Raw genomic sequence first — 121,896 nt, forward strand, 5'->3', positions numbered from 1 at the left:
GTAATTAGAAATGTAATATATACGAATGATTATATACAAATTCCATTTTGAAAAACCTTTTTTGTGATCTAATTGTAAGCAGAAACAAATTCCTGAATAAAATCATGTCGAAAATATTTCACAAATTATAAGATTATTTGAAAATTAAAAATTAGGCTAAATCAATATTAAAAATCTTTTACAAACTATGAGTAGTAGAGTGAAAATTTTAATTTATTTATAAATATATCCACACATGAGCCGTCATTAGGTTTAAACTTCATTCATTCATCCATTCCACAATTCATTCATTCCAGGTGTATATGGTTAAAAACAGTGTTTATGGTTAAAATTGGTGGATATTGTTGAAATTATCAATTATTGTCAATAACGGTTTTTCGTCGAGGCACTATATTTTCTGATTTCACTTTTAATGTTCTTCGTTTTATCGTCTCTTTTTAAATTTGGCTTGGCTTTTCGAGTGTTTAATGATTATTTTGAACGGTTTGTCCTCGTAGTTTAGATTTACTTTTTATTCTCAGTTAGTCGACTTTCGATCAGTTACGATTTCGTTTCAGTGAGGGGATCCTCGGCAGCTCCTTCCTCCTGGAGAGACGTAGACCAAACCTCCTTCTCAAATTTGTGACCAGGTTCCCCACTCCCTGGGTCTAACCTAATCCACTCGTGCCGTGTTCATTGCGCGGTTATATTTGAATCATTACAAAATCTTACACTTTAATTTGATATATTTCTATCCGGATAAACTATGTACTTTACACCTGCATATTACATTTGACACAGCTGGAATACTTCTACGGAGTTTTTCCCCAGTCTCGGTTCCAAAGAATTTTCTTACATAGAACTGAACGCGCGGACAAGTAATTGCATGCCTACCTACTTCAAAAACGGGGATAAATATTGAAACGCAACTGAATTTGTATTTTTTATCTGCTCACTCCGGCTAAAAGAGAAGCGTCACGAAGAACCAAATCTCTGGCACATCCAGGGTACACATATATAGAGCATAAACTGTTATCTGACTTCATCCTCAGCGTGCGGTCGTCCAGATTTGACCGCCTTGGACCATCAAACAAAATAATATGGAAGTAGGTAGTAAAATTTTGTCGGTCGTATAATTGGACCATTTTGTGACATCGAGATAAGATATACGTTATCGTACAGTTTTTTATACGCCATGGATTGAGGTCTAATCAAACGTGTGATTTTTCCTGGATGACCTGGCAAAGGTTACGAATAAGCGAATAAGCGATGGACAGCGGTAAGAAAGTCGCAATGTACGAGGGAGTCATTTGCGATTACAACGAAAGTAAGGTACAGTGTACAGTATACTGAGGTACACTTCCCAAACTGGATTTCGACCGATTGGAGCCTACGATGTCGTCTGCTACGCAGGTTAAATGAATGGTAGCAGATGAAGCTGCGAATCGATCAGAGTCCACCTCGGGAGGTGTAAATCAGTATTTTTCGTGGCTTGAGGTCGCGACTATAATGTATGAATGCATGTAAGAAATACCTCCTTAAACTCGTTTGAATTTTCTCGCATAAATAGGTCGGGCCGGTAGAGTAGCGGCTTAAAGAAACTAGAGAGCAGAGAAGGGGACAAAAACAGGGTAACACATGTGAAGGCACGGATTGATTAATAACTTTAGATCCACATAAAAGCTGTAGAAAGGGGAACAACAACATTACGAATAACAAACATTGAATGTTATTTCTTTGCCATTACAGATTGGTAATAATATAACTGGTAATATTAAGACTGTATAAATAATAAAATTAAAATCTTTTTCATTACAGAGAAATAGTTCAATTTATTTATCGATGTTGGTTCCCGAACCCACAAATTTAAAAAGACAACACATTACATGCATACTTTCATCGTATCGCAACTCACGTATTTTGGGATTGAGCTCTTACGTATATCAATAAGTAATAAATTGAGTTAGGCGACACTGAATTCCGGCAAAATATGCAAAAAAATCGGAAACGCACTCTTCTTCAATTTTTCACATCATCTGTTCGCGATGTGTCGAAAATTTGGAATCGGCTACTTGGCAGGTACTTTGTGTGCATTTTCACGTGTTATTTATTATGGTTAGCAGGAGGAGAGGGGAGGGGGACCAATAAGTTTTAAATAATGACATTGTTTGAGCGTAGTGGTTTCAAGGTAAACGAACGTTTTCAAAGTTTCGAACAAAATACAAGTTAATTCGTTGATCAATTGCTTACAAGATTGTGAAGCCAAAGGTCTCAAAACCATTAATTACGTACTAAAGAACAGTTCACTGAGACAGTGCGTAACATTGAGTTATTCGAAAGTGCGCATGCGTCAAAAAAAGCCCTAGTGTGTAAAGTATAGCGTCTATTTCGACTGTGTGCATGCGCCAACTTTATTTTATCGTACTGTTTGGAAACTGTGCACTCTACACGCGCATTGCAGTATTAGAAAATTGAACTGCCCAATCACGTGTTTAAAAAAAAAGAAAATAGCTAGCGTCACGCGTAAAGATTTGCAACATCTGATTAGTGTGATTACACCGCTTGCCTTTGTTCATGCCGCGTTCAATGATGCATTACCGATGCGTAATCGAAATGTCAACTGTCAGGGTTTGGCAAAAAAGACGGGGGCAGTCTAAATCATTATTATAGCTCGGTGAGTCGGACAAGAATTCATATGGCTCTACTTTGCTCGTTGCTTTCTCACCATTAGCATAAGTTATGAGCATCGATTGACTGTTTCTCTTCGAACCGCTCCGAGTCTGACTTTGGACATATGAGTTCAGTCCTTACTTAAAAGATCATCGTGTAACGGGTCGAAAAATAGCTCGTATGTTTTCATTTTTTTTCGATGGTAAAAATACGCTAATCAGTCTGATTTTTCCATGTCAAATCAAAGCACTCGTGAAAAAAAGAAGATAAATTTTTTAATGCTCATTTTTATTTAAGAAAAATTTTTACTAACGGTCGAAAACGTTTTCCAAAAAAAAAAAAGGAAGCTTCACGGTGTACTCGGTTGTGGTCTGAAATATTATCTAAAACAAAATTTGTAAAGCGATTAATAATCAGTATATGAAAGCCGCTATCTTACTATGGAGCTTTTTAAAATCAAAATTGACAAAATGGCGACGGGTTGAAAAAAATATCGTATTTAGCCTATTTTTTTGACAGTTTATCGTGAAAAAAGATATGACGATTTCAAAAATTTCAAATGTTTCCCCAGCAAGGTAAGGAATAGCGTGAAGAATGCTGTGTCCAAATACGCGACGAATAGCTTGAAACTTTTCCTTTGAGAAATTACATCATTTTGAAAAACCCCGCTTCGCGAAAAACGCGTTTAAAGTCTCGAGTGCGGAATTTTCATATAAATTGTCTACTTGTGATCAATCGACGATACCAGATCCATACAATATCCTGTATCTACTATCGGATAATGCAAATAAAAAAAAAAAATATTTAATAATTTTTCACTAGAATCATTAATTTGAAACCGTAAATTTGTTTTGTTTCGTATGATAGATTTTCTCCGTATTTCAATATTATTTACAGTGCCATAAACTACAAATTGTTGGCCAAAATTTCCGATTCTCCATTTTCTACTACTAAATCTGATCTTTCCGAATCATCATTTTACTCAATTTTATGAGTGTATATATGTGACCTATAAAAGCTGAGAACACCCTGTGCATCAGTTTTTATGGTAAATCAGATTACAGGATTGCGTTAGGGTCTCAAGACCGGACACAAGTAAGCAAATCAAATAGTTGCAAGAAATAACGGAAAATAGTTTGGTATTGGAACATATATGAATTTCAGAAAAATACATCGAATTTATGAATTTAGCACCGTATCTCGAAGTAACCGTGCGCTTTGACCTACATAAGTTTTGTAGGTCGTTCGGATAAATAAGAACTTCAACTATTACTTATACACAGAAGATGGACCGAAGGAAAATAGCGTAAGAAATGAAAGTGCCATGTTTTTGAAAAACCAATTTAAAAATTCTGCACAACAGTTACGAAGCTTAACGAAATTCACTGAAAACAAATAATATTTTAATAAATTATTCGGTCTACGTACTGGTCTAGTACTCCTTTAATAACGGTATCATTTTTTCAAATTTTTATCTCACGTATTGTAACGCAAAGAGCTCTGTGAAAATGACCATTTTCTGACATTATTTTGAATAACCTTTGGACACATATAGGACGTGATATGATTGATAAGTTTCAAGCAATTCGAAATATGACGAGAGTTTTACTTTTTTGTCTTCTTAAACACCACTTTTTAAGACTGATTTATCAACTCATCAAGTGTCATGAAAAAATTTACAAATAACATTGTCTTAGTCATATTCTCATTTCATTTTATCCCTCGGTACGTACAAACATTAACGTAATCGTAATTCTGGCGTACTATATCACTCAGTATCGTTGAAGGGTGAACAGCCTATAAAAGTTTTCTACAGAACGTAGTAAAATTTTTGGAAAGCATGTCAAGTGCGAAAGAATTGCGTCAATTACATTAAAGTAGTAGCCACTATCGAAAATTGTTCATCTGCGTTCAAAAACACCAAAATAACTATCAAAAAATTGTTTACTTTATATAAAAGTACTGTTCAAATCTAGACTATTGCCAACTCCGTTATATGACTTTGAAATTAACATAACTTTGAAGGATTTTAGGAAAGATTTGGAAAATAAGATAGAGAAATGGAACACAAGATTTTGAATTGTTCGCAAGTGGTGGGCTTTTCTGTGAAAATGACAAAAAAAAAAACACCGTAAACACGAAATCAACCGCAATGTTTCGTTATTTTGTTTGATGCATAAGTATACGTAGATTAATCAGTAACGGGATGGAAAAAAAAAACCTCACGTAACCTTTGAACTTAATTGTGAATTTAATTGTAAATTTATAACCCCGCACTACACTGACGATTAATGGAATTATAAATCCGTTGCTCGTTACGACGCAAATGATTAATGCAATTTCAGATTCAGTATCCTCTACTTTTATTGTTGACAAAAGCATTACTATTGAAATAGTGTTGTTACAATTCAAAGCAAGAGACTTGGTCGAATAAGCAGCAGCCCTGATTTATTTTTTGCACGATTCGATAGAAGATGACAGTGAAATGTTCTTCCTTTTACAGGCGAAGGGATTCAGCCGTAAATGTATATTTTTTCACAGCCTCAGCACGAATACGGTTACCGTTATAGCCGTTAGCACGCGAGAGCTAAGAAAATATATGAGATGGGATGTATGAATCATGTCTGATCGAATATGTTGTGCTGCGTGGGCGAGAAACGCAAGGGAGAAAAGCTCGGGAACTGAAGACTCGCGCAGGGCGGCTCGTGTCTGAATAACGGCTGTATGCGTTGAACAAACGTGTTGAACGTATCCGTACTTTGTGTTATGATGCGTTGCTCGCTGTTATAATCTGCGTACATACATACGTACATAAATGCATACATACATAAATACATACATTGTACCGCTTCACGCATAGTATATTGTATATTTATTCGAATCCTTCGATTTTCGCTGCCGGTTTGAAAACGTGACATTGCGATGCCGAACAATTACAATTTTTTTCCGCTTCGCAATAATGATAAATTAGTCAACACGGATATCGAATTTATCAAAAGTATACAATATAATTAATGCACAATCATGTATCCCTTCGCGAAGTGAATAGTTGTGTTTATTTCGAAAAACTCCATTTTCTGGATCTGATTACAATCTAAAATAATTCTTTTTTAGCTGCTTGTGATTGCATCGTCGTTTCAGAAATCGATTATGTGTATTCGTAACTCAGAGCTGCTGCTTGAAAATCGCCAATTAGCTTCCAACTTAGATTTGCTCCAAATTGGCCTGAAGTTTCTTCACCTTGAAACATTAATTTCACACAAAGTATGAAATCCTATTCGAAAAAATTGTGTCAATGGTGAAAAGAAAATATTTGACAGTCGACTTTGAGCTCTGTTTTGAAAAAAGAAATTGTCATACCAAAGGACCGAATTTGGTGTATTTGGTCTTTTACAGCTAGAATAGATTCTAAGTAGAATTAATGAAGGTAACGCTCTCACGCCCTTTTCTGGAATAAACATAAACAAATATAGCAAGAGCTCATCTATCTTTAATTCTTTAAATAACGATTATATATAGTTAAGCTTTCGTGAGGATTTTTAGATACACGTTGAATCACATTCATGGGAAAACCAATATAGCACTGAGATATTTCAGAAATATATCAGAAATACATTTTACGTTAACATTCAAGAAATATTTTAGTAAAATAATGCGATACAAAAATGTCAATCCAGCTGAATACATTTTTCGAATTTAGCGAACTTAGCGTAAATTCTTCGTAAGTCCGATTCGCACTTGTGAGCATCCATATCTTTGTATGCGAGTACATAGAATCAAATGCGCATCATTTCATGAGTTCAAACAGTTAGTGTAGTTTCAGTTGTTACGGCTATTTCCAGATAATTTCCAGGGTCCTGCGGGACGCCTTCTGCATAAAACATCATTATCTCTGAGCTGCTCCACTTTTATTTCTATTATTTCACTAAATACGCTGCTCCTAATCTTAATCCTTTGTACAATTCATTGGTTATTTCACGGGGTCCTGAATAATTATTCGTCCTGTTTTTCGTCTTCCATTTCAGGGTTATTTGTTCTTTGGATCGGTGCATAGATATTTTTTCAAGTGAAATACCACAGCGTAAAAATCCTTCCATTATTTTTTTTCGTGATTACGCAGCCGTTGTTAGGTTTTCTCCTGTACTTGCCCATTATCGTCTAAAAAGTTTTCATGTCGCGCGTTGTACACCACTGCTTGTTCTGCTCGTTTGTATGCTTTTTCGTTTTATGTCAGTTTCTTGCCATAATCTTTTCTTGCTGTTTAATATTACTGCAAACGGTATGATTATGTTTGGATATTCTGGTCTCTTGTTCAGTTGCTTTAAATGTACCGTTTGTTCTGCTTCACGATGTTCTCGCATATTTCACCTGTCATGACCGTCGTGGTCGAATATTTACAGGTGTGTAATGTATTTATTCTTGACTGCTTTTAATCAATTACTGAACAATCCCCGCTCTTTGTATCCTAACACAACCACTTAGTTGGGCGCCACATCGATATATCATCAATAAATTTTCTTATCACACAGACCGACTATTATTCTGATTCTGCTCAAGGCTACTAACAATAAAGGTTGGCGGGTCCTCCTGTTAATACCTGATGTACTAACAGCTTGGGCCAAATCTTGAAGGTCTAGCTACGCTGGAAATTACACGGCAAAAGATCTCTCCAAAGAGATCTTTGACCCAAAACATTAAAAGATATTACTCCTCGAGGTGCTAGCGTGGCGTAAACTCTGGATTTTGTTCTAAGAATCAACTATTGCTTTGATTATTTCTTTACATTGTTAACACTCAGAGGAAACGATAAGGTTAGAGAATTATACGTAATGTACAATCAGCTGCAAAAGCATTCCGGAAAGAATTCGCGAAAACTTCGTCATCGACATGGGCTCGAAAAATTTTGTTACCTTTAACCCTTTAACGGCCATTATAACATATTATCTACATGAGTAAAACAGCTATCTTCAAAAATATCTTCTTCAATTGCAATATGAAGCACTCTAAAGAAAGTTTCTTCTATTTAAGCATAAAAATTGAAAGACTTTATTTTCAAAAAAATGCAGGTTTTCAAACATTTTGTTTCAAAATCTTCTAGAATCTTCTGAATAATGCTTCAAAATGATTTGAATTTGATGTCAATAGTTGCGATGTAGATCAAAAAATTTACTACACATAGAAAATAACGTTTTTGTTTTTGCAATAACTGCTATTGAAATAGTAACAGACATTAATCCTTTAACTCAACTAAGACGAGATGTAATCATGCTCAGAATAAATATAGCAACTCTTCTCTCTCTTCGAATAGTAACTTGAAAACAGTTATATGTCAGTTATACGGGGTAAAGTACATACCTTCATAAAAACCCCATGCGTCGATGATAAAAAATCGATAAGACCATATTTCTAGTGTTCTAAGCCTGGCTGGAACCGCGCGAAATCTTCGAAGATCAGTTGTCGTCTAGTCGAGGATACCCTTAGGCCTTCAAAGAAACAACTCTTCGGATTGATTCCGTTGAAAAGTTTTACCAAGACATCCAATCTTCGTGGAAACTTTTATCCATAAATTCCATCGCTCTGAAATGCCCGGGGACAGATGGAGACACCTCGGGCGATATACGCGAGTGGAAGAAAATCCGGTGGAATCTTCAGACGGGAAGGACGAAGGACTGGTATGACACAATTCTTACCCCCGGGAACTAAGGCATCTATAACTTCACTTCGTGGTATACCCACGTGTCAGACTCCTTGAGTCGCGATCATATATCATCCCGACTGCGTTGTGTCCAGAAAATACGTAAGTTTTTCATCATGGATGTAGGTACTTACTTCATGCGATTCATCACTGAACTAATCGTCAGACCGTTCCTCGTCACTTTACTCTTAATCATCCCCACCGTCTGTCAAAATGTCAGGAAATATTCAACTCGTTACCGAATCAAGTATCCTGTTGAAATGGCGGCAATAAAATTGTTTTCTATAGCGGTTATATCAGTAGGTAAAGAAGGGATAGAATAGAGCAATAGTTGGTAAGGATGCAAAGGAACGGTAGATATTGAAGGAAAGAAGGAACAAGAATAATCAAGTGATAGGAAGCTCTGGAAGGAGAATGTTCTAGAGAGAGAAAAGGTAGAGAAAGATGAAGAGGAGAGACACTGGAGAGTCAGTCAAACGTTGAGTGAAAATAAAGATGATAAAAGAGATGAAGCGTCATATTTATTTTCAATACATCTGATCTTGATTTTTTTTAATTGATCGACGAACGTATGCGTTGATATAACATGAAAAATAGTACACGATCCGAATGGACAGTAAGTTAGTCATGTGCGCAAAATTTAGTCAATCGAACCGAGTTCTCATTTTTAACATCTCTCTATGGGACGACACAATAATTCCTGGTTTTCAATTACTTTTCTATTTAGTTCCCGATAATTGACAGCTTATGTTCTGCTAGAAGTCGAATTACGTTAGTTGAATATTAATTTATTACTTAAAATTTGGGTATCCAGATGGAGCAATTCTGATTCATTCTAGAAAAGCGATGTGCGCTCCTATCTAATTTGATGCCAGCTCTTTTTGATAAAAATAATCAGTGGCATATTGCAAGAAATCAAATGTCAATACGTACTTTAGTCTTTGAGATTTATACGACCACACAGTAAAATACTGACCAAAGCAGAATTTAGCCTCAATCGCCAGAAACTTATTACACTCCACTGTTTCACTTGATTTTATAGTTGTAGTTTTCAGTGTATTGTTTAATTTTTGCCTAAGCTATTTGGCCTCCAAAACAAGCTATAAATACAATGTGCTGTAAATACAACTACAACTTCTGATCAGGAACACAAAGTCATCTCGGTGGGTTAAAATCAAAACTTTACTTTCCTACATTTTCTGATAAGATCGACGCAAGTGTAGATCTTGACCGAAAACGGAACTTTGCAAGCAGAATTCTCTCGTGAAAATTCTAACTGGGGAGAGGAAAAATCGAGATTGAACACATTGATGGTAAATATTTGTAACGAGGTTCGTTCGTATCGTCTGATTTCTTCACTGACCTATGAGATGATGATAGGCTTTGTTATTTAAACGTTCGATTTGTTCTTCTCCCCGTAGCTTGAACTTCATATTGCCACATCACAATAGATACGTCGAAAAACTGCGCACAAGAGCTACCCTATAGTTCGCTGTATCGGTGTCTAGATTTACCCACAAATATTAATTCAGCAATATGATGAGAAGATTTAGTGGTAGATTTTGCTAATTATAAGATACATCGTGAGCTCAAGATTTACAATTTTCAGGGGTGAAAAAGAAGTGACAAAATTAATTTTGCACAACACCTGATTGAAAACTTCAATTTTCAGAACTCTTGAAGCATGCAATGAGTGTCGCGTTACCGAACAGTGCGGAAAAAGTATGCTGGCGCATGCGCACAACTAAATTGTCATATTTTCTACACAAAGGCTTTTTATGGCACGTGCGCCTTTTTGAATAACTTGATTTCACACGCTGACAGTGACACCTTCGTTGCTTCTTGGATGGAAATTTACATACAGGTGCTGCAGAAAATAGCGTGTCTCACAAAGTATAGTATAGATTTGTTTCTCATTTTTTTATATACGTTTTATATTTTGAATATTCTCCAGAGAGGAGAGACTGGTTGAGGAAAAAAAATTTCTATCACTTTTTTTAATGTTTAGAAAATTCATTCAGCATCTAGAGAATGCGTTCCCAAAGTTTTAAATCCGAAATTGAGTCCCAACATCAAAGTGCTCCGCGATTTCTGGCCAAGTAGACTTGCTGTTTCGATGTTTTAAGATTAGATGGCACCATTACTTGCGTGAAGTGACGCATAGAGCGAGGTTATTAATTGTGCGACAATGCCATGACTTTATATTACAGAGAAGTGCGATTTTAAACATATCATAATTCAAGTATGAACAGTGTTTAGATCGTTTGACCAGAGTGCTTCTCTAACTTCAATCGGGATGGGATGAGTGAGTGAGAGGGTGAATAAATAAATAACACGATTTCGCGGGAAAGACAAGACGCTTGCTTCGGCATAAAAACCCTCACGGTGCAGAGGGAAAAGCCGAAGCAAGACCAGTGTTTATTAACTGCAAATCAGATCATCATAAAACAGGATAATACAGTCGCTGGTGCGTTCCTTGTCAACTAGATTGAATGATCATTCAATAATCTTAAGCCAACTTATCTAAGTCTCCATGAGGAACCGTGCTCCGCAACTTCCACGCACTCGTGGAAGCAGGGAATGGGGAGCGTCATGGTGGCCCAATGCCGTGCAAACAGCGGTCCCGACGTCTCGGGAACCAACGCTGAAGTGCAATGACGCTTGCCCGGGAGACGGACACCCCTGGCCCAACCGGAGGGTGAACCACGTCTCCTCCGACCGTGTTAAACGGATAAATCTTAAATCTACGCGAGATGAAATAATCGACGCGCGTGTCTAAGGCAGACCTAACACGTCCTACCTATTCGAACGCTCGAGACTAACTAACTTGCGCTGCGCCCTCACCGGCCAAGCGAACGGACGTAACTGCCGATTCGAGTATCGGTCCACGAATTTCTGGCGTGGGCAATAAGTACGTAATTTGAATTACTATAACGATGAACTACTTGTCATGTGGAATAAGAAAGTAAATCTACTGTTGTGACTCTTTAGTCACCTTATACGTGGTAAATAGGTACATCATACGAATATAACGAAACTAAAGTATTTGTTGTTATAAATTTACAAACTAACATAATATTAATAAAGTGGCGCGAACAAACAATATTACTTTCCAAATTATTATTCCTTTTATCAAGTAACAGCTGATATGTAATATCGGAGTACAACGGAGTATAAAATAATAACTGAAGTAATACTATATTGATGAAATACTTACGAATGCAATTTATCAAGGTACGCCAGATTTTCAAAAATTGCAATTTTGTGTCATCGCTATTGCGAAAATTTAAAACGTGGTAAGATTAGTATAATCATATTAAGGAATTGGAAGAAAGATCGGGATCGGGTTTATATCTATTTTTACCACCGTTAAAGCCTTCTTTCCTATATTGCTACCATATTCATTTTCGCGGGTGGCTCTCTTAATAATACATTACGTGACAAGTGCGGGAAGTAGGTGATACCTGCACGAGTACGACGTTTGCCGCTCGAGCGAAGCGAAGATGGCAAGAAACACGAGTTATGTATACTATTTTTTGACACAAGTTGTGGTAAATTCGCGATAAGATCTGATAAAAGTGGTATTGGTACATAAATAAAAGCTAATATGACCTTTTGTAATCGATGTTAGTAACCCGAGCATCGCTTTTGCTTCTTAACACCACGTTTTTGTTTACGATATTAGTATTTTTCTATCGATTTTTTCTGAAAATGTTGGATCTGGAATGTGGAAAAAGTTTTAAAGGTGCAGCTTGCAAAAATAAACAAATTTTGAGGGTCCGCTTCTGGTTCGGAGCAGAACAGAAATTATAAAAAATTCAAATTTGAATATGTCAAATCACCAGTTTGCAATGGTAAACTTCAAGATCTATCGAGTTTTAGTCCATCTAGAGTCGTGCAAACATCATAAAAGAGCTCAAAAAAACTAATTAAATGTTTGTAAATGCTCTCAAAACTCGACTTTTTAGTAAAAATCCCTGAAACCCATAAAATCCGACGTACTTCATTGGTGTCTTTAACATCGTCTTTATCGCCCGTCAATTCGATGTCAGGATTCCGAGAAGACCGAAAAAACTGGTGAACACGGTTTTCGAGATCAGGATTAGCAGGAGTGACTTAGAGACATAAAAGTCGAGCAACTTTCTTTTTCTCGTAAACAATTAGGATGCAATAGGAACGGACCGAGTTTTAGACAGAGCACTTTCCATATACTTATCCAGGTATACTTGCTAAGAAAACTAATGAATCTACCACCTCCAATTAAGGTCATATTAAATATAATAAATAATCTTATTATCCGTCTTTTTTCCACACCGTGTCAACTGAATCCCTTACCACGTCCCTAGTTCCGTACAGTAACAATAAACTGTACGACACTTCTTATCCGATTCCCGAACCGACTCTTACATCCAATTTTTAAACCATTCACTTCAAAATCACCTCCCATCACCTTAATTCGTCATTTAATCGTTTCGAGTTTGACACGTGATCATTCTATACATGCACTAGGGGGGCTTTGCTGTAATTGTTTCGATTTATTACCGGCTCCTCAGTTTAGAATATTTACGGTTCGCTTGACACCCACCGCTGGTGATAGCGCCATTTCGGATTTTTCAATTTACTCAACTGTTAAACTTATTTTTACTCGATTACACTTTCCACAAAAGAGATCGTTTCATTGACCACTGAAATGACAAATCTGAGGTAGTTTCATGGACAAAATTTAAACTCGCCACAAATTTTTCTCTCTCTATTGGTTCGTACTTGATTTTCTCTTACAGAGTATACGTCAAAAAAAGATTTCCGTACCTGCAAAAATGAACCTAACTTTTACCGGAGTATTGTATCTTTCAATTCGATGATTTATTGTTAGTGACGATTTTTTTAGGTCTCGAAATGGAACTTGAACGAGAACATTAGATACGTTCGTCACTCGTTCGTAGGATGCAGAATTCAGCATTGCAATGGTTGCCTGAAAATAGAGTTACTTCGAAGACAGAAAATGTCTTCAAATTTAATTTTATTTAAACTTTGCATTGGTATTGAGTGATAAAAAAACTGTCAGCGTCTCAACCAGTCAATCGAATGAGGTGTAAAAAAACGAATAAAATTTTTCTTTCAGACTGATAGTTCGGAAGTTACATCTTGCTAAAATTAATTTTTACGTGTACAGAAATCTCGAAATCCATTTTTACTTATCGTTTTCCATGACTGCCTTGAAAAGTTACTCTCAACTCGGCAGAAGAAGTTCGTTGTGAAAATTTCATCTTTTATAATCTTTATTTTGGAAAGCACCGGACAGAAAAATTCAAGCTTAGATCTGTCACAGCCTGTTATTGTAAACTTTTACAAAAAAAATCATTACTAAAATATAAGACGCGGCTTCATTTGTTTACCAGGCTTACTTTCCAAACATGAAAACCATTTCGCACGAGCCACTATAACGCGCAGAATACTTGCTTACGTGAAATTCTATCTTTGCTTAGCCGCCTGGTCGACTCGTGACGCGAGATTTACTTGGTTGATTTATTGCTGTGGGTATAAAAAATGCGTAAAACACGTTGCTGCTTCTCTGCTCTGCCCCCCTATTCAATGACGCCACCATCGCCACTGCTGGTTTTTCCGCCTCCCGGACCAAAAAGGTTTTGTTTGAGCAGAACCAGGCTGCTCGATGTATTCCCGGCTAACGTCACGCCACTGCTCTTGCTGATGTATCACCCCGTTGAAATTGGGTGCTCTCGAGCGAATCTCCTTCACTAGTTGTCGCCTACGGAATGGAACGTCCACCAATTTCGAACCGGCCGTTTGGCTCACTCGGTACTGGCTCCCGCTTGTAAAGGTCGAGGAAAAACTCTATCGAATGACTGGAATTTATTTATCGATAATCGTAAATGTGTCTGAGCAGATTCGGGCTTCGCTGTATCCCTCGGACTTCTAACGAAAAAAACCAGCTCTGTTTCTGAATATGTGTTTCACCCGCAATATGTGTAGAAATTGCTAGGTGTACAGATGCTAGTCTCGGGTTTTCTTCGTTTTTAAATTCTCCGTGTAAAAGTTCTTTGTTATAATTCTTGCATTATTACATCGTACGTTCAAAGTGGATGAGGGTATTTTTCAACTGCATGCGACGTGACAAGCAACTTAAAATCCAGCTGCTCAGGTAGAAAACCTACAGCGCAGGAACTACGGAGTGCTATTTCTAAAAATCGAATTTCATCAGGTAAAGGACCTAGAAAGCCGAAACTATCAAACGCTAGTCCTGGAAATCGATGTCCACCACGTAGAAGGCCTAGAGCATAGGTTGCAGGAGATAGAGGACCTGGTGCTCAAAATTTGCGAAGCTCACTGCGCGTTTATTTCCGGACTGAGGAATTCGGCCAATTGATTTCCGTCGTCAAAACTTAATTTCTGGACCATTTCGAAACTAGCAATTCCCATCACACGGTCTTAATTTTCGTAACGCTTCACCTCACGCGGTCCTCATTTTCGTAACACTAGAAAATTGTTTCCCCCTCGGCAAAGAAGTTTCACTTCTAAAGTTTCTTGACGATAATGTAGTTCACTATTCCAAAGCCAAAATCCAGGCATTGAAATTATCACACAATTGTATTCTCTGGGAGATATTATCATTAGGGTTTACCGGAAATGTGCTAAAATTTTTGGTAAAATAGTGTCGACTTTGTCGGGAATACCTATTCTTAAACTCGAAATTCTTACTAGTGAACACGGAGAGTGCCTTAGGTGTATAATAAAGCGGACAAATATAAGTAATTCTTCGGGCTATTCAACCAATGAATTTCTGAACAACCTCGTATTTAAAGATTAATAACAAATTACTCCATTCAGTACAGGCGATAAAATACCCAGATTATTTTGAAATTTGTTTTTCTATTACTTTTGTGATAATGATTTCCCAAAGTTTACCTACCGGCTTCCGTTGCAACATGAGATCAAGAATTGATCACGGTCGCGCATATTTTAATTTGAAACGAATATCTGCAAATACTATTTTTGCGTGGAAAAGTCTCAGTTTGGAGATAAAAATGCACTGGCTTTAAATGAGCATGAGAAATTGATTTTCCGTATCAGACCCCTTTTTGCTGGCGATGAAAATATTAGTCGTGTCTTATAAGTACCTGCACAAATTACATACGAGTACCACTATATAATTTCGTCCCTTTATTGTAACTCCTTCGACTATTTTATTAATGTTTTTATCACGAACTGGTTTCTAACAGTCAATCGTGTATACCTACCTAGTTGTACACGTATTCATATAACATTATTTCTGCCGATGTGATTGAGATAAAGTTAAAATAACGTTGCTCAATTTGGCTGAAGCGAATTGCCTCAATTGAATTTGCACAGTTGTGGAGGACATACGGCGTCTATACAGCGATTCACGAAAATTTAAATCGGTGGTCATTGTAGAGTCGGAAAAGTTTCCAACGTGGAAGGCTTCCGTGATTCTATAGTAAAAAAAACGAGGATTGGAGGATGAGATATGGATATAAGTAATCAAAACACTCGATTGAGCCAAGAAAATTATTGCAATTTATTGGCTCGTAGGGGAAAAGTCGCTGAGACATAAAAACCCCGTATTATCTAGTAATAGTGTCGTGTCAAGAGTGTATGAGGTGTGAGTGCACGATCAATGGTTTTTTTTCGCATGAGGAAGGCTGCCGTGAGATTCAGATGCCTGAAGGCGTGATTCTACGGAGGTTTGATTGACTGGCGAGAACCCACTGTTTTTAATTGAAGAGGAGAGGAACAGAGACTCAACTGAGAGGATGGGAGTATGAGAATACCTAAGATGATCCGCGGCGATGTTATCGTTACCGTAAACTCGATCAGACTGAGCGTACGAGCCTCGATTCCCGGTTATTTATCGCTTTCGTCCAATAATCAGCGCCATCTTTCGCGTTTCACGACAATCGCTCATAAAATTGCCAGCGGCTTGCTGGTAGCGGTGGAGATTCCGGGTATCAGACGGGGTAGAAGACGCGCGCTGACATGGGATAGAAACAGTGGCGTAGCTATCATAGGGTCAGGTGGTGCAGTGCACCAGGGCCCTGGAGCTCAGGGGGCCCTCTAACCTCAGCTTTGACGGAGAAAAACTAAAAAGCATTTCGATGAATTGGCTTTTGATCAGCGATTTGAAAACCAGGAAGTCTTTAGAGTAACTATTTTCAACAATGTACTCGACCTAATAATAAATCAGTTAGATGCGCGTTTTATTGGTATGAGTGCAGTTTGTAAATCGTTCGACTTCCTGATGCCAAAAAATTTGCTTAGCTGGAATGAAACGATTTTACTCCAGAAATCTGATCAGTTTCAGAAGAAATATTGCGATATAATTGGACCCAATTTTTAGCTCCAATTTGTTAATGTTTATCATCTGATCCTCCCTCAATTGATGAAGACGTGGTCTATTCGCCAGCTTTGCAAAGTAAATTATAACGGAATTTGGCGTGTTCGAATGTGACCTTACGGAAGTGTATACAGCGATGCTTCTGTTTCATACAATTCCCGTTACTTCCGGGCAGCAGAAAGATCTTTCAGTAAACTGAAGATTATAAAAAATTATTTAAGAAACAGCATTCGACAAGATTGCCTCCGACATTTATCGTTAATTGCAATAGAAAATGAGGCGGCATCAAACTTGGATTTGAGTGAAATTATAGACGAATTCGCAAAAATTAAAGTGCGTAAGAGATTATAAATTGGGCGGCGAATTCTGTTAAAAATCGTTTTTTCCCTTAATTAATCTCATCTGTATAACAAATATTCTATATTGTCATGTGCGTCGTTGTTTATTTATTCCCCTTTTCTTCTATTAAACACATGGAGATTCTAATAGAGACGACGTATGGATTTAGCCTACTAGGGATAAGTTCAACTCACTGTTTCCTATTCTTATTCTTATCAATAATTTTGAAGGCCAATATAAGTTCAAACTACGCGGAAAGAGGGGAGGAAAAGGGCCCGATTCTTTCCCTATGCACCAGGGCCCTTGTCCCCCTAGCTACGCCACTGGATAGAAAAGGATAAGTTTGGTGTAAACAGTCATTTTATGGTCATAATACTATCCGATACTGCATTATCCATCTAGGTACATGTTACGGTAATATTATTTCTTTTCGATTTTACATAGCGACGGTTTATCGACTTGAGTTGCGCGACACAGAGGGAGTCGCTTGACGACGAATTCACCTCGTCCATTTTCCATTACGGAGAGCCCCATTAGGCCAGCAGTCTTTGAAGAAGGTTCCGAAAATTTATGGAAACACACTATACATGCATTATCAGCTAATTCGTATTTGCTTCTAAATTTTTGCAATTGACTGTACATCTAAATACCATATATTTTGAAGCAGTCAATTCGCCGTAGTTGTTTTCCGGCTCGAGAGAAAAGTGCTTTACATCTCCAGGCACTGGAATCTCTAGAAAATTCTAAGAGTCCCGTCATCTTTAATAGTTAAGTATAAAGTGGGATAAGACTGAAGAAAGTTACATGTTTCACAGAACTTCTGGCCCTAATCAGATTCAAAACTATCCGTAACTGACTTCACGTAATTATTCTCATGGATTTACTGCTTGGTAACAGTTTTCAGATCCACTATTGATTGTATATCGTTATATATATTCAAATCGTAAATTTAATCATCAATTAAATCAAATCATAGATTTATCGAGAAATTTCTAGGAATATTATTTGGTTATCTTAATTAGTTAATAGTTTGACTGCGAAACGACTGAAGTTATGCAGCCTGTACGGGAAAAATCTTATCTCGCTACCAGCGTAAGCTTTGCTTGGTGTCAGCGTGTCTCGCCCTATACATCTCGCCTGGACTCGAGCTAGTTTGAATTCCCGAAACTTACCACGAACTGCTACATCACATCCTCTGCTGGTAATAAAACATTCCTGCGACACTGCTGCTTCTCCTGGCATTTCGCCATCATGTACGGTATTCAACATTTCAACGCAGCGCTAACAATAAGTATTTTGCGATAATAGGCGGACAAATAGGCTTATTGTTAATTCAATTTTTCATACGATAGATACCTTAGTATATGTGTATGTTTTTCAATCGTGTTGGTAGAACACTTATCGATTTTTTCAACGTGATGTTTATGTTTGATTGAAAATTCTTCATTAAAATAACATTTTAGCATATAATTCATGAACTTGATTGAAAAATATCTTCGAATAATGCTATTTCGTGTGCCTAGAGGCAGCGTTGCTTAGTATCTAATTATCTTTCAGTGCTGCTTACTGTGATATTATAATTTATCACGAGCAGCTGAAACATTACTCGATAATTAAAAAATTCCCAACCAATAATATCGTCATGTTTAATAAATTCATAACTTACATAGGGTATACATAGAAGTGTAGTTACGTGTCATCTAAGACATACATTTTTAGAATGGATGTCTTTTACAATTCTTCCATCATTTGATGTGTATTCGGTGGATTCTCACGTCAGCAAATGCTACGTGGAAGCAACTAAACCTTTTAGCTGTACCTCTGCAGATTTTCTGTATATACTTGTTGAAACGTGAATTATATTCTATGTGTAAATCCATGTCCCATAACATACAGTAGATTCAGGCAGTTAGCTAGTATAGTTAGACACATATGAGTACCTCTAGACCTAAGCCTGATATCGTGTACCTAGTCATGGTTTAATAAATCCGTCCCACTTTCTTCTTCCGGTATAAGAAGAAGAGCTTGCAAAGTTTGCTCAAAGTATTCTCACAGATTATTGGTTAAAAAACAGCTCGAAGAAAGCCTCAAATATTTTGTTCCATTCTTTCAATTAGAATTGGACCAGTGAGTATGAAATTGAATACTTTAATTACTCGTATTATTAGGAGAACAATAATGCCGACGTACATCGTACTCACATGTAACGGATTCCCGCTTACATCAAATTTTTATCTCAAAATCTTGGAATTTGCTATTCATGTATTGTTAAAGTTCTCAGGTACACTTAACTCCATCATGGATTGAGACGAGGTGCGGAAAATTTGATCGAAAAGTAAAAATTAAATTGAATTAAACTGCAACGGTCTGTTTGCTTATAATCATTTATTCATGCTTCTCATTTCAAGTGAATATATATGCATATATATGTATATATGTATAATTATAACAGAATATATGATTTTTTATAGCAAAAAGGAATACTATATTACCGTCATATACTGCTAGTATCACTGTAGGTACATTCACAACAATCACTTGCGTTTTGTCTACAATAAGTAAAATTAAGTTTCTATGTTGTTGAGTGAATTGTGATATCTTTAAGCAAAAAATATGAGTGTTGTGCAACAGAGAACTTCCAGCCCTCAAGTTTGTTACCATCTTTGCGAATATAAATATTGATAAGAATTTAATAATGTAAATACCATAACCAGATCAGGCCTAAAAAACAGTAAACGGTTTCTTTCATTCTTACGTACTCACTGAATGAACTTCCCGAACGATGAAGATTACTTAACCCTAGTCACCTACACCTACGGAAACTTTCACGTTACTTACATGGGTCACCTAGACCCCAGCCAACCTTGGAACGTTATCACTGTACACAACATTACGTTACGACTTGAACAAAATTTTGAGACAAAATTTAACAATTCAGAAACAGACTTCAATCTTAGTTTTAGCAAAAGATGATCGAGGATATGGGAAAAAATTCTTAAAGCAAAAAAAGTAAAACAATATGCAATACATACATGGGGTCTCTAAGGTCCGAAATATTTTTCAATCATTCTTCATTTTACCTGCACAAACAAACATGATTCAATCACGCTGAATTTAAAACTGTACGTTAAAGTCGGTTCTGGAGTCAATTGGACCCGCGTAAGCGACTAGGGTTAACTTTACAGAGAGCAATTCGATCTCGAATTGCCTTCGTTATTTATTCATTTTTCTTCTACATTTCACAATATACTTTGCATATTTTACACAAGTACTCTTAAGTATCATTTAGTCATTAGCGATAACAAGCACCGCTTTTTAGCCCTCACTGCTACTACAGTCATATATATCTTAATCTTGATTACGTATTGTCGTTTCAATAAAGCACTGCGGTATACGTTTTTCGAATTGATTCATATTTAAGTACTGCGTATCGAATGGAAAGATCGTATTAAGAACTGGCTTGAAAAGCTTTTCACTCTACTCATTGATTAACATCACCCACTTCATATGATAAATCAATTAACCTGTAGGTACTCCTGGTCACACACTTCAACCCTACCGTAAATTTACAAAGATTTTCAACTAGCATAAAGTATCGAAATTTCTTACTGATTATCGTTACTCTTTTCGTAAGGCTTCACACTACAGTAGGATCGAGGAAAAGGCACTTGTGCTGATTGCGCGAACCACAAACCAACTACATGATGATAAGAAATAGGAAAGTAAGTGGAAACCATGATGGCAAAAAAAGGGTGAGCCACACTCCAGTGATGTATAATCTGTTGCCAAGTGTAACAGATTTTCATAAAACAAACTTTCGTACTGTTCTGAGCAAGTCTTATTGTTAACTATCTTATGAAATATTATTTCATCAAAAAGAGCCAATTCGAAAATACTCGAGTCATTCATCCGACGCGAATCCGTGCCACAACCGTCACAACCAGCTGTCACTCTAAAATTTTATTATAATTTTTGGTCACATTTTTTATTTCTACTTATACACCTATTCTTTGCGTAATGGTTTGAGAAAAAAGTGATTAAATGGCAACAGTTTTCACTGGCATAAATAATACGTATTTTACATAGCTTGATTAGGTAAAGGCTTAAATTTTTCTCGGAAAGCCTAGTTGTGTAATAATCAAGTGCCGCAATTCTACAGAAATTGTGAACTAATTGTAAAATGAAATTAGAATTTATAAATAACCGTTTCTCATCCCTGACAATTTAGAAATAAGCATATTCTACTCCTTCAACTCTTTAGTAAAAAATGTTTTGACAAAAGATTCTCAAAGCTTTTGTCATATTTTTCATTCGAATAAATCCTTCTCTCAAGAAACAGTCTTGAATACAAACAATTTGAGCAGTACGTCTACACACAAGTATAAGTACATATGTCGGTTTATAAATAATTCATAATCAATGAGTTTGTCCGAAGATCTCGACAATAATAAAATATGTGAAAAGATCTTCCTCTCTCATAAGTACAGACAGTGAAATTCAATCTAAATCAATTAGGACTTGGTAGGTGTTAGTGAAACAATGTTTTATGTGCCGAACCCATGGACAAACATTACGTGATTCAACTTTTACGGATATAAAAATAATAGCCTAGTCATCACACACATTACATGCATAAGTAGTATATCTGAGAGGTCTGGACACAGATTCCTCCTACCGACACAATTACCGACATCTTACCCAGACTCGAACCCTTCCCCGCGGTGACGTCATCGCAGAGAAGGGTTTGAATCTGGGTCAAATGTTGGTAAGTGTGTCGGTAATAGGAATCTGTATCTATAACTCTCACAGCTATACTAGTTGTATATTTATCGTTGAATAATATTACTATGATATAATCAAACGAAAAATCAATTTATATTATTCAATTCAGAATTGTGCCTTTAAGTTTGAAAGGTTGCCAAACCCCAGAACGGTTGAAGTGCGTAATATCCCAATTGCTGGAAAATCAAGTATTTGGTAAGAAATTTCGTTCCGAGCAATTTAGCACCATAGTGACAATGAAGGTTTGATGTTGAAACGACTAATGGCGAGGAAGCATGACAATTCAAAGTAGTTGAAAGATATGCTAGAGTGTGGGTAATGCATATTTTATATCTAATATGAATGTGCATGAACGAATACATGGGGAAATGAAAATCGAAGCTTTGATTAATAGACGCCGAAGACTCACAAGGTTATCGTGCATATGTAAAATATTCCTACCCTATATGAATATGACAAAATTCTCTCAGTAAGACTTTTCTCTTGGGGATAATTTATTATAGAGTGTATACCGGAAAAATTCCGTGAATGCGACTACTCAACACCAGTCACTAGGCGATCGAAACTACATCTAGAATAATGGTTAATTCTCGCTCACGTCGAAAGCTGATATTTTTTTCGAGTAAGTTTTTCAACCTACGACTACATTCCAAACTATTTTTGTTTTTGCACTTGCTGGGTTGACCACTTACTTATCAAAAATTTTATAGAATTATCACTTGTCAACTTATGACATTATTTTAATTAAAGATGACTCGTTCTATGGAAAAAATTACCAAAATATATTACATAAATTTTTATCTGAACGGTTCAAATTGTAATAATCGACATCGTACTTGAATAAAAAATGAAAAAAAGGTCGAAAGTATCAAAAAAAAAAAATCAAATTCATACAAATTTTTGACTTTTTTGTAAACATTCTTCTAATTCACCGCAGATAATTAGAATTGAAATTGTTGAAAATGAATTTATTTCACATATTTGTAAACTCGGTATGCAACAGTCAGTTTCGTTTCAGCGGATGCATATTAAAACATTGATAATAAATCGAGAAAAATTCCTGCCATATTGAATCAAGGATGAAAATGTTTTTTTTTTTTTTAGTTCTTCGAAATTTACAATACATGATTAGTCAAACCAGTATACGCAAAAAAAAAAAAACGTTCTGAATTATAGTTTCATGTTGAAAAAAGTGACTTAAAATTTGTTTTCATTTTAATAGTTTTATCTTGAATGAGAATTGCTCATACTTAAGAATACAAAATGTAATTTCAGTTGCCTATCTGCCGGCGTTGAGCAGCGAAATTCACGGAATTTTCCGGTATATTTAATGGCTACGATGATTGAGACTACATTAATAATCTTGACGGATTATAAAATTAATTCATTTGGAAATCAGTGTAGTGTCGTTGGTACGAAGAATTGTAACATTTTAAACAAAAATAATGACAGTGATATTCCTTTAAAAATAAGTAGGTTGATCGTTTACTCAAACAAATTGAACACCAGTTAAAACTCACCTTCAGCTCGGCACTTCTTCTTTCTGGGCGCTTACTTTATATTTGTTATTCTGCCATTGTACAAAGCGTTTCAGCCGATTATTGTACTGCAGAAATATGTATGTGCGATGAACGTTTGCGGCATAGAGAGAAGGCGCAAGGTTGACGGTTGAAGGTGACGGGTCGAGGGTTGAGATTTAAGGGAAAAGTCACAAGTTCTACTCTAGCGCGGCTTCTTGAAGAGCGTGTAAGTGGGCGTAAAGGCCATCTGCCGCGATCAGATCTTCGTGGGTTCCCATTTCAGCGACAGTTCCCTTTTCCAAAACGCAAATTACGTCTGCATTTTGAATAGTAGCGAGTCGATGAGCGATGGTGATGCATGTCCGGCCTTCCATTGCTTTGTCCAGAGCAGCTTGTACAATCTGGAAAACGAGAGAACGACCGTTTTTGAGTTCAGCGGACTAACAGTAATATAAAGCTCAGAAAGTTTCAAGGATTTGTTTTCTTCATCGAGCCCCTTGATCGTGAGTAATGCATTATGATCGGGTTTATGGATTCACCAAAACGTACAGTACGGTCAAAGAGGTGCGAGGATGGAAATATCATGCAAGGAAGGTACGAAAGTGCAAGTGAAGTTCATCGAGTTAAATTTACTTGAAACAATATTTCCTTACTATGAAAAACGTTTAAAAACCATAAGCTTCAGGTACAGTAGCATAATTATTGATGAATGAAGAGATTGCAGCATTGAATCTTTCCTACAACGAAGAAATTGCATTGTTTCAACGATTTTAATAAACTAGGATTCATTTTGATAGTAAATCAATTCTCGAAAAATCTGCAGTGTCATATTTTCTATTTGGCTTTTCGGTTTTCGGATCGAAAAAACATGATGAGTGAAACCATTGCAAGTAATAAATAGTAAACTTCTACCTTAATGAAAAACTCCAACGTTATACGAAATCTTATTTCGTAAATTTTTAGAGAATTCATTTACGAACAAAATGAGCCTTAGTTCATGAAAATTGGCCGACCGATGCGATTTTTTGATTGCCAAACTTATCATCAAGGTCATCGGTAATTTTGCTATTATAGCTATAATTTAGGGTTTTTATATTTTTTTTTTTTTCCACTAAGGAAATAGTGTTCCAACTCGATTACTGTCAGTTGCACTTTTGGACCTTGTCATATCATATTTAAGTATATTTCATATTTCATATTTCACGATTTCTTAGAATTCATGCCATTTCTTTATTTATGCGTTAAATAAAAATGTATTTGAGTGGTTTGTGAAAAGCAACAATTCGCGGTCAGTTTTTTTATGGTCCTTTACGGAGAAGACGGATATCTGACTGACAAAATTACAATTATGATTGAAAAAATATTGTCCATGCAAATAATTTTTATCTTTGTGAGTAGTTTTGCTTAAATCAAGAATGATGATAAATATTTAGATTTATAGGTGTAGAATGTTCGTGAGAATATAAATCTTAAGATAATCAACCATGATTCAAACAAATGACGGTGAACTAAACGTTGAGTAAATCCATGCCCAGGACTTGAATATTTTAAACTATTTACAGCACATCGTGATACGAGAATAAGTTACATAGCAAAGCAGTATGCAGTCGGGAATTGATATTGAAAAAAAAAAATCATTGACATATTATACGCGTTGATAATCTTGGTCGTTACGAATTGTTCGCGTAATTTTTTTTAATATTTAAATCAAAAGTGCTGCAGCATTAAAAACGTCAATAATGACCAACACCGTCCGGCCACTGCAGCTATAATAAAAATACGAAGCTCCGCAGCTTGATTCTTTATTGCCAACGTAACCGATTAGTTCGAGAAAAGAGCCGTCTCAGAATCACTGATCCCAAGTATATCGTACTGGTTACCATTTGAAACTATTGTATAGGACTAAGTATATTCGTATGTAGCAGCATCAATACGGTAGGTGTATGTTTATGTGTACATATTCCCTTACATATTTCATTCTGAGGCATACCTTAGATAAAATGGCGCGTGGAAAAGCAGTTTCCTTAGCAGGTTTTGATTGCTTTAGGCAAATGCGTCGCGAAAGAAAAAACATACAATAAGAAGTTTCGTACCCAACTCGACGAGTTTCACAGGAGAAAAATAATGCTGATACGGGTTGACTTCTGGATTGTGCAATTTTTTAAACATTGCAAGTAGCATATGATTTTTAACAAGGATCACGTAATTTGGATATGCACAGCCTATAGCGAGATGACAGAAAATCATCAAAAATGTAATGGAAAAATTTGTTTGTAAATTTTTTTTCGGTTTGTTTTTCATCAACTCAGTTTCCGCACTTATTCATTGTCCTTCATCCTCGCTGAAAGGTTTTTAATCATGATTTATGATGCAAACTAAAATTTACTATGAAAATTATTGTACATCGTTTCAAATTCGATAATGAATACGCGCAGGAGCTAAGGTGAAAGAAACAGCTGGATGAAGAAAAAGTTACAAAAATATTTCAACAAAATGTTGTTTTCTTCGTTTTTTGAATTTTTGAATTTGTCCTTAACCTCGCGATCCTCTGCCATATCCAAAATACGTGTTTCCTACCTAAAATCAGACGTTAATTCCAGAATTTCGCAAATAGCACAATTCGCAAGTCAACTTATATCAGCATCAAATTTGCCCTTAACAGTCTCCGGATTTTGTACGAAACTTTTCTTGTATCTCTTTTCGTTTCTGGGATATTTATCTGAGATAATTGAAACAGAGTACCCCTTACATAATATATACATGTATGTATCGAGTGCGTTGTACCAACCTTTTCACTTTGGGTGTCGAGTGCAGACGTGGCTTCGTCCAGGAGTAGAATTCTAGGGTTCCTTACGAGGGCACGGGCAATAGCTATTCTTTGTTTCTGACCTCCGGAAAGCTGAGTTCCCTTGGTTCCAAGTCTAGTCTCGTAACCCTATAAATGAAAACGCAGATCCATTTTCATCCCATCATTTTTTGTATAACTTATTCGCACAGCTCACAAATTAAAAGAGGCATCTCACGGATATCGTTAAAACAATAGAAAATCGAATACCTGTTGTCCAAAGTTTATATCTAACACCCCGTGAGCATGAATTTTTTAAATAATATGTCCCTTCGATTTAAAAAAATTTTTTTTCTGATCTATCAATGTGTATTAAGCAAATCTATGAAGTTCTAAAGTGGTGGGCCGAAAGTTGTGACTTAATAATCGTGTGAGGCTCTATCTTCTTTGACTCTGGCTAGACACCCAAATGACGCCATGATTATTCGCATGCAGAACATTTTTCGTTTAATTGTGTATATCAATTATTTTTTTCTTTTGTAACGCATGGAAGCTGCGAATCTATTTTCACAGAGACGCATTAACAGAGTCCAATTCTTCTAATTTCACGCAACGAAACACAGTCTAAAGGATTCGATTGATCTTTGCAACTATGCAACTGGTACTTTATATATTGGTAAATTTCACTTTGTTTCGCTAATATGTACGGTAATGGTGAATAAAACTTTAAGCTTTTGAAAAGTTTTATAACTTTTACTCTACCCTGTTTTTTTAACAAAATTATCAAATTACGAAGTTACGTGTTTCTGAACTCTTTGTTCCAACAATAGTTCGTAGCAATCTCACCGATGATTTTAAGGCACATTATACTGATCACGATGTAAAATGATCGTCCGCTGTTTACGATTTCTAAATGGGTCTGTCATTCCGTCTTTCCACGTTAGTCGAAATCTTTCCAAAATGAGAAAAAAATATACACGTTTTTGACCGCGTTATTTACGTGAATAATTATTGAGTCTTTGCGCGCTCCATATTAAATATTATATTATACACATCCGTCATACTTACCAACGGTAAAGAGCTGACAAAGCTATGGATGTTCGACTTTTTTGCCGCTTCAATGACCTCATCCATGGATGGTGTGCGACTGTTATCACCATACGCTATATTTTCAGCAATAGTTCTGTCAAAGAGTACTGGTTCCTGACCTACAACACCAAGCTGAGATCGCAGGGCTGATAAAGAGACTGATGATATGTCACGGCGGTCCATTGTCACAGTTCCCGACAGTGGATCGTACAAGCGTTGAAGCAGTTGAATGCAAGTTGATTTTCCGCAACCACTTTGACCAACTAGCGCAACCATTTGACCTGGTTTGACAACGAGATTGAGACCTCGCAGAATCTGAGACTCCGTACGAGTTGGATAATGAAATTCAACTTTAGAGAATTGAATCAGACCGTCTGCTTTCTGGAATCACAAAGCAAACGAACATATAGTAACGTATGTGATTGCTAATGGTAAGGAAGATATGTACAGTGTTTAAGATATTGAATGCGATTTGTGATTACGAATACGAATATATTACAGAGACATTAATAAATCATTACTCATTGTCAGTGAATCCCCAGCGTGCATAGCATGGAAGTTTCAATGCGTATCAGATCTTGTGCAATCATTATCACCACGATCAACTTTTTTTTCACAGTGATGAGACTTTCAATATTCTTACTTCACTAGTTGAAAAGAAAGCGTTATTATCACATCTAAATGAACGTTGCCAAAAATTCGATCGCATTGATAGTATGGAATTGTTAGGGACTCATGGCTAGGTAGAAAAATAAACCACCTCGATCTAATGTTTGATGCTCACTAACTGGTACTTGTACTTATCCCCGAGGAGCTGTTTACTGAGATATCGTCGTATTGCAAGACGAGCTTTTTTACCGTCTCTTACTACCTCTCGCCATCTTGTACACCGTTTCTCTCGCCGTTTCTTGCAATCTTTATCGTATTTTCAAACCCCACTCACTGATTTCTCAGTGACCAATTCCTCAATCATCTCTAAGAGTAGTGAACGGACCATCTAGTTTGATAAACTATCCGCCTGTTTGCCGTTTTCTTTTCGTAAATAAGTGCAAAATGAAATTATTCTGCTATAAAATTCTAAATCTCGATTGTAAAAACGTACTTCACATCATAAACAGACCATGCAGCCTGTAATGAAACCACCCCGATAAAGGGCAAGTCTACGAATATGTCGAGAATTGAGGATAATAAACACTTCAACTTACCCAATCAGTGTCCTTCCCTTCGAGATCCGCAGGCGTCGTGATTTCGGGTACGCGATCGAGTAATCTGAATATGCGTCCAGCGGAAATTTTAGCGGTATTGAAGTTAGGGGCGAAGGCAAGTGCTTGTCCCAACATCCAAGAGCCAAAGATCAATGCTTCGGATACCTTGATTACATTCTGATAATCGAGATTTTCTCTGGCCACTAGGTACCCGCCATAATATAAACTAAGTGCATAGCCAAAGTAGGGTGTTGTTTGACCGCAGGAAAATACTAGACCCCTAAGTCGGTTACGTATTCTCGTAGCTTTGGCGACGTGCGCTAATTCTACACAATAGCGATCCAAGAAGGCCTTCTCTTTTCCCAGACTTGCAACGGTGCGGATATTACCGATTGCTTCAACAGCAATTCGTGTTGCTCCTTCCATCTTTTTCTTCTCCTGTAACCCCTGGCCACTCATGATTCTCGCCTCGAAGAAAACTGCGCCCAGTACCAATGGAATAGACACCACAGAAACCAGAGTCATTTTCCAAGTGTAATACATCGACACACCGATACCGAGGACGAGAGTTGAAAGTGCTTGGAGAATTGCACCGATTCGAGTCCCAGTCGCACCTTGCACCGCACCTGCATCTGATGACAATCTGGCGCATAATGCACCAACGCTGTTTTTGTCTTCGTCAAACCATCCCATTTCTTGCTTCAACATCGCTTCGAAGGTTATCTTTCGGATTCTTGTTGTCATGCGAACTCCAGCTAGACCAAACATGTACATTTGCAGAAATGTGCCTATGCCTGTTATGACACCGACGATAATGAAGAGTATGGAAAAATTAATTGTTTCGTTGCGGACTTCTTGTGGATCCTGTAATCCCAAAACGTAGTAGACTTCACCGAAAAGAACCGCAAATGCTGGAAAAGATGCTCCTACTGTAGCAGCGGCGAGACAGCCTGGAGAAATAAACAAAATGTAGTAGATCCGTTTCATTCGAGCATAGAAACAAGCCAAGAATATCAGTTTCAAGGTATTCGGAAAGGAAAGCTAGCTTGCTAATTACCGACTATATTGAACGGCCATTCGGGCTTGTTCAAACCAAAGATTCGCATTACTGGAGCTTCATAGGGTTTCTCATGTTCTTCGAGTTCTTCTTCGGAGCCTTCAGAAGCAGCAGCTAACGAAAGACGATGAGAGTGCATCGAAAGGGTAGAAAATTGCTTCTTGAGCGGTGGTTTGGGCTTTGGTTTGGCTGCGGTAACAGTTTTTGCAGCAGCAGCAGTTGCTTTAGCTATAAATGGATTTTGGAAGGATTTACAAAATCAAAGATACCAGTCTATGATGGTCGTGTTTGCATACAATAATATCGAGGATTCGATAATGTACCTTTGGCTGCCGCGTTGGAGTCCGCAGAGACCAGAGCATGATAGTGATTTCCAAGTGCAATCAACTCCTCATGAGTTCCCATTTCGGCAACCTTTCCGTCTTTGATAAAAACGATCCTATCGGCATTTGTGATGGTCGACAGCCTGTGTGTCACTATTACTGTTGTTCTACCCTTCGATGCAGCGTCTAAGGCTCTCTGAACTGTGGCCTCGCTATGGAGATCCAGTGCTGACGTAGCCTCGTCTAGTAATAAAATAGCTGGTCTACGTACCAAAGCACGAGCAATAGCTATTCTTTGTTTTTGACCACCTGATAGCTGCGAGCCTCTTTCGCCAACTGGACTGTCATAACCCTACGGCAAACAGAAGGAAAACCATTCACTTTACGTATTATCATCAGACAATCAATCATTTTTACGATCTGAATCATAATTTACGGCAATTTATATCATTTTAACCCTTACTTTCCACACTTCTCTAGAATTACCTACTTTCCAGACTGCTTCACATCCGAGCGACAAAAATTGTTATAAAAAATAAACTGTGGAACATTTTCACTTGAATTTTTTATTAGAACACATTGAAAGTTTATTTTAAAGGATCATGTAGTTGCTTTAGTGAAAAATTGAATTTAAGTATACAAAAAAAAAAAAAATGCGACAGAAATTTAAAAAAATAAATAGCTATCTTTACGAAAATATGCGATTTTTTTTTCATTTAATTAAATTTAGGGAAAAACGAACTTGGGTGGTCTATATCACATGGTGGCAAGTAAGGGTGAACTACTGTTCACATATTCCGGACTATGCAAATTGACAGTGATTTTAGAAGATCTTGACTGATTAAGGCATCTTGTAGAAAACTGAAGAAATTCTCCTCAACTATAATAATTCACTGACGTATAATAATTCCACTTGCTAAAAAAGAAATGCCCGCAATTTTATGAATCAACCATAATTTCTCATTTCAGAAAGTAGTTGGTTCCTAACTTCAAAATTATTTAACTCATGCCTTGCCCTTGTAATAATTTTAGTTTGTGATAAAATTGGCATTCACATTTTAATGAATTCACTATAGTCTTAAATTCAATAGTAATCGAACCTCACGCTCCGAAACCTTCACAATTGTGAGGTTATTCGCCAGCTTCCATAAAATAGTAAGATTGCAAAAATTTTACGACGGTGTGAGGTACGTTCGGATGATTTCAAAAAATTTCGTCAGCCTTCCAAGAGATTCAAACAAATATCAAAAATTTTCCAAATATCCAATGACACTACGCAATTCCACGAATATTATGACATTAAAATATTTACAAAATTTTAACGTGTTATTCCTTAGGATTTTGGAAGACCTTAGAAGTTTCTAACGTACTTATAACGATTTCACCAGAACTTAAAGGATATCGAAGCTTTCAAGGGTTTGTCCTAATTTCAGAAGATTCGATTAAATACCAGGCATTAGATTTCAATGATGTTTTTGTTCATGAAACGGCTTTTATATCTTCGTGTCGCTCATTTTCGTGTATAAAATAGACCTCATACGTACGCAGAAAATTTGAAATCATACGATAGAAATGATTTTTTTAAATTTTCATTAACGCGTGTATTACGTATACAGATCTCGTTAACGTGTCAGATATAAGCACTATTTTACCAACGTAACATTGGCCATCGGTACTTGTGATTGCCTCAATATCCGTGAGTGAATTTCCACCAGCTGTAGCCAAAGGCCAAGCATGACCCAAATCATACACTAAAGTTGGCTCGCTTGCAGTCTGCAGTCTGATGCTTTCGGGTGTTCATTCATTAATCGCAGCTTCTTTTCTCGCTTACGTATGAATGACGTCAATAGCATCCTAAACGACTAACGTACATAATATGCATCATGACGCCACAACTCAAACTAAAGACTATGAAATAAGTTCTATTAATATGCTTATTGGTAATTTGATTGAATCACTTCGTATGTAATGGCAAACATTGATCGAGTATGTGAACAAATTCGCAACAATTATCTGGACGTATCTGTTTCCAAAATACAAATGCACCGATGTCATGCCTCTCTGCTGCATGAGAAATGTCAACGTAATAACTTCCGAATCGTCAAATTCCGTATCGTTTAGAGCTTAGGTCATGTGACAGCCGACGAATGACACGGTCAAATTTAATATTCAAGTGAAACAAATCCTTGGCATTCTCAGACGATTGGCCAATGATCGTTTCGCAAAGTAACTGTATAAATAACTCTCATTTATTTGCTGAGAGTGCGTAAAGGGGATTCACAACTGCTAAAATGCGCATCGTGAATTCACAGCTTATAACTTTCATACCTACGAGCAAATATTGCCATTTCGAAAATAACGATACTATCGTTATTCTTGGGCCTGATATCAGATTTGTCATCGCGGAACAAAGTCACGACGAAAAAAGATTGTTTAGAACTTGGAAAAATGTTTCACTACTTTCTTGTTTTCTGGAACTTGCTGACATTTATTCATGCGTGAAACATTTCAAACTCGACTTACTTGTATTTAGAAAATGGTAAGAGTGTAAGATTTTTAACAGTTATCGAGTATATCTTGATTTCCAGAGGCTATATAGACTGATGGAATTAAATTTTAGAGACAAATCACGGCTAATCTGTCAAAGATGTGGCATGAATTTATATGATGAAATATGATGATTTTTATTCAATTTACACAGAATATCTTACACGACTTCTCGTTGGTGATGAACTTTCTTTTAGGTTTATTTAAAGTGCTTATGCAAAGTATTCGAAGTCACCAATCGCCTTAGCTGAAGTAGATAATAGAGACGGAAAAATTACGTATCAAACAAACCAAAATACAAATGTGCCCTACCTGGCAGACCCATGAAAATTTTATATTTATAAATATTACTTCTATAATTTTACTGTGATACTCTCAATTTATTCTTAAGATATCCACTTTTCTACACGCAAAACAATTAAATGGTTACCATTTCGCCAACGGTATTTCGCACAAGAATCTGAAGCAATTGTGAAAAAATCTGCAGTAAATGTGATAAATTCTCGTTACTGTCTTATGAGTCTTACATTTTAGTCCGATTGCTGTGGATCCTACGGGAAAACATTTTTTGCACAATAGTTATCGCATTAGATGTACAGAAAGCTGGATAGATTCCAACCCTTTTGATATCCCTAGAAATTTTTTCACCCCCGGTTTTGGATGTGCACCGTTTGCGCCTCAGGCCGAGCAGCAAACAAAAAAGAGTCTGTCGAAAAATTTCTAGGGATATCGAAAGGGTCGGAATCTACCCAACTTTCTGTACACTCTACAACTTATTTTTCTTTTTCTTGTTATAATTGGAAATTCTCAGGAGATAGGAAAGTAACTCAATGGTAAATACTTTTTAGAAATGATATGAAGAATTCGCATAGAGAATTATCATGAAAAATATGTTCTTTTGTTCTCTGCGCTTGTAATTGCGTAGGAGTTAACGAAGTTTAATAAGATTGAGGAGTGTGTCAGTCTTCCGTGGGATTTAGCGCTCGTTATGGGGTTTCGAGAATTTGAATGGGAATCGCCGGCGGCCATAGTAGTCTATAAATTGTTTTATATTTTTCATGGAGTCTGTCTTCAATAACTTGTAGACAGCATCGGCAGTGTCCGTATATTGGAAAACATAAAAAAAAAAAATATCGCCATGTACTATTTAGTTCGAAAAAGAAACGTGCAGCAAGTTTTCGAAGAAGTAACGAACTGAACTGTGCTATTAGCGATGGAATGGAGGTTTTTTTATCGTCCAGGTGATTACACTCTTCTCGGTTAACCCTTTCGTGCATACAATTAACCTTACATGGGATTCACTTGAAATTTTCAAATCTGAACTGGAAAATCGAAAATTCAAAATGGTAAATCTAATATGGCGGGAAAACAAAATCAACAAGAAGACAAAATTTTTTGGTGACTATTAAGTTTGAGTGACAATTGGCATTCAGATTTTTTTGTTAGATTAGCAGAAAATGCTTTAGTTTGTGAAAAAGTAAGAATTTCGATCATTTTTTTACGTGTCCTATTTTTGCAATGAATAAATAAATCAATTTTATATTCTTTTTAAGACTCGGAAATATTTTGGGGACCATGTAGAATCAACAAAATTTTGCAGTTTTTATCGAAAAAGCAGTTTAATAAATAAAAAGCTGAAAAAAAAAGGTGGGACGTCGAGCGTCCCAACGTGAATTAAAGGCTTAAGGCATTCTGAGAAAAAATATTGCTAATTGATGTTGCGCCACACCTTTCAATTTGAGTTAAACTAATTTTGCAATATTGTTGGCACGTTAATCGGGCATGAGCCATTTTGGCACTACGTAGACATCGAGAATGCTGCGCGGTATCACTTCTAGGCCTTTCTATAAACGACGAAATCTACGGCGGACTCATCCTCAGATATCCGCTTGATGCCAGAACTACAAGGGAATAAAATAATGTACGATCTTGATATTTTTCATAAATTTTAAAATGATCTACGCGAACTACACGTATCAACACGCCATCATTCGTTACTAAAGTATCTTTATCAATGCTTGTATAAATCCAGATACTGTGGATTGACAAATATCCCGACAATTATTCAAGAAACGATAAATACAACGTCATTTCCTTGACTTACAATCAGTCCAGTCGAATGGGGCGGGTTTGAAGTTAGGAATTTGAAAGCGCCTAATTCCGTACCATTTGGTGGTGAAAGTTAAAGTAAAGAAATCAAGCTTTCACGAAACAACAAAGTTTTGAACGGCTGGGAAACCGGTGGCTCAAAGTTCCGAAAAGTACAATTCCGATAGAGCAAAATATAGAAAAATTAAATTTCGATAGAGTAAAATTCCAAAATTTGAAATATCCTCGCGCAGCATAGTTTACTCAACGAGTGGGTGTAAAAAGAGGAAAACCCGAAAATCAGAATGACCAAGATTGAACACAAAGATCAAAGTGGCAAAATTCCACCGAACCAAAAATTTAAAGAAACTAAAAATCGTCGATCATTCGGAATTTCGAACGTTCAGATTTAAAAATTTTCTCATTTTCGCATTTTCGGAACTTTGACTTTTCCGAGTTAGGCCCTTTTGGCCTTTTGTTCTTTCGATATTTTGCCCTTTCTAAACTTTGAGCGTCAGGTTTCGGACCATTCGAAACGTTGATATTTCGTCAAAATTTGATTTCTTTACTTTCAGTTTCGCTACCGAAAAATTCGGAATGCGGCGCTTTCAGAATCTTTTGAATTCGGGATTTCAACCCCGCCCCACTTGAAAGTCCAACCAATCTATTCAAATAATCTTTGTGAATAATATTTACACCATGGTCAACAGGTTTGATTACCGATGCTCTTTGTGTGAAGAGAACTCCGACGGCGATAAGCCCTGCTTTTTAAACTTAAACCCCTATCGTGATCGGCATGAGTACCATACATTTACCCATATCGATGAGTTGAGTGAGAAATCGGTATATATTTATTATTTACCACCAACAATTGGCTGCATGTATGAGAAAAATGATTTGAATCTATCATGGATCGTATGACTTTATGTTTCACTTCATTGAAAAGCATGGAACCATTATACTACAATGTATGGTAAACCTTGACACATTGCATGCTGTAAACTACAGTTAATCGCAGTTCAATAAGTGTTATAGATCTCGCTGGAACCGAGAAATGAGCCTTCTAGGAAAAATTCCAGTATGAAAAGTACAATAATTATTTGTGTTAGAAAATGCAATTTGATAGCAGAAAGTCTTCGACATATTGATTATAGTATCGTACAGCAGAAGTATCGGTGATTTATAGAAAATGACTAAGCTTTCACTAACCTCTGGAAGTTTGCTGATAAAATCGTGTGCGTTCGCTTCTTTTGCTGCCTTTATCATTTCCTCTTCAGTTACGTTTTCGTTTCCATAGCGTATGTTCTCGCGAATAGTAGTGTCAAATAACACCGGCTCTTGACCTACAACACCAATATGTGAGCGGAGCCACTGTACGTTCAACTTTGAGATGTCAACCCCGTCGAGATGCACCTGCGTTGGTAAAAAAGTTGAAGCTTTTATTCAGTACTATTCATGCGAACGAGGATTATTCCACCAATTTTTACTGGAATATCTTAACATTTATTTCAATAAAATATGATGGGATCGTATGGTTGTCCGCATGAGTTCAATTCGCTTGTGAAAACTCCATCTCAGAATTTCGCTGAACAACATCGTTCGACCAAAGTGATCTGCGAGTACATACGACGCTTTCGATCGAAATTCTGAGATGGGGTTTTTTTTTGCTCTCAGCCGATGAATTGATTATTCAATTCAAAGATGGCAGCTTATCCTAACGACCACAGTAACTTTTATCATTCGTGCAACTTTTTTTCTTTTTTTACAAAGAATACTCGTAATAAATAGCACCTACCAAGTTATCAGTTTCTTTTTTTTTGCTGGGAACTGCGCTGTGCAGTATCAAGATAAGATTATTCATATGAAAATTGGTCTCAATGAGATTAACGACAAACTGTAATCAATTATTGCTAAAAAAAATGAAGTTATCACGATTTTCATCAATATAATGCAAAAGATAACGATAAAATCCAAAGATTCTTAATACATTAGAAACAACGAACCGTTGACGCGAAAAAATATTGTTGTTGCTTCGAACGTTTTTTTCCAACATAAGAAAAGCATGGATGATGAGATCAACTAAATAATGTACGTTCTTCAAAACAATCAGAGATTCAGTTAAATCAAGTGAAATTTACTTGAAACAATAAAATATTTTTTCTTTATCATCAGCACAAAATTTTTGTTTGGCTGACAATAAAACAATCCTTTCCTGCAGTGTAGATCAATTGCAAACGGTCTTTTTTAGAAAAATTATGTTATTCAATTATTTATTTTCGTAAAGTTACACCAGAGTCTGGACTCCCAATGACATTAAGTAAGTTCCTGAGAAAAATTTACCTCATATTTATACCGTAAAATTACTACGACTGAAGCCTATCAGAAAATAGAAAAATAGGAATAGGAATAGGAAATAAGCATTGTTCTTCAACCGGTATCAATTATTAGAACAGTATTGAAGAAAACACCGATCTCGATTAGATAATTCTTATTTCCACTCATGTTTTTTTTTTTTTTTTTTTTTTTTGCATTTTGCGATGGCTTAGTAATTAACTCGAGGTTTCAATCGATCGATTGAACGAAGAAACGATTAATGGAACGAGCCGATCAATCGATTAATCGAGAAGACGATCATTCGGAAAATTGATTCGACAAAATTTTGAACAACCGATCAACTAACGAAACAATTATTGAAAGTTAACAATTTATCGACTAATCACATAGCTCCGCTATTGTCGTAATCAGTTACATATTTTCATTAGAATATTTTCGTCAGCTAATGAAACATTGAGAAAAATCTCGAAAACCTACGGCACATGCGTTGTTTTTGAAATTATTTATTTAGGTGCATATGATGTTTACAATAATTTGAAAATGAGTTACATCGGAGAATTGTTGTCTACTTGATGAAATGCCAACAAATATTGGATGTACGAGTACGAAGCGGTTTTCCATAAAGTAGCAGTCCTGTGATTTTCTTCCTCTAATATAGTTCTATTATTCCGTGTTGGAAATTCCTTTATACAACGCGAGCATGTCTTACACGTTTTTCATGCGTGTTTTCCGTATACAAAGTACCCGTTTCTACGATGGTCAAGTAAGTCTGCGAATGCGCATGCGCAAAGTACCGAAAAGACCAATTTTGAGTCTTAGAAGTTAAAAGTGATCCCTTCTGCACTGCGCGCATGCGCTGTAGCGAACAAATCTGACATTACGCGATCCTAACCTCAATTTCGTGCTTCGTCAAAAAATGCGTAACACACTCTTGTTATGTAACGAATCATGCGCAACAAAGAGGCAACGGTCTTTTTGCCTTGTGTATTTGCAATATTCGTCTTCGGCTCACATCACGACCGAGCGGTTAATCACTCATGGATTTAATGTACACCTGATTTCAAGATTATAAAGGTTTGAAAAGATTTCAGGGAATTCAAGTGATTTCGAAAGATTACAAAAAATTTCAGAAGTTTTAAAAATATTTGAGGAGATTCAGATGATTTTAAAATATTACAAGAGACTTCAGATGATCTGAAATATTTCGAAGATTTCATATGATTTCAAAGGATTACAAAAGATTTTGAATGATTTCAGACGATTTCAGGAGATTTCTAAGGATCTTCAAGGATTGCAAGTTATTTCAAGAGATTTCCAATGAGTCTAGGATATTCCAGAAGATTTAAAAAATTACAAAAGATTTTGAGCATTTAAGAGGATTTCGTAATATTTCAAGAGACTCCAACAGATTTCGAATGATCTCAAGAGTGCTTTCAAGAGAATTGTAAGGATTTCAGAAAATTTCAAACATTTCAAGAGACTTCACAAGATTCAGGGAAAAGTGTATACCAGATTTCAGGAATGATTAACCCCTCGCCTACAACTCGTATTTCAAACTTACGCTCGGCCCGAAAAGACCTAACTTGCCTCCTTGCTACACAATATACTATTCTGAGAAAATAACAAGCGAAATCAAATAGTACGCACCTCACCCTGGTGAGGATCATACAGCCTTTGAATCAGCTGAAGGCACGTTGACTTGCCGCATCCAGAACCTCCAACTAACGCGACTGTTTCACCGTGATTAATTTTCAAATTCAAGCCCTGGAGTACTTTCACATCTTTCCTCGCAGGATACTTGAAGTGCACGTCCTTGAATTCTATATCGCCATTGACACCCTTGAGCTTCTGACCGTTGGGACTCAAGCTATCGATAATCGGCACACGGTCTAAGACTGTAAATACGGCAGCAGCCGATCCTCTGGCCACAGCGAATGCTTCGAGATGAGGTGAAGTTAGTCCCATATTTTGAGCACCGGCTAACACGCCGAAAAATACGATGACGAGTACGGCTGGTGTGTAGTCCTTTTTTTCATTCGGTCGATCTTCCAAAATCAATTGAACGCCATACCAGAAAGCTAAAGCATAGCTCAAGTAGATGATGAACCACATGACACCTCCACCTACTCCGGACCACATTCCACGTCGCGTACCCGTTCTGTCAGCTGGAACCAACTTCTCCGCGTAGCGACTTACTTCCTTTTTTTCACCACCGAAGGCCACGACCGTTCTTATCGCCCCAAGCACCTCTTCAGCCACGTTACCCGCCTGCCCATAAGCAGCCAACTCCTGAGCCGTCAACGAACTCTGAACCTTAGCTACGATCGCCGTTGCTATAACAATTATCGGTGCACAACTAAGGACCACCAGTGTCAGCTTCCAACCGTAAATGAAAGAGATGATTATTGAGGAGATGAAGGAGACCATCAAGTATGTAAAGATACCAAGTTTCTCGCCAATCCCGTCTTTCATCTTGTCAAGATCTCTGGAAAGAGATATAAAGGCTTGATTATTTATTAGGGTATCCATGATTTCTTGCTGTCCTTACAGTTAATGAGAATCTCAAGTCCACACACAGATCAAGCTTCTCATTTTTCAGGTGTGAATTCGGTGTTTTCACCGTTACTGAAAAGAAAAATCAACACTCTTGTTCTTTTCAACAGCTGGCTTAAATTTAAACTGAATTATTGACAATGATAGAGTGGTTATGAAGTAGTATATCCATTTTGAAACTCATGAACTTTTAATCTTTGTGATGTATTGCCGAAAATTGAATTTTCTTCTTCTTCTTCTTCTTATTATTATTATTATTATCATTATTAATTATTATTTTTTATACATAAACAAAGTAATCCACATCATAAATTTTTATTATATCACCCATTCTCTAGACAGAGGACTCAGAACCGTACGAAAATCATGCTTCAGTCGCATTAACTGATTTCATGACATTTTGTAATTTCTTCAGGAGACATGGGAAAAAGTCAATCATAATGAATGTAACGTACAATTTCTGTAATTTCTATCCTTTTCTTTATTCTGAGTAGCCTCTTACATTCTGATTTTTGTGTCTGACTTAGAACTTTTCACTGGTATATGTTTAAAGCTCATAAAACATTATGTAATGATATCTCATGTTATTTCTTTATTTTTTTTTTCGATTTTACATTATTTGAATACTTTGAAAACCACTCAGCTATTGAAATTCCAAAATTCACTCAATTGTACGCTGCGAACACCTGCGTCGTTTGGCAATAAAATCACTACATTAAAAAACTAATGGACCAATCACATCCAAAATCTATTCGGTTCTAAGTTAAGAAAAAGCCCGTCGATTGAGACGAAAATCACTCAAATCTGTTTCATTCGTTCTCAAAATATCGTCGGGTAGAAATTATTTAAATCACACACACACACACAGACATATCCATGCATCGGAAAATTCTAACAAAAACTTAACTTTTTATTTTCAGGATGATTACAATCACTTTCCTTACCCAGCGGGGGGTGAGAAAGTTATCGGATTCGAAAATCATGAATATCTATTGATAATCAAGACTCTACATTTTTATTTTTTTTTTGTTAATATAATCACAAAACAGTTGCAGGTATTGAGTTTTTATCAAAATATTATAACTCCTAACCTACAACAATTTTTTTCGTTTATTTTGATTACAGAGAGATGGAATATTAAAATTTTAAGTGAACGATTGGATATCGATTTTTATTTCAAACGATTTAAAATGGTACGAAGCGTAGTAGATTCGTATTACATTTCACTCCCCAATTACCCCACTTTATTCAGAAGAACATTCTCTACACAAACCCACTAAAATACGTTCCTATCACATTGGTATCGTTAAATATTTCATTTTCTAACAATGCACCGATAATTATTTTAATCAAAAAAAGACAATACTGAATTGAAGATATTGAGTAGGAAGTTCCCTGAAAAAAAATCCGAGTGACAAAAACTACGTGGTGTTAATCGTGGTAATATTTGAGATGAATGAGTGAAATTTTCCAGTAGATTAGTAATAATTGACTACGCTTGGCGCGATGTGTTTTTACCTAATGTTAGTGTGGTTGGTAAACATGATCAACTATGGTTATTAAAATTTTAGACAACTTAACTACCGATTTCAATATCTTACTAGAATCTTCCAGTAGCTAACTAGAAGTCAATGACGTTGTAGGTCTCAAAGTATTGTGCATTCTGCACGTAGCCACTTCAACTTAAACGTAACACAAGCTTTGTTGCCTTGAACTGATATTACAGATCTACACTCTTACTGCACAAAATTATCGATAGCAGAGAAGTGTATTTGATTCTGAATTCTCGTCACAAACGAGAAGTGTAATATTATGTGGTAATCCAGATTGTCAACTTACTCTGTTATCCTGCTGGCAAAGTTCGTTGAAGTGTTAGTGTCGTACCATGCCATGTCTTGCCTGAGCACCGCTTGTAAGAACATCCTGCGTACTCTAGCAATCTGTCTGAACGCAGCTACGTTAAGAAGGTCTACGGTGAATATTGCAAAAAAGAACTGCAAGGCTGATAGTGCGGCACAGGAGACACCAAATGCCTTGGAATCATCGTATAAAGCGTCCATACGTTCATCGCGAGTAGCATTAGGACCTCTGAAATATTCAAAGAAATCGAGTCATGGATTTGTTATTTCAGACTATGGAAACTGACATTGTCAATGTAGCAAGTATACAAGGCTTATTCTTCGGCAACTCAAAAAGTGTCAACATTTCGTTTCTTAGAATATTTTTTAGGAAAACATATTTGCCAATGATGAAACATGTAGCGTGTAATTTACAAGCCAGTCAAGGATGGTAATAAGTTGACGAGAATATGCCCAAGTTGTTATTGGGAAGACAGCATCGTGGCAAGATGTACCGGTGAAATCTTCATTGAGTTTTATTCTGTTTTATCAAGTTAGAATAAACTTATTTATTCACTCCGTGCATTCTGAAATCTTTAATTTGATTGTTCTTTTCTTAGGTGAGAAATTTGTCTGGTAAATAGAATATTATTCGATGGATGCTACGTAAAAAAGAGTCTTACACATGCTAATCAGATTTCCGGTTACTTTATATAATAACCGAACGTAACCGGAAACTGAGGCCACTCAATCGAGTTAAGTATTAAATGACAATTACTAGGTGCAAGAAATATTGCATGCCAAAAACACTAATTATGAGCTTAAGAGAGATTCCTCAGTATTATCGATAGTAAGATCATATTCATATTATCCATTGATATTGAGAATACTCAGTTAAAGAAAGCTAATAGTAAGTATTTCATTGTAGATCAGTGCAATAATTATCCCCTCGATACGATACTAGCTAGACAATCGATTGTTTTGTGTGCCTTGTTAATTCACAGTCCAAAGTATGGTAGTAATCGTACCTTATTATCGTCTCATTGGTCATTAAATTACTTGACTTATTTTCATCAACGCGTAGATAGAATTAAGAAGAAAATCTTAGAAAAAAAGTGGGGTGAACGCTGGAAAACAAAACTGAGCGCGACTTCCTTTATTATTTCATAACAAGTACTGAAATAAGCAGAGTTCTGCGTACAGATCCCGATACCGACATTTTACCGACATTTTTCGACGCTTCACAGCTCAGACACAAACTCTTTTTTCCGATGATCGGTAAAGTTGACCAGATCGGTGATTACCCCCACCCGAAGAAAAGGGTTTGTGTCTGAGTTGTGAAGCGGCTAAAAATGTCGGTAAGATGTCGGTATCGGGATCTGCACGGAGAACTTTTCTTGTTATAATGCTATACTGCGAACGTATAAATTACTTATGGCTCTATACTCGTATGATAACCGACGATATTCGCCGTGCATCATGTGACAAGGTGGGGTATTTTCGTCTATCAATACATTATGATACGGTATTGATACTATGACATGCGAGTCGAGCTGAAAAAAATATTTGTTGCCATCGAAGTAAACTCACAAAACTTTTCCACCGCCGAACCACTCCAGGATCAAGGTTGGTGTGCTGGTTTGATTTTCCATATTACGATCGACAAGTAGGGTCGTGAACTCGCCGTATTGTATGGTGGAGACGGGAATACAGAGTCCCGTTAGGGTGCCCATAAAGAGTCCACCGAACACTAACATCAGCTCACTGCATGTCGCGAATCGGAACTGTAACCAGAAGAATAAAAGAATGTAGTAAATAGCATCGGAATATGGAGCTTGGGATGCGTAACTCGTTAAGTGGTACCCTGGTCGATTTCGAGGTTGACGTCCATGTATTTCAAACGCAAAAAGGGTTTAACAGCCCCATTCTATACACAATTCTGAACAAAAACATTCCGACACGTTTTCATTTGACGCAGAAATAAAGAAATTATGTGAATTTGCAAATTTACTACTACGGTTTCGTAGAATTCGTGCCATTGCTTTATTTCTACGTCAAATGAAAATTCCTTGCAGAGTTTTTGTTCAGAACTGTGTGTAGAATGGGCCTGGTTGAGCCCTTTTCAGCGTTTGAGAGACTTCGACTTCAATATTTGCAAATATATACATAAACGTCAAAATCGACCAGGTCACCCCCTTAAAAGGAAAGGTTTACCAAGGTTACCCAAATTTCAGCTACATGATTTGTTCATGTTGAGGGTATAATACATTCATCAGTGCAATAGTTTTTATTTAAAAATCAATGATCGTAAAATAAGAATAGTCCGAACATTTTTTAACCCGTTTCAATTTTTTTTTAATAGAAAAATTCAGTTATATCCACACTTATCAAGATTGGTTTGTAAATACTAATTTCCTATTTGGCAATAAACTATCGACTTGAAAAATTAATCAACTTACATCGTAGAAGTATGATTATTTCGAAAAACTTTGTTTGCTACCTGAAAATAATGCCGATGTTCTCTTATCACGAATGATTAGTTATGTATATATATTATGTATATATGTTATCTATAAAATCAGCTGATTAACAGTGTTTCAGCTCTTTATGGTGAAAAACTATTACTTCAAGGAGAACAAAGTACTTGAAATATTAAAACTTACTTCTTTGGTTTAAAAATGTTCTACGAGGTGTGAATAAATTTTTTACGAATATGTACGTATCACGGCGCAAGTAGTTTAGTTCGATGTAAGGCAGTCACAACTAACCCTACGACCGTGGCGATCTAGATGTGAGTAGGTCACCTCAATAGCATTCAGAGGTGACTTTAAAAATCTGTGTGACAAATTTTTACGGAAGATCTCAATTTGCTCTTTAAATGATAATTTAAGAAAGGAATCGTCCTGATACAAATTTGTGACATGTTGTTGAAATGTATCCAGACATCGCTAGAATATATTTTCATCCATGAATATGAAACTTCATTTTCTAGAAGTGGTTATACTTTGCTCAAATAAAAATTTGGGAAAAAATCAACAATTCTTTAACTACGAAATTCTATCATTATTGTACTGTGCACGAGTATTATTGAATTATTGACGCACAAAAGTTATTAGTAAAATACAGTGAGCAGCAAATTATTTGTGACCAGATCTACTTACAAGCCTATAATAAGGTACTGGTGGTAGACTTGGCTGAGGGGCTGGCTTTTCCTCCTCTTTCTTCTGTGGAGGAACAAATTCACTGTGGACAGAAAATATGTTTGGTTACTGAGACACCTACAGATAATTTCAAGATATATTGAGTATGATTACTTAAAAAATTTTAAGCTATTTTTCCCAGAATTGCGAACAAGCATACAGAGTTGACGATTTTCTTTTTCAAAAAAACAAATTAGGGCTTTCTTGATTCTGACCCGTCCTGTTGGAATCTAAAATGTATTTCTTTAGCGGTAGTCATAAACGTATGTAAAATTTGTAAAGTTGTGCAAAAGAGTCATCAAGAGGGATTAAATTTGAAAGTGTAGTTTAGTCAAAGAAATTTTCCAAATTTTTTTTGTTCGAACGTTTGATGACTATTGGAAGTGCACAGTTCCATTTTAGTTTTTTGTTCCAATTTTTTATTCAATCCGTAAAGTGAAAATCCTGAAACAACGTGGACATCTAACAATTTGATTTTCACTTTTGAGTGTACTGGTTCAGGTACTTTGACTTTTACAAAGAAGTTGGAATTCACCTGAGGATCCAAGTTTTCACTATATTCAACCATTATGTACGTGTTGAAGTAAGCTCAGCAATCTTAATCTCAAATTGAATTATTGTATATTCTTCACAAGCATGATACCAGAAATAATGCACATAATGGACTGTTTTTTCGATCAATATTCGAAAATATTAAACTAAGGAGAAAACACAAAACGATCCAGGTAGTTGAGTATCAAAAAAAATTTCTTATTGTCTTCGTAATATTTGAATATAAGGTAAAACTAAACACAATTAAAGCAGATTATAGGTTCATCCACACAATGTGTTCCAATTTGGGTTTTAGATCAAGCGACAAAAAAGGTGTGGTTAAAGTCGCAAAGAATGTTGAAAATATACTATTTGTAATAACTTTGTGTGAAATTTTTTGCGATTGATTAGGAATACATGGTGAAAATGTGATTATAATGAATCTCACAATTAATGAAAAATTCGTCATGTTTTTGTTAAAAATCCGCAAAGTAACTAATTCGTCATTTATAGTACTTTTCAAACAACCTTTCGTTGCACAATAAATTTTAGTAGCAATTGCCAGAATATTTTGATTATTCCAGTCTAGAACCCGAAACGTAGGCACAATGTTTGCGTGAATAGCGTTGAGTTCGGTGAAACCAGTATATTTTGTCCACGACAGTACTCTCGATTTAGAATCGTTTTCTGGCATTGCGATAGTACTTCAAGACGGAACGCACCTGCCAAACATATGTCAAAGTAATCGTCACAATTCCGCGCAATTCTGGGAAAGGTAAATATGCAGACGTATACCCCTTTTAAGGTCATGTAGTACTCCTCCCTTTACCTACCGAGCAAGCTCACCTTTTTTTCTTCTTATATTAAATAAAGAAACGAACAGAAAGGGTTGAAATTTTGAATTTACGAAATTTAAGCAAAACTGAACCCTTTCCGTTTTTTTTTTTTTGTTTCATTTAACAAAGGAAGACAAAGGGTGAGGTTGCCCGGTCGGTAAAGGTAGGATTACTACATGACCTTAAACCACACGCAAGAGCTCGGCCGAATTGCATTCTGAACTCAATTCCTTTTCAATCCTAATCGGATAAATCGACCCTATTCGGGATCTATGAATTTTTCGTTCCTGTGCTCTCTTTTTTTCGTCTAAAATGTGAATAATGTAACTTGTGGATTCTCATCGTTATCGCCTCTGGAAGATTTTCAGTCGAGTTTCTTTCCCGGACAGGGGTTACCCATCCATTCACGTCCAAAACCTTCTTATTGTCATCTAAATTAATTTTCTCAATAATATGCCGTACATTGGTTCGCCATTTTCTTGCAGCATGTACTCAGTCTCCTGATTATCCTTCTCCTTGTCGACCTGCGTGTCTGTAATGAAACACAACTTTCCGTACTCACTCACCCATATCAAAACCGATAAAACATAAGTATAACCACAACCAATCAAGATTTTTGTAATACTATTATTGGAAAAAACAATTAACCCGTAAAATTTCAACAATAATCATGTAATAATATGAAGACACAGACTTTCTTAAGGATAAATTATAGTATATTATAGCATAATCCACAGTATGGATCGAAAAGTTTAGCTAGCCATATAGACTTATAGTAATCGCCGAGATAAAGAAATGCATAAATTCGTAAAATAGAATACATGTTTTGAAAAGATTCTACAGTCCTAATTTTTATGTAAGCTGACATTCATCCGCTATTTTTCGTTATATCAATGGTAGATTTCTATCGTAATCGCAATTGCCGATGAAGAAGAACGACGCAAAATATATCAGATAAGCAGAAAGGTGGTTGGTGAAAATCCTAATGGTGCTTGGATAGGAAAAAAGGTGACGTACGTCTTTGCCTCACGCCGCAGCGTGGCGAAAGATTTTGGTCTTGGGATATAAATCAAATTGATGGCCAGGTGGATTAACCCTTGACAAATGGTTCCATTGCTCATTCCTCCACCGTGAAATTACTATTCAATGCGCTTAGAGTAATAATAATATCTGGCGAAGGCGAATATTTCGTTTTCCAAAGTAACTAAACAAAATTTATGACAGCCGTAATTATTGTAACTCTGATCAATTCACCCAGCAAACACGTATAGTTTCGGTCCGTACACAGATATATTATATTATGTAACAAAGTTTTCACGTATAACATGGCACACGAAATTTGATCAAGAAATGTCTAACAATATACAGGGTGTCCCAATTTAAAAGACGCATTACGTTTTTATCCTAACTAATGGTTTAGTTGGAAAATGTGTCTTAGAAACGTTTTATGATTCTGTGATTCCATTAAAATAAAAAACTGGTCCATCATCCAAAGCATTACCGGTTGTGATGCTGGACCACTTGAATTTTTTTTTTCTAAATGTTCCTATCAGAACCTTACAACTTTTGTAGGACACATTTTCCAATTGAACCATTAGGTTGGCTGAAAACGGACGACGCCTTTTAAATTGGGACACTTTTTATGTTATACCAAAAGAATGAATTCATTTGCTAATGATGCACTATATTTTAAGAGGTATTAAACAATTATATGAGATTAGTTTATTTTATGTCACAAATGAACGCAGAATGTTTTTTTTTTATTTTTGTATGAGTCGTTCCCGAATTCCCGGAAAAATTTTGTACGTCACCGCCATCATTTTGGTTCTAATTTTTTCTGTAAATAGTAAGTATCACAAAGTACAACTGCTACTGCTTTCAAAATTTTTTCACTCTTAATTTCGTGAAAATCATGGATCATGGATTTTTCGAATAATCAAAATCAAGCCATTTTGTTCGTAATTTTAAGCGCTTCTTTTATACGTAACGAAAAATCAAGCTTAGTTATCCCTGTGTAAAAAGTCCTTAGGATTCTGAAAAAATATAAATTTTGAATTTTGACGTCAAGAAACCTTGGAAAATTGGCCTCAAAGTACAAAAAGTTGTTTTTTATCGCTCTATTTTTATCCCAATTAGATCTTCTGTTTTTTATTCGAAATTCTTTACAACAAAATATGGCTTTTCCAAATTGGGCAGCAGATGGGTTTTCGATGAAACAAAAACATGAATGATCAACGTATTATAAGCACTAAAAATTGGAAGAAGAATTACAAGAATTCGATTATTTAAAAATGGATGCTATGGTTGTGAAAAAAAATAAATCAAAAAAAAAAACTGAAAAACAGGATTTACAGTAGTTTGTAATATGGACTATTTAATCACAAAATTAAAATCAAATTGGTGGAAGTAAGGTAGAAACATGTTCCGAGACTTTGGAAAATGATCCACCATATGCATGTCAAACAAAATTTATTCCCGAAAAATTGTCATCGTGATTACAAATTTTTATAATACTGCAGTTTATGTTTATCAACCTTGACCAATTCATCGAATTCTTTTCGAAACGGTATTTATATTCCGCAACGTTCATATATCCGTAATTCAAGAAAAGAACCACATTTTTATTATGATGTACGTGTTTTCAAGTGCGAGTAAAACTGCTTAAACTGACAGTTGTAAAACATAACCTGAGATTGATGCAGCCCCGTTGCTTTCGCAAGAAATAAATAACTGCAGGTTGATCGAGATAATTCCATCATAACATACATTAGCATACAATGAACTATAATTTGTTATAGCAACTACACAATTATTCCAGGCTGTCAAGTGTTTTCAATAAAAAGTGATCAAGAGTATCTATTAAGAAGTGACGTATTACGCTAATTTTTTTTCAGAAAATACCAAACTCACATTTACCAAAAAATCATACTTCATTATGTTCGAATTGATCGTGTTGTATGTGCGATGTAAATTTTCAGTTGCCGGTGCAAATTCTGTTGCAAAAGTACAAGAGTCTCTCAGCAACTTTGATACAAGTGCTACAGATTGCACATGATAACTAGTATAAAGAACAAAGGTTGTCATTCGAGTCGTAATCTGATTAATGTTTTATCAGCACAAATTGTTTTAATGAATCATTTTTATACAATGAAAACTGACATGTACAGACAGTGCAAACTTTCATACTTTTCGGTTGAATGTCGAAAGGCATTCGGGGCGGGATTGAAATTACGAGTTTGGAGTTCTGAAAGCGCCAAATTCTGAATTTCTTGGTGGTAAAACTTGAATCAAAGAATGCAAACTTCCGAAGGGACAAAATTCCGAAAGAACAATATGCCGAAAGGGCATAACTCTGACAAGTCAAAGTTCCGAAAACGCGGAAATGAGAAAAAATCCCTAACATCGAAATTCTGAATGGTCAAAGATTTTCTATTCCGTGAATTTCTGACATGGGGAAAGTTCGCACGATTCGGACCTATCTTTGTTTTTCATTTTCGATATATGTAAGATCGGAATCCTGGTCATTCTGATTTTCGGTTTTTTTGATTTTTCACACCCACTCGTTGAGTAAACTATGCTGTCTAAGGATTTTTGAATTTTCGAAACTCCAATTCTCGGAATCTTTCGTTTCGAAACTTTGAGCTCTTGGGTTTAAGACCATTCGAAACTTGGTCGTTTCTTAAAGGTTTGATTTCTTTACTTCGAGTTTCGTCACCCAAATAATTCGGAATAAGGCGCTTCGGGAATTTTTCAAATTCGGAACTTCAACTCTGCCCCAAGTATTCATAGAATACTTTCTTTCATGGATTCTAGAAAGAAAAATCCAGTATCTAGTTTTAACTCGTATAACGTGATGCCACCAGAAACCTATAGCTAGTTTTTTTTTCCATACATCGCGCTAAGAATACCCAATTATAAAACGCCCGCCACTTCATAAACATAAAGCATTTCTGAACAAACTGTTGTGACTGATTCGGCGAAGCAACTTTGGAAGATTTACGCATCATGTTCCGGGCCAATAGATTATACAAAGGTTCAGTGCCAGAGTAGCCTGACCCACATTATCGACGAGGCTCACCTTAACTATCCTAAGCCATTTAAAATGAGCCTTATCGGCAACGTGGGTTAGGCTACTCTGACACTGAACCCCTCATATATCCTCCAACTCAATCCCGATTAGCAAAATTTAACCCTTAACTTGCACACTTCACCACAATAACATGATTCGCACAATGGGATATTTGAGAGCCCAACCTCAGAGAATATTCCCTCCGCAGAAGTTGTTCATTATCTCGACTTGAAAAAATTCCTAGCCAATCGTTTAAAGTTGTTTCAAGATGATTTATAACTAATTTTAGTAAAACTCAATGTTGAAAATAAAATAATTGGAAAATCAGAAAAATGATTTAAAAAAAAAACATTTTCACGAAAAATTGTAGATTTTTCTCAAATCTCCTTGCTTGGAGCTGAAATTGTCGGTGGACACGCTTGAGATTAACATTCCAAGAAAAAAATTGTATAACAGTCGAGGCTTAAAAAAAAAAGTATTTATTTGAAAAGTTGAAAGGACGAATTTCAGCCAAGAAAGCATTAGTCATTTTTACAAATAATGCTTTTTTTTATGTAGAACATGTAACAGATTACAAACTAGACTAGAAAAGCATGGAAATGTATTTTTGGACAAAAAGAGATTAACAAAAAATCGTCGTTAACTACCCGTTAGCACAGCATCTAATGTAAGCGAAATAAGATTTGACATCATTTAAGAATGTCCAAAAACAAGCTCGACCCCTAAACACACAATACTGAACTTTTGACATATAAAAATAACAAAATTCGTCGAAAATGAAATTGATAAGCAATCACAAAAATAATTATAACCGGCACGCTGGGGTCTGTGACGAGCCTCATCCATTTCGACATACTTTAAACTAATGAGATATGGTGTCGCGAGCATCGTTTGCACGATGTAAAGTAGCTTAAGTTGAAGATCAATTACTATCAGGGCTCGTTTCATATCCCATAAAGCCAACTAAGGATTTAGAAAGAATTAGAGAATTATTCCACTCAGATACATTGATATTGGGAAATGAGGACCAGACAGGCGTAACAAAAGTTTCTTCGACTTCTCACAACGTTGCAGTCGCCATTGAGGCCTAATCACAATTTGAACATGGAAGCTCCATAATATGAAAAATGAAATGGAATCAATCTAAACGAAATGAGAACCACTTATTTTCACGATTACTGTTACTAGTGGAACTTTCGTATTTTTGTAAAACGATTTTAGTGTTGGTTAGGTGTTTCCATAGAGGAATACGTAGTTCAGAATTATTCGATGATGAAAACTGTATGGTCTGTTTACACGAACTTTAGAATAAAATATGGTGCGTTTTTGGCTAACGGCACCACACCGAAAAATTCGACCAGCTACCTTGCCTGAAAAAGTTGCTAGGTGAGACAGAAATAACATTATCACGTAGTATTAGAATTTGTGCAACTATAGCCATTGGGCTGCCAAAAACCGTCATCATCCTTATTCGTAAATTGAGTATTTATTCATGGGTATGATTATTTTTTACAAACAACAGTGCATAAAAATAACGTTCCACTACGATCGCTAATTTCCAATATAGACTCTCTAGCTTCCAAATTATCAAACTATTGTGCAGATAACGTGTGCAACGTAATTACACCATTCCAACAGACCATGTCGTACTACTTTTGGATACTACATCGTTATACATGAATATTCCCACAAAACTAGAACTTGTGGCTTCCGGAAAAAATTGTAGTCTCATAAAAGACACAATGGTGAATGAAAAGAACTTCCTCGAATCTGGAAAACCATTTTTCAGGCTCTACCAGTAAAATGACACACACGATAAGCAGATTTTTGGGGTATATAGCAATAGACTTTCCCATAGCCCAATTGTAGAGAATATCACAATGGACTGCATACAAATTTTTGAAGAAAATCAGAAATGGTGCTGATGGTCCGACGTTGGTTGTATTGGCGTGGAATGCCCCATACACTTGAGCTCTTGCCTTACTTTTTACAGTACTGTAGCAGGTTGCGTAAATTGTACGACACGAAATGGCATGTAACAATAAGTTTATATTGAGGCTACTGAATATGAATACAAACTTACACCTCGAGGGGATTTTTTCCTGGCGGCGTGAGTTTAATTTGAGGGGTTCCATTTGCAAGTCCTGCTGCTGTCCCTCGCGAGGGTTCGAAGACCACTGGTAAATTCTCTGTGTCATTGCGCATTCTCAATTAGCAACTCTGAAACAAAAAGGAGAGGGCAAATTTGTAGTATGATGAAAAGACGAATGAAAAATTGCACGGCAAAAAATAATATCGGATGCATTGAAAAAACTACAGTCGGATACTGAAATTTTTTTTTATCGACCTTATCATGAAGATTGATAAACATAAGCATTATCTTTGTTGTTTTTCTTGCCCTGTCAAGCATCCGTAAATAGAAAGGTAAATAGAGGTATTTAAGTCACATCGTGTCATTTAAGTCATCGTACGGGTTTTATGTAATACGAGCCATGACTTGCATAATTTTTTGGACATTCACCATTCGAAACCATTTGATGAATCAATTTTTCTTGTGTCCTGGAAATGTTATATTTTGAATGTCCTTGAATAACCTGAAAATGTCCTAGAAATATCTTGGAAATGTTCTCGAATTTTTTACGGATTTTTCACTAGACACCATGTTTATTTATGCAAGAAAAGCATTGAGGTTAGAGTCGCGTAACGTCAGATATGTTTGCGACTGCGCATGCGCGGAGTAGGTAAAAGACCACTTTCAGCTCCTAGGAGTCACTTTAATATTATAGAAACGAGTACTTTGCTTACGTAAAATACGCATGAAAAGACGCGTAAAACATGCTTGCGTTATACAAAAGATTTAATTCACCAGACACGGTATTGGAAATGTTTTTTTAAGGGGTAACACCACTGTAAAAAATAAAGAAGAGTGCTTTTTGACCATTTTTTTCGGATGAATGTTAAATTCTGCAGCACTGACGCAAATTTGAATCAAGGAAAGAAAACTAATATACATATCTATAGCTAGAGAAATAAATGAGGATTGTGAACGTATTGACTTTTGTGTAATTAGCGATTATCAGAATAAAAACCTTCAATTTTCGACCAAAAAAGGGCACTTATTTCTTAATAAATAATGTTCAAATTAACTTATCGAAAATCCTCGATGTATTTCTGTAGCTTTTAATATGTAGATTAATTTTTTTTTTTTTTAATTCATATTTACACCGGTTACACTGCATGCCGCTTGTCTCGCGAGAATGGCTCCAGTGTCAACATTTTTTAATATTCGTAGATGGCAATTTTTTGTATTATTCTTAAATATATGGTTAACAACTTCCTGAAATATTATTGTTGTACCATCTTTTCTGCCAATCCAAAAAAAAAAAAAAATGGAGCATCTTTTTAGGTTTGAAAGTCATATAACTCCTTAATTCAGATCAATGTGCTTTCTCTTGATAATGAAAATTGTTGGTCTAGTCACTTCCTTTCGAACCAAACGTCATTCCATCTTTGATGAAATCAAGAAATCGTTTCTCTGTACGTACTGTTATTATTTTATTTACTCATTTCTAAACGGTACAATTCTGTTCTTTGATGCAACCAGTATCAACATATCAACCTCCTTCTTACTTGTACAGAGAAAAAAATTTCTGAGGCCTTGACGAGAGACCCTGAGTATGACACTCTGATCAGGATCGATGTTTCAGGGAGAAAGGGGGTGGAAAAAAAATAACTCTGTACTTCAAAGTAAAGTACTTCAAGCAGCCGATTCGGAGAAATTGAATGTCAAAAATTCAAGTGGATTTGGTCCGCGCTTACGGAACTGACGTCCCGGCTTCAATTTGGGGCATGAATTTCTTTTTTCATGGCTTGTCTGGAAAGTTCCTTTGTTGGTACCCGTGAAACATGCGTAACGTACCCCACTTTCGAAAAGCGCGGTAAAACGACGTTGGCGCATGCGCAGAACTAAAATGCTATATTTTACATACTACTACATGAGATTTCTTTGGTACATGCGCACTTTGAATAATTCCATTTTACACACTGTGTCTTGTTATCAAATCCCAAGTTTACGCGCTCTCGGTCACACTTTTCTTACTTCTGAATTCAGACTTCTCTTCAGAGGTGATGTAAAAATAGCGTGTGTCGGATATATTTGAGTCATGTGATTACAGTAGGTACTCGCTTTGACACATGTTGCAAACTTCACACTCAGCGGAAATTGTCATCTCCTGAGACCTGTTACACAATGTACTATTTCTGTTTATGCTTACATTTCCCCCTTCAATTGTCTTTCTTAAATTTCATGCAGTTACACCTCGCGCTACAAGTATCACCTCGAAAAACAGGTTGTCGAAGTTTTTATTCAAAATACACGTATCTAACATTTTATACGGAGAGAAATAATTAGAAAAATCGAGGGTAACAAAAAAAAAAAGAAGAATAATAAACAAATGGATAAAAATATTTCTCATACACGATGAACTTGCTGCAATATCATGGCAATAATTTAAACAAGTTGGTTCGAGAAATATGAATAATGTGGCTCGCAGCCTCCGATGTTGAGATTAATTATATTTGCAACGATTTTTTGACGAATAATGAATACAATGAAACATAAAACGATCAAGGTTACTTACAATTCAACGAGATAGCTATTCAGCAATTCGACGTGACGGAATGGTGCGAAACGGTGCGGAACGGAGCGGTAATTAATAATGACGGGAAGAAAGTATAACGACTGCCAAAAATGACGGTAAACTGCGGTGTTTTATAAAACTAGTTACCCCAGTTGGGCTCGATAAATTAAATAGTGTCAATAATGATGAATGGGATGGATTAACGTTATGAAAGTAAATATGATCAGCCGCGGATATACGGATGATCTAGTTCATTGGTCTTGTCATCTTGATCTGCTCACAGCTAAGCATATACAGCTAGGCGAAAAAGAGGAATACGTGGTCTTGTTGGAGCGAATAGAACTATACAAGAGAAAGTTAATCATAATTGTCAAATAAATCGAAAGCATCGTAAGGGTTGTCCTACAATTATCAGGTAATTCAATTGTTTTAACACATTTTTACATTTTAAAATGAACGTTTGAAATGTATCGAAATGACAACTCGCGAAAATCTGGCAACAGTTCGGAATATTACAGGTATGTACATTAGGGTGGTCCTTAAAAAGGTTATTTCCGAATTTCTATGCTCCCAATGGCCTAAGTCTAAGTCGACTTCCATATCGATCAAAAAAAAAAAATCACAAAAAATTTACAGCCCTCAATTGCGATTCTAAAGTTTATCCCACGGCGGCCAAAGTTTTTACACTACACACGTTAGTTAAGTGTAAAAACTTTGGCCGCCGTGGGACAAACTTTAGGATTTTTGTGATTTTTTTTTATCGATACGGAAGTGTTTAGGCCGTTGGGAGCATAGAAATTCGGAAATAACCTTTTTAAGGACCACCCTAGTGTACATAGAATGCGTCTTGTATGACATACCAAGCGTGAATTAAGGAGGGCACTCCTTTCAGAGGCATCAAAAAATGCATTTTTTTGTGGCATAAATTTATACTTTCAAGCTTATGGAATACCATGCAGTTAGTGATTTTGGACAATTTTAAAAATGACGCTACGAGAGTGTAATGTATGGATATGTATGACGAGGTATATATAACATGTGCGCGATACGTATTGACAATATACCGCGTCATAGACATAAGATTGTAATCATTATTGTCATAACGAGCGACGTATAACGGGCGGGGAAATGTCCGACTCTAGCCTGAGACTACGCTCGTGTGTCTTACTTGAAATGTATACATACGTCAATACAGTAATTTGCTACGTGTTATTCAATAACCCAATTATTTGACAGAGAGCCTTTGAACTCCGATCGGCAACGAATCGAGCGGCAAAAGAAGCACAGCTTTTTGGCGACAAAAGAGGCCCCTAAATCACGCAGAGAGCTGAAATGATTGTATATACATTACTTACCCTGGAAATGAAATTCTAAAAATCACTAAGACTTGACGTTCTACAGGGAGACAAACACGACTAAGAGATCCTGGGTAATATTTTTTTTTCGATCTAGCTGATACTCCCATCACGACGTAGGAAGTGAAATTCGCATTCTCGCAGAATGACGTCAAAATTTAATGGGAGTTTTATCGGCCTTTGATGACCATCGGCTAGTTAATTTTTGATTACAGGCAATATACGTCGGATTTGTCGTTACTCTACACGAAACATATTTCAACTCTGGTCTTTCAGTCACTTTTGTGTAACCTGTGAAGAATAAATGGATAACAGGTGTATATTATCCAATTACGTTTGTGAATATTAACAATTTTTACGAACAATCGCATTTAGTGATGTGCGTATCAGATTGGTCGTCGCAAGAAACATTGCTTGGAAATATTACAATTTGACTATATAATTTGTATATTTTATAAATAATCGTATTTGTGGGTGGTACTATTTTATTTTGGTTTTCAAACAATACTAACACGCTAGCAATAACAATATTTTATTTCGCTAAACCAGCAGTCGAGATCCTGTGGACATGCTGTTAAAATCATTCACATAAATCTTATAAGTTTCATCAATCATACAATATTCATGAACTTTTATCACCGTTCCGTAAAACCGTGCAGAAAGGCACAAGAGTGACAAGTGATGAACAGACGGATGAGATTAGGGTGAAAAAGTGAAAAAAACGTGTATCACTGCGGTGGGAACAAAGTGACGGTGTGCTCAGACAAGTCAGAGAACAGAGGTGATGAATTTTTTTGAAGATGTTTGCAAGTCGTTGGAAAAAATCGAAAGTAAATTACACTTAGTTTTATGTTTAACGAAACGAAAGCCGTCAGTCTTAACAATTTCTGGCTTTGTGAAATTATTCAGGCACCGCTATATTTGTAGCATAGTTTTCAGGGTGTCTCATCAACAACATCAAAGAGGTTAGTGAAATGTTGATAAACAAACCGCAGAGTAAAGGTTTTGCTTGACTTGAATGAAACCGTACTCGATTATTTTATTTATTTATTTTTTTTAACATATTAAGAAGAATTGATTTTCGATTACTGGAATAAATGCTACGAAAACAAAATTTTTCACAGCCATATATCAAAGCAATTGCGAATGAGAAAAAAATAAGTATGAGATATATAAGTCAGTTAAGCTGATCAGATCCGTAGCTTTTATACCACTCGTGAAACGTGACTGAGATTTTTTGGAGTAGTCGTGAATCTCTTTCAGATTGACTGGGGAAAAGTTGCAAAGAAAATGCGTTACGGAAATAGATGAGAAACACCTCTGATCATTGCTTTTTTCTAACAAGTTTACATGTTACTAGGCCTTCATCTGAACTAAAAAGGAAATTTTAGTACAAATGACGACTTTTCCCGATACGAATGAGTGATTATATTTGAACGCGTGAGTTGGCGGTAAATTTTAAGACTGGATCTGCAAGTGGCATTGTTTTCGCATTTAGATAACGTAGGAACAAAAATACATACTCAAGAACATCAGTGTAATGGAAAATTTGATAGAGCTGAGTGAGAAACAGCTGTTCACAGATATTTGTGTAGAAGTGGCTGAGTTGTCCTTGAATTTAATCACTTAATACCAAGTTTTCGGCTGAGCAAGTAGCAAAGGGTAGAAGTTCATAGAGAAATGAGGGGAAGTGACAACCTAATTACGCCACCGCACATAGCACATGAAACGTCAACTTCTACTTTCACGTTTACAAGATAAATACCTTATAAGTTTGTTTATTATTACGGGGATTTTTCTGTACCCCGTGGAATGTATGTAGAAAGTTTTCTCGGTTTAACTGAATGTGACTTAATTAACGTTTAATCGTGAGCCATAACGGGGAGCTGCTTCTCAGGAATAGAACGATTAAACATATTTTACGACAGAATGTGATGTTACAAAACATAATACTGAATAAGTTCAAAGAGAGAAAAGGTAAAGGAATAGAATCCAACAGTATTTTGACTTACATTCAGATACGTAAAAAACCGGCATCACTGCCGAAAAATAAGAAAATTCACAACGAAGAACAAAGAAAGGTCAAAATGAGATCTGGGTTATCATCTACAAAGAATGATTCCGGTATTGATGGATTTTAATGTAATTTTTGACCTCAATTTGACCTCTGTTTGTTCTTCGACGCGAATTTTCTTATTTTTCGCCACTGAAGCCGGTTTTACGTGTTCGAATGTAAATCAAAATATCATTAGATTCTATCCCCTTACCTTTTTTAACTTTCAATTTATTCAGTATTATGTTTTATAACATCACATTCTGCTGTAATATATATGTATATATTTTTTTTTCAATAAATGGTTGTATTCCCGAAACGCCCCCCCCCCCCCCCCCCCCCCCCCCCCCCCCATTAGAGCCGAAACGTCAACGCACATTTAAGTTTTCTTCTTTTTGACCCGACGACACCGAGAAAAATTTCTACTTGTAAATTTCGTTGGCTGGAAATTTCACAAGTTGAGTATGTCCATTGAGAAACTTAGTTCCTTTTGTTTCCACCGCACCGGTATGCCAGTAAAGTAATAATTTCGTACACATCCTCGTACAAACATGGTTCAGCATGTTTTTCAAGATTCACTTTTGTTCGACTCTTCTGTCAATTCCCGTTCAATCCTATCAGTGGATTCGTTTACTACACTGCCGTTGCTTCCGATATTTAAATGCAGAATATTTTCGGAATCTGGTTATTTATGTTTTAATCCTATCGTACTGCAAACATAACATAAAGTACTATCAGAATCTGAAGTTTTCTCGGTCCTGTGGGAGCCTGATTGCTATCTCTGTAAAGTGAAGTATGTGATCCGAATGTCCTTTGAAGTGATCAATCAAAAACGGTTGGGTATTTTCCACGCGGAAGATTCCCAAGAAGTTTTTTACGCGAGCGTTACGTATAGATCCTAATACATCAAAGGCGAAAATTATACCTTGTGATTATCTTTCCTTTCGCTCGAAATCAACGCTATTTGAGGATCGTAGATGTAATTGAATTTATCTCGCTGTGAGGTTTTTTATACTAAAAACACATCAGAAATGAGAGCGAGGTGGATATTATATTCTTGAGACCGGCTTACCGGAGTAAGTAACTTTGGCTATTGATTCATTTTTCAAGTGTTTCAGATTCTAGGATGTGGTCCTATCCAATCTATGTATATCGGTTAAATATCTGTCACAACATTATTAAATTAGTCATCTTGGAAGCAGAGTTGAAATTTCGAATTTGAAGCGTTCCGAAAGCGCCAAATTTTGAATTTTTTGGTAGCGAAACTTAAAGTAAAGAAATCAAACTTTGATGAAACATCAAAATTTCGAATGGACCGAAACCCGAGACTCAAAGTTCTGAAAGTGCAAAGTTCCGACAATGAGAAAATTTTTAAATCTGAAACATCGAAATTCCGAATGATCGAAGATTTTCAGTTCTGTGAATTTCTGGCTTGGTGAAAGTTTACCACTTGGATCTTTCTTTGTTTTAGATTTTCGGTTTTCCTAATTTTTTACACCCATTCGTTGAGTAAACTATACTGTGTGAGGATATTTTAATTTTTGGAATTCTGCTCTATCGAAACTTCATATTTCGGAATTCTGCTCTGTCGCAACTTCAATTTTCAGTATCTTGCATTTCGGAATTTTGAGCCGTCAGGTTTCCGACCATTAGAAACTTTACTCTTTCTAAAAGTTTAATTTCATTACTTCAAATTTCGCCACCAAATAATTCGCAGTTAGTTCTTTTCGGAATTTTTCAAACTCATAACTTCAGCCCCGCCCCGTCGCTACGATTCACCACTTACAGAACGATTTTTATGGAATTACAAAAATACAGTTTGAAGCGCTCATTTCCCATGAGCTGTGACTACTGAAATTTGTAATCCCCTCGATAGACGTCATCGCCAGATCACAGTATTAACGTGCGTGTTATTTTTGTCGTATTGAAAGATTTCCCTGACGCGTGTTACATGCCAGTCTTGAGTAGTACCTAATGAGCGTCATGGTATTGGATTGGAAAATCTAAATTTAGAATTTTTCGACACGGACGAGGTTAGAATCGAAATACGGGGGTCTTCGTAATGACTTATGAAAACAGCTCTTATTGGGTTAACCGCATTACAGCAATGTAAAAAAAGTTGTCGCAATTTTTTTTTTGCAATTCCCTGTTACATTTTCCGTCAATTGGATTTTCAGGCGTGTGAAATCATCATGACTCAGAACTACATCAACTTGGAATATACAGAACATTTCTCTGATTGATTGTCATAGGGATTTCTATTAGTCTAAATCTTACACGATAGTAAAACGCTAATACGGTTAACGAGATCAATAAATTTTTATAATCATACAAAAAATTGTTTACAGTGACGGTTGAGAAAACGTCATATCGACTGACTATGTCAAAATCCCATTCGTAGAGCAATTTCACAAATATCATGCAAATTGGATGATGCATAAGATACTCAGCAATATTCTTTAAAAAAAAAAAGGAACACAAGATCTTTGAAATCATCGAAGGCAGTCGATTTATCGGTGATAATGAGTGATAATCAATTTGAATTATTAATTTCGAACCAACGGTAGAATTTTTGCATTTTTTAATATCAAGGTTGAGTTTCTAGGAACGAATAAGCATATCAGATTTTAAAAAAAATATGTAAGTGCCTGATCGACCCTCAGTGTACGGACTGGGTTAGAAAAAATCAAAGCGAATTTTGAAACTAGCGCCATTTTGGATGAAGTCGATGGTGGGGTCTGGACCTGGAGGGGGGAAAATCTCTGAGGTCCTAACAGTCGGAGTCAGTTGGCAGCGTCAGTCTGCCATTGTTATTCAAGTCACACACTTTGGAAAATTAGAGTCGGGTCGTTTACACAACGTCACAAAATCCAGCACTTGTGAAAATTAAAATTTGTGCGAAACGATCTGTTTTCATTTGAAAACGTGATCGAAAGTAAAATATCAGTGTTACACAGAAACGCTGCAATTTGTGTCCCATTTCGCTTGACCGCAAAACATTTTATAAATGTTTAAGATGTGATAAGCCGATGTGCAAAAAACATCGATATTAAGTTTTTTATTTACTGAAATTCACGATTTTTTATAGTTTCTGTACGATTTAAGTTTACTTTGTAATATTCACATGTTCTAATCCCTCTTTATAATTTCACTTGAATCACGGAAAACTTGACGATGATTCGATAAAAAAAAAAAAAAAACTGTTTAACCAATTGATGTTGTTTATTTACGCTATACTCATCAATATCATCTATAACAAGTACTTTCTGCATTATCGAACATTTTTTTTTACGAGAATTATGATGAATTCATTGGATAACTTTTTTTTCACTACACCAAAAAACGCTTACTTTCGTACCTCGATGAGAGTGTATTTTTTGAGTAAATTGAGAAACAAATAATACTTATCCAAAGTACAACTTTTTAGCTTTCCTACGCAATTTCTTAAATATCGATACCTTTTTTTTCATAAAAATATCAACTTTTGAAGAAAAGAAGAATTTTCAGAGAAGTTTCTGCAATGCTGTTCATATTTTCAACTATAACGTTTATCAATAAAAAAATATCACAAATGTGGTAAAACCATCGTATTTCATAGAAAATTTCCGGTAGATTGTAAGAAAAAACAATGTTTCAATTCATGAATTACAACGCAATACAGCTGATAGTCAGATTGAAGTCAAACTCAGAGTCGAACGAAAATTTTTGCAACATCTTTGTTTGATATAGTTTTTTGTAATCAATTTCTTCAACTCACGTAACTTTCCGACATATTCATTTTCCTCGCTTTTGTTGACGATTGTTTTGACACATACGCAACTGGATCGTTCGAATCTACGAAATTAGAGAAATCCGTTAGTCAGTAACGGAAAAATTAATCAAATCAGTTGATCTGATATAACACAAATCTTGTCCACATTGACAAGAAATTTAGTCTTATCTGGGAACATTTATTACTTAAACTGTAGAAATTGACGTTACGATGTTGAAAAAGATTGAATGACACGTTGTCCAAGATTTAAAAAACAAATCTCTGAATAAAATCTCTCCGTAGCCACGACCTTGATATTGATGAAGAAACTTAGTCCAACATGATGTTGAATTCGATGGCAGTGTAATTGTGTCAGATCGGTCAATTTCTCCTGTTAGTAACGTTCAAATTTTCCTCCCAAACATGTACACTTGGATACTTCAACTTTGTGTCAGAAAGAAAAGAGAAAGAAAGGAAGAAATAATGAAGATGTGCGGAAGCTGAGCTCGTTATCAGTTTCTCGTACACAAAATAGGTGGCTTCTTTCTAAAATTGAAAGCTATAACTTGCCAAATCTCGGGAGACGTGGCAGTCCACAAGTAAACCTAGACCAGCATCACCTTTTTTTTCCAGCCCCTCCAAGTGTTTCATAAAACTTTTTCCTCTCTCCCTGTTCGTTTTCGACATATTCGCTTGGGGCAATAAATTAAATCACCCTGCAGACTTTACACGATGCTGGAGTTATTTAGAGTTTGAATAAATTTTCATCGGCCCGTCCGGCGTCCGGAAAATTAATTTAAAATGAATGAAAATAAACCTGGTGATCGTCAAAAATTTCAACTACAATATTCAAACTCACCCTACAGAAGATGACATATTTTCGCCGTTAGCATTTCAGCATCGGACCAATTACATGCGTAAAAAAGTCAAAATTCAAAAAATATTACGTAAAATGCTGCTGCGTGGTTAAAAATTGTCACCACTTTCACTTGAAATTGGTACGGATTATACACGCCAATACAGTGTTGTTTATTGATACATTTTTAATGAATATTGTGTCAGCAAAGAGGGTTAAAAAAAAAACCTGCATCCGTAATGGATGACGAACACGAATTTCTGAAAATTTTCATATTTTACAAACGATATTCAATCCAATAATACATTAATAACTGCAAAGATTGCGAAAATGTATCTTACTGATTGATGCAAAAAATATATACTTGTTGGGGGAAGGTTGAGATATTCAAAGCAACTTTAATAATTACAGGATTTGGTATGATTTGGATGGAATCGATTTCGGGGTCCATAGAAATCTAATTGGAGCCTAAATAATGATCTCTTTGAGACATGCACTGCAATTTGATTCAAGTAGGTATAAACAATGGGATTTCGCATTATTATCTGGGGGCTGAAACTAATACCAACCGACCAGGGATCCATTAATATTCAAATAAAACTCGGTATTATCACTATCACATCCTATGTTTTCTGTAATTTATGAAATTTTGGCAAATTTTTTTAGCCTTCCTGACCAGCTTTGACAAAAAATGTATGTACTGAGTTAAATTCGGTTTTTTTATATCGACATCCGTTTTCTTGCGCATCCTCTATCTATGGAAGCGTTCTACTGAAGGGAAAAAAATCGTCAAAATACGTTTTTCTGTACAAAGAGCAACCTTTAATTTGGAATCTCAAAAGATGTTTTCACTCATAAGTACGCGGGAAAAATGGTTCCAAATTTTAAGGAATCATCCTAGTGTAAGATTCTCAACAAAAATACACACCTTTTTTTTATCTTCTGTAAGTAGACAATTTGTATGAAAATTTAGATGTGTTTTTCTCGAAACGTGGTTTTTCAAAACGGTTCAAAGAAAGAGTTTCCAAGCTATCCGTCTCAATTTTGAACACAACATTCTTCACCCCATTCTATATTTTACTATGGAAGCTTTTTTCAAATCTTCATTTTTTTTTTTTTAACGAAACTGTCGACCAAACAGACTATAGTCGATATCGTTTTTTCAGACCACTGCCATTTTGTCGATTTTCACAAAAAAGAAAAGAAAACAATAACTCCATAGCAAGATACCGGCTTTCCTACAAATTAATAATCTTTCTACAAATTTTGTTTCAGAAATATTTACAGTAGGTACACCGTGAGGACTTCTTTTTACGAAGACGTTTTCAATCGTTAAAAAAATGTGAAAAAAAAACAGACGTTTAAAAATTTATCTTCCGTTCTTCACGAGTGCTTCGAATTGACGTGAAAAATCAGACTGATTAGCGTATTTTAACTATCGAAAAAGAAGTCGCGAATATCAACTATTCTCCGGTCCGTACACTAGGACGATCCCTTAATAATATCTTTATTCTATAACTATCGATCTTGCAGCAATTACTTTATCGGAATACCCAGAATCTAATGATGCGATTCGTTGATGTTGTATAACATTTATCGGAAATAGCATCTGATCAGCGTGGCCTAATTTATGAAAATCCTACCGTTTACTGCTTCCAATCAATGTCCCAAATATGCCTGATTTCGGATGAGATGGTTTTCGGTGCGATAGCGAGGCCCTTCATAAGTTTCCTTCGCAAGTAACACTTTCAGGGGTCCACTGTCAGGTGATCTATGCACTGTCACTGTTATCTGTTTTTCGTAGAGTGTCAAATTTCACAGATGAGTGTAATCTTTAAGAAATTATAAAATTAACCGAATCGATAACACGTTTACGAAAATTAACGTTTACTCCATCTTGAAAACTATAACACCGGACTATGTGGAATAATTTTTCACTCCCGCACTTATTGTCTCTTTAACAAACACTCAGCGCCACTAGATTCCATCATTCAGGTGAAAATTGATAATACTAAAAATAAGTGACTTAGGTATAATATTCATTCAGTGAAGTTGGTATTGAAATTTTTATTCACAATCTTTTTAATATTCATTCAAAATCAGATTTCAGAAAATATACTCGGCGAGCCTGAAAATTTCTTACGTGAATGATGGAAGCGAGGATTCAATATGAGTTATTCGATTCGAATGATTTTCAGCAATTTCTTGCGCTTTGAGGACAGATTTGACCATGTTAGATTACATAAATTCATTTTTGAAGAGTCAATTTCGGTACAATTCAAAGATGAAAATTAACTCCGTAAAATCGGACATGGATAAAACTGTGACCTTCAGTTTCAACCCTTAATTTGACGTGTACAAGTATTGGAAAATTAAAAGTAGATTTAAAATCATGGTTAATCCTGATAAGTCGCAGATAACGTTACTCTGTCAAATAACTATTCAAAACTTGCAATATCACTGCAATATTTTATTAGGAGGAGTTATAGGTGACCTACTCTTAGGCAGGTTCATATTTTTATGAGACCGTAAGTGACAAGTATTTCGTAGCAATACGGGGGCGAATGAAAAAAACCATGGCGAAGGAACTGACTCAAGATGGTGGGATAAACTTTTTCGTAATAATGATAGACTGAATGTAATAAAACTGCATGGACATCTGTAGGACACGTTGAACATTTGAAAAAATAGATAATGCGTCAAATTCAATTCTGTTACATTAATAAAAAAAAATTCAGTATAAACTTCTGAATACAGATATATTTTCGAAACTATTTGTAAGATTTCATCACGAATGTCAGTTCGTGCTCTCACAGCTTCAACAGCCGCTCTCACGAATTGATTGGATCTTACTATTACACGCAACATCTCAGAGTTTTGTTTTTTTCCTACTTCGACCTGATCATAAATCTAAAATTTCATCTAAACTTTTGTCATAAATCGTGGTGAGACTACTAGTAAAAAACTATTCTTCCGCGCATGACGATAATTCGAATCAATTTTATCTGGCCAACTAATAATTCTTCCTCAAAGATGTAACGCAATCATTCTCAAGTCAATATTGCAGACAGAGCGCACAATTAATACCACAAGGGTATCCCCCCCCCCCCCCATAATCATCCCTACTCCCCGACAGAGCTTGCGATCCTAGCGCCATTTTGGTCTACCGTCAATGACCTTGACCCCGTACGGACCGCGACACGAGTGGACATTATCATCGACTTCCGAGGATGAAAAATCTGGTAATTCATAGCGCAGATCGTTTGCACGTATCACCTTTGTCCGATGATTTGTTCTCCTTTGCGGGCACGTATGTGTACAGATCTATACGTATACACTTTACTCTGTAGAAATCTGCACGGTCGAAAAGGGGTTTTATATTTTCGCGTACCGTAGAGCTTTGCGGCGCTCGACCGACTGACGCCACGACGTCCCGACGTCCAGACTCTTACGCAACTACCCTCTTCCCCTCTTCGTCTAAGAACGACGCATTGCGTCCACGAGGAGAACGTCCATCCCCAGATCCGAATGCTGTGGTATCTGGTGCCAGCTACGACACCGTCGGACCAGACGATATTTACCTTTAGTCACGTGTCGAAGACGTCGCGGATTCGTTAACGGCCGGCCGACGAAGATGCGCGCTGTGTGGACGTTTCTTAAATTTCAACTCAACGTGAGACTGTAGCATTCAGACTCGACGATGCGAGCCGGAGTAGACGTGTATTTTTGAAACGCGGCCTAGACTTCCGTGTACAGACAAATTGTTACCCTGCACTAAGAAAGAGTGACGCCAAAGATGTTGTGGCGACCCCCACGTCGAGCGGGTGTCTAGGGCGCAAGCTTGGCTCGGTGCATTTGGGTTATGTTTAGCTTCTTGCGAAGTGCGATCAATCTGCGATTCCATTTAGTGAGTATTATAGGTATGCAGCGATGAGCGCAGGGACGGTGCAGACGCGCAATTAATTTCTTCGTCCGAGACGCTTTGAGGTGACGCAACGATCTCACCGTTACCTACTGACCACCGAATCGGGGCGGGGCTGAAGTTACGATGTCGGAAAGTTCCGAAAGCGCCTGATTCCGAATTATTTCGTGGCGAAAGTTTAAGTAAGGAAATTGAAATTCTTCAAAACAACAAAGTTTTTAATGGTCGGAAATCCGAAGGGTGGAAGTTACAAAATGCAAGATTCCAAAAATTCCGTAGCTTAGTTTAATCAACGAGTGGATGTTATAGATCAGAAACACCGAAAATCAGAATTATCGGGATTCCGAACGTAAAGATATCGGAAAGACGAGTCGAAGAAAAATCAAAGCGGTGAAATTTCACCAAGCCAGAAATTCACAGAACTGAAAATCTCGGATTATTCAGAATATCGATGTTTCAGATTTTTAAATTCTCTCATTTTCGCACTTCCGGAACTTTGGCTAGTCGGAGTTATGCCCTTTTGGCATTTTTTCCTTTCGGAATTCCAAACTTTCGCAACTTTGGACTTTCGAGACTTTGATCGTCGGGATTCGGACCATTCGAAACTTTGATGTGTCGTTGAAGCTTCATTTTTTATCATTGTAAATCATTGTAAATCAATCAATAAGTAAATGAGGTCGACCTAAATTTTACAAAGCACTCCATAACGCGAATGATGGAAAGCTTTGAGAGATCCAAATGTTGGGGGAAAAAGAATTAGCTCGTTTTTTGACGTACACTATACATTTCAGTGTGGCATGTATTTTTGAGAAACAGTGAATCCATACGTGATGAAATTTTATAAATCTGTGTAGTGAGAAGTACAATGATATTTTTAAAGTTTGGATTTCCTGTAAAACTGGTGGAATGCAAAGTACATATTACGATTTTTGAATTTTAACTCTCCAGAGATTGTTCGTTGATCTTAGTCAAATAATATTCATCGTAGTCCATTTTTTCCCAAGTGAATATGGCAAGGGTACATTTATAAAAAAAAAAAATCTAAGCACAAGAATAATTTCGAACCCTAAGTTAATAACAAAAGACTGTTGGCCGCAATCATGTGCGATTGGCATTCACTGATCTGGTATTTATACGACTCCAAGATACAGAGGATTATAATGTACTTTGATTTGAGTAGATACCATTTCTTTTTACTAAGCACCTTGTAGTCTTTTGCTTTGACACGCTATACTAGCCTCGGTCTTGAGTCTATTACACTCAAAGCAGAACGCTTGGCTTCAATTTATAATCCGACGTATCAACAGTCGTGCTTTACGAAGTGCTAGGAATTCGGAGACTGATAGGTAAGCTCAAGCGTAAGTAAACTATGTTGATCTTTGATCTTTTGACTTGTGAAAGTGATCCCAAATTGTAAATTGTGTACATTAAGCGATAATAAAACTGACTAGCGAAAACGTCTCACTCGCAAAAAAATTCATCATTAGCAAAGCTTGACCTGTAAGGTAAACGAATTTGGCTTGAAATGAATTTCGTACTATATAGTTTTCTGCATCTGTGTTTCTGCGTTTCACATATATTACCCCGCTTTTACTATCAGTGTATTTTTTAGTCTAGAAGTTCCTCTCTATAATGTTGACTTTCCGTGAGGATGATATCTCCTCAAAATGTGTAGTTGACGATGATCAATTTTGGACCATTAAATTTGTTCACGTGAAAATTGAGAAATTATACTTATAATATTTATATATTGCTGTTACTACATGTATTTTTCATTTAAAACAGATTTATTTTCATTGTTTCCAAGTTTTTCATTTTCCAAATTCGATGATTTCACAACTTCACATCGTTTTGAATTTGAAAAAAAGCTGTGATATTATTTTCTCTTTTTACAGGTACATTTGTATAGCATAGTGGATCAACGTTATATGTATATAAGGCATTTCACCCCCAACCGACCTACGTCTGACCCTCACAATCGGCGATTTTCTTTATTTTTAAGTACGGTGTGGAGTGTATAAAAAACACATCTTTTACCAAGTTTCAGATTTTTTGAGCCACAGGTTTGATTTTACTGCTCCCAGAAACCCGAAAACGCAATTATTTAATCGAAAACCCCGATCGATTGGCTTTAAATATTTCTCATAAATCTCTTTGTCAAAAAAAAAAACGATAATTTTCAGACCAAAATGGACGCGAGCCAGATTTTGATTTAGAAATTACAGGTGAAACAAATAGTTAAAAAAAATACGAAAAATCGAAGTAAATGTTAGTTCCAGAAATTAAAATTTCTATTATATCCGTAGAAATAGTTTTTAAAACTATATTATCCTACGAATAGTATCTCATAATACATTCAATTTACTTTCAACTTTAGAACTAGTTTCCAAACAAAAAAGTAATTGTCAGAATCGTTCTCAACAAGTGAAAAACCATTTTCTTTGATTTCAGACTGAGAAACCAATTGGAATAAACATCTGAAGCAGTCCTCTTTGTAATATCACACAGGTCGTATGACCTTGATTGAATACACTGGTACGGAACGAAGGGATTGTGATAGTCTCAAAAGTGCGCAGAGGAGGAGCCAGGACGGAACAATTAAAGGGGTGCCCTGATCGATTTCGACGATGTCCTTGTATCTCAAACGCGAAAAAGGTTTAGCGCAACCTAATTCTATACACAATTCTGAACAAAAATACTCCAATTTCATTCTAAGTTGACGCAGAAATAAAAAAAAAAATTATCACGGATTCGACAAATTCACAACAGTAAATTCGTAGTATTCATGCCATTTCTTTATTTCTGCATCAAATGAAAATATTTTCAAAAGGTATTCCAGGTTATTCCACAAGTATCCCTCCAGTTAATGTTCGATTTTTGGCTTGCACATCTCTCACCCACACACACACACACACACACGCACACACTAGTAAATTGGTACTGGATTCTGGAGTTTACTTCAGCATGTCGCTTTCGCGAGTTGTTCACTGACTGACTAAGACCTGTCGTTCGGCGAAAGGCGGGGGTTGCTTGAAAGCCCCCCTCCCCGTGGCCCCTTTTCTTCTCCCGGTCCGACATTCTATAGGCAATATTTGTATCAACATACGAAAATAAGTACGGTATTACAAACTCATGAAATGCCTTGGTAAATATAACGATTCTAATGTGATCTATAAGGAATTCTTCCGGGGTTAGACGCACAAACAAAGCAGCAGTTACAATTTCTCACCCGACAATCGACTTCGTGCACATAATTATGTTGATTTCACTTGAACAATACAATCACATGTGACCAAAAACTTGGCCCTGATACTATTGTTATTATCCATTTTATCTGGACGTTTTCATTCGACATTTTTCTGTTTTTTTTATGCGCAATGAAATATCGTAACAATATAGAAAATCCGTGACTAATAGTCAAAATATTTCAATCAAGAGGAACTTTGAAACGCCGTATAATCATAATGCCAAGAATAAAAGATCTGGTAGAGTAAAATTGTTGAAACTTTGTATAATCCTCGCAAAATGTATTTGCTGATTAGGAGACTTCAACTCGTTACAATAAAATTCAGTGGCTGTATGGCACAAATATTTTCACTCAAGATCGGTCTGTGAATCAACTTTAACGTCACGTGATACTTCTACTCTTACCGACCGAGCAAACTCACACCTTATCGGCCGTGCACCCAGATGGTCGTCAGAGCATTTTTTATTTACGAAATTATTGTAATTCTTAGTTCTCGTCTAGTGACCTCAATATTGCATGAAAACAGACTCACGATGGCTCATTTTACTCCTCATTCTTTCCAGAATTGTGGGAATAGTAGCACGTATCAAAAAACAACAAATTTTTATCACAATTTTTCTGATATGAGTAACTTTCTGAATTCCTCTAAAAAAATATGATGCACCGTCGAAATTTTAACCCTTTCCGTTCCTTCATTTATTTAATGTAGGAAGAAAAGGATGAGTTTGCTCGATCGGTAAGGGTAGGAGTAATACATGTACTTCACAACACCGAACGGAAATGACAAAGAAACACGATAGTGCAATCATCGTGTCCGTGTAAACTACAGTTTGCATTGACCGATACTTTGAGTTTGATTGCCTGTGAGCAGGTATTGCTGCGGTGGGCCAGCAGCTTTGTATTGAATAAATGGCAATCAGTGCTGCAGCCAACTCGTCTGGTACACATTGAATGTTGGGTGCTGTGGCAGCCGGTGGAAGCTTTCAAAATTTAATCCACATGCATTGTATCCTCTTCGACCTCTGCTCATTTGTTAAAACTTATACAGGTTTGAAAATTCACAAAGCACCGTAGCGATTTTTGAATGATTATTTGACATTCCTGAATGGATATTTTGAAAATAGTGCGAACAGAACTTGACAGTTATAAAAATCCCTCTGTTGTGTAGGTCTCATCGAAAACACGTCAGTGAAACTATAATTTTTGATTTTCTTGAGAATTGACCTCTGAAGCTTCATTAATCAAGTGGTTTTCACCCGTTTTCATTCAATCATGTTCCATATAACTCGGGATATTACTTAGAATAACGTAAGAAAGTACTGTTTTTTAAAAAGCTCCCTGCAGTACAATGTTTATCATGACAATTACAAAATAGTTCATAGTTATCGGTGGAACGTAGGAAAAAAAATTTCCATCCGACAAGTCAGCGCCTAATTATTCTAATACTTTGCAATCAACAATTGGTTTACAATTCAAAAAATTTATGTGAAAGTTGTCTATTATTACTAAGATGTGAACAGTTCTGAACTCTTCCTTAGATGCTTTTTTATTGACAACGTGAACTACAAGGTATAAAATAGTTAGATATAAAAATAACACATTCTTTTGTCTGCAATTTTCTGAGGTTGTGTTATTTATTATAGTTGCTCTAGGAGATGCCGTACGATAGATTTATTATTACCATTTGAATAGCGTTTTAATTCCAAGTAACTAGATGAACAAGAAAGCTTAGCATTTTCATAACATTCTTAGTACTTAATATCTCAGTTCATATCGTTAATTAAATTTTAAATCCACATGAGAATCTTCGAGGTGGCCTAGTCAATGACGCAGGACTTCAAGATGGTTACCTTGCATCTATTTTAAGCGCGTTTAAGTATTTCAGTGACTCGCTATTTTTGAACGCAGACGGAGCTATAACCTAGCATGCACTCGCAAGTCTTGCGCAACTTATCCAATCAGTTGACCGAATATGTAAAACGATTAAGCATTCATTAAATGAGTAGTACGATCGGTAGTTTTTTTAATAATTAACCGTTTATTTAATTTTGTAGAAGTAGTTATAAGAACGTAGGCCGATCGTAACTTTGTACATGCCTACTTTCAACATATATAGACTAAAATTGATCATTGGTACCTTTGAAGTCATGATAGTCAAATACTGTAGGTTTCTCTAACCAGTCAAAGATACAATTGACTGAAACAAGGAAATTCATTTTTGAAAAAAAATTATACATGTACGTACATAAGGTTGGTTCTTACCTAGGGTTGTGACGAATTTTTTTCGCACCACTCCCCAAATCGACTACAAATATCGCAAAAACAACTCCCTGATTTTTTCAGTTTATTTTTTTCTTCGCCAATTTTCATGCGAAAATGCTAATCACACGGAAATTTATCAAGTTTTTTGACACCTTTACGGTAGGATACCTACGTATTCAGGTTTACGCCCTTCTAGACCCTAGCCTTGGACATGATACTGAAGTTTGACACGAAGTACCGATGACCTCCGTACACTAAAAAGATTCACCCTTTCTTGCATTCTTTTGTTGAAAATTGAAAGCCTTCTTCGAAGCACTAGCTAAGATAGTACATTAAAATTAACGGTGGAGTAGGTAAGAAAATGTTGTTGTACAAAAAATATACATGTTCAATGTTTCGCGATGTGTGACAACATTGCAAGGATTCCTTGAGGATCAACGGTCGCCTGTAAGTAGGCAACCGATGTTCATCTAATACGTATTAAGGACTTGTTGTTAGTCAATCACGAATACATTTTCAATGCAGGTACATATCAAAAAGCTATCGACCGAGTTCAGATGCTACAAACCAAAAGTCTATGCATATATCACAGATTCTGATGTATTTTCAAAAGAAGAGTCATGCGCCAGCATGGAAAAATACAGCCAGAAAGCAATAAAGGATCCTACGATGGTTCCTACGCTTGAGAAAGAAGAGAGTGAAACCAATTTTGAGGTTCTGATGAAATAATTATTTTTCGGTCCATTGAGTTTTTCATTCTTGATACTTTCGATAAGGACAGACACCAATTCCACCAGTTTACAGATGATACCGGAGATAAATTTTAACGATTAAAATTACCTGGTGACAATGGAAATATTGAGAGCAGTTTGACTTAAGTTCACCAGAGATGTAACTCTCAACGAATATATACATTTGCACGAATGACATTACCCTTAGATAGCGTGTGAATTTCTGCGTCCACCCAATTAAGTGATGAAAGCACGGAAGTTTTCGAAATATGCCTATGTCTTCTATAAATAAGTTATTAGGGTGAGAACTTATACAACGGTTGAAGGACAATGCTGTGATAGTTTGAATTTTGCGCCCTCAAAGAAATTCTCAAAACCAGGTTCAGCAGAGGTGGGGTACAGAAATGCGAAAGACCAATAAGTCGACGGGACGAAATCCCGAAAGTCAAACTACCGACAGTTGTTTAACCTTAGAATACGTGTCAATCCAACAAGTCGTTATCCCCGCGGTATTCTAAGGTTAGATTCGACGGTCATGGGTTATGTTATGTTTATTGAGATTAAGTTTGTTTCGCGCTCGGCCGACTATGGCCCTGTAGGTTTCCCTGTGTTGCCAAAATAACTGTCTAGTGTAAAAAATTAGCCGTCTCAGATTCATTGTTCCCAAGTGTACATTCATTTTAAGCTTGAACTTGTTTCAAAGATCGATCTTTCGGAACCTTCGTTATTACACGAAAGCCGAATGCATATGGATACCTGACGAAAGTAGTTTCAATGCTCGTTGAAAGTCAAATTATCTTATAGGTAATTCAATGTTTCGTTTAGAATTTTTTTAAAATATTTTTTCATAAAAATTCATGCATCAAAATTCTTTTCTCTACAGTTATCAAGTAATAATGATTTTAAGAGCAGTTTACAGTGAAATCCTGCTACAATCTTTCGAATTGTGGAAAACTATACAAAAGAAAAAAAAATTCTACAGAGAATTGCATCGAAATAATTACAGTATTCAACTCTAAAAATCAAAAATATCATTATGAACGGACAAACAGCTTCGGTAATTCCTGCGAATACCAACGTACCCGCATAATTGTCAGAAAAATGTAGATAGGAATATTTAATCCTGACATTGAACAATTCGGTGAGTTCTATTCTCTGTGACGTCATGGACAGTGTTTGTTTACAGATATCAGGCATAAGGAAGGATCATGAGTCCTAATCTATGAATAGCTTGGGAGAATCTAAAATAACAGCCAATCGGTAAATACAAAACTTTCATAACAACAAAACAAAACATTGGATACACATTATTTCAATCATTATTTATAGACTTTGAGACATTCGGCAGTTTTCTCGATCTAGAAGAGAATCCTTAAAAAAGTGTAACTGATTTGAGGATAAATTCTCAACCTGATATCGGCAATGAGATTTACAACTGTGAGAAAATGCCCACCGAAACATTTGTTTAAAACAACAAAATTATGCAGTTGTACGCTTCGTAAATTTCTCTCTAAATCAACTGTGTATTAAAATTTCTGTTCTCTGGAAAGGCAAATAGTCGTTATAATATTTTCAAGTAAAGTCGGATCGGCAATAAAGTCAGAAATGAATTACTATGTATTCAGCGAAACTGAGATTTAGAATAATGCAATGCGATTTGTAGTCTGATTCCTTATAAGTTATTCAGATTCACTAAGAAGAGCTCCGGCAAAATGTGTCGAGTAACATAAAATTGTACATACGTAGGTATATCAGGTAGAAAAAATATTCGATATACGTAAAATTTGCTAATTAACCATTAACATACGGTTTTACGTATGTTATCGAAAGCACAAATTTGTCCGGCTGCAAGGCATTCTCACAATGCACTCCGGAACATGAAATTGTCAATAAATTTTTCGTTTTCTTCGTGAATTAGGCATCTATTTTTTGATCGCTCGCGATCTCTAGATCCAGTTTTACGAATACTAGTTAGAGTTATGCGTTGATCGAGTTTAAATAGCGTGAGTAGAAATTCAGCAATAAATTCAATCGATAGATAATTTCAACCTAAGTTAGTGAAAAAAACCGAAATAAAAGTAATTTCATTGCGTATCTTCCAAGGTACATACTTGTACTGAACTTGGAAGTAAATTATCCGTGTAGGTAACAAATGACGTAAGTACCGAAGATATTGCACTAGAGTGTGCGTCTGTTTGTATCACTGTATCGTGCATCCTTGCTCAATATTGACTCCGCTGCCAAATATTTGACGCAACCATCTACCGTTGTGTTCACGCCCGATGCTTTTCTTGTCCAACGTATAACTCTTGGACGTGGTCAAATTCAATTAATTAAACAAGATGAACCTCAAGAAACGGCTGATCTCAAGTTGTCCGAATTCCAATAGGCACTGTTTCGGTAAAATAGCGAAGTCTAGTTCAAATCAAAGGATTATCTCTCACTCATCACCTTCTGATTTCAAACGCTATTTGGAACCGTCCTATCTATGTATATCATCAGCTATGTATTCTCTCACAACAGTTGTCGTTCTGATCCACCGGGATAAAGTTCGCATCTCCTTCAAATCGAGTACTTTGTATCATTGTTTTAGAAACCGATATCTTTCTTATTTATCATCGCGCTTCACTCACTTATTTTTGCTGTCACCAATTCACGGATCTACCGCAAAGAATTTCTCATACCGAAAGTCCTTCAAACCAATTACATAGGCATAATAATCAACTTATTTAAAAATATTTACCAAATATTACATTACTGTTAGTTGAAAGCTCTGGTAGTTTGACGAATAATTCATACTTCACATAATGGAGGTTTAGAAAAATGAGTTATAAAAACAAAAATCAATTTTTTATTTATAATTCAGAATACAGTAGTGAAGTGATTTTATATAACATTCTACATAGTACATATTTCATATATTCTGAGTAAATTCTCGACCTGTTTCACACCTACATCCCCTACGCCATTTATAACTTGAAAGGGTATTCTAGTCCGTAACTTTTGAAAAATTTAATTTTCTTTTGTTCTCATCATTTTAAAAATAGTACAAGAATTCCAGAATATATTGGCGATACTCACGAAATTTGCTAGCGCTTTATTTCGTTCCAATTCGTTGTAGGGAAGTTGAATAATAACAAAAACTAAGTCAGGTCACGCCTGGAAGTATGCAATCTAGCTCTCATCCACGTAACACAAAATGCTAATCTGCCCGGCTGAGATTGCATACTACACTATTACATGCAATCGTTTCCTTGTTTGTACTAATTTTGAAAATTTGTGTTGATCGGAGTGAGATCTCCTTTCTAACATTAACATTGATGCCATTTCTATTTCTTACCTTGTGAATAAAATGTTGATGTGTCTACATATGTTTGTGAACCGTTCGAGTCAAATAGGATAAGCGAACTTAACGTAAACCTGTGATTCGTCATTATGATGATGCAAGATAAATTATGTGCCAAGTGAGGATTTAACAGGTAGCATCACCCTAATCTCGAGAAAATATTACCTTTACTCAAATTATATAGACAAGTCCATAATTAGAAGTAACTTTTTGTCTCAATAAATGCATACAGCTGGGATTCTGCGTAGTTTGTTTCATTTTTTTTTTTTTTTTTTGAATTGGAAATGTTTTGCACTCCTACTCAGGACTAGTTCAATAATATGCACGTATGTATTCAAAGCTATAAGTGCGGTGTAAAAGATGCCAAAATCTTCCAATGAAAGGTTTTTACAGTAAAGATTAATAATTATTTTACATATTCGTGTCTCATATGAGATGTTAACCGACTTGATGACCCTGGTTAACATTGAATTGATGCAGACAATCAAACGTGGCATGGATCTGTTAAAAATGAATGCCACAAAGACTTGACATCTCGCTTGATATCTTGATCTATTTGAAATAATAAATCTCTGTGTAAGAGTGGCCTAAGGCGTTCATTCCCGAATTAATTGAGAACAATTCGTTAAAATAGAATATGTGACGGTATTTTTGATGACTTTAACAAATATCTAGATCCCAGTACGAGAGGGGATCGTTTCTACAGAAAGTAAAGCCTAATTTACTCTAGCTTTCGGGGTGATGTGGGCACTTCCGGTATTCTTATCTCCGCGGGTCATAAAAGGAAACACATTCCTAAGAAACTATTCGAATGCCGGAAGAAACTTGAGAGAAAAGTAGAGCGATAGAAGAAAAACTTACTGCGTCGCAAGAGTTTCAGTTTGGATGAAGGCCTCATGTTCGAGAGTAAGAAAACTTCTGTAAGAACTAGGTGCTAACCTGTGACATTCTTTTCAGAAAAGAGACAGATTTTGAAGAAAAAAAAAACCAGTGGGCAAATCATAACTTAAATTCGCGTGTATATGTGGTCATGGATTCAGAGACGGGTGATTTCTTGGACAAGTCGGTTACGTTGGCAATGTTGATTTATGATTTTTGTGGTATAGAAGACAACTATTTGTCTGGCAAAATACTTTCCACCTCTGAAAAACTACACACTCGCAGACCTTGACTTGGCGCGAAGTGAGAGTTTTCAAATACACGCAGGCCACGAATATGAGAATTGATACTAGAAGTTTGTTATTCATTTATTTTTGAGTAGGTAAATATGTTAGAAAAACCCGCCTCAAATCTATTTTACAAATTTGAATAATTGAAATTATGCAAAATTTTTCACAATTGACTAGAGTTCAATTAATATCTATCGTTATTCGTTCATTTCATTTCATAATGTTATCGTTTGAAATTGTAATGAGGTTAGGTAGTCATTGGCTCATTGTTACATCTAAATTCTGTAAAATTTTGTTTCAATTTAGTGACACAGTTGCTTTCGCAAAAACAAATGTAGTTACAAGTTACGAATTGATAAGGAATTCACTGTTCGTTGGACTCAGATCTTAAAGGGCACACCTAGTGTAAAATGTTAAAAAAATCAATTTTTTTTTTCATATTTCGATAGGTCATACCTTTAAAAATAACATACTCAAATTTTAAATCGATATCTCAAACAGTTTTTGAGTTACAGCCATTTAAAGAGCAACCGCTCGGCAGTTACATAGTTGCATTGGCATACGGGACGTACCTGAGATATTGTTCGGAGTCTACCGTCTCTTTAAACCACAATAATACGATTGCGGTTTCTATTGCAGGCTTTCAGGTATACAGTAATAAATGAAACGTTACTCAAGTATATAAAATAAGTAATAAAAAAGCTAAGGTCGACACATCATAAAAAGTATAGAAGAGTTTCCAGCTGTGCAGCTGGCGGTCTGTGAATTGACTGAGCAACCAGAAATGCCAGCTTGTGGGCGTATTGACAGGGTGCCGGCACCCTGACAGTACCGTTCCAGTTGTAGTACATGTGAGTCATTTTGTAAGTCAGACGTTGGAGTTTGTCAGCATCGAGTCCTAAATTGTCCGAAATGACGCTGAAGGAAGTCGGTGAAACAGAACCCTGTCTCACAGATTGAGGAACTATGAAGAAGTCATATTTCTCGGGGTTGGTGATTACGTCGTCCACGACTGTTCCCGGCGGTGGGTTTCTTTTCTGCGAGAAAATACGAGTCTTAATCCGTTTGGTAACTATGATAAACGCCAACTTAAATTCTCGTTCTCCATAGACTTGCGCCAGACGGTCTTTCAGCTGCACAACCTCGTGCTCGTAGACGTAGGGCACTTGGCCGTCGCCGACTCAATCACGATAAATAACAATTTATTATAGAATCTTGGTGATCGGTCAGTTAAGTAAACGTATTTTTAGTTAACGTTTCGACCCGGATATGGGCTCTCCTCGGAACGATTTATTTATTTAACTGTCAAGAATAAGAAAAAAATTTTTTTTAATACTAGAAGTACAATCAGACATTAAATATTGTAGATGTAATACTCTTAGGGCTATTATATATTATTGGTTAGTGAGAACAATTTGATGAATTGAAAAAATACGTTTACTTAATTGACCGATCACCAAGATTCTATAATAGATTACATACGAGGTCGAGAATTCCTACTCATCGGCATAAATAAAAATTCTCTGTGGCAGTGCGTTGTTCCTCGCCCGGTACGCATGTAGAGCCTTGCAAATGTTCGTCGACAGAGTGTCGGACAACTTCTCGCCGTTTGAATGATAGCTGACAGCACTGAACTATTGGCTGAAAGAGTAGTAATCTTTTTAATAGTATAATCAAATTTTTCCTTCACTACCACGTCGCGTATTTTCGTAGTCAGATACATTTAGTTTTATCGTGACCGTTGTATCGAGCACTTCGTAAGTTAGCACGTTTTATTTTACTGAAAATGAGTGAACAATCTCCGTATTTAAATAAAAAAAGAACTCACGATGTTCCCAGACAACGATAAAGAGCAAAAAACCGCAAGTTTACCGGAAACCGACATACATTTGAGCAATCTACTGCGTACACCAGTACGTCAGCAGAGAAACTATTACAGAATAATGACGATAATGTTGTGATTGACCCATCTCATGGATATCGTATTTTACAGTTTGTCTCAGTTTTTAGTGCAATTAGCAATTTAGTGATGTGCAAAACTTGTCAAAAAGAAATTACTTTTAATCAAGCAAGTCCGAGAGGCTTAGGGTTTGAAATAGCTGTTACTTGTGAATGTGGTAATTCGTACATCAATTCTGGACCAATGATCGATAACGCATATGAAATAAATAGACATCTTGTGGCTGTGATGCGTCTTTTGGGCGTCGGAATAAACAGGATAAATCTTTTTTGTGAATTAATGGATCTAGCATGCAAAATTTACAATAAAACTTTTGCTGGATGTTTCACAAATTTATGGACTGCAGCCGAAACCGTTTGTAAACTTAGTATGCAACAAGCTGTGAATGAAGGAAAAGAGCTTACATCAAAGAAAGAAAACTCAGAGACAAATTTGATCGTTAGCGGCGACGGTGCCTGGAAAAAACGTGGTCATACTTCCCGTTTTGGAGTAGTTACGCTGGCAGGAAAATACGTCAAGAAAATTCTTGATTCATGTGTGAAGTCTACATACTGTCGGAGTTGTGTTTTTTGGGAGAAAAAAAAAAGAGAGCGATCCTGAAGCTTACGAAGAATGGTTATCAATACACGAAGAAGAATGTAATATTAATCGTGAGGGATCTTCCTCAAAAATGGAAGTAGATAGTCTAAAAGACGTGTTTGGTCGTTCGTTTAATGAATATGGCGTAAAATATTTTCGCTACACTCATAAAGGATTAATAGATTTGAATCCTTATGATATTCCTGTTGAAAAATTAGAATGCTACTTGCATGTGAAAAAAAGAATAGGAACACGATGCCGAAATTTAAAGAAAACCGATAACAAGTTAGGAGGAAGAAGTAAAACATCGCAAAAGTTAACTGTAAATTTAATAAATCAAATACAAAAATATTACGGTTTGGCAATTATGAGAAATCAGGATAATGTAGACGAAATGTATAAAGCAATCTGGGCTACGTTTCATCATTTGTGTTCAACTGGTAAAAAACCAAACCATGACAATTGTCCAGAAGGCGCAGAGAGTTTGTGCGCTTATCGCCGCGCGAAAGCTTAAGGAATGATGAGTAAGTTTAAGCACGATTACCTCCCACTGGATTCAGAAGTTAAAGAAGCTCTAAAACCTATTTATGAAGACTCATCTCGACATGAATTGCTTGATAGATGTAAGGGTAGTAATACTCGAAACAATAATGAAAGCTACAACGGTTTACTTTGACACTTTTCACCAAAGCACCCTCACAATGGCCTTAAGACTATCAAATTATCAAATAATTTTGCAACTTCAATATTTAATGACGGTTATTCATCAATTTTGAAGATATTTAATGTAATGGGAGTCATAGTTGGACCTGCGGCAAGAGATTATGCGGCTCTTAAGGACGAGTCGAGACTACGAATCGCTAATCATCGCCAACAGGCTTCTTCAAAAGAGGGTCGATCATCTCGAAAAAGAGTTTCTTCAGCTCAACAAGCACTTTTCGAAGAAGAGGAAGGTAAATTATATGGGCCTGGAATAGCAGATTAGCTGTAAGTACGATTTTAATCTATTTATAACAGTGAAAACGATCATTTTATCATTAAATGCGTTTTTTTCGAAACAGCATTTTCCGAATTTGCTGTAGTGATTACTCGGAGACAAATTATCCGATCACTATCAATTTTTTTCTGCATGTTCTGTATATAGTTTTCCATACAATGACCTACCAGTTTTTTGATCTGATCAAAAATCGAATTTTGGCAGGCCAAAAACGACCAAAATTTTGGGTAAAGTTCAACTTTTTTTTTAAAAACGCCGCCATTTTGTCAATTTTTGTTTTTTTTTTCGACCGTAGGTCATTGTACGGACAATATCTTCTAGTTTAAGAAGAAGTTTTTTTTTTTCGGGTTCATCCACGGAGAAGGTCGGAATCGCAGCAGCAGTGGAGGACCTTTTTTTAGCGCCGTCGGAGATCGCGTGTAACTCGAAAAATGTTTAATTTTTTTCTTCAAAAATTTTACTAAGTATTCTTAAAGTATGCATAAACATACCCTGAAAATTTTAAAATAATTGATACAGTAGTTTTTTTTTTTTTTTCAAAAATCGCTTTTTTTAAGCTGTCACACCAGGTGTGCCCCTTAAAGATAGGGTTGCCGATCGGGGCAGAATCTACGCTGTTAGAAAAAGACCCTCCGCCTGGCGATCGTTTCAGAAGAGCACTCCAAAGAAAGACTTCCAAAACTGCACTTTTTCGATATTGCCCAATTTTATAGTTTCAAACCTATATGGAATACGATGCAGTTGGTGACTTTCGTCAATTTTCAAAAATTATGTCGAGACAACCTCGCGAAGAATTTCGACCGGCAACGAATCGAGCGGAAATATAAGCGCAGCTTCTTGGTGACAAAAGAGGCCCGTAAATCACGCAAAGAGCTGAAATGGATGGTCAAAATTACTGATACGAAGAAGCTGAAGGACTATTATATATTGCTGGAATAGCTGACTGGTCAGTAAGTCACAGATTCATGCGTGTTTCCCTCGCTGAAACTTTAAACGTGATTATCTCGAAACTCTTTTTCAGTGAGTTGAAAATCGGTGTACACGATTACTGAAAAACCATTTTACCGATCGAGCTTAAATTTGGCAGACGTTTTCATGACACTTATGTCCAATCGATGAATTTAATACCGTCTAAAAATTATCAAAATAAACTTATTAAATGGAAAAAAAAATTTTTTTGACCGGATCGGTTTGAAATTTTTCCTGAAAATATTCACCTTTTTTAATTTTAAAGCTTCCTCTTCAGCCAAATATCATTTTTTTCACAATATTATTGCTTGAATAACTGACCACATGTATATACTAATTAATATTTTTGCGAAGACTGTTTTAGATAATCTTACAAGGTACTTACTTGTTTTATCTCCGCGATTTTACACTTTTTTTAGCAACAAAAACGTTTCGAAAATTATAAATAATGTAATAAAAAGTACTTATGACCCTGAAAAGACCTTTTCTTACCCTCCAAAAAAAGATCATGAAAATCGGGTGAGTTTTTGCGTTCTATAGGTAGTTCCCTCTTTAAGCGCATGCGCCAGTATCGTTTTACCGCACTGTTCAGAAATGAGGCACCTTACGCACGTTCCACAGGTTTCAAGAATTCAATTCTCCACGCATGAATTGAGAGAAACATGTGTATAAAATATTCACCAAATTACTCTACCGTTCCTGTTCATAAATTACCGAGGCAATCCGAAAAATTCCTTTGGAGAGGCGACAGGTTTGACAATGTGTTATTTTTCCGAAAGTTATGCACATACCCGTTTATTGGCACAATAATTCTTCAACTTTCGTAACTCTTTTATTGCGGTAATAACCAGTCCACGTTGCACCCAATCGTCAGTTGTATAAGAATGTTGAGGGAAGGATCAAAAACAAGAGCATGGTCGCAATAAAGAGTGAAGATTGCAGGCAAAAGCAGAAACGATCTCTGAATGCAAAAAGCTCGTAACAGAAGGATATTGAACTGCTACAGAGTTTGATATATCCAATAGAATCAAGTTATTGTCTCGGATGGTTGAAACTTTATTGATACTCTAAAAGGTGATGACATGGAAAACTACAATGCTGCAGAATGTTCTGATGAAAGGCAAAAACAAAAACAACGTTGAAAATCAAACGCTGCTTACATTTAGTTAAACCTGCATGCATACGAGTATGCAAACTGTGTATCATGCGGATATATTACAGTGACTTGACGAGATGATAACGCCTCGACGATGTGATCGATTGAACCTTACTACTCGGTGCAGCGATCCGGTTAAATATTTAAGTCAGTGTCATTGGTGGCCGTGATGATTGCGATTAACTTCGTTTGACTCTTATTGTTGAACAATTATTGCACGATTCTTGAGATCGGTATCTCCGCTATAAATACTCAATCGATCCATACATCGACGAGTCAATTGTATTGTTATATCGGCGTAGTCAACTGCGCAAAAAATTAAGCGTGCGATTTGCTTAATCGGTTTATTTACCGCGTCTTGTTTTTAGCTGATTCAAAGAGATACTACTGTTGTTTTTCAGCTACTGTTACAACTGCCCAATTTAATATGGATACATGCTGATATCCGGTGAATGCAAGCTTTATTAGTAATGGAACATGGCTTTATCCAAAATCTGTTTTATTCACAGTTTGATAGTGGAATCGAAGTTAATAATAATTACACCTTCTTGTAAATTTGAAAAAGCAGACTTATAAAACATAGCTGCACAGGTTCCTAGAAAATCATTTTTTACTTTAAGTCACTTGAGTAAAAAGTATAAAAGATTAGATTTGGGTACGGATGATTATTGCTAATTTTGAAAATTTTGACGTAAAAGGCGGAATATTTTTCCCTCATTTGCGGGAAGAAAGTATATTTTCTCCCTAAAATCTGATAAAATATGTTATAAATTGATGCGTAACATCTTACCTCTCGGTATGTTGCATTTAGTGGGACTAAGTTCGCGAATGCGATGAAAATGTGTAATTGGATGTAGGAAGAAACTCACGCTATTCAATTTACTATAATATGATTCTTCGGTGCGGTCTGCAGTTGGCACTTGTGTTGCAGCGTGTTAGCGAGCACAGCAAACACCAATGTTTTCATAACATTTGAAAGGAGAGAGAGAGAGAGAAAGGGAGAAAGAGGAAGACAACGCAACTACCCACCATTCCTTCTATAACTGGCACATAATCATTTTTATTCCCGACTCAACCATAAAGTTTACAGTTTCAACCTCAAAACCGGATGAAAGTGGTATATTTTTCCCTAAAACGCATTTGCGGGAAATACGAGATCATATTATCATCATTCCAAAGTATTGGAAAATATAAGGTAATTGTTTTTAGGAGGGCTCTCCGCAGAATTTTAATTTATTTTGTGTGTCATCTGAAGTGAAAAAAACAACAGAAGCAAGCGCCTTGAAGAAAACAGAAGAAGCCAGTGCAAACAATTGCCCACAAAACGCACCGCACTGCCCACGCCGCGGCCAATTTACAAGTCCCAATTTTCAAATACATATTCTGGCCAGAGTTGAGTCGGAAATGGAGTCCTATATGTAACAGAGGAATAAAAGTCGACTTTATTCCCTTGTTACATAATGTATTATTATTGTATTTCCAAGTTTCCTTTTTAATCTAATTCAATTTTGAAAAAAGTGTATTTCTGGGAGGCTCTACCCTCCACCCCCCAGTAGGGGTTTCACCCCTACACCTCCCCCAGGGCCTATAGCCATGAACCCGCTCCCTCATCCTAGCTCCCGCCGATTCTCATCCATATACCAATTGTATGCATTTTTAAGAATTAATTTTTTCGTTATTAAAATTCGTTCTCAATTTTACACCCAATATTGCGAAAAATATATCGAGTTCCTATTGTCAAATCAATAATGTGACTTGAGTTGAGTCGGAAATAAAGTCGTATATCTAACACAGGAATAAAAGTCGACTTTATTCCCTTGGATGATTACTGCCCGAGCGAAGCGAGATTAAACCCACCCGCATGAATTTCATATCCGACTTTATTCCCTTGTTGCGTAATGTACTATTATAAAGTTCGTTTCAATAAATTCTTTTCGAGCAATTTAATTACTTTTCTGCTGTAATACAAATGGCACAAAAACCCGTTCAGGAAAATGGTGGGATTGTTCAGCAGATCGCCTTTATCTATTAATATTCAATGGGATGATGATATTGCGGTAACCTCTGCAAACACGGTCATTTTTCCGTGACTCCGAGCTACACAATCTGTCTGATAAAAAATTAGATCAAGTCTCACTGGCTCTAGGCCTGCATTGGCAAAGTTCATACCTCACACGGCCAACGTTAATTCGAGAAATTTTTGAGAGGACTGTACCATGTCATGGGTCCCTCAGGACCTCGGTGGCAAAGCACTCTGCGACAACTATCTACACGAGTATTTGTTAGAAATTTACGACCTACAATGTTGCCGACATTAACAATTTTCGGTCTGAATTCATGGGTCAATAAAATTGTCGTTTCTGTATTGAAACCTTCTGTGTGCAAATTTTTTCTTGGAATCTCTTTTTCAAGTTGAATGAACCGGAAACAAGTATTCCGAATTGATGAGAATGTCATTTGCATATTGAGTTAGTCCATTTTTTGCTAGCTACAGATATAGACAATTCCACGCCAAAGAATCGGACTCGTATTTTTTAAATCAATCAAAATTTTCTTACCTAAATCGTACGTGAAAAGAGAAGATACCTTGATTTTACTTTTTTTTTATCTGCCTGAAGTATTTTTTTCCACAATTACAAGATGTTCAAATTTACTGAAAAGTGAGCCGCGGCCCAACGTAAGAATTAATGTCTCCGGTTCCGTCAATCATAGAACAATGGAACAAACGCCCATATTGACACGGGGAAAGTGAGTTCCATGGAAAAAAATATGAGTTACTGAGAAAGTTAATGAATCGTATCGTCATTTACAGCTGAAATGTTTGAACATTTTTGTTGACCCATTTCGGAGAAAAATTATCAAAAAACATTGAAATCCTTACTAAATCTGTAGCCATGTAGTTTCATCAGGATAGAATTTCGATAGCTGTTCTTTTTTCCATTTTCAATATCTAATCATAAGAAAGTGATGCGCCAAATGATACAACATTTCTTTCTAATTCAAACAAAGCCGAAGTTGGTAGAAATATCCTGTCGAAAACTTTGAATGGTTCATAACAATTCGAATTCCTTAGTTTACCCTGTGAAAAAATTCTTAAAGCCTAAAAACGAAATTCCAAGGTATTTCATTCAATTTTTTTTCTCATGCAATATAAGTTAAAAATTTTTTGGAGGTATTCGGTATGCATTTCTTACATCGTTTAGAGTGAATTTGCCTTATTGGGTCCTCATTTAAATGTATCAGGGTGATACACAGAATATAACGTTAACAGAGTGTAAAAACGTGAAAATTCAATGCGAGCAAAGCTTCTCACTTGATATTTGTAGCGTAGCATACGGATTTTTGTGGCATAATTACTTGCAAATTTCTAAAAATTGTTACCGAATTTTTTCAACGGCTTCGTTTTGAAAGAAATTACATCGTTTTTAAGAATCATGACAAAAAATTCACCGTCTTTGAACATGAAGTTTAGGGTATCTCACTCCCAGGTGAGAATTTGGGCAATCCTGTGACGATGTGGGAAGAATAGTAGATAAAAATAACATTCAAACAATTTCATGTGAATCGGTCAGAAACTGTGGGAGCAACCTTGCGTGCATTCAAAGTTTGAACTGTTTATTATATGAAATTGGCCGTATGCAGACTCATACAAATGAAAGGTTTTCAACCCCCGAAAATTCCCCATTCAAAGGAGGTATGTAAGTGTACAGAAAATAAATGAAAAAAACCGACAATCGATTTTTCGACCGTAAATGCCCCCGTAAAAGACGCGTGGTCAAAAAATTCCGAATCCGTAGAGTTTAACGTGGAATTACCCATATGTGTACATACGTGATAATTATTGACTGTAACCGCAGTAGCGTACGATCGCATCAAGCTACGTATCCAGATACTGAAAAGGCACATGAATAAATTCCGCGAATGAATGCACTTTTCTAGACGCAATACGAGTCCGACTCAAAAGCTAGCAGCTGTAAAGTCTTCCTAAGATAGCCGGAACTGCAACGTCAACAAAACCGCTGACGTTTCAAGTTGTCCGTACCTCAGGTTCTTAACCTCGACTTTTTGAAACGTTTCCATTTTTTCTCTCGTCAACTACGACGGTATTTCTCACGGAGTATTCAGTCTCACATCTCACTATGCCTACAATAGAACTGTGAGAAGTGGTAGAAACATGGTAGCCGATAGTGCATTCTGCATCCGATGCGCACCACTTATCGTTGGAGGTGAGGATGGCGCAACCTGAGGTTATTAAAATTTAACGAGACTCGGAGCCCGGCAGTATATCGGTATTAGTAGCGCTAAAATTAACCAATGAGTCACCCTCTCTCGTCGTGTACTCTTGATTCTGCTCGCATTATACGTATAACCCAACTGACGCCAGCCGATGAATGAACGTTATGTCTTTTGCGTCGACGTCCGGTGAGATAGTGGAAATTTCCGCGCGAAGCCCGGAATCTTCTCCGGATATAACCAACTGACCGTCCATGATCGATTCGTATTTGGTTGATTGTGAGACACGTACATTATTCGTATATCGTATAATCGCATCACCGGCAAAACGCACCGCGAGTTTTGTCGTAACAACGACTCCTTCGCATCATATAACTTCGTGCCACTGTAATAATTTATTTGCCCTCTTTCTTGGGTCGCATTTACATTTGACAGTTGCCACTTGTCATTTCTGTTTAACACAAGGACAGTCGCGCACCGTCGCTGTGGCTGCTTGCGGTAAATGTAAACCTGGCTTCAATTATACTTTATCTGCTCCGCATGTATCATTTTTATCAAGGAAAGATAAAGCATAAAAGCGCTGCATGGTGATGGAAACGGTAGACTTGGTTGCGGTAGATGCAATATTACTGGCGAATTTAACGGGTGTTCGAATTTACGAGTATTCATTAAGCTCACATCTTTGTATGTAATATGCTTAAGAAATTTCGTGTACGACTTTATGGCTTGCGATTTTACGAGCTCGTCAGTTTGATCTAAGATTAGCTCATGCGAAAAACACTGAACAACGTAACGGCAGACTCGGTTATCAGACAAAAAACACCTTGCGAGTCCCAAGAACTCTTCTGGGACACTGAATGTACCTCACAATAAGTTTTATTACAGCTAACAGATAAAACTATCATCAATTCAATAACTTTCCGAAAGAATGTTGAACTACAGATAATTGTATAAATTATTCATTCTTTATGACAAGTGAGATTGATTACCTTAGGTATGAACAATTTGCAAGGAATATTAAACTAGATACGTTATTGATAAATCACTGATAATAATATATTATATGCTTCTGCGATTATTATTTGTAAGTGCTATGTTTTACTTGTATATCCGGAAAACAGCTTTTACCTTATAAATGTAGTTTGATAATATTCTGAGTTATCTAGACCATTGCAAATAGTGATTACAAAAAATACATTTGCTGCGGCATTGCTCGAGATATTTTTCTTTTCCATGCGGATCGTACCGTTATGATACCGAGATCAGGAAATGGTCAGATAATGAAAATTTTTTTCCCACTCACAGTCCGAGGTTATCATCGATCAAGTAATAACTTTCCAAACTAATGAGTCACATTTTTCAGCTCAACTCAAAGAAATCCACCGTGAAAAATTTCTGTTTCTTTTCATTTTCACTCACCACTCGCTTGAAATATTCACTTATCATATAATATTCTTATCGGAAAATGATTATTCGTATTGAAAAACTACAAGCAAGAGAAAATGACACAAAATAGGCTGTTTTCAAAATAACGCGGCCTAATCGATTTATATCACGCGTCACTATTTTTATATCACAGTCTTTCGCCTTTAAGTCATATTCGTACAGAAGATATCGTAAACATTTGGTTGGCTCTAAGAATATAAGAAAAGTAAAAACATAAAAAGTATTACTCACCATAATGGAGATATACTGCCAAGACGGCACAATTGTGGAACAATGATAAAAAATCCCGTGAAAATTTATTGCAAGCAATCACGATGGGCTTTTATAACATACTTCATCAGATATTCACTGGTTAAAAATAGTGCAAATATCACTTTTTCCTTATGACCACTTTTCCTTTTGTTCCGTAATTTTTCTGTAATCCTACGTCGTCATACCTGTGAAAAACAAATATCAAAATCTGTAATTTCAAACGTGAGAGATTGCACTCCAGAGATTGTAGAATTCGGAGTTTCGTCCATACCATAGAATGGTTTTTTAAAAACAACGTATTTGCTACATCAAACTTCAAACGTCGTACATTAAATAGTTGTACAATAATTGACCGATGATTTTGCAGAGTGTATTGGAAGAAAAATAAATATTTAACGTGCAATAACAAAGGTTTTTGTAAGAAGAGGCTGATCAATTGTAAAGACTCACCTGTATATAAAAGAAAAATTTAGCTTCTCAGTAAATGGAAATCATATTTCATCACCGGATAGCGTTGTGCCGTAGGCACTTCAATCCGTAAAGACGAAGATTGGCGACTGTTTGGATTGGTGAATTTCAGACTCTCGGTCTGGCAGTGCCGGTTATTAATGGTGCAAATAGATGGTGAGAAGATCCAGCCAAACTGTCAGTTATTGAGATAACTTTTTTCACTTTTAGAATAGGACGATCATCACATAATACGAAACAGATCCTGTATACACAGCTCAGTGTGTGTTTACGACAAGAATACCTCCACTCTTCAAGGCGCTATTTACAATTAGTCGGATTATAGTCGCCTATGAATGTTCCCGTATATTAATCATTTTGTTGTTGGTATTTCCAATAAATCTTCTCTGCTTCACCATATGGCCACCAGTCAATGTAATCTGTATAACACATAAAGGGATTCTATCAATTTTAGTGCACCTGTTTTCTTAAGATAATACATTTTCATGATCAGCAATAGCTTTCAACATTTCAGTGCAGCGTAAACAATATATGAGAGCATAGTCGGTAAAAATTACGATAACAACGATATGGAACAAAGGCACATACAGGTCATTATAGGTTTATTTACACTAAATCTTTATCAATGCGTTTCAATAGTGATCTCGAAAAACTATTGACGCCAAATTTTAGGACCCCCAAAATTTTCTATGTTGTAAAGAGAATTGAAAAACGTTTCTTATTAAGTACCTTGGCAACGACAGCTTCGGAAAAAATGAGATTATGATCAGTACGGAACATTTACCTCTACCGGATGATATGCAATACTCTATTTAGACATCCACTTCAACCGAAATGAAATATATTAGTGTGCTCTATTAGAGATCCAAATGTCAGTTTGTTATATATCTCGTAGAAATCTACTAGATATACACACAGATCTCCGTTAGAAATCTCATGGATTTTGTGGAGAAGAGATATACACCTCCAATGGACGTTCTTTTTATACATTCTTCAGGTATTCCCTGATCTTGTAAGATCTTATAGATCTATTATCTGTGGAGTTTTACTATATATCCACCCAGATCTTCATTGGACATATCATGGATTTTGTAGGGAAGAAATCAATATCTTTGGTCGACGTTATTTTCATATTATTTACTCCTATTTCCGTTTACGTTTCGTCATTAAAAATATTTAACAATTATCGTACGCACAATTCGTTCTACCTCGGAGAAAAGTCCAAGCCCTACGTAATATAGACTAGGCACTTTAGGACAGCCGAACACGTTAACATTGGGAGAAATTCGGAGTAATCGAAGATGCGGAATTGCTGGGGCCTTGTATAATTTAGAGCTCTCCTTTATGGCGAGAAAGACGAGCGACCATTCGCCGCCTGGTGGTTGTCTACGGTACCTCCACTTATGTGCATGGATATTCATAGGCATCCAATGGATATCCATGACCGACTTTTTAATATGACCGTAGATATTGTGGATTGCTGTTTATGTCTATTAGAGATACACGATCGATATGGACCTTTTATGGAGTTGTGGATCCTGTATCGACCTCTAACAGATGGAGCATTCCGTGCGGAGAAGGTTAACTATAGCACTGAAAAACTAATTTGCCCTTGTTTTTATGGAGTCCACCCGATTTTTTAAAAATGCATATGATTTTAAATGTACATATTCTTGATAGTATCGAGAGGCGACTCTCTGGATTTTAGATCTAGTATAGATTTTGATGAGACCCGTCGACCCTATCTTGGTCAAAGTAAAACAAAAAGTGATTCGTCATGATTTGCATTTGAAACAACCGTTTCTTTAGGCACACTTCCGATTCCTCGGGCCTTACTGCGAAAGTAGAGATGTATGATAAACTTCTTTCATGATCTATCATTTGGACATGCATCTGACTTACAAAAAATTATATCCCAATGTAGGGAAGTTGTATTTCAAAGTTCGTGGCATTGTCTCGAAATATGTCGGAGTTAACAGTTGCCATTTTCAAACCGGAAATGGGAATGAGTTAAAAAACTTATTGGAACGTCGTCTCGATGGCAACAACATTCTTCGCAAGTCGAATCAAATTGATTCAATGGTTAGTCCTGAATGTTACCTACAAAAAACTCTTACACTAACCCATGTGATTGAAAATTATGGATATATATATATTTCTAAAAACATATTTTGTTATCAGAAGGTTGTATTTCTAAGTTCATTAAATTACCTTAAAAAATGTCAGAGTGAGCAGACTTAAGCAGGAAGTCAAAATGAGTTGAAATTTTGATTGGAATTTTACCTTCACATAAACAATTTACTGTCCAAATTTCAGTAAAATCGGTTCGGCGGTTCGTCTGAAAGCCTGCTTACAAAAATCCGACACACACACCCTTTTTTCAAAATATTTGAAAATGATTCAGTACCTGACAAAATATCGTTTCAACGGGATTCTATAATTTTTTCTAAATCCGACGTTTTTTTCGAAAGCAAATGCATAAACCATTCCGTTTGCAAACGATCGGGCCTAGGCCTAAAATTTGAAAAACCACTTTTTGTGGTTACTCGTGTGAAGTTGGACCTAATATTTGGCAGTAATTTGTGTTTCACCATGAGCAATTTCGTGCAAAATTTCCGTCCAGGGAGCCGATCAGCCATTCTTAACCAGCCATGGCCTTTAGAATCAGGAATTCGAAGAACCACAGGCGTATATGTCTTCCAACTAATATAAATGATCGAGTTATGCTACAAGATCAAAGAATACTCATTTTTTTCACTACACGGAAAAAAAAATTCAGCTCGTGGAACTAAATATTAGATAGTTACTTGTAAACAGTTCGTCGAACTAAACGTTCTGTTATTGGAAGAGCACTGCATGGTTCGTATAACTGACTGTTAGTCAGCTGTCATAGCTGTACGTTGTTCAGCTCTCTCAGCTAAACAGCTTCGTTCGAAGAGCTAGACCAGAATTTTTCGGCTCCGCTCACAGCGCTTATTATTAAATAGTACAATTATATTGCTGTTAGTATTATTTTTCATCATTATTATCATTATTTATTCAGTGTCATTTACATATTTGAATGGACTATTTAAACAATTATCTATCAACTGTATTTAAATCATACTCATGAAATTTGAAGGTTATGAAATATGTCAACGCACCAGAGCACAGCGCAACTTACAGCTCTTAGAGCAAAACCATTCAGCTGTGAGAGCTGAACAACTTGCAGCTATCAGAGCTGACTAATATATAGTTGCTGTAACTACAAGATAGACCGTAGAGTGCGTATAGTTACTGGAGCTGTAGAATACAGCTCGCCGAACAGAATTTTTTTTTCCGTGTATCTAGTCTAACACGGTCTGTATAGCTAGCAATGCTGTATCAGAAAATTACAGATCGGGCGACTAGATTATTTGCACCTGCTCTGAAATGAGTACATTTTACTCTTGGAATCTCGTTCATCTTCAATATCCTGTCTTCCTGTACAACTCCTACAGCGTTAAAACAGTCGAAATATCTCCATGCATTCATTCACAAGTTGATGTATTGCAAATTCAACACATTTTGGCATTGGCATACTCGGTTAGTTCTTTAATTTTTTGTATCATAAAACGAGAAAATATCGTGATCGCCGCGTACTGAATGACCGAAAACTTCAGTATGCGGTGATTACCAGACCGACGATTCCTTCTTTTTCTTCCTTCGTGGCTATATCCCGTTAGGTCAAGTACCAATGGCCCTCCAACTCCTGAGGACGAGAGCAGGTTTGAGCGCAAGAGACGAAATCAACTGACTATTGGATTTCGACATACCAGCCCCAAGGAGTAGCGAGAGAGAAAAAAGTTAACCCGTCGTCCTGTCTCATCGCCAAAGTCGACACACATATAAATGCCACTATGATTTTTTGAGTTCGTAATAATAAATTTAAGGTGAATATAGCTTTTCTCTGTCCCAGGTTATTTTTGTAGTGATATTGTTGTGTTTCTTTTTCTTCACACTTACACATCTTTAAGTTAATCGACTTCTCACTCATGCCTCAATAGATCATTCACATCAGTAGGCTCAAACTCGACAGTTTCGAACCATTCCAAATGAACCTAGTTGAAACGCAAACCGAATTATAAGCAACCGTGGGTCCTGTAGAGATTAGGAGATTTTTTAAAGATCTTTCTGGTTACCACTACCGCATCTTTAAGCGTATATCTAGTATCATCGTTCACCAGAAGAAAACATTGATCACTTGCACTCTTTTAGATGTCCTGAATTCCTTTATTGCGTACTCCATCTTTGTTGATGATCGACATATAATTGCTTTTAACGACATATTTTTCAGTCTCTTGTATAAAAGTCATATTCAGCACATCAATTCTCAATTATGTTATGACTACTGTTTGAAAAACAACAGAAACGACTCGAGTCATGCTGCTGCTGTTGCAGGAATCATGCTTTACCATGCTCATCCAAAAGTCCAACTGTTACACAAGTTCATATCAGGAAACGAATGAACCGATGTATACTTATGTAAGTACACGACTACCACATCCATGTGCCTTTAGTGATTACGGCAATCATGTTGAACTATATTCGCACTTCATGAACCGAGCTGTGCGTGCAAAATTTATTGGTCTTAATTCGCTTAACACGGATAACTCACTCAGCACTACTTAAGCGCCAATGAGACGATTGCCTCGAGTGTAGCGCACTTTCATCATTTCAACTTGTATCTTGCCACTTTTAGACTGAATGTTTTTGTCTGTAATGCATACCAAAAACTAAGCTTTCTTGACGATTTTCAGTATCTATCCAGGTAGGATAAAACTGAAAGTCATAAAAAAGATCTTTGAAAGAGGTTATAACCCATGTTTTGGCTTCCGAATTATATCTGCATTAGGGTATCTAAAAATGAACAAGGTTTAAAGTTCGCGGAATCCATCAAGAGAAATAAAAATCTCAAATACGTTGATATATAATATTGAACCGATACATTTGATTAAACAAATAAAAGCAAATAGGGTTGATAAATTGCATAACGCTAATAGATTTGAAGAGTTGCAGATTATCGGGAGTTTTGTGGCTGGCCAACTAAAAATGGCGAAGAAAGATGGGGGATCCATTACGGTTGTCTTCGAATACTGAATTTTATAATTTTGACGTTGAACTCGTTTTCATCGACCCCGAATAACCCAGAGTGACAAATTTCTATTCACATAATTTCACTTGTAACTTGTTACAATTTGCCAGCTCAATTCACACAATTTCGTCAATTTACTCCGCCGATCACTAAACAAATGAGGGCACGGGGCAAAACAGCGCTAAACGATCTCTGCCGAACCACGGTTGCCAACACCGAGCTTCACTCGGTCTGCCGCGTGGCACCGCCTCTCTCGCTAACGTCCCGTAAACAAATGAACATATTAAATGATCAAACGAACTTACCTGTGAAGTTCGATCATAATTACCAGACAACCCCGTCCGAATAGATCACTAGGTAGATTCCCATCTCATAAACTACGTGCCACTACACTTAAAGTTATTATCATAATGCAAAAAGACAATTACAGCCACATCCTATGCGATACCACTCACGACTGACTTTATTCTTCAAAGCTGTGTCGTAATCGCAACAGAGGGATTTGGATTAATCAGGTGGGACTGATCTATTCGGTCGAGGCAAACTTCACAGGTAAGTTCGTTTGATCATTTAATTATATTTTCCGCCTCGTTTTCGAAATCACTAGGTAGATGTTCAAAGCATCTTACGACAATGGTTGTGAAAACACAAACGTACATGTATATATTTAAAATTCTAATGCGTATTATTGAATTAATCAGAATAATTTACTTTTTTTTTTTAAATATTTATTGGCCCCCAACATTTGGCCATAAAGAAAAAGTCATCCAGGAAGTTTACTACTCTCGTAAATGAACACGCCTTCTGTAACTGGTCTATTATAAAACTTGGCGAAACAGATCAATCCAAATAAAGCCGCGAGAATAATAATTTTTCTCTTGAAACTTGCGAATTTTCTGATTTTACAGTTTTCAGTGAAAATGATGTTTTTTATTAGTTTAAGCAAACGAAGCTTTTTATCTGTATTTATTTCAATAGTCCAGTCATTAGAGTTGATAACAAAAATCAAAAATTTTTTACTACAGGAAGGAATCAGCTAACATTTCTTTTCGTTAATTATAAACTCTAGTTCGAATAGAAAATCTGCAGTCTGTAACACATTATCTTCACAAGACTGATAATTGTTACCTGACATTAAAAAAACATTTACATAAACGACTGACGTCAGCCCTCTATTTCTCAATTCATTGAGAAACTGTTTCAGAATCTTAGTGAATAGGTAAGAAGTTGTCGAGAGTACAAAGGGTAAGTAGGTGAACTAGTAAGTCGAATTTTCAAACAAAAGTTTCAAATGTTTATTATGATTTGGATGGATAAAAATGCAAAAATAGGCATCCTGCAAATCTATAGTACTCGTGTAGCATTTATGTGATATAGAACCTTAAAACGGTTATGAAATCATCCATTTTAAAATGCTTGGTAATAATAAACTGATTCAGTTGCTTCTGGTTTAGAATCAATCCATATGAGCCATTCGCTTTTAGAACCAATGAATATACTTCATAAAAGCCGTCTAGGATTTGAGCTGCATCACGTAATGGCTTCTAAACCTAATAAATTGTTTATTGAAATTGTTATATTTTCTTTTCGGCATAGTAGACCGAAAACGGGATTTTACGCCCGCGCCCGGTTCATAAAATCCCTTTTTACGCCTACGTGGGATGAAGAATATTGTTCAGATCACGGGCATAACACCTTACGCCCTTGATACGAAAATACCTATTTCCATTCGGAGACAACTGTTGCTAAGAAGGTGAAGTTTTTCAAGTCAGCAATGAATCAAACGGAATTTTATATCCGCCTATCCAAGACAACAGTTTCGTGTCATTGGATATTTGTTCCCCGGCTGATTTGCAAAACTTTATCCTTCTTGCCTGATGATTTACGATTGGAATTACTGTTTCCTACGATAACTCTGTGACGATTGTTTGTCATTGGTGGTGAATCTCTGACCCCCTTGTGGTTTCTAACTCCTGCATGTGTCCTGTTGACTATGGTATGGCTGTTGTCAGCATAACCTGGGAGGTCTGGTCACTTACTGATTCTGACAACGGAAATAAGGAAGACTCGTGGAATTTAAAGCCAATTTTCTGTTATTGTCCAGCTTTTTATAGCCAGGTTTGTTATTTTTGAGACCCAAAGAAATTTTTTTCTAGAGATTTTACTGAGTTTACCCGCTTTTCCAAAATATTACCGAATAAAGACTTTCCGATTGGAGTCACTGTTATGATTTCCTTATCCGATGGATTAACACTATGGTAGAGGTTAGGAATAACCGTCATGTTTCAGAGTCAGTATGATGTAGATTTGACATCGTGCGACCTGTGTCACTAACCCATTCAACCAGCTGTACGTTGTCCTTTGTCTGGTTCACTTGGATAAGGTATTGGCAAACAACAACCCATTTGGTTTGGAATTGTTGCGAGTCTGACATCCCTCCGAACAGTGTTGGGTAACATCGCCGTCCTCGCTTCTGAGTTTGATAACGAGGCATCCATCAGAGTGCAATTACGTGGATCTGTGTATTTGTTAATAAACTCTGGCTTTAAATCAGGGGAATGTCTGTTTTGAATTGGAACAACTTCCAATTCCCTAGGTGTTGTTGATCTGCCCCGTCATGAGATTGATCGGAATCGGTTTCGTCGCGAGGAGCGTGACAACGCATCTTCGTAACCTGTTACAGAAATTTTAAGTGAAAAAGTCTGATTCTCCTGAACTCGTCTGAGAATTCTGTAACGTTTTTTCCAACTTTTCAAGTCGCTTTAAAAGTTCCACAGGCTGGTCGATTCCTCTCTTTCACGTTCTTCTGATTTCGATCTTTCTAAACTTACTATCGTAAATTCGATTTCTCGACATAACCAGATTTATTTTAAACTTTTTTCATGTTTTATAGCTACGGACCATGGAATGGAATAAAGTCAGCAGCCAACGCTACCGCATACAATTGCAATTGTCTTTATGCATTATTATAATAACTTTAAAAGTGGTGTCACGCAGCTCATGAGATGGGAAACTATTTAGTGATCTAGAGGACGGAGCGGAAAATATAATAAGCTCGCCGATAACAACAAATATTAATGTTCCATAACAGTGTGCCTTGTCTCGACGATTCATTGTCTGCGTTCATTTACTTAGCCTAAAATCTCTGGACAGCCCATAGTTTGTGCCAAATGTCCTGAGAAGGATCCTGTTGCTCTCCGCTTCCATATTTCCGCTTCCTTCTTTTAGTATTGCAGAAAGCAATTCGTACCCACCATTAACTAATAAAATAAACGTGCCTGTGGCCAAAGTGTCACAATAGACTGTGACAGCAGTATTCTGGGACAAGCGTCTCGATATGTACACAAGATAGTTTATGCACACCTATACGATTTCAAAACATTAGATTTTGAAATATAGGCTTTGGTGAATCACTATTTCTCTTAGGGTTAGAAATTCGGTTTTGAAAATGTCTAGCTCTTTACTACGGCAAACGATTACTATGATGGACCCAGCGAAGAAATGATCAATATCAAGACACGTAATACAATTAACAAAAGGTCAGATCTATGTAACCTTAGTAATTTGTATGCCCTCCCGCCCCTTTCTAATTTCAGTTAGTATATGAATTTGTTGTATTAGTGGTAATTTAAATTTTTTTAATTTTCGCGCGCTTCTTCGTATCGATTAACTATGGATAATCAACCAATCAATCATATTGCGTTCGATCGTGTCTTACACTTCATTTCTCCACACGACATGTAATCTACAACACCTCATGTTTGTCAACTGAAGTCACGTTCTCGTAAGTCTTCGTTTTGCATGTTTTCTACAGGTTTTAATAATAAAATTGCAATTGATGAAACAATTTACTTCTGAATAAAAGTTCCTAAGTTTCCTTGTATATATGAGGACCATTTATACCCACAAGTCTTAATTCTCCAATATTGCATTGCATAAAGAAACGATAATCTCCAACCAACCATCAGAATTGTATTTCTTACATGTTATTCAAATGACAAATATAAAATGTCGATGCGCGACCTCTAAAAAAAGTCGCACGGCATTTTCCTTTCAGGAGGTATAATATCATATTATTAACTATAGTTTTATGAAGTGTCCGGTAAAAAACGAAATGAAGTTTTTCTTTTGAGGCACTCTAATCTGAATGTCCAAAAGACAGCTTTCACGACTCTTAGATGTCAAAAACACGCGTCACAAGATATTATTCCAGCATCACAACATATAATAATTTTCAGTTTTGCGTTCTCTGAGTAAGCAACTGTTTTCCAGCCAAAACTCTAAAAAACGGCATAATCTAGGTTATATTTAAACGTGACATGTTTTATGTTCTGTAAGATGATTCTCCCATTTGATACTCGAAAATAAATAAGCTAAAGATCGTTCCACTGACATATATTCTGAATTTTATATTAAATTAGTTCCATAGCGAATCACAAAAATTACTTGAAAGTAAGATTCGAAATAAACTGTTACCCAATAAGTTGCATCCCCAATAATCTTTACAACACCATGATGGTACCAATATTCATTTCATCTCTTCAAAATGCAATTATTCACAAGACCGCTGCAGTCTCGCAGGAAATAAACAAGTGAAAGAATTTGTTTGACAAATAAAATTGATGGCTGCATACTAATAATTAAAAGTCATAAAGGCTAGAAAAATTCGGAATGAAAGCTGGCAGAATTGTATAATGCTCAACGAAGGGTGTAACTGGATAAGAATGTCAGAAAGTGCCCCACAGCTTTTTATTCAGCAATTGCAATAAGTAAATTCATATAAAAATGGGACTTTTCGGCTGAATGTTACTTTTCTATTTTGGTATTTGCGGTCATTAGTTCGAAACCGTCATTTACACTAATCGATTTTCCTCAGGACCTACTATAAATATCATGTTGAAAGCAAGACTACACTTGGATATCAATGAAACATACGAAATGTAATATTTTTGCTGAAAGTTCATTAATAACTTAACAATTCGCTCGTGCGGGAACGACCTACTTTGCGCACTCGTATCGTAATGTATTAATTTTCTGTCAATTCGATGTATTATACCAACTTAAGAATATGATTCCGATGCATTTTTCAGTTTCCTTTCTGATCATGCTTTGAAATTTTATATTCAAGTGGTGCTCCTACACGAACATCCATAAAATCAGCGTATTCCATTTTCTACGTATAACTTAGTTTGCACTCGATGACGGCATTTTGGCACATATAAACGTAATACGTAATTAGTTTCTTGAAATTCAAATTTCTTGCTAAGACAATACCATACTACCTAACGTTGACGAAAGAATTCTAAAGACAGTCGACAACATAAGCTTTGCTGTGCTTGGTAAGACGTTTTGAAGTGTGCGGATGAAATCAAAGATTTTTACTATAACCAACTCTCTTACGCCAGAATCCTATAAAAGCATCGGAAGTACAAAAAACTGCAATGACTTGGGTTCCACTGCAGAGAGCAGCCTAAGAGAGCCATTACATAATCTCTTAAATTACTGAAATTTTTTGATTCATCTCCCAACAAAAATAAAATGGCTATTTACAAAATCATCTAATTTACTTCCAAAAAATATTTAAATATAAGTTATTGCCGAGAGTCTTATAACATTTGATCGGATGAAAAATTCGACATCAAGTCAAGCAATTGACATTCATGTAAATGCTCCCAATAAAAAATTGGAAATGAAGATTGAGAAATGGAACGAAACATTCCGAGTTAGTGGTACGTGTAATAACGAGGGTCCCAATTAAAAATTCCGCACGGTATAAATTCAACGACATTGTTTTTGGAAGTCCTTAGTTATGTATGAATGTGGATGAATTAATTTTTAGGCCGCCAAGTACGACGAACTCTAGATTTTTAGTCTTGTTGAATTTGAAATGAATGAATTTACGTACACTGATACGATGTACAGAATGTCGCATAATATGAAGAGAAAAAAAGAAAACATTTAGTAAGTTTTGAAATATAGTTGACACTCCCAAGAATAGAATTCCTAATAAGAATAGTACGTAAAAATGCGGCTTGCAGGTTGCAGTTGTGAACGAAACAATATGAAAAGGAACAACAGCTACAATTAATTTCAAATCTGTAAAATATCGGGGTAAAAAAAAGTCTGTACTAACACACATCGGTTACGGGCTGTTTCTCAGTACTTCCTGCTTCAACAACAGATCTGCCAACGGCGTTTCAGCCGCTTACTACACAGGCCATTCACAAGCTCAAAGGACAACCTGGAACAAAAAATATTTAAGTCTGTTTAGATTATATTTTATAAAAATCTGAACCCTGATAAGTCACTTGTGGTGAATATCGCCCCAAACATATTTCAGCTCCTCACAGTCTTATTCGTGAAATGGGCGTCATTCTTCATGCGAAATAAAGCCTGTTTTTAAAGACATTTTTGGAAATTTTTTCAACTTTGGCGATGTTTTACAACATTTAAACAATCAATTTTGGTTAGAAAAACTAAGAGAGCTATTTCTGCGATTCTTAAACAATACCTAGATATTTTCTTTAGATTTTGAGAATCCATTTTTGAGGCAAACTATCACGTTTGCGATGAATTTCTGCCAGTTTACGATCAATTTTAACTAATGTAAACAATATTCTCCATTGCGAAGCGCCCAGCCACCGATGCACTAATTCCTCGCTTATTTGACTTCTCAAACTATTATGTTCCATTGAAATACCGGCAGACATATAATTTTGTGAGAATTCAAGGTCTGCCACTTTACACACGGGTACGCAGAACTTTTCATTTAACAACATTAATTTGTTGTTGCCCCACTATTTTCCGCTAACGCGCTAACTGGGTAGAGCCATTTTTATAAACGCATAGTAAACCATGCAATTCGCTGGAGCTGACAAGTTTATACATCAAGTCAAGAAACTTGACGCTAGCTCCCCGACTACTCGCATCTCAATTGGAGCGAACTAGTTTGCTGCAAACAGCTAGGAATTTTATATTGATCTCGTATTTCAGGTTCAATATCATGATGAGTAGCCAGCTACGTCACGTCCTGGCCTCGGCCTCATAAATCATTCCGATCCTGACTGCGGCACTATGCGTATCAGATTCCTTAGATGCGTTCGACCTGTAGAGTGATTTTTTAATCGCCCCAGGCCGACATCTCCTAAGCAAAGAAAAGTACGAAGAACCGTTGAATAATCAAGCCTAAGAGGTCGAACGAGGAGGAAGGACGAAGGGGACCGTATCAAATTTGTTAGAAGTAAAACAGAGAATGACAAGTAAAACTGTACTTGGTTTTTCTCAAATGGAATGGTATACTATTTCGTATTCGATCTGGGAATGTGATTTCAAATTTCGATTTTAACACACGCAATCTCCTTCTAGTGGCTGACATACAGATAACTTAACAATTAAATAAACATTGGAAAGTGCATGAAATATTCTTTAAATTCGTGTGATTGTTAAAACAAATTCTTAAAAAAAAATTTTTTAAACTCCGAAGTTCCTGAGGAAAATTTTTCGCAATTAATTTTTTGCCAATCTATGCTGCATTGCTTTTCAAATTTTATGGCAACTTTATTGAACATTTAAAGATGTGAAAAAAAAATTTAGTCAGTATAAAATAATTGTTTTGACACAACCTGAAGAAAATTGTTGCCTGATAATTTTTCTTCGAGTTGACAAACTGCGGCAATTGTAGTCCTTTTGTTCCTTACTCATTTCGAAATTGCAATGAAAAAATCGATTTTATGTGAAATTACACTATCGATAAAACTAAGAAACATGAAAAAGCTTAATATTTGAATAATGGCGGGACTCGGAAATAGAAGATGCGATCTTTACCAAAAATTTTCATGTTTGTTATGCAAAAAACGATGGCTTAATTCAATTTTTTATTTATGTATATTAATTTAGTATTTAGATTTATCGACAAAGAATTGGAATTATGTATCTATGAAACTTTGAATGAAAAAATCGGTTTCTTTTATCGCTGCCATACATTTCGAAGATGTAGTTGTGCGTTAAACACGTTAGTTTTTTGCTATTCCGTAGCATCTAAATAATTCCGAATTTCGCTTTAAGATTTTCAGAAGATATTCTCAAGATGTTGAACTATCGATTTGAGAGGAGGGGGGGGGGGGGGGGAGTTGATTTTTTCAAAAATCCATATAGCCATCCCCCCTTAAAGCTGTGATCTGTATCTTACGGTCATGTTGGAAAGCCTTGAATAATATAGATAAGAATTACGATTTACGCAATCGTAGCAATTATGGTCGTAAAACTATTTCCAACAAAAAATTTGATTTTACAGGACTGACGATGTAAGAACACCATGAACATTTCGAACTATATTCAAATTCGAGCCAAACGTCTGTCAATTCTCGATACTATTGAGTGATTCAAACAATACTAATTAGCTTTCCCGTAATTGTATTTTTAGCTTGGTCACCAGAAGTGTTACAAATAAATGTAAAATGAAAATGTCATTGATCACGTTCTGAATTGTGTACATTAAAAGTTTATCAGGATTTTACAAAAATCTGTATAGGCATACAAATTTACAAATATTTCAATATTCAATTTCAATAAACAAATTTCCAATATTTCTTCTGAGCGGTCATGTTCGAACCAGATATTGTTCAAACCTAAGAATTTGATAGTCATAATAAAAATGAAGAGCTATTCTTGTAGATTTATTCACGTGGAAATAACATCGTAGAGTTATCGAATACAGTACATTGATATAGAAATATTATAATAACAGAAGTGTACCCTGAAATAAAAAGTCACGGAGTTATAACGAAACTATTTCTTAATCTAGAAAGATGGAGAAAAAAAGCTAGACTGGATCAATAAGCAATGAAGACGCTAGATACTTGAAGGTCGTTGTACTGCACTTTGATTTGGAAAATTTTAACTTTTTCTATCAAAGTAATGACTTTATTTTTTACACTGCATCAATGACCAGTGCAATAAGACACCAGTAACCTTCAATGTTATGTATAATTATACCTGCAATAACCGATAAAAGCTTATCGCTGTTCAGTAAACATTGCATGTGATGTAAGACGTGCGAAGTTGCGTTATATTACTCAAATAGAAATTAGTTGACAAACGTCATTAATTACCTCAGGTGAACGCTTCCACAACAAAATAACTGTCAATAACGATAATCACTCGACTCACTCGAAACGACAGATGAAGAACAAGATTCCGATCACCGATCACAGTCAATAAACAATATACACTAAATTTATCGGTTCAATATATTACCTACAAAAGTGTTTCGGCAGAGATAAAAAAAAAAATTCAGCTGCGACGTTTCAAACGAGATCCGAAGTGTTCCGATTCGGTCGCGTGACTGCCGTGATAGTAAACCGTATTGCTTACTAAAAGCCATGCTGCGCGCCGCGCTGTCTCCAAAATTCTCTGTTCTGATTCGCGCAGGAATTATAACTGCCGGTATATGTTGGTCGTGATAAGCGATTAGCATTACGACCGAAATTGATCGATAATTTCAACCTTATCTGGTATAGCAATGCCGCAGGCCAAGCTTTGCCCGAGTCCTCATTTGTATGTGGAGATCAGGCTTGAGTACAGATGAATGTGTCGCAAAACAATATGTTGTTTTTTTTAACCTTTTAATTCGAGCTGGAATGCTCTGCGTTTCACTATTTTTTTGGAGCTTTTTATTAATTAAACTACTTTTTTGACAACAACTGCTGGGTTTTTTGGTTCCACATGATCGCTGAAATATTTTTAAGGCTATGAAAAATGCGAAATTGATTCATTTACTTATTGCAAAACAGCACATGTAAACAAATGGTCGAAAGTCGTAATTTTCCAGAAAAAACCGTATTTCTTGCCAATCAACCATAAAAATTCGAATACTGATTTTTACACAAACTTAATAGATACGCAACAAAAAATTTTACAGAATTTTTTCGATATTTTTCTACTTGCTGCTTTTGTCTGTCCGCCAATTTAAATTTTTCATTTTCGAGTTCAGATTCGTAATCAGCGACCCTAAAAACCCGTGTATGCAAAATTTCAAGTTATTCGCATATAAGGAAAAATGTTTGCATCAAAAAGTTAATGCAATTCATTTCGGGACTGTAGTTCGACGATCAGTGTCCACGGCGAACAAATTTTCGGAACTTAATTCTGCGAACATTTACTTGCCAAGTATGAAATGAAGTGGTCCAAGAAATCTTTGAGGAGTAAAAAAAATGGTCATTAGTACTGTAACAGATTGACATTTCACACTATATATTTTCTCAAGCAGATACAATTAACGAGGTATACAAACTGATTCAATGAAATTTGGAAGCATTTTTAAAGAACTGAGTTTACGAAAAATAAGAGATAATTGGCAATTTTCTTATTTGTGAAATCCCCTCAAGTCGTCAGATGTATAGAAGTGGGAAAAAAAACCTCAAGAATGTTACACAATAGTGGCGTTATTTTTATGAACAGCGGTTGATCTGTGGTCGAGGGAGAAAGGAGGGGGGGGGGGGGGGAGGGCGATAAGAGAAAAAGACTATAAATTTTAAAGCTATCCGAACCTTGGTTCGTAAGTTAAGACCTGGGCGCGATTAAAAAGTGTGATTCGTGTGAAGACGGCTTCAAAGTTTGCAATTGATATTGGCACATCGGATTCACTAGATTTACTGCAACTTCTACAATTATTCGAATTTTTTATAGGTTACGGGCTTGAAATATTCTTAGAAGATGAGGCTATTCTAAGATGGAATGAAAAAAATTGATTTTCTGAAAGATTATGAAAGTAGGAACGTACATCTTTAAAGCATTGTTTTTTGTCAACTCCGTACAGATTTTGAAAGCTGCCTGATTGATTTTAATTGAGGCTTCAGTCTACAGAATATTATCATCGGAATTGAAAAAAGTATCTCTTCAACCTGGCATAGGGTGTATTTTGTGAAAGTTTAGAATGGCGAACTCAAAACAGGGTAAATCCAACCGAACTTATGCACGTCAAGATACGTTTTACCTATCAACATTCGACTTACGGTTCACATCAAGTTCCAATCGTTGAACAAGAGGCAAATGCCGATCAGCAAAACGTATTCTCGAGTGTTGAAATGTTCGTGGATTTCAATATTTTATGCCGTTAATTAAACAAATGCAGGCTGAGGTATGCTAATTTAAATTGCTCGTATCGCACTTACGGGATACAGAATACGCTGTAGGCTGCACTGCACGCATCGGTAATCGTCACCGAACCAGTAGTCATCATCAGTCCTATTTGCATATATTGATAGAAACTTATTTAGATTTATTCTAATGTGGATCTATGGATTACTGTTTCACCGATGATTACCGGCGCATTCACCTTACGTATGGTAAAAGAGAAGCGAATGACGCAATATATTTATCGGCGTGGGCGTCGACGAAATGCTATAAATAACGGTAGCCGAAAGCAGGAATTATCTTGGGCGAGATGCCAGGTCAAGTTCTTAGAAAAATGGGTCGTTTCTGTTGATGAAAGTTGAGCCATTGATATGCAGAAAATGTTATGTCTATCTAGTTGGACTTATCGTCGGTCGATAAGGTAACTGCAGGCTTCGATCTATCAACAATATGAGATACTGTAGAAGATAGGAGTGCATGTTATACGGGTATACCAGTTTTTACAACCTATTCCTCGATCAACGGAATGTGCTTGCTATGTCGTACAGCGATTCCATTGTCTAAGTCAATTGTAATTATAGTTTAATATAATCAATATTAAATTATGATATTTGCATATTACCTAATTTCATGTAATAAAGCTGAACGAAACTATTTCATTCGGGTTTTTAACACATTGAGAAAGAAAATATAGAGCATTCTTCTGAAGGAATATTGAAGAATATTTCAATTGGACGTTCGAATTGGCATTTTAATGATAAAAAATACGAAATAATGGCATAAATTAAAAACCAGTTCTCAATTTAATTTTTTATATATATCTTCCAACCAGCCATCTATTGAATAACTTGAGAGCAGATGGAAAGCCACGAATTCGGATTGGAGTTATACTAATTATCAAGATAAGAGTGTGTTTTTGTATTTTTTACAGAAGACATGCATTTGCTAGTTAAATGTCTAAAGTGTAATAGTATTTGAATTTCACCCGGACTATTCGGATCAATGTTGTGTATCAGCATCACACGATTCTTCGTTACTAAACAAATTAAAGTGACAGTTATAAGCCGTGAATATATTGTTGTAATGATTCAAAGTTCATGTTAATGGCATTTGTTACACCCCAAATTTTTAAACAAACTTTATCCTCAAAGCGCCTATTTTGGGTTATTCGTATCAAAGTTTTGGACCTGATTGAAAATTTTTTGCATCGTACAAATATAGTGAAACTATACTAAATGCTTACAATTAGTTAACTAAACAGATCGTACTAACGATGAAATTTGCTGTGCAGACACTCCGAGGCTTGAGCTTTTTCAACAACGATTGACGAAATTTTCGCGAGTATAATGCTCATAGTATCAAAACGTACAGCAAATTATTTGATCAAATAATTGAATAATTGAAGGCATGGATAAATCAGTCGGGTGATTCTTAGAAATGTCATTTTTGAATTTCGACTGGCGCACCTCGAAAATTGGTTCCAAATACTTCTAAAACGAATCCTTAATTTTTCATCGGCGAAGTAATGTTTAGTGGTGATAACCCTACCTCGATGTCATCAACTCGAACGGGAAGATGAGCTTAGCAATTGCTTTCAGGGAGCAGTATTTTCGTTGGTCAATATTTTAATTTTTAAAATATTTGAACTTGGGATACAAATTATTTGTGAAACCAGGCTTCAAAAGTAGCAGTATCAAACTAGCTTCACAACTTCTGAACGCTGGAGCATTTTATGATTCGCCAACAACGACAAGGAGTAACTTGAATAAACCATCAGCATTCAAGCAGGCGCCGATAGTTATGCGATTCTTACCCTGTTTTAAAGTCGGGAGCCTAAACTTCATCACTGCTAACAAAAGTTTCATTTGGCAGTGTTCAAAATGTCTACCTGGTCCGCTGAAATTGAAGATTTGCAACCTCACAAGTTCTTGGTCTCGACGAATAATCAACAATTCTGTTTTAAAATTCTCTGCTGTTTGTGGATCGATAGATAGCCGTTCTCTTAAAACACTTTATAAAAATCGAGTGCTATCGCATCTTTTCCAGCCTGCGAGCCAGCCGTAATTCGCTTTAAAATTGTGAATATTTAATATTCTAGCAAAACACAACGCCTTCTCTTTGAGAATGGGCCCAGAAACAGATATTTTCCACAAACGTGCGCATGGTTTGATTTTCCGCACGGGTTTGAGTGCGCAAAATGTCCTACTTCCACATTGTGGAAAAGTGTGCGCAAAGTAGATTCCACGTGTAATATTGCCACGCGACTCATCATTATATGTAATTGGCAACAGTTAATGGGTAGCTTGAATTTCGTAGATTTTTACAGCTTATATACGTTATTCCTATTCTTTCATTTCGACGTTTATAGCTGTACATCTGTTGCTATGGCGGGTTTCGACACACGAATCACGGATAGCTGTGATGCTCTATTGTTTGCGTTATTTTAGCTGGTAATATTTTTCATTGCCGTTATAAATTCTGCACCTATGTGGCCGCAAAGTTGAAGAACAAGTCCCCTGAAATTTCACCAACACGTGTTTTGCTGGCTCCAGTGTCATCGATATTGAAGATTATTATAAGTATGAGAATGTTTGGTTTTGTGATTATTATGAATTTTCCAATTTACCGATAATTCTGAACATCTTTAGTTTTCTCAGAATGATGAGTAAAAATCTTAAAAATTTTCTCCTGATTTTTAAGTTTCTTCCTCCCAATCCCCCGAATGGGCTTCGTCCCCTTCTTCACCAACCCGCACTCTATTTCTTCGTGCTTATTCTATCGTCATGGATTATTCGTTGGCCTTGACTTTGTACACCTTGTTTGGAAAAAAACTATACGCAACCCGTGCACGCAGGTCATGTCGCACTTGTTACTTAATGTACTATAATGACCGAAAACTCTTACATAACCTCAAACTGGAATAATGAAAAATCTAGAGACAGCAACCAGTCAGTTGGAATAAAATGAGTCACATAAGAATGCTTTCAAATGTTGTGTGCAAATTATGCTGAATATTATTTAACTATGAATCCTTACCACTGATTTCAAGTAAAATCTTGGACATTTTCAGTGTACTTTAAATCGTTTCGAGTGGTTTCAAATTGACTGCACTAATTTTATTGAAAAATAATTGGTCACGTTTTGTACTGCAAAGCGTTTTCCACCACAAATAACACACATTGGCACATCCATTACACTAATGACATTCCACAGAAATTGCTCGTGATTATGTTTGAGATTAGGAAATGAAACATTCAACACTCCACTTCACCTCATTTGAGATGTTGGTTGTCGATCGCAAATCCTGATAATATTAGAATTTTTCACATAGTCGCAGGTCCATATGAAAAGTGAGAATTGTCAGTTCACTCAGAAAGAAAGTCTTCTGAGGTTTGTTTTACACAAACATATTTTGAATTTGAGCCTATTAAATAATTTACTTGGTGTCAGTGCGAAAAGTCAATTAAAATCTATTTTAACTTGATATAAATTTTTGTTCCGATAAAGCGGATTTTCCAAAAGATTTTTATTCAAATACACCAAAGTTGAGAGACTCCGGATACACAGGTAGAAGGGGGGAAGCTGTAAAATTCGCTCAAACAGACTGAAGAGAAAATTTTCTCATAACGACGTAGTACAGTATACTAATTGCGATTGTAAGACGAATTAAGTGCAATGAATTATTTTCGAAGAAATAATGCTTTACAATTACTTATGCGCGATTTTATAGCAAGCATGAATTTTTGTTGGTTAATTCCACCAACCTCAAGATCAAATCATTTTTCTTTGAATCTGATGAAGTTACGACGTGGCTACTCGTTTTTTCATAAAGCAGCACCCGGTATACAAGTTTGGTTTTTCAACAAGTCTGTTATCGAAAAAATGTTTAAATAACGATGGTGGATTGTTTTTTTTTTTTTTTTTTTTTTTTGTGGCCATTCAGGGAGATATTTGAGATTTACTTGAAAAGTCGTTCAATATCTCATAAATCATCGTTCACCACTTGACTGTCAAGCCGTCATAGGACCGTCAATTAACCGCGCCTGTGTCGTAACCGCCAAAAATTGCCGAATAGCGTCATAAAGTAATTTAATGTTTCTGGTGTGTGAGTTAAATATTTACTTTTGAAAGCATGTGTTCAAAGTATTTTTGAGGCCAAGGAATCTTATTATGACGATAGAAAGTTCTTTTTTCCGCGCATTCATACAGTTTTGAGCCCTTAAAGTTAGCGAATTTTTTTTTATCATTTTCTCAAACGGTGTCATAGAAAAGTTCTTATGATTTTTTTTTTTTTTTGGGACTCCCCATGATTTTTTAAGGAATTTAGAACACGATCGTAGTCAACGAATGGAATTTTTTGGTTCATAAATGGCTTGCGCAGTTTGCTGTTAAAGTTACCACAGTAATACCACGAATTAATGGATTAACACTCAAATTTATCATGGACAAAAGTGCCAGTTGTAAAAATAGAATTTTCACATACCTGAACTCATATAATCAAAAAACTTGAATACCCTGAACTACAGAAATAAATCTACACTGTCGAAACTTAATGAATATTAATTGTATATTTACGCGACAAGCTCAGATCATACAAAACAAAAGTCACCGTAGCTCGGTTAAAACGGGTTTCTGTAAGTTTGATACAACACGAATAAAGCGATATTGAAGGATTGAGGCTCTACTGCAGTAGTTATTTTTCTTATTGTTAGCATTGCACCAGTCACTTTTTCGATTCATAATTTTATCATGCGCCTATTATAATATCTACTCCAGTAATCATTTTTTATAAATTCGTATTACTGTAACATCATGCTATGAAATCTCTAGTACGTTTTTACTTTTATGTAAATTGTATGCAGCACTAGCGGTTCACTGATCCAGAGTTATAATTTTTAATTGTTTCAAAGCATTGTTAAATCGCGCAACGAGCATAAATCTATGCAATATTATGTCGCGTGGTGCTTTTTTGTGATTCCACTGACTCGATGAAGATGTAACATAACACAGGTATCACGCTGTCATGTAATCAGGGAAGCGTAGTTAATATATGGAATTGTCATCACACATTACTAACCTTATGCTTTGCACAAGTTCGATTTAACTATTGTGTAACACAAAGTAGTATCATATATACGATGGTTAGATTGAAAAATAATTAGGCTCTATTTTGTGTGATTCCCAAATTACAAACATCATAATAATAGCAGTAAAATTGATCAAATAATGTCACAGTAGGATACAAAAAAGTAAGAGTGAGACGATCAACTTCGAGGTCTAGAAATCGATAATCCTCTACTGCAGAAAACGGCGTAAAGCACGGAGATCCGAGCGATCGACACGTGGAAACGAGTGCATCTGCATAGAACCGCATCAAGTCTTTTTATTCAGAAGTATTTGCAAGACTCATAAACTGAAATTCGTGGACACAAATGTAACATTTAATAAAGGTATTTGAAGTTGCGTAACAAATTTGTGAGCTTTTATATTCTGAAATAAAATATCCACCTTCGGGTTAAATAGCCTAGTCGCAGTCGTTTAAAAATTAAATTGTTACTTGTACACTGTATCACAATTCCAACGCGCGTGACGCCGGTAAAGGCAGATATAAAGAGGATAAAAGTTGGAACAAGTGATCTCAGATAATAAGAAGCATTGCGATGGAATTGTAGCTAAGTATTCCACAAGTTAGGCATTTTGCAATGCTTCTTTTCGACACGTAGAAGGGTAGACTTGATGGCTGAAGCAAGAAGTGCATGCCGAAGGGCAAGAGAACTTTTTTGTTCGGCCTACTGGGCTGGAGTTGTTTTAACAGATAACTAAATTTTCTACTCAATATAAAGTTTTATTAAAGAGTTAAATTTAAAAAAAATTTTTCAGTATCAGTGATTACAGCTTCTAAACAAATGATCAATCCATTTTGGACAAAATATTTATTTGCATGTCACAGAATTTCATGCGAGAATACCGAAATTTTGTGGTTTTTCTTTTTTTTTTTTGAAAGCGATATTTTTTATTCATTTTCTGTATAACTGTGTATTTCATGATTTCAAACAAATTGTCAAAATTTATCCACATAGGTAAGTAGATATTTTTGCTGTACACCTTTGATATCAAAATACGATCGTTCGAAAAATTTGGGTACCAAAAAGTCAAAATTCGGTAGCTACGAAACGGAGGGTGAAAAAAAATCTATAAATTTCACAAAAATTTCTTACTATTGGTGAAATATCATAATAAAACGGTGGGTAAATCTAAGAGGGTAAAGATCAGGACTTGTTCGACTTGACATGAACTACCCCTTCTACATATTGACAAAGATGCAGATAAACACCACAATATATAAGCATTAAATCTTAAAATGACAATGGCAAAGTTTAAAACGATCCAAGCAAGGTCAATTTAGTACCACGAAACGATTCATTTTTTCAACTCGAACGACTATCCAGCGAAATGTATTTTCCGAAATGCCTTGTTTCGAGTTACTCGGAAATCCTCCTCACAAAATGAAGAGTACAAGAGATGGTTTTTACTTCTTAAACTGAACTATTTCCGGTATAAAGAATGAGCGTCGAATATTTTTGACTACTCTAAAAGTATACCACGTTTGAATAAAATCCGCGACTCATACCCCGGTAATTTTATCATTCATATCAATTGCAAATTAAAAAAAAACTTCTTACGGAAAGAAAAAAACTTTGCAAACTGCGTAGAGAGAAGCGTTCCAATAGAGATAACGGCTATCAGGGTTCAAATAGTGACTTTGTCTGTTCGTAATTTAATACGAATGGGCCAAAACAGTTATTTATATGATTCAATCAGAATCCAACCAATATTCGCCATGGTGAACTTTGATTGATCCAAGGCACTTTTCTTCCGATGGGTCTGAAACAAGGATATATTTTTGCAGGTGTCTGTAGATTGAGAGTGAGAATGACTCAAGGTTATGCCAAAGCGTGACGTGGTCGGTGGACTTGTGCGTGTTTCGGTCAGGGTATATTTCGGTGGGGCAGACACCCAGCTTATATAGGTGTGTCTTGTAAAATGTGGCGAAAACAATATGTTCGCAACAAATTACATTAATTTTCTTCTTTAGGAAACGTCTCCACTGAAATTATGACTTGGTAACGTTACTGCGACGGAGTATGTTTAGGAAAACTCGCTACTTCGCACGCTTACGAATGTCTGACGTTTAGCAAACGAGCACAAACAAAATATATTATTATTTTGAAAAACCAGCTCCTTGACGGTCGTTCTAAAACTGTCTAATAACGACGATTTTTTACCCTGACGTTTCGTCACGTTAACGTGACCAGCTCGAGCATCGTCTGAAATTAAATGAAATATTGCCAAAAATCAATTTGCTTACAAAATTCAACGAGAACTTTGATGTTTAAAATTTTTTCAGCATATTTCAATTGAGGCTAGCTAGTATACAATTTCTGCACATCTAATTTTGATTAAATGTGATTTATGAATATTACTCAAGATATTTCAACGTTTGTAACTAGGTGTTAAAAAAATGTCATTGCTTTTAAAGACATCTTGTTTGACAATATTAAGAGTTGTACATATTATATATTTACTCAAAAAAGACCAAATGAATTTGGCTTATCAAAAGTAAAACTTGGTTTCTTCTTTCTATTTACGCAATTTAAATCGTATACAGAGCGGATTATTTTGCGAGTACAATAAGATTGTTTTACAATTTTAAATTACAGTATTTGAGGAACGAATGAATAAATAGCTTTACAAATTTCAATAAAAGGTTTCGAAAGTAAAGTTTGAGAATTAAGAGGAAGATAAAACTTACGCTAATTCAAATTTTCAATAAATAAGATTCTCTCTTGATCTTGACTTTCACCCTCACGGAAAATAAACCCCAATTTGGGTGTAAATTCGTACCCCCAACTCGTAGATAATGCTAATTTCCCATAAGAAAAAAGTTAGGAGTACAAATTTACACCCAAGTTGGGGTTTTTTTTCCGTGAAGGCGTAACCACATTCACGTAAAGCGCTGTCAACAATATTTATAGGAGGATTCTGATACGTTTTGATAAATTGCGTGATTTCGAGGAGGATAAAAGTTGGCATTGTCTGATTTTTGTAGATGATATGACCTACTTCTGAGAATTTTGATAAATGACGATTGAAATAAGAAATCGATATTTTATTTCGTAACTTGTTCATTTTTGAATGACAATCGTTGTTTGGAACAACGACTAGAGAATTTTTCAATCCATAGTTTCACAGTGTCATGCAAAAATGAATTTTTTCGGGTCAAAGACACCGTTTTACATTAAAATATCCTTCTATGGGTCGCTGAAGTGACATTTTTCCTTTCTTTATAAATTCCGAACCACTCAACTTTGGGTGAGAAACCAAGATCTTGAATTAAATCAAAATTGGTGGTATATGCTTATTCAACTGTCTGAGTCGGATTATGCTATGCATATTACACAGAGCGATTCTTTTTTCGAACACTGGCTTTGCAAATCGCGATTGGTTAAACGAGAGGTTATCCAACTAAAGGTAGAAAACTTGCAAATAGCCTTCATTCGAAATTTCTATTTCAAATTTTGACAAGTACAATTGGTACAAGGACCAAAATAATTACTGCATATTCTTTCTTGTTGAAAATAGCAATTACGTTTTTATAATACATAGCATTATACTATATTACAATAATCCGTCGTATAAGCTGTAACTTTCGTGCAGTGCAAAAACAAAAAGCACGAAATAATTTTTTCATAAACTATTTCAATAACTGATGAAAAAAAAATTTCACCCCGAATTTTGAAAATATTCTATGTGGTCACCGATGAAGTGGCAAATAAAGAATACTTCACACTCTTACCCTGCACGTGTAAGAGAATTTTCGTTGCACAATTTTCAATTTTGGAACAACATTTATCGAATTCATGATATGGAAATACTTAATTAATTTATGTCAACACATGGGACATGAAATAGCGTGCATTGCCTGTACTCTGATAACCTTGCACAGAAGCGCATCCAGGCAAAGTAATCGGATCATAACTGCCACGCAAGTTTCCGCTCTGACGTAACGCGTATCTAAAGGCAATGTTTTTACACGCCCAAGAAAATGACAATGACAATAGAATGTTAACGAATAAAATAGCGAAATTCACTCGCATTTGATGTTTTGAGAATCGGCGCCAATTGCTATGTCAGTTGGAATCTCTAAAACTTGTCCTAATTTTTCATTTTCTATCTATATTTCAATTGCTATGAATAGATGTGTCGTATCAGCAGAATCATAAATGATATTGTATAAAAAATTGATCGTACGGACTTTAAACTAGATCATCTTCACAATCCCGTACTTGAAAATAGTCAAACATTTGATTCAATTTTTTTCGTGCATGACATAAATATTTTCTCCTGCATTTATATGGCTGAGTTTTCAAAATGGGAGAGGAATGATCGTGGAAAGTTATTTTTGCAGTTCTTGAGATATACCTAGTGAAATATTTTGTCACCTCAGGTGCCTTTTGAGAGGAGGCAAAAATATTTTTGAACGCTGTGAAAAAATTTTTTTAATGCCCATAACGCTTTGACCACAAACGGAAAGCAATATAAAAACGAAGGAAAGAAAAGCCTCTAACTATTGTCGGGGAAAAAGTCGAACGCCGATAGTATCGGTCAGGAATGCGACGAGCGTTGCATAAAAACGCAAGTCAAATAGAATTTGCGAGAATTCGATTTCCAGACTCGTGAGTGAACATATACCTTGTACTTGACGCGACAGGAAAACGCACCATAGCATTCTATAAATACATGTGGCGCCGGGTGCGGTGAAGAAATCTTTGCACAATCTTGAATTTGCGACTGCATGTGCAATAATGCAACCGTTACATCAACTAACCGATGCGAATATCTGAAATGCTCCAATTTTTACCTTTCTCCGAAGCTCCACTTGGTACCGTTGAGGTCGGACATGTAGTCCAGGATTACATCCACCAAACCCGTTTGCACTAGGCCTCGTGAGTGAAAAATTTGCTCAGAAAAACTACTCGTTTCTTTTCTCCGTTTAACATGCGCTAACTGTTCCAGAGCCTGATGCAGTCGAACAAAACTGCACAGCTGGAGAACGCTCAACGATGACTCTGCTAAAATGCCACTGGACACCGTCAGCCAGAAGGCCGTTTTACACTGACTGTGCACGCTGTGGCAGTCCGCTATGTATACCAACCCGTTCTGAGGTTCGTACATGTCTTGGTGTGTCAGTTACGTACGAAACGTTTACGTGTGAGTTTACTTGCTACGACTTTGCATGGTAGAGGGAGGCCTTGTTACACCGATAAACTTGATTCTAACCGCAGTTCTGCGCCGTCGCGTTCGTGTCATTGTTCGTGTCATCAAAAGCATTCGTTCAAGATGAAATACTTCGATTTTCACTGTAATGTATGTTGGGACACGGTCGGTGACCGGTACTTGATGGTTTGAAAAAAAAAAGCTGAGGTGACACGCCTATGCTTCCAGATTTGAAATTTCAAACTTCTCAGCCCACTGTACAAATTATACGTACGATAAGTTTGAAGGTCGAACCTCTACCCTTGGGAGTCTGGTCACGTACAGCTTTCAGCTTTTGAATTCTTCAATCGAAGAACTGACGAAGATTCATCTTCAACAATGTTTGTAGTAACTATCTACCGTTGAGATATCTGACGCTGTTATTTCCGTCGTTATGACGAAATTAACTCTGTGAATCGATCGACATCCACTACGCCAAACAGCCTTGCTGATTCTACACATATAAAGGTGTAAAATGCGAATTAACTGTTCTACGCGAACCAAATCACTCACATCTCAGATATTTATCGGATTATAATCGGATCACGGTTTCGCGCTTCACGCGGCTCGAGATCTAACCCTAAATTTTCCATTTTAAATCTTACAAAATAGAATGTTTAAATGGTTTTAAAAACGGTAGTTATTTGTCACGGCTGTTTGTTTTACCTAAGGATCGAGTACCTAACGAGAAATGTTTCGATTTAATTTGTACGAAATTCCGCACATGAATTGCAACAAAGTTACATACACGGAGGGAAAGGATTATTTCAGTCAAGTGATATTCGTTTGATTCAATGGAAAGCTATAATCAAATGCGGCGAAAACAATACTTAGTTAATTCATCCAAATGCTTTTGTCGGACGAAATATTTGTGACAGCTCAATATGGAATTGAATCAAGCCTTTGAATGATAATATTGACTATCAATTTATTCAAGACAAGACGGCGTGAGTTCCTTACGATGAGGTGAATTTCTTATCAAGAAAATGTGTGATTGAAATGACTAAAAATTTGATTGAATGCAGCTCAATCGATCTATTTTGAAAATATGAAATTATTGCATCAGAACAAGTTGAGCTTAGTCTAATTCATGTTTCGTTGACTCAGTAGTTCAATGGTTAAGGCAGTTCATTAATTCTCAGCCTGTCACATGGTTTTCAGTATACGCGTTGGCTGTCACATAAGGTTTTTCGCTTCTTACCCTTATTTTGCCTATTTTAGGTGCTCCAAAAATTATGAAACAACTTGTGTATGTTCTATGAGGCGTCTAGTCGAAGATGCAATGAAGTTTACCCAATTATTCATTAGCAAAAATTTCATTAACAAAGTGCCCAAGGAAAATGGAATTTTTCACTTTTTTTCAAAAAATTCCCATTTTTCAACAAATTAATGAAATTGAACGGGGTTGATGGCACAGTGAAGTTGAATAATTATATTTAGAAAAAAAAAGAATCGGAGTTGAGAAACGTAAATTAAATGCTTCATTTTTTACCCTCGAAATGGGCTATTCAACGTTGAGAAAAATATGGCTATTTTGTAATGCAAATTCAAAAATTGACTAATTATTCATTTTGTTTGCAGGAAATCATAGAAAACCATCGGCTATACAATAATTATACAAAAGAATCAACAAATTATTTTCTGTCCGCCTGGGTCCCAAAGACACCAGAAATTCTTCTTTTGATTTCTGAGCCATTTCTGGGTAAAAACCTGACTTTGCACAAACGTTAAGTTTCATTCGGGGTCTTTCGTGCCTCCTAGAAATTTCAATAGCTGTGAAATCTGCGAAGGTCGCACGTACACTGCTCTCTCTTGTGCACGCTGTCAGGTCCCCGTCAAAAAATGTTTTCGTAAAGGGGTAGAAAGCCGCGTGCTTTATTGTTTACAAAATTTACAAATAACAAGAAATATTGCGAGTACGAAAACCCCATGTGAGAGGGTAAAGGTTTTTGTTGTTCCAAAAATCTTTTGCATTGACTTAACATTACAGTTATCCAAGCGCACAAAACGTGATCTTTGAATTATATCATTTATAATTCTGTAGACTTCAAATTTTGTGGAATGTACTCGATATTTAATGGGTGAAACCCTAGAAATTATCGTTGTACCTGCAAGTCGTCTTCCTCATGGTTCAATTCATCACAGCTGTTCTTTCTTACCGGCACTTTGACCAGCAGCGGTTGACAACGGTTTTCACTTCGATTTCTCTAATTTTCAGTTAATTTCAACTAAAAAATTGTTCCAAAAAAACCAAATAAATAAAAACTAGGGGTGAGCGGGTACCCGAAATTTAGGGTACTCGAACTCGGGTTCGGGTCAGGTTTGCATCGGGTCGGGTTTCTTGGCAAACCCGAAATCTTCGGGTAGTCCGAAAATTCAGGTAAACCAAAAACTTCGGGTAATGCGAAATTTTCGAAAATATCTGTTCACTTCAGAAATCCCGGTATTGTTGGAGAAGCGAAAACAGTCACAAGCAAAATTTTCGAAAACTCCGCAATTTTCAGCAAACCCAACATTTTTGAGGAACTCGGGAATTTTAGTAATACGAGTTTTTCGGGTAATCCGAAATTTTCGGTTAATCCGAAAGATTCGGGTAATCCGAAATTTTCGAGTACCCGACTCGAAAGTAATCCGTTGTACCCGAACCGACCCGAACCGAAAAATTTCAGTACCCGCACACCCCCCATAAAAACCTACTTTCTACCAATTCTGGTAAGTTCCATTACTCCCGTTTTCACTGTTGATGGATTTTAACAAAATCAAGTTTCAACTTGCTCTTGTAGGTGACGATCTTGCAGTCATTTTGACTGTCTAATTCTTCACGATGTTTTTCTTAACTTGGCACTAAAGCCGTTTCATGTCTAACTGAATGTAAGTTTGCTGTTCCTATTTTCTGACATGTTGTCTATTGTTCTTTCCTTATATATCTTTTATTATTTTCTTCTTTTCTGTTTTCGGCTCTAAATGTAATAACTTCTCAATTCTTTTATATTAAGGTATAATTTTGTAAAAATAAATGTTATAATTCTAAGGAGCCCCCCCCCCCCCCCCCCTCCCAAAGGGTCGGAACGTCAATTTTATGTTTTTATTTCAATGACCTGGACACTGAGAAAATCCCCTAAAATGTTAAATACTGGACAGAGGAGATTAGGTTAAATTGTGATTCAAATTATTTAAAGAATAAGCAACGCAGTTTGTGCTCAGAGTATGACAAATTTTTTAAAACCAACAATTCAGAAAAATTGTACAAGTTAATTATTATTTACACTGAACTACGCTTGGCTATTATTTATTTACGGAAACCCAAAATTCACCACAACAAATTAACGCTCGTACAAGGACAAATTTACTAAACACTGTTTACCTGAGATGAACGCAGAGTCTTCTTCTCTTGGTTGAGCTTTTGAAATAAAAGTTGTCACTTATCTTTAATCGATCCAAATTGTCTTGGATTGTGTGGGCGGCTCTGCGAGTCCAGCGGGGAATGGATAAAGAATAAATTGCAAAATTGTCTGTATCTTTTCTAAAAGCACGCGTTTAAAAATTCTGTAACACTATTTACGCACAATTGTTCTTGCGGTGGCAACTGAATTATCATCTCTGGCTGAACGATTGAAATGTTTACTAATAATTGTTTACCAGCACCTCAGAATAATTCGCTTCATTTTAAAAATGTTATCAACAACGGAATTTTGTGGAAAGGTTTTCGAAAGAAAGAAGGATAATTCACTAAGGCCAAATAGGGTACCGGTGGATTAGGTAAATAGGATTTATGTAACAACTCAACATCCCACGTATACTCAAAATCTTTGTTGAACTGCCTCGATTGGAGGGTTTTCAAGAACTGCCACGTTCTACTCAGTGCGACGCTTTTTAAGGATTTGTACTTTAGTGTGCAGATTTCTAAGGCGCTTCCTGATTGGTTCCTTTCATTTTTAAGGAAGTTAGGCCAATGAGGAAGTTTCAAGTGTTCATACATAATATTATATTTCGGGCCTTCTTATTCGCCCTGAACCACCCCTGCCTTCTTGGTCCAGCGTAGTGGGTGAGTTACGCCCACCACGGCTTTTCCCATGGTTGCAGGTAAAAAATTCCATACTTGAGTCATATATACAAAGATAACCTATTCTATCCTTAGGACATCGCTGCTCAAACAGATATCTACTGGAAGATAAAAGGTTTTATCACACCACACGTGTGCGCCAGCTTTGCAAGTTCGAAAATACCGTAAATCGATTTTCAGGGGTCTGGTTCAATATTGACAAGATACCACGTATTATCTACTGTGGTTCTTTTAGTACGCAAGTCAACCTAAATCTGTTTAGATTAAGATTGTCCGTTAAAAATATTTCACCATAATATTAGCATAGACTAGAATGGATATTTTCCAAAACGGGTAGATGATTAAAAAGGAGCCGCGTGCATGCAATACACGCAGGGATTTCCAAAAATTGTTTAGATATAGGTAACTTAGAATAAAATTATAAAGGTTGTAAAAGGATTAAATAAAAAAGAGAGTATCAATCATTAAAATCAGGTGCGTAAAGTAAGACGAGCTTAATGCTTATAGGGAGACGGAATCGAGGATGTGACTAAGGTACACATAAAAAATATGTTCAATAAAGTTAGATATTTGTTGTTTGCTTTTATCAGGCTAAAAAATATTTTAAATCACTTTCTACAACAATAAATATTCTATCCTAATCTATTGTGCCAATACAACAGACGCTGTATAAATATATGAATATCGCCACGGTAAAGACCCCTTGCTATTAAAATACTTACAGATACGTTACCTTATCTCCACACCAGTTACAAATATTGTTCTTGGCGATCGATTCAATGGTAACATATTGGCAGAATTGGTGTGAATTTTTCACCAGGATCCTAAGATTGTGCCTTTCTTAGAAATTCGATCCACATAAGTCGGTGTTATATATATATTGGTTTTTCAGTTGTAAAATCATTCATTCATAACCAATTTTGAAGACAAACTGTACTTTTTACAATTTTAATTGCCGTTTCTATGTAACAATTAATACGTCTTCTAAATATTCGCCATTTTACAGCTCAGATGCCGAAAGCATTCTCTATTCATCCACTATCGTGAGAATGTCGATAATTATGGATGCGTTTTTCTGCTGAAGTATTGCATACAGCTGGAAAGGGTGTCAATAGATATTCAGTTCATGGGAATGCCGCATCTCCAACAAAGACGTACGGCAATTCTGAGTTGCTTAGTTTTTTTTTTTTTGTTTTTTTTACGGTATATTTGCATTAGTACGTTCGAATAGCTTCCACATATTCGATTTTGCAAATACTCCTCCATAACTTTGTTGTCCAGGTGCATCAATGTCAACTAAACTGAATATATAATTCGTGTCACGTACTGCTAATAAGATAATATCATGATGACCCTTTGAAATACGATACTTGAACCCGAAATTAGCTGGTGCCTGTAAAAAATCGGACGCGGCATTTCATTAATGATAATAATATACAGGGTGGTCCATTTAACTCTGCCACCGCGAATAACTTGGTTACTACTGATTGTACCGAAAACTGTCTTTCGGAAAAGTTGTTGCATTTGAAGGGGGGAAATGAGTTTTGGAAGTGAATGTCATCTGAAGGTCATATCTTATGAGATTTCGGTGTTTGAGATGGTTTTTTAAATGGGACTATCTATTTTTTTGCTCACTACAAGGAAGCTGACATCAAAACGCGTTCAACCATGTGCAGCAACATGACCTTCGGATAACCTTCGGCTCTAAAATTCATGATTTAGTAATGGAGGTTGAAATTCAAGGAGAATGAATTGTATCGGCACATTCAATACTTTTTCCAAGTAATTCATTTTATTAAATGCTGAAATTGTTGTCCATCAACCTGAATACACTTGTCAATATGCATAATGAAGGATTCCCTGGCTTTACATATCATTTCTGGAGTAATACTTGCACACGCATTGATCATACGTTCCTTCATTCTTCGGTCCATTATTCATTGATGGAAATCTGAATGAACAAAAGGATGCCGACATGATAACTGACCAGTTACCGGAATTATTAGAGGGTATCCCATTACAAGATCGCCAACGGATGTGGTATCAGCACGATGGTTGTCCAGCACA

General features: G+C 36.1%; 1 protein-coding gene and 1 long non-coding RNA gene across 16 annotated transcripts; one reads left to right on the forward strand and one right to left on the reverse strand.

Moving 5' to 3' along the window:
- Nucleotides 1–18,689: 18,689 nt before the first annotated feature.
- LOC124179953 (multidrug resistance protein homolog 49) lies at nucleotides 18,690–115,607 on the reverse strand. Of its 15 annotated transcripts, XM_046564848.1 has the most exons (17): nucleotides 115,372–115,607; nucleotides 100,450–100,557; nucleotides 89,186–89,622; nucleotides 88,715–88,920; nucleotides 51,895–52,031; nucleotides 46,205–46,274; nucleotides 44,337–44,418; nucleotides 42,766–42,959; nucleotides 41,177–41,425; nucleotides 38,432–39,269; nucleotides 35,660–35,863; nucleotides 29,816–30,167; nucleotides 29,493–29,720; nucleotides 28,436–29,385; nucleotides 27,210–27,611; nucleotides 26,145–26,291; nucleotides 22,941–23,757 (listed from the first exon to the last, which is right to left on the reverse strand). In XM_046564848.1, the coding sequence occupies exons 5-17, from the start codon at nucleotides 52,007–52,009 to the stop codon at nucleotides 23,554–23,556; spliced, it is 4,035 nt and encodes a 1,344-aa protein (XP_046420804.1). In that variant the 5' UTR covers nucleotides 52,010–52,031; nucleotides 88,715–88,920; nucleotides 89,186–89,622; nucleotides 100,450–100,557; nucleotides 115,372–115,607; the 3' UTR covers nucleotides 22,941–23,553. The 15 variants fall into 15 exon arrangements, 14 of the variants coding, with proteins under 14 accessions (XP_046420804.1, XP_046420883.1, XP_046420842.1 ...); XM_046564927.1 differs by lacking the exon at nucleotides 46,205–46,274; XR_006870180.1 differs by lacking the exons at nucleotides 88,715–88,920; nucleotides 89,186–89,622; nucleotides 100,450–100,557; nucleotides 115,372–115,607 and adding exons at nucleotides 18,690–22,012; nucleotides 64,110–64,257 and having other exon boundaries at nucleotides 23,357–23,757.
- On the forward strand, nucleotides 78,025–112,679 carry LOC124180066. Its single transcript, XR_006870198.1, has 3 exons — nucleotides 78,025–78,167; nucleotides 112,360–112,479; nucleotides 112,546–112,679. It is a non-coding gene; the product is annotated as an uncharacterized LOC124180066 (long non-coding RNA).
- Nucleotides 115,608–121,896: the final 6,289 nt, after the last annotated feature.

This window comes from Neodiprion fabricii, chromosome 1 (genome assembly GCF_021155785.1).
Source record: "Neodiprion fabricii isolate iyNeoFabr1 chromosome 1, iyNeoFabr1.1, whole genome shotgun sequence".
NCBI lineage: Eukaryota > Metazoa > Arthropoda > Insecta > Hymenoptera > Diprionidae > Neodiprion > Neodiprion fabricii.

What these genes read in the sequence shown, in the direction of transcription:
- LOC124179953 (XM_046564848.1), bottom strand. Translation starts at nt 52,009, where the DNA reads ATGACACAGAGAATTTACCAGTGGTCTTCGAACCCTCGCGAGGGACAG. An exon ending in CAAGAAAATGGCGAACCAAT is followed by an intron (nt 44,419 to 46,204) that starts GTACGGCATATT and finishes TTCTGTCCACAG; the next exon opens with TGAATTTGTTCCTCCACAGA. An exon ending in ATGGCCGTTCAATATAGTCG is followed by an intron (nt 29,386 to 29,492) that starts GTAATTAGCAAG and finishes TTATTTCTCCAG; the next exon opens with GCTGTCTCGCCGCTGCTACA.